Source organism: Gallinula chloropus, assembly GCF_964237585.1.
Source record: "Gallinula chloropus genome assembly, chromosome: 1".
Taxonomy (NCBI): Eukaryota; Metazoa; Chordata; class Aves; order Gruiformes; family Rallidae; genus Gallinula; species Gallinula chloropus.
In genome coordinates, this window is record NC_140085.1 from 72969537 (window position 1) to 73089331 (window position 119795).

Here is a 119795-nt window from a genome sequence, read left to right on the forward strand (position 1 = left end):
GCCAGTGCTGCTCAGCAGTAGCCACACCACTGGTGTGTTACTAACACCTTGCTGGCTACCAATGCACAGCACAGTACTGCTGTGGGGAAAGCAAACTCTGTCTCAGGCAGGCACAATGTAGGTAGTACATAATCATTTGTTGCATACCAGCAATACTGCTCACTCTTATTCAAATTACATGAAAATTAAAAACCTGCAAACAAACAAAAAGTAAATTGAATGTGAATAGTTGCTGATGTTGCCTGAAAAATACCTCCCAAAAAACCCATCAGAAGTAGCAACTCAAAGTGCTATCACTCTTCTAGAAGTCTATTGATTCATCCATTTTACAAGATAAGCAAACCAAAGTTTCTCCATTTTTTTCTACTAATTTACTGCAAATCAGCAAAGGAACTGGACAGAACTTGGTCCCTAAGCCCTTGCGAGTGAACAGGCCTGAAGAAAGGTTTTTCTTTATTACCTCTTTCTCACTATAGGCTGAGAAAACAGGACCAGACAGGCAGAATCCTCAGATAACCAACTCTGATCATATTTGGATCCTTTTTAGGTTTGCCTCTGCTAACACTATAGTCAACAAGTGTAGAAATCTGTTTTAAACAGATATTGGAGAAAATATCTATTTGCATCAGAAATTTGATGAAGTATCCTGATTAGCTCAGCTGTAATAATTGATTGTGATTCCAGGCACATTTCAGCCTCCCTGCCAGCGTGATTTCTCTCTACAGAACAGATTTATTCTTCTGTTGCACTAACAAAGAAAAGAGAATAAAAATGAGTAAAGGATTAAGCTGCTGTAAGGTCTTAAGGTGTCCTATAGCAATCCACTTCAAATATCCAATTTCCCGCTAAATTAGATGTAATTTCATAATTAAATAGTCAATCACAGCATTTCATTTAAAAGAAAAAACCCTTTTTCTTTTTTTTCTCTTTAACAGTCCCAGTCGTTTCCTCTCTACGCTGCAGTGGCGTGGACTCACCTTGAGCACTGTGTGCCACAGTAGAAGAGGGACACGAAAGTATTGGAGCATCCAGAGGAGGGTGATGATGTTAAGGGTCTGGAGGGGAAGGCTTACAAGGAGAGGCTGAAGTCCCTCAGTTTGTTCAGCCTGGAGAAAAGGAGACTGAGAGGAGACCTCATCACGGTCTATGGCTTCCTGACAAGAGGGAGCGAAGGAGCAGGCACTGATCTCTCTTTAGTGACCCGTGACAGAACTTGAGGGAACAGCATAAAGCTGTGACAGGGGAGGTTTAGGTTGGATATTAGGAAAAGGTTCTTTACTGGGAGCGTGGTCAGGCACTGGAACAGGCTGCCCAGGGAAGTGGTCACAGCACCAAGCTTGGCTGAGGTCAAGAAGTGTCAGGATGATGCACTCAGTTCCATACTCTGACTTGGCCAGCGCTGTATGGAGCCAGGAATTTGGCTTAATAATCCTTATGTGTCCCTTCCAGCTCAGGAGATTCTATGGTTCTATGATTTCTCTTTCACTTACAGGTTCATCTCTACTGGTCGTCAGGTGACATTAACACACGCAGAATTCAGATTTCTTGCCTGCTGTTCAAAGTCTTTAACACCATATCTGTGTGCAAATTCAACCTACTCAACCAGCTTGTGGACCACAAGGGCTGTTTGTCTTCCAGTGCACAACTCAACATGTGCTTTCAGCTCCCTCAGATCTGGATTACAACATGCCACTCATGGGAGTTCTATCAGGTGTTCAGAGCAATTATTATCCTGTGATGTAATTTAATAGTTCTCATTACTCTTCACTATTCTGAGAATAGCTATTTGGTATTTTCTCACATCTTAGACGTCTCTCTTGAACTACGAAGTCTCCTGTAAAGTATCAATGAAATCACAGCAAGAGAAGTTTTAGAGAAAGGGGTAATAGCAAGTTAAGGTTCTGATGGGACTGGTTTCTCAAGGAAAACTAAGCTAGCTTGCCCCAGAAAATCTAAAAAGTACAGAAAGTAACAAAGATAAACAGTGAACTGCAAAGAGGAATATCACTAGAGGAAATGGAATGAAACTGAGCAAAAGAAAATTTTTATAAAATATCAAATTTTCCCCATGGAATGGCTCTGCCCCCCTGCCTCAAACATCTAGCACAGACCAACTCAATAGGCAGCATCAGGGAAGGATTCTGTCATGGTACTGTATAATATATACATATATATATAATATGTATTAGGGGTTATTGTATAATTTTATTCTATAGTGAAATCCTCTAAGCAGGTCACATTTTGGTGAAAGTCCCTGGAATAGGCTGAGTAGAAGGTAAATGATCTAATCATCTGTACTTAAAAACAATGGGGTAGAGTACACATCGGTGTAACTTGTATGTAAGGTAGAGGGTGAAGTAGGTACAATAACCCTCTGTCTTCAGCAGGTTGCTAATAAACAGCACAGACGTGATATTCATAATCTACACTATGGAAAAACTGCATAGATCAGTTAATCTACATTTCTGTAGCACTTTTGGAGCCTCAGGAAAAAACAGGATTTGTTATAGAAAGTCCTTGTGTTTGGGAATTACTATACAAATACAAATGATAATAGGGTGCTTGGCAGTGGTTAGCCGCTCTGGGGACTCCTCTATCCCTGCCATTTGGATACTGAAAACAAGGGCTGTAAATGGGAGCAAATGAACATACTTGTAAAATGCACACAGTAATGAGCCAGCAAAGCCTCAGCAAAGCCAAGGGGAGTGGTGACATGCAGCTCGCTGGTTGCCACAGCATGGCAGGGACTTTTGCTCAGAAAAATTGGCCTTGGTCTATGCCAGGAGGAACCAACTTTTGAGAACTACAATGAGCCCCTGAAAAAGGAGTTTTGCTGAGGTATTCATTCCACAAGGAGCATTTGGACTGGTGGGGGAAGATCTTTGAGTCCAGCTGTAGTTTCTTTTGTAGTAAAATGTGCCAAAAGAAGAGCTCCTGCAATCCCTTGTTGGAGGCAACTTGTTCTCTGAGATTTTCCCTCTGTCCAGCAAGGTAGTGAGATATATTCCGCAGCCTTTGTCCACATGGGCTTGGGATCCTGGCTCCAAAACAGATATGCAGGGTGAAATTGCCTTTTCTGTTGCTCTTTAATATGATAAGCCAAACAAACATAAGGAAGGCTAACGCAAACAAAGAAATTTGACTGTACCTCCCTTGCACTTCATTATCAATGAATCATAGAATGCTTTGGGTTGGAAGGGCCCTCAAAGATCATCTAGTTTCAACTCCACTGCCATAGGCAGGCACACCTTCAACTAGACCAGGTTGCCCAAAGCCTCATCCAACCTGGCCTTAAACACTTCCAGGGATCACCATGTTCACTCAGTGTGGCTGCTCCTCAGCCCCACAAACTGTAGACCACCACCTTTATTTTGACTTGCCTAGGCAGGCTATCCTTGCTGACTGCCCTTGCTTTGGTGGGGATGCTCCAGCAGCCGTGGAAGAGCTACCTTACCAAGGACACGAGGCAGACTATTCTGATTATTCACTTGCTGATAAACACCACATTCAGTCAGAAAAATGCTTCCTCTAAAGTATGGCTTTAGCAAGCAGAAGGGAGCTGTTATTAAAAAGAACAGTTTCCAGCATGCAATCTTTGGCTTTCCAGCCCAGGAGGCCTTGAGCCTACAGTACACCACTCACCAGGTAGCAGAAGCTCATCTCCCATGTTTCTGACTACTTGTTTCCACTCCATGCTACACAGGTACCCCAGCAGGGTACCTTGTCAGCTGCCAAGTCCCTTCAGAGATGCTGAGAAGCTAGATATGCCCCCTTTACATTGCCTTTTGCTACTGGAACTGGCCCAGAAATCTTTTCTTTCCACAAAAATCCCATCTCAAAAAATCTTTGACTGAGAGATTAAAAGCCCCTTAAAATCAAACATTTTATTTTCTTTATACCTGAAGTTGTTTTTCAGAGGGAAGGGGTTGCAGTTTAAAAACTTTGGTTCCCTTTACTGAAGACCAGGAACAGGCGGTGAGAGAAGGCTTTTTTACTCGTCTCCAGGGCAAAAAAAGGGGAAGAGCAGCAAGAAATAATGGAAGGAGAGAGACAAGTGAGCAAATCTTAAAATAATGCTATTCTGCATGATTTTACATTAATATCCTTTTAATAGGCAAATGCAGTAAAAGTAAGTTTTCTTTCAGAAGGTTTATGCCAAGAACTATCATATTTCTGTGACACTGCCTGCAAACATGTTTTTCTCTTTTCCAATGATTTATAGCTAGTTTACTTGTTTGAGGTACAGCAGTTTAGTTTGCTATGCTCAATTAAACCGGCTTACGGCTTCGTTCTTTTGGCTTTTATAGCTCTAGCATCAACTGATCTAGAAAGTAATATGCAATGGGAGGGCAAAAGCAGCAAGTTACAGGCTAAGAAGCAGCCAAATAAACCATTTAATGTCTACACATAAATATGAGGATATCCTTCCTTTTCACATCCCAGCTACAAAATTGAAATATTCCTTACTATCACCTACTGACCATAAAAGGTGCACTTTGGGTTCAGGCTTCCTAATTTTCTTAAGTATTTGCAAGACAGTGTCCTTTTGCCTCACCACATCCTCTTGTGTACCAGACCTCTGACAGAGCACTCATTTTTATGATTCCAAAACAGTTTCATAGCATAATTTCAGGATGTTCTCTTTTAGAAAGGCAGAGGTGTGTGACAGTTCCAGACATACTGGCTTGTCTTTTTATGTGTGAATAAGCACAGCTTATACAAATGCCCATTGTAAGTCGCCTTGTGGCCAGCCATCCTCTGAAGCTTGGGGCACAAAGCATTACTCACCACTACGTTCTCAAGAGACGTGGGCAGAGGTCTTAGACTTTGTCCAGCTTGAAAAAACCCAAAGGCACATGAGAAGATGAGTGCTAGATCAATGCATGCATCCTGGATTTGGCTGGGATAGAGTTAATTTTCTTCCTAGTAGCTGGTATATAGTGCTGTGTTCTGGATTTAGGAAGAGAATAATGCTGATAACACACTGATGTTTTAGTTGCTGCTACGCAATGTTTACAGTAAGTCAGGGACTTTTCAGCTTCCTATACTGACCCACCAATGCAGAGGCTGGAGGTGCACGAGAAGCTGGGAGGGGACATGGCTAGGACAGCTTATCCAAATTGGCCAAAGGGATAGTCCATACCATACGATGTCATGCTGAGTATATAAACTAGGGGGAAAGCAAGCTGAGGGGCCACTGATCAGGACATCAGTCAGTTAGTGGTGAGCAACTGTTTTTCATTTGCATCACTTGTCTTCCTTGGGTTTTGTTTCTCTCTCTTTTTTGTTGTTTGCTTATTCACTGAAATTTTGTGTTGTTATATTTTCAATATTAAACTATCTTTATCTCAGCCCACGAGTTTTCTCACTTTTACTCTTCCTGTTCTCTCCCCCAGCTCACTGGGGTGGGCAGTGAGCGAGTGGCTGCGTGGGGCTCAGCTGCTGTCTGGGGATAAACCACGACAGCATGCAAGGCTGGCTCTGTTGCAGTTGAAATGTGTTTATCTACTTCTTTCCTTTGCAGAGACACTCTGGCACATTCCTGTCGTGAAATGTTAATCCCATGTTGATCTACTTGTAGAGTTTTTATTCTGCAGGGCAATGCTGTGATCTGCTTTGCAGAAAGAAATCAGTAGCAATAAGCAAGGCCTCTGATGGGGTTCACAAAATCTCAGGCACTGCTTCATGTCTGTGCATAGTCTAGATTGATGGAAAGGAAGTAACCTTAATACACATTTCTTTCTCAGGAAGACTGGTCCATCATAAGATGTCTTTGCCTGGTTTACCTGATTATAGTTCTGCAGAAGAGAGATGTGAATACTGATGACATTTTGAACTCATGGCAAAGAGGTCAGGAAGCACAGTCAGACATACCATGTATTTAATGCCAGAAAAAAACCCATCGTGCTTTGGCAACCCCTGCCTAATTATGGTTGAATTCTTTTTAAATTAAATACTTTATTGCTGGACACAACTACTGAATACAGGGTCCACCTCAAGGCAGTGAGTACCTATAGGAGTCTTTAAATGAGGCAACGACTCCATTAAATTGCAAGTGCTTCTGTCCTTCCTGGGCAATAAAGTGCAAATCTCTTTAGCTGAATTTTCTCTCTCCTTCAGATCTGAGGAAGAAAAGTTGCAGAGCATCTTTCAGCAGTCTGAAGAAAGAAAAATATTTGTGGAAAACCAGCAACAACACACACCCCTGCCCTAAAACCAGGGATAAGTCTAAAAAAGGCCAATTCTAGTCAGACAACCTGTTGCTCACCAGAGCCATTAATTGATAAGAACCAAAACATCGTGTCTTTTATGGCATTGGTACCAACACACAACCAGCCAGTACAGAACAGCCATGTAATGTACTTGTGATAAGAGACACACTTGGCTGAAGCTGTAGGCTGTCCTGTTCCTCATGCCTGTTCATCCCCAGTCACTTACCCCATTGCTCACTTTCAACTCCTCCACCATGGCTTCAGGTTTTCTTGCATTGTTTGTCATAGAAAGGCGAGAAGTAGGAGCAGCTTTTGCCAAACAGTACTTAAAGGTGTGAAGAGAGAAGTGATGATTTAGTAAAATTGGCTGTTTTCATTTGTGTCTAGAAAAAGTTTACTTTTCCTTTGCAGGTGTATTTCTGTAAAGGACAAAAATTTCTGTGGCTCTTTGGTCAATGTTTATAGCCAGCTGCCTGCGATCAAGCAAGTCCAGTTGTGCAAGAATTGCGCTGCATAGTCAGCCAACCACTTCTCCAGAAAAAAAAAAAAGGGGAAAACACTACAGAAAAAAAAACCTTTACAATGGCATTAGGCAGTGAGTGGGAACGAAAGGTCATCAGCTTTTGTTCCCTCCTCACCTTTTTTAAATAGCAAGCCAGTGGAGTATACTTTGAAAGCAGATAAGCCTGGATATTTCTATTAGGAATCTTTGGGAGCAAGTTGTTAATGCTATTATTTTCCTAGACCCATTATCTGAGATTGCTCCCACTTGCCACCCCACCTACTAGCAATTTTACTGAAAAATATAAAATTCAATCACAACCTCAAAGGCTTTTTCTTACCTTTTTTTTTTTTTTTTTTTTTTACAAGAATACAAAGGTTCCACCACCACACCAGCTCTCCCCACAGTGATTATCAGGAATATACCTCAGACACTGGAATCTGGAAAAGAGAAGAAAGTCTGGAAGTGTGACCACTGTGCCTTAAAAAGATAATAGATCCTTATATAGCCACTGCCTCGATCGGCTTGCTTCGACTCCACAGTATTTCCAGCCTTATGAATCTCCTAGGCTTGAAAACATTTATCTCAGCAGGTTGCAGAACTTTCTGCTTCTGTCTTCATCACATGGCGTCGGACTGTCTTCATTGCTTGTTTGCAGGGGGTTGTTTGCACGGGCGACAACTCTTTGGTTTGAAAGATTCATGATCTTTCTTGTGCCGATGCACAAGCCATTGCAGCACTGAAGGGCGGGAGGAGCTCCTACCCAAATATAGCTGTCCCCCAAGCATCTGACACCGAATCACTTTAAAGCAGCTCTGTTAGACATCTAGGTTGACATCAGTGCCTTTCTCTTTTTCCTTGCAAACAAAAAAAAAAGTATCTCTGCCTTGACATATAATCACAAAGACCTGTGGATTGGCAACTAAATATAATCTTGATGGTAATCTTGGTATCTTTCCTCCACCCTCAAGATATGCTCTTTAATTTAGCATGCACTTGTTCAGAGCCTTACTTCACATATAAGAAAACAATTACTGAAATCTCTTACTTACTGGATTATTCACAATTTAGTCATTTTTTTCACATTGGTACTTTGAAATGGAAATCCATATCAAATTTGGCATGCAGAAAGCCAGATGAGCGTGCCCACGCACACCGCCCTGTCCATGCGCGGCGACAGACACTCAGATATGCAATGAAAGAGCATTTTAAAATGAAACATAACAAAGCCTAAAAAATTCTGGAAAGGAAATCATTTGACTTGTTCCTGTGAGCACCCAGCAAGAGTCCTGAACTGGTGGACATCCACCTCCCCATGTATCATGAAAACTCACCTCCTGACTGGATAAACCCCCAGGCCAGCTCCCCAGGAGAACGCTCCATGTGCAGATCCACAGCAGCTCTGCCTAGGAAAGCTGGTTACATCTTAAAACTGCTCTACATTCAGCAATGGTGGCTTTATAATAGATGCCTTTACCTTAGCTGTGCCTTGGGAAATGTCCCTGCCTTGGTGGCCACTCACTGCAGGGCAAAACAAAGCACACTGGCTTGCATGCCAAAGGTTGAGACTTTTGGGAAAGCCAGAATTAAAAACCAAATCAAACCAAAAAAAAAAAAAAAACACAACAAAATAAAACAACAAGGAGAAAACAAGAAGTGATAACTGTAATAACAGTTTCAGCAGAGCTAGAGGGGAGAGGGAGGGAATTGCGGGGGTTTTATTCGTGGTCTCCAAAGCAATGGAGCTTCTCAGAGCAGTGGGCTGCATCTGGCATCTTCCCTATGAGCAGACTCAACAACATTAATTGTGTATCTCCATGAATACATGCTCCTGGTCAGAAATGAGCATGCTCACATGAGGAAGATGTTGAAGACTACTCAGGGAGGCAGAGGGATGTGAGGGTTTCTGCCAGGGCTGCCTCCTCCCACCCCCCTCAAACATCACCAGTAGCCAGCTCCTGAGCCAGGAAGCCACATCAGGTTATCCTGTCCAAAACCAAGTAATGCTTTGGGCAGCACAGCACCCAAGGGACACATTAACCACACTTTTGCCTTTCAAGCCGCTCTTGCCACAGCACCTCTCCTCTTCCCCCATCCCCTTGCACAGCCAGGCCCACAAGGACACCCATAGCAGCAGCATCTCCCTGGAGTCACCTTCCCCTGTTGCAGAAGTGATGCCTGCACCCCACTGCCAGGCTGTGAGGACATGCTCTCCTGCAAGGACCATCACCAGCCATACCTGCTTGCAGCATACGTCAGCTCCCTGCCACCACCACTGGGCAGGGCATGAGGATCATCTTGCCCAGAAACAGTGGTTTCCTTGCTCTGAAATTATTGTTTGCAAAGCATGTTATTATTTAAAACAAAAATAAAGATCCTCATTAGTGGGCAGCAAGCCAAAGCAACCATTAAATCACATTCTCACAGAAAGATAAATACGAAATTAAACTTGCAGCAATTGGCTTACTAGAGCTGTCAAATCACAGAAAGAATAATTTCAGAGAGGAGCATACTTCCAGCTATTAGTTAATTTTCCAGTACACTAAGTCAGGCTATTTGCTGATGGATTTTGCCATGTTTGATTATCAATCAGTTAAAAACCATCCCCCTTTTCCTTGCAAGGTACTGGTTGTCCACAGTCATTTCTCCAAAGATAATGCGGGCAGGATTTCCATAAGCTGTTTGCTTCGGCTCCCCGGAAGACAATTAATTCTTAAACCACTAATGCTGCATTTGCTTCTGCACTCAGATGAGAGGAAATCCAAGATATCGGAAAGTAATAAGGAAGGATTCTTGTTCGTGCCCAAATACGCTTTTGCTACATGCAAATACGGTTAAGTACGCGAAAAAGCCACCGCAGAGAAGTCAGCACAAATGTCTCCAGTTAATCAAAAATAGCTTATGAGCAAAATTGAAGTGAACATTTCATGCTGCTACTAGGATTGCAAATGAGGGTTTCTTGATTGAACTAGCTCCGGGTCAGCAACAAATGGATTTTCTAGAGCCACCAAGTTTATAATAGGTTTTGTTCCAGGGGGAAGTTGTGAGCAGGAGGCGGGATCACCTCCAACACGTAGGTCTGTAGCTCTCCCAGTAGTAGGTCAGCACCCAGGGACCCACACTCATCCCACCTGTGCTTCCATTTGCGTCTCATGGGTGGAGTCTGTCACTCACAAGCACTCAGTGATGATCCTGCTAGGCCTGGGAGCTGCTCTGGAAGGTGTCCAGGCAATGTCCTCGCGAATGGCAGACTACATATTTTGACAAGGATTTTCCAAAATACTCTAAAATTTGGCTTAACTCCCACTGAATTCACAGTTAAGTCAATGGTGGGTGTCTTGAGAAAAAAAACCAAACCATCCACAGGACCTAAAAGTAAAAAGTCTTGGACAGTGTCAACGGGCAGCAGTGGGAGAAGGGACTGTGGGGAAGCACCTGCTCCACCTCTTCTTGCTCCAGTCACCTCTGAGCAACCATCTTCTCTTCTGCCCTCAGTGCTGTGTGGTCACTCCCATGCAAAGCTGCCTGAGTAGTACCACCATGATGTGCTGGCAGCACTTCATACCCACTTTCTGTAGGAATAAACTCAGAAGGAGCAAGGCGGTGAGAAGTCAAAGAATAGATTGTTTTCCAGTACGTGCAGAAAGGTTATTTGCTGATGGATTTTGACATGCTTGATTACCAATCTGTTATAAAATGTCTTTGTAAGTACTGGTTGCCCATCTCATTTCCACAGATGATGATGTCATGAGGACACTGTGTAAGTGCCGGCTGACACACAGTAGGAGCCCAGCAAATACTCAGGCCTGAGACCAACCTTGTCGGGCTCTGCAGCAGCAGAAACAGTACACAATTGGGACCTTAGTAGCTGGCATAAATTGCCAGTAGCCTGCTGGTCGCTAAAGCAGCTTTAAGGGACCCAAACCTGAAGGTTCCCAAGCAACTTCTACCCAGTTTGCTTCTGCTAGGTAGAGGGTTGGGTTGTTTTGGGGGTTTTTTTTGGGGGGTATAGGTTCTTGCCTGTACTACAGTATCCTCCTGCAGTCACCATCTTCTTTGAAGGTAAGATATGAAGAACTGTGACACTGCTGAGAAAATACATATCTTCCCTTCACTCCCAGCCAAGACTCTTCCTCCTTCAGGTGACCTGTGCTCCCTTATTCTCTGTGGCAATGACAACAAGAGGTACAAAGACAGTGCCCTTGCCCCACTGGTGATAATGAGAAACAGCAGTCAAGCTGAGCAAGGAGAAAAAAAAAAACCCTGGCAAATTATGATTAATAACTAAATCATGATAAAACCATGCCAACTGGCAACAGCATCGTCTGTCGGTAGGCTGGATTTGCGGGGAGGGAACCTGCTGTCGTCTGTGTCTTGAAAAACTCAGAGGCCCACAGGAATTATGTATGACGAGGATGCCAGCACACCTCCTCCCTTCCCCGCCCTTGTCCTTGCCAACACGAGTTTTACTTTGCATGTTCAGGCAAGTCACAGTATCTGGTAGTGTGTTGGCCACCTCTTTGGCCAAGGTAGTGAGTGGACTAGTGGACCACAGAAGGAGTTTTTGGGGCTCACACTGAAGACCTTGGCAGTATTACTGACTCTCATCCCCTGAGAGTTTGGCACAGATGGGTACACAGAAGACTCACCTTGGCAAATCGATTTCACATGCAAGATGTGCAACAAGGGAATGAAATGTGAAACATGCATACTGAGTCACAGCTACAGATATCACATAGACTTTTTTTTTTAAGAAAAAGTCCATTTTTAAAGACATTATCACCACTTGGAGTCTGCATACAGCCACAGTCTGCAGGACTCCAAGCTCCTCAGATACCATCTTTAACACTGCACTGTGACTTGGTCTTTGCAATACTCGATATATTATCTCAGCTTAATAGCAAGTGGGTAGTTAGATAGTAGTTTCAAATTGCCACCCACCCAACAAAACTAGGAGAACATTTCAGAAGTAAGTTGCTTTGATGTAAAGCCTTGAACTGCTTACCAAGCATAGCAGACCAGTCCAAGTGACTGCCAGCTCAAGTAGGTACTTTTTGCCTGGATTACACGGCAATGTTTCAGAGCAGAGGAAAGCATACAGTGACACAAAGAAAGAGACCTGAGGAAGACAGCTCTTCCCAGAATCCCTTTGCAAGCTGTACACATATTTCCTTATTAGTACTTTAACATCCACCTTTGCCTTTTCTTGCTTCTTATTGTTAAGATTAAATGATGCTTCAAGTTTATTGAACCCAGAGCTGGTACCGAATCTAACAGTTGATTCTGTGTAGCTGTCAAAAGTTTCTACAAACTGTATTTTCTGCAATAACTTCCTGAGATTTTTGTGTTTTGCCCATTCCAAAATAAAGAGAGAAATTCTTTAAAAAAGTATATAAAAAGAGAATGAAAACATAACATTGTACCAACTGGAAGGAGATTGTAGCTTTGGAACATGAATCAACTTCATGTATTTCAGATTGCTTTTTCTACTCACACACTCAAGACTTCTTTCCCCACCTCCACTCAAGAGAACAAGTAGGGACACAACTTCAAACATTATTTTTTATTATTATTATTTAAGAAACTTTTGGTATAGCAGATGACATAAAATGTGTTAGCTGCCTACTTTTGCAGAGATGTGTGGTGAACTTCAGTAACATACTATGAGCTGAATTAAATTGTCTGCCAAAAGCAAGCAAACTTTTCTAGACAATCTGTTATTTGACACACTGCAACCAGTAAAGGCTGTTGTACCATCTGCTCTTTATAAAGTGCATGGTATGTGTTTTACATGGTTTCTAAACTTAGCAGTGAGCCAGAGTCAACATTTTTACAGTGGGGATCCCCTGTAAGCAATTCTACCAACAGCCCTTGCCCTTTTGACTTCGTGTGCATGATACTAGATGGTCCCTTTCCCTATAGACTTTGTTGCCCTTCCACACAGGTTCTACCCCATCAGCAGAACCAAAAGTTCTTTTCAGAGCCTTTCCTGCTGGTGATCTCATGAGTAGCTTTAAGAGCTAAGAAAGCACTGAGATCAAACCTGTAGCTCCTCAAGTTCTGTAACACTACTAGGATGCAAGCTTTACAGGTATTGGTGTATAGAAATGACACATTCAAATTTCTCCTACCTAAGATACACTAATTTGGAAGAGTCTTGGAGTGAAAGCAGTATTCCTCTTGAGCTGTAATTGTCCCAAAAGCAACCTCTGAGCTTCACCTCAGGAGATGCCCAGCCTTCTGTCACCGTTTGCTCTTGATGAAGGCCACCATCACAGCAAGACTTCTGACACAGAAGTGTGTGCACAAAACCCACAGAGTGCATGGACACCAAACCTGAGGTGTCACAACTATGAGGTGCCCCCCACATATATCTAATGCTAGTTGCACACTGCAGACCTGGCACTTCTAGGAGAAGTTACACCGCCATGTGTGACAATACAACAGAGGGTACACCCCCACCAGTGCCAGCTGGGAGATGGTATCCAGAAATCCCACACACACCTACCAAAAAATCCCAGTGTACAACAACTGCATCAGAGGAGCCTGATCTGCCAGAGTTCTCAAACATTCAGAAATTTTCAAAACCTCCCTATTCAACATTTTCCTGCCAAAAAGGGCAGGCAGCCAGGAAAGCTCCACACACAGATACAGCCTAGTTGCCTCGCATCATAAGTTACAATGGGGATGGAAAATCAGCTCCTTACTGTGATCTGTATGTGATCTGTATGTACTTCTGCATCCCTAACACACTGGGTCAGTCAAAACGTTATCTTCTCTCTTTGATTACTTTTTCTTGTATTGGAGGAAGGACAAAGGAATTCTTCCTGCAAGCCACTGAGAAACATGCTAATTTCTTATATGCAGCAGCCAGCTGGTGTTTCCAGATTTTTTTCACAGCTTTTTAGCATTGCAAATATGACTTCTCTGGAAGGTACTTTCCCACCCTGACAGCTCTGAGCGTGGAGAGGGGAAGGAGCAGGCACTGTGGAAAGGCAGCTGCTTGACCACCTAGGCCAGCAACAGGGAGGGGGCCAAGAGAGAGTGAAAAATTGGGATGGGGGCAGGGGAGGCAAGGTATCAGGATGCCAAATTACTGAAATATGCAGGGGGAAGAACACATAAAAAGTGAGAAGCTAGGAGAAGTTGAATATATTTTTTGCATAATTACAGTGTCTCTGTAGAATAGCCTGACAAAACACATGCATCTGACTTGACTAAGACTTATTACTAGGACAGTATCATAAATTCATGTGGTCCAACTATCCACACTCTTTTCTACTGCCTAACAGAAGCACATTCTTTAGCTGCATTTGAAGTAATACAATATACTTGCAATAGTACTTCTACTGAAAGTATCCACGCTCAGCACTGCTTTGAAACTTGTGGCTTTTTTACTCTATACAATTTACTTGTCCTGGATTTTGGTCCCTAAAAGCCTGCTTGCAGACTTAAAAATATTTATTATGTTCTCTGGCCTGGGGTGGGCAACTGGTTACACGACAGGTGGTCCTGAAAGACATCCAAGCCCAGGGAGAAACTGGCCCCCATCAACCCCCTGGACATTTCACTGAGAGAGTGCTCTGCAGTTCAGGATCCAGAGACAACAGACTGCCCTGGTATGAAAGTGCTGATTGAATGTGATGGTTGACATTTTTCTTTAAAAGAAAATACTTCACCAGTGGGGTAATTTGGCTTCAGATGGGAAAAAAAAATAAAGGTTGGTGGGGGGAGTTAAGTAGGAAGAGATGAAAAAAGATGAAGAACATATTTGCATTACATCATAGGTATTCCAGTCCATATATTTCAACTTTCCATTTACCATCATGGGCACAACTTTGCAGTTGGGCTCCCTTTCCCAAAAGAAACTCAAGCACCAACTGCTGTGGAGCACTTGTTTCCTACCGCGTGGGAATGAGGATGAGCCCCGCGCAGATGGCAGCTCTCTACAGGAGATAAAGCCTGATGGGCACCTGAAATACATGTGAGGGAGACAGCATGGAGCATCTGAACTGCAATTCCCCAGCACTTCACGACAGAAAGATTTTAGGACCTAAATTTAGATAGTTCTCATCCAAGCAGCCAGCTACTGTTCAGATAAAATTCACCCATTTTTGAGTAAGATCTCCCTTCTCCTCTAACACTTACCTAATATTCCAAGTTATTTTACTGGCTTCCTGTCTAGGAATGTGATACTCATTAAGTACATCCACTGATGTCTGTTCTTAGACTGAAGTCCTTAAAAACTTGAATTCTAGCCAGCAGCTGGATCAGTATGGCTTAGAGGAGTCCAGTAGTAATGACACAACATGGTGGAGAAAGGCTTGGACATCTGGAGGAGCTAAGGGGAAAAGTCAATGGCAAAAGTGCCGTGATGCACTTTGTTCAAATCAAAATGCCAAAGAAATAGAGGAGGTCTGTTGTGGGGGGGGGGGGTTCATTTTAATATTCCAGAAAGTATTACTGGCTGATGGAGAGGGTGCCAGGGAGGGGAGAAGGACTTTCCAGTCTACAGTACTGCCCTCCTGATTTCCTTACCTGTAATCTCAAAGCTCACCTCTCCAATATTACTCTGTGTCCTGCTCACCTTGTCACCATCCTAGAAAACTTTGAGTTAGCACAGCAGACCCAGCCATCTCCACAGCCAGCAGAAGGGCTCGTGTACATTCTTGTTTCCTGCAAAGTAACACCTTCTTCTCTTCTTTATTACAATGTTAACAGATTAGGGGAAAAAAAAATTAAAAATCACTTGTGTCAAAAATGACAGTTCTTGGGCAAATTTAGAAGCCCAAAAGAGAAAGAACAGAAAGATCTCTTCACACAAACACACACATGCCCTATGAGCTCATGGAGAGGAAGATTTTGAATTAGCTGCTTTAGTGGCTTGAAAGCCTACTTGCCAAAGAGACTTCTTTAAGTGACTGTGGGGAGCAACACCATAGAAATCATAAGAAAAGACTAAGGTGAGGGAGAAGCAGAGTATAGACACTAAGGATAGGCAACACCTCAGAGTAGTATTGGTACTGGTCCCACCTGCCAAGCACATCTTGGGGCTCCAGTGTTTTCCTTCTGGAGTTTAACTGCCCTGTTCCCAGCAAAGCACACCAGAAGGTCCCTGTTAGAGGGCTGTGAAAACACCCACATGAGAGGCTGAACTAATGGCAATGTAACCCTCCTCCCAATCAGGGACAGATTCCCACTTTGCTTTCCCAGGATTTACAGCCAGCACCTGTCTTGGTTCCTTGATCCCCATTAACAAGAAATTTTTGTGTATGCACTGCTTCCCTTAAAGTGATCCTGGTAACTCTGCCCCTTCCACCTGCGCTTCTCTCCACAGACCCTCGCCATTCCACCTCTGGAAAGACATCTTCACAGTAACAAGGCCATGATACTTGGAAAGATGGGATAATGAAAGAAACATGACAGCAAAAGCAGGAGTTAGAAACACTTCAGATCTGTTCCACATCCTGGCTGTTGTTGCCTTGTTACGCCACTATCGCACCACTTATCTTTGAGACAAAGATAACAACAGAAGCTCCTGTCGGACTCTTCTCTGGCTCAGATGTTCTCAGACCATTTACCAGTTATTTAAAACATAAAGAGACTGTATGCTTTTCCTGGGAAACAGAGTATGACAGGGTCAGTCAGAGACTCCATGGCAAAACTGAGCAGTCATTGCAGTTACTCTCACACACATAGCTACAGAAAATGGTAAAAAAACCCTCAACACCTGAATAGCCCACCATGGTTTTCCATCACAAACAGCTTACTGCCTAGAATTTAAATGTGAAATTACAAATTATGTGCCAATGAACAAGCTTGCACAGAGAGCGCTTCGTTTATTCAAAACACAGTAGTTAATTTGCCAGCTTAAACGGTAAGCGGCTTTATTTCTCATCAACTTATAGAAGGGAAACAAGTTATCTTGACATAAAGCAAAAATAACCTGAGAACAATAACTTATATTTCTCTTTTCTCCTAGTTTCATGCTGTTGGAATATTCTGTTTAGCTCTGTCACTTTATATTTACTATAAAAGCTATGCCAAGTCTGTGACTACATCTCAAATGTAAGTAGTGCACTTGTATATTCTACACTGATTTACGAAGTGGGTGCCTGTATGATGGATTAGTAAAATGCTGTAGCATGTTTTAGGAATCAAACACAGGCTCTTTATCAAAGCGTTCAGAGACATCAAATGTTATAAATTGGCTCAGAGCATTAAAAAAACCAAACCCAGATTAAAACCTTAATTTGGGGTCTCGCTATATTTTTGATTCAAGCACATTAGCTGTCATTTTTTCCTCTGTATGTTTTCAAAAGAATGACTTGTTCATAACAGGTTTAGGCAAGCTGCTGTTTGGAAGGGAGTATGACCCTTTCTTTTATTAAATATCAAGAACTAGACTTCCCCCAGCAGGAATCTGTAGAAGCACAAGCACTGGATTTACTTATGCTGGAGAAGCAGGCCGCAAAACTCAGAACACACAGAGAAAAATCCAACTGTTTCCTCAAGCAGTAAATAACCATCTAACCAGGGCAGCACTAGCCAATCCCACCACCACAGACTTTTTCAGACCCTCTAGCTTATGCCATCAGTCACACACTGGAGATGACCTCTGGTCACCAGCACTGAGGAAGAGATTCAGGGTGGCTTCCATGTTGGGAAAGGCCACACTGTCACCATATCCCCAGCAAACACCATCCGGCCCCCTTCACCCCAGCTCTCCCCAAGCCACATTTTCATTTATCTGCTCAATAATTGCTTATTCTACAATCCGATTGCCACGTTACAGCAGGCAAGACATGCTGTGAAGCAAGAGAAAACTTGTCATTTCTGCCAGTTGATTGCTTGAAGACCATTAAAGAATAAAACAAGATACCTATGGAGCCTTGCAGGTGAAGAAATAAGCATTTCTGGCTTAAATCATTCCAAACAGCACACACAGCTAACATCTGCTAGGGAAGCAAACTGATCTTCTTGTAGCTCGTTGGCACCACACATTGGATTTTTCTCTGTAAAATCGTAACAAGGTACGTCTTGGTGCAAAGAGGATGAGGCTCAGGGTCGGCTGCAGAACTCTTCCCTCCGGCAGCTGTGCAGTATTACTATTTTCAAAGGCAGGGCTCAAATACTTATCAGCGTGGCTATCTAAGGATGGTTCTTAGGCCACATGATCCAGAAGTAGACACAACAAATTGTCATCTGTAAATGTCAGTGCTCGCACTAGGCGAGCTTTTGTTTCCCCTTAACACGCAGGGAGAGGATCCGATCAGAGATCAAATGTCAGAGTCGCTGACAACAGGAAATTAAATGAGTTTAGATAGAAGCCAAAATAATACCAAAATATTTTTTTTTATTTTATAATTAGATCTCAAGTTTTATGCAAAATAAACACAACATAATTCTTAGGTCAAGGGAGTAGATGGAGGTTTTGAAGGAATTGTGGTTTAAGATCCCAAGAAAGACCCAGGGTGACAGCTAACATAGATTATTACTAGCTTCACTGCATCCAGAGGAAGCTGATGGGATACTTGGGAACCATCACTGGACAAGTTCAGTTATGGGAGTCTCAGAGGACCTTGAGAGTCCTCCAGCATGAGTAAAAACAGCTGAGAGTTCCACTGCTCCTGTCCATGACGGCCTGTACTTCTACTGGTTGCAGCAGAAACCATGTTCTATCCACCTCTCACTGGAGAGAAAGTGCAGCCATGTTAGTCACTTCTATAACCAGTTTGACACCGGAACCAGTCACACGTTACATTAGGGCAGCAGCCAGAGCTGGTCACAGTCTGACATCAGCTTGGCAAGGAAATATGGGCATTCTTCCACATCTGGAGAGGAGACCCCCATTACGACATAGCCGCATTTCAGCATGTAACTCTGAGTCCCTTTTCCATATTAAAGCAGGCAAACGGTGAAACTTTTATCAAACAATTGTTAAGTTCCGACTTCATTTCTGCTACCTGTGCATTTGTTGTCCAACCCACGTCCTCTTGTCTGACAACAGCTGACCACCTGTCTAAAGAAGGTTTTGAACTTGAGCTTCAAGTGTCTCTGCAATCTTCCCAGAGATGCCACCAGTAGGTCTTTCACCTCTGCAGGTTCTAGAGTGAATCAACAGCAGGGAAGTGGGGAGGGTGCAGTAACAGCTTCCAAATTCTTCTCCAGAAGCAAAGAATTCAAAGTCTAGAGTAAACACATGCTGAACTTTTGTGGCATAAGGGGAACTCGGTAAGAACAAGAGACAGAGTCTGAAGCAAGAGCTACAGCCACAGAATCACCCAGTATATTGACCCATGACACACGCACACTTATGGTTACTCAGGCTGTATAGGTGAAACCTCACATGAATACATGTTTGCATATACAACGTTAATACACCAAGTGTCAAACACACAGTGCATGCACATGAACAGTGGCAAACCAGAGCTGGGAATTCAGAAATCAGACCATGACATGCTTCAAAAAAAAGGGGGGGAGGGGAGAGAGGGGAAACATGGACACATGCCCATGCTCTTTCTTGGCCTCGCTCTTCATTTTTCTTTGGTCTTGTATTTGGAATACAAGCAATGGATAACCCGCATTGTAGTCTTCATATCCCCGTTCACAATATCTGTAGATACACAAAGAGCAAAACCAGATGGGAAGGATTAGCAATCCCTGGGACAGAAAGAGAGTGCAGCTGCCAAAGACAATCTTCCACCTCTCCCTGCTTATAATGCGAACCTAGGCAATGTGATTGTAACAAGAAGCAAAACAGTAACTACAACGCTAGAAAGCTATTTATTTGTCTAATGAACTTCAGAGAAGGGACCTTCACTGCACTATCTTGTTGGAAGACAGGATAAATAACCCACAGTAAGAAATAATCATTCACTAGCAGAAAACACAGTAGATAATTTAATGGGACTTTACAGCTTTATTAGATTTTTATGATTCTTCTACCCCAAGAATCGTGTTGGGAACTACCTTACACTATTTTTAGTTGTAAAGTTTCCACCATGTTTTGCTGCTGTTGGCTCTTTTCTTTGTTTTTCTTTTCTTTTTTTCTTTTCCCTTTTAGTTTTCAGATTCCATGTTCTTGGCCAAACCACCTGCTCTTGTAGTTAACAATCGAAATGGAAGAGAGTAAATGATTTAGAGGGTCTACTGTTCTTTTTACAGTGCTGTATATCACTGGGAGAAAGACTAAAAATGAAACACTAGCAAATGAGATCCTTGAACAATCTAAGTAGTGTAGCTGTAATAAGTGCCCCTAAATAATATTAAATTCAATCACTAGCTGAGGATTTTCCCAGTGCAGCTAAAGGACTTGCAGGTGTTGGCACCAGTATTTCTTATACTGGTCAACTCTATATTTGAGGCAGTGCAGAATAGCCAGAAGGGAAGGAAAGAAAACCTGGGTTTAACTCCTTTCATACAAAAGACGGATCTCAGCATGGAGACCTGAGCTCACTCAGATTACTCTTCTCAAAGGCAACATAAATAGCTTTCCAAACCCTTTATGCAATACAGCAAAAAGCTCACAATTTGTGCATGCCTATCGTGCAAACTGCCAACACAACCAAGGCAGTAGTGGGAAAAGAAACCAGAAAAAAACCAAACCAAGTCAGTTCTAAATTCTTTCCTTCCCTCTCCATGATGTCATGGGTTACATAGTAAACACATGCACCCACTTGCTCATGAATAATTAATAAAGAGAAAATGCTTTAATAAAGAGGAAATAAAGAGAAATGTTTTAATAAAGATTTGATTTCCTTAATAACAAGCCCTTGAGCTTGATGAAGGAATGATGGTGTGAGGTTACATGCCTTGTAAGAGGTCAGGCTAAGCAGTCACAGCACCATCCACTGGTACAAACACATCCCTCGTACTACCAGGAGCTGGCTAAAAATTTCTAATTGGAAAATTGGACTCATCCAAAGGAAGCTTCTTTTATTTTTTTTGAGGTGAGGCAAGAGAGGGGTACATGAATTCACCTGGATGTAAGAGATCAAAATTCAGTTCCTAGGTCTGAACTACTGTCCCAGTTTTTGGCTGTGATAGCATTAATTTTCCCAAGAAGCAGGGAGAGTACACAGCCAGCTGACCCAAACTGGTCAAAATGATATTCCATACCATATGATGTCATGCTCACTATATAAGGGAGGAGCTGGACAGAGAAGGGGAATCACTGCTCAGGGATGGGATGGGCACTGGGGTCCAGGGGTCAGTAAATTGTATTGTGTATCACTCACTTCGTATTTTCTAAGTATTGTTGTTATTTTCTTCTCCCTTTGCTGTCCCAGAAAACTGTCCTTAGTCCAGCCTATCAGTTTTATCTTGGCGTTTTTGGATGGGATTTTTTCCAATTCTCCTCCCCATCCCAGTGATGAGGGGTAGAATCAAGCAAGCAACTGCCTGGTGCTCAGCTGCTGGCCAGGGATAAACCCCTACACCTTGGCAGAATAGCAACTTAAAACATATGAATTTCACTTTCAGGAGACTGACCCACCAGCTCTTCTGGGTTTGAATAGAGCTGTCATTAGTGTTTCTGATTTTCAGGACAAACTGTGCAAGGTGTCCTCCCACTTGCAACAAGCCTGTTTTTTAACTTTTCATGAAAAAAAGGAAAACAGCTTTCCCTCTAGCTTAGCTGCTGAAATTTCCCTGGGAGTTGCTGCTGCTTTAAATCTTTAACACTGACTTATTAAACAGTTTAAGTTCAGTGTAAACTTAACTAAACTTATAACAACCCAACACTCTCAGTACAGAACCAAAGATTGTTGAAAACAATTCAGAACTTTATTATTATTCATTCTGAATGAGGGCAGCCATATAATGAAACGTGTCAGTGTCACACTGCAGAACCTACTTTCTTCAATTACCCTGACTTTTGCTAAGCCAGGATATTAGCAATTCTATTCCAGACAAGTTTGCATGTCATGACTCACCTTCAGAGTTCACAGGGTAATTCAAAAGGCCACCATCTGCCAGCAAGTCCAATGCAAGGTTAACGTTGTGAAGCTGTTGATGAGCGAGAGAAATATCAGTATAATAGAAAACCGTGCAGTGGCCAGGAGGTTTTAAAAGTATTTCTCAACTAGCTGAGGTAAGATACAGATTCATAAATATGTAGTCATATTCACCTCCTTAGTTTTGATGGAGTGCTCCTCAGAATTTTTACCAATTATCATATAAAATTGGATGTTAAAATCCATCTCCAACAAAACACATCCCATGAGGTGGGCAGAAGCAGCCATTTATTTAAAAATAGACCTTTACATGTGAAAGTCTTGTGTCAGTGGATATTTCCACAAGGAAAATAGTCCAGATACATGACTGGATCTAATAGATGCATGAAATTTATTTCTATTTTTTAAAAACACGCCTATACACATACCACATTTGGAACAAACAAAAACTACATAAGGAAAAAGTTCTCTACATTTCAGTCAGAATTACTAGACTGGAAATCTTCCAACCAGCTATATTTATGAGCCAAAAGTTTGTGCTCTAATATATAAAGATGTCTGTACACAATAGCAGGAATGATGTTACCCTCAATATTACTCATGAGAAATTAAACACACATCTATGAATGAAGGGGGGTGGTGGTGCCTGATTTTTCCTCACTTGTTTTTCTCTTCCTTCCCCACATAAAAGCAGTATCACACACACAAAGGCAGTAGTCACCCATCAGTTTTTAAAGTAATATAACACCCCATTACTAGCTTCTTACAGCTTAAGGGCAGTTGTTTACCTGGTTAGTAATTAGCAAAGACCCCTTCCTCTAATGAAGTAACAAGTCCTGAATGAACTTCAAATTGTGTCTTCGTCCACTCCTTAGGCTATGGAGCAATTTATCCTTCATGAGGCACATCAGAACTGCTGCCATGCTGGTCCCTGTTACCTTCCAGCAATAAGCATGGGGATGTCCAACACATAAACCAGGCAAAACCTGTGTGCTCTGAAGCAAAGCAGTGGATTTATGCTTTACCTGATTTACAAGTAACAGAGACTGACTGTGGGGATTCGGGCTTGTTTTCTTTCTCTGACAGCCAGCAGACAGGAGACCTTAAGCTCATTCACATCTACATAGTTCTCTGATCAGAACAAATCATAGAATCATAGAATTGTAGGGGTTGGAAGGGACCTCACGAGATCATCGGGTCCAAATCAAACGTTTCCATAATGAACCAGCACAGGCAAAGGGAGCACGTTTCCCTCTCTGTAACGCTTACGAGCTTTGCAAGGAATGGTAACACACAGGTTTCAAACCAAATCTTCAGGCAAAGATACTGTTGATTACCACAGAAAGGTAACCTAGAAAAATAAGTTGCTTCATCCAGCCACTCTTCCCAATGCAGAAGAGCTGGACAGTCCTCTAGGATTTATGACTGGAGCTCAGGACATTTGGGGTATTTCAGCTTTTGGTCTGTTTCGGCAAAAGTACGGAGTTCACACAGTTTTGATAAGCACAAGGGCCCTCCACCTTCTTCATCTCCTGACTGCACTAGTTCACACCTAATTTCAGCCTGACCTATGTTGTGATTAAATTCTTTGCCTCAGAATACATAAATCTCTATCCATGTGAGCACCCAGAGCTGGACTTTCTTTTTACAGTTACTTGTAAACCTCATTTTTTACTAATAAACACCCCCCAAAAAAGCAGCAACAAACCTATCCATGCACAGTGGTGTCTTCTTCCACCCGTAGGTGGGTTGCCTCCCAAATTTCTGCTCCTGCTTTCCTCACCCCTCCTGTCCCTCCAAAACAAGCCCCAGTCCCTCTCTATTTCTTGGTTCTGTTTCCTCCTCACCATCACTGCTTCCACCCCAATTCCCCCTCCTTGCAATTCATGAGGTGTACGCACCCCGCTCTGAACCACGAGCTCTCAGCTTAAATGAGAGACTCGACACGCCACACCGACCGTAACGGTGCATGTGGTTGTCACCATTTTTATAACACAAATGACAAGTTTTACATCTCAGCAAAGGTTACATTTTCATACTTTACTGTACCAATTAGCGTCTAAAATGACAGGGAGTTAGAAAGCACCGGGGATTCGAAAGACGTATTTTATGTACAAATGACAGCTGAACTATGGCCGCTCAACGCTTTTAGTTACATTGTCATCCCACTTTTCATCTCCTAACGAACATCAGAGGAGAAACAAATGGTAAACAGCACTTCAACAAACTGCTTGGCAGTGAGTCCAGTGCCTGAAAGTAACTTTGCTAAAATGAGATCACTTGTGGGGTTAAGAACTTGGGAGTCTGAGCTCTGATTTGTAGCTAAAATGTAGAGGCATCTTGGTTTCTTGAAAGAGATCTGTGAGGCTTGAATAAGGCTGACCCAAAAAGGTTATCAATGAGATGTTAACTCAAATTAAAAAAAAAAAGTATTATTGACTTCCTCTGCATAAAGCTACTGGAAATGTTGAAAATTTTTTCGAAGTCGAACTGGAGCAAACAATTTTGAAAACTGAGGGAAGAAAAACAACCCCAAGGAAATGCTTTGATTTTGTTTGATTCAACCCTTCAACATATATTTTCCTTGTTCCAAATAATTTTAAGATTAAAAAAAACAGATCTGAGTTCTCCTAATACCTGCTATCAACTGACAGCCATGGCTTTTTGACAAAATCTGAACCTATGTCTTGGACAACTGTCCTTTTAAATGTCTCAATGAAAAGTTCTAGGAGAGTAACTATTAATACAGGACCTTGATAATTTTCATTACAAATAAATATCGCCCAGGGAGAGTAACAGCGGTGAGGTCAGGAATCAGAGGACAGCCTCATCGACGCAGGAGAGCTGTAATGCAAACCACGCCAGAGGAGAGATTCCCTTCTCAGGCAGCTCTCACACAAAAAGGATCTGGCACTGTTCACCTTCAGAGGCCTAGCTGAATATAACCCAGGAAAAAACATCTGTGGTTTCAAGATTTTTCTGGGCTATCTAGTGACCCAAATGAAAAATCCCTACCCACGCCAGAGACAACTTGAAAATACTTCAATTATTTCAAAAATATTTCAACATCCTAGATCTGTGGGGGAGGCATTTACCCCAGCAGCCCAGCACACACTACCTTCTGGCTGGTGCCACCTTTTTCTTTTAAAGCACTGATGAAATCTGTCTGGTAGAGCTTGAAAAAGGAGTCAGACAGATCTGTCTGGGTAGGTTACAGCTCCCTGCCTCGGGGGAGGAAAATATCTAAGTTCTCAAGAGCTTCCTAAGCACAGAGACGGCCTTCAAAATGTTCTGGCCATGTCTTAATTAAGGTATATTTTTAGGATAGCGTAAGGAAACCAGTTCTGCTATGCAAGAGGTGTCATCCACCCAATGTTGTTGGCAGGACAGACTTGTAGGAAATAGCACACCAATTCCTCACCACACAGACCCTCTGCATTTCACCATGAGGCTTCAGAAGCCTGTATCTGCCTAAGAAACACAAGCAACACTAGTTTCCCTGCCATGATATAACAACTGCTTTTGAAGAAGACACCAACCTATTCCAAGGTATTTTAACAGCACAGAATGCACGCATTTCTACTGTCCCAAACCACCATCCTGCAAACACTGTGCAGGCATCTGCAGCAGTCGTTAAAGCAAGACGCAGAGCTCTTCACTGACGTACAGAAGCATTAAATGCACAAGATATTTGAACTCTCAAGCTTTAAGTAATTAAATAACAACCTACCATCTCTGCGGTGCTGGCTGGATTCAGGAAGAAATCCCTTAAATTCAGAAAGTAGCCCTCCAGTTGTCCAATTAACAGAAGCAAGGTAACTCCATCTGCAAGCTAGATGAAGAAAGATGGGAATATTATTTATTATGTTGGCTTTTAGTGAATTACTCCGATAAATGCCATTCTAGCGATAAAGGAATTTAAATGGTACTCTGGCAAGCAGACAACCTAATGACTCAGCTCCCTCAACCTCCTCTACAGTGAGCTTCATATTTTACTTACATAAGGCTCCCAAGTTCATATTAGTAAAAATACAACCTTGTAAAATGATAGCTATTAAAACAAACTATTCCAGATGTGAAGAGACTTCAGACAACTGCAAGTGACAAACACGTAACTATAAATAAAAGAAATTTGTGCCCAGTGCCTGAGATTTATGACAAAACACTTGCAAAACTTCCTTTCTCACAGTTGCCCACCAGGAAAACCCAAAAGAGCACCAGAGAGCAGCTCCACTTTTCATCTCCCCCGCATAAACCTCAGGGACCGCCACGGCACCGAGGGTTTGAATGCCTGAAGCAAAGTAAAAGCTGTGTGCAGATTTCTCCTGCAGTTATTGCATGTGCCTCTGCAGAAAGGAAAAGCCAGGAAGGACTTCCCCAAGCTCACTTCCCATCACTCCTTCGCTCCCCAGAGAGGCGCAAAGAGATGCTGTAGTTTCCCGGCTCTGTGCGAGCCACTGTCCATCCACCCTCTCCAGAGACAGCAGAGGAGGACAGCCAAGGCACGGTTGTGGTCACCTTCACTCTTCACCAGTGCCTAGGGAAGTGATGCCAAGGTGCCTAACAAGCTCTTCTCTTGCAATCTCACGGCCTTCTAAAGAAGCTGGACGCTCAGAGAATATGATGTTAAATGTAATGAAAATCAGCCCTTCCTACCGTGAAGCATTAAAAATCACTAAGCACCAGCAATCAACTCAGCTTTCAGTTTAATTGGCAGAACACCTTTATTTCCATCCCAACAAAGAGCGCTCACAGGAAGTGGGCAGACTCCAAAAGTCATTCCCTGTAGGATTACAGGGGCAGCATTCAATACAAAGTTCTATTTTTTCCACTACTACATTATTAGCTTCAGAAACGTTCAGAGACTGAAGCCTGATACCTTAACCTGAAGCTAGAAATAATTGTTGTTTTGCCAAGTTTCAAATTACTACAACGAAAAGGAGGAATCCTAATGGGGAGAGAAAAGACTCAAGTGGCTGACAGAACGTGGTTAACATGCAGCGTGGAGCAGGCTACCTGAGATTTGAGGTCTGTCACATCTACTCCTAATCTTCCAACATGCTGGTTGACAAATTGCAAAAATATCTGAAGAAAAGAGGAGGAGAGAACTTCTTTCAGTGAAGTCACGAGTTATGTTTTTGCCTGACAAATTTTGAATTATGTTAATTAAATAAATTACCTTTTTTATAGCATCCACTTTATCTGGAGCACGGCTAAATATTTCATCGAAGGGATCATCATCTGTATCAAAACAACATTAATTGGTATTATTTGGAATAACTACCTGATCAGAGGTTTAAACTAGCTCCAGGAGGAGAAAAGTGTTCACACCTTATAAGCCAAGGAGAAAAAGTTGTAGGGAGACAGAGAAAACCTGTGCTTTTGTATTTATCAGAGGAAAGGGTGACAAGCTCCCTTTCATCCTGACTACAGCAGAGAACACAATTTACTTCGTTCAGCCCTGCAATTTTCACCTGCAGAGGTTCTTGAGATTTGTGCTGCCACCAGTTTGAACAAAGACAAAGTTTCGCATCTCTAGTTTGTCTCTTAGTTATGGGGGCTTTTTTAACCCTCAATCTCTGCAATAAAATATTGTAAGCAGAGAAGAGCAATACATTTTACTGATCTCCCCTCCGACAGAAACATCAGTTACATCAAATTTCCAGAAAAGCAGCCTCCTTCCTTCAAAAAAACCCACAAAACAGATACTGGGTTCAGAGACAATCCCCTCCTCAGAAAATTCAGACCCCAAAAACCACCAGCGCTGCCATCCAGTTTAAAGACAGGCACTGAACCGGTGCCAGCAGTGCTAGGCCGGAGAGCTAGGACCAGTTTAAAGATTTCCAAGGAAATGAGATTCATCAAAGTCCCCATAAACACCCAACCACACCTCCGTTTCCTGCCCGGGTTTAGCGAGAGCAGGATAAAGCTCCCCACAGTAACCCAGCCACGAGGATGTTCTGGCTCAAGCATGAACAAAGCAATTGGAACACCCTTAAAAATCAAGGGCGCTCTGGCAGCGTAACTAAACAGAGAGCCATTTTCTATGATGCAGGAAAGCACAGGCAGCTCTGCCTGAGGAAGATTGCTCCCAAAAGGCAGCAACAGGGAAGTCTCCGCTTCCAAAGGATTTCCTCGGATTTCTCCATTCTCCCTGTTAGGATGTTGCTGCAGGAGCAACGTCAGGGAATATGTGAGTCCATGAAACAAATCACAGAGCTACAGTCTGAAGCCTGGAACTGTCTCGCAAACGAGAGAGCCCTCTCCTGGAGCTGTGCTTTGGGATTCCTCCCTTCACTTCAGCAAGCTGTGTCAAAAATAGAGAGGGAGAGAGAGCACACTGAAGAGTGAACTGCAGATTTCCCTTCACAACAAAATCAGCCCACTGGAAGAAACACCTAATTACAGGGTTGGGTTTTGGTTTGTTGGGGGGTTTTTTGGGTTTGGGGGTGGGGTTTTTGCTGTTTTGTTGGGTTTGTTTTTTTCCACAATTTCAGCCCACACTAGAGACCACTCAGTGGAGTAAGTGGTAAATATGTACCAAATGATACAGTTTGCAACTCTGCAAAGGATGAAAAAGCTAATATAAAGGCAGAGGAGAATTAAAACGGTTGCCTTGATTCATGGGGGATGCAACATGCCCCCGTGCAGCAAGGAAGAGCAGCTCAGGCTGAAGGCTGAGCAGTGCCAAACTTTCTGCAGGCTCTGCACACATGGACATTTTTCACCTCAAGTGTTTTGCAGCCCTCAAAACCCCAAAGGGTAATACCTCTGGGGACACCGGTTTCACTGAGCTGCTGTCCATTGTCAAGTACCAGCAGACTTCAAAATCTCATTTGCAAACTGCAGACAGGAAACTACGTTGCAGCTGGTAGCAAGGAGAAGCACAGCTCTCCTGCCATTGCACTCACACATAGTTCCAACAATGAATAAGGCCAATCTGCAAATCTAAGACATACTTTGCCCCCGGCCAGGTCTTCTTTGTCGGGTCATCAACCCACTGTTTCATTTCTTGTCTCACCTCCCATCTGTTGCCTGTAGGCCACAGACCATCGGCTTTCCAAACCATGTTGTGTTGATATGAACACATATTAACAGAAGACACTTGGAAAAAAAACACTAGAAGAAACTGTGAAAGTCCATTAACTCCAGTGGGAGCAGACAGAGTTTATCATGAGGTAAAAAATGGATCAGACTGCAGTGTATAATAGCACATAATAGCAAAACATTGAACTTGGCAATGCCAGTACTTACTTGACTGCGTGTTTGAAGTCACTCTAAAGGTGTAATAAAAAGCAAGAATTAGAAAAAAACATTCAGCAGAACAAACCTTATTCATAAGCAAAGCTTATCTGGGCCATCACCTATCTTGTAAAGCAGGAAATACAGTACAAAGCACTGTTAACTTTATGTCAGAGTAACTTTCCAACAGACATCTTTAAGTACACTGCATATCTGTATAAGCTTTTGGAAGCAGATGAGATTTTAACTGGCTCACAGACCAATAAACATTTATTTTATAAGCACAGTCCATAATATCCTCTTCCCGTAAGCTGCTCATGATATTTTGAAAATGCTCTAGCACATAAAAGACAATAGGAAAATCTGTTTCTGGTCCTTGGAATGATGTTCATATTTTCTCACTATATAAATGGTATCCTACTACTTAACTCATTTAATAATGAGAAATACCTCACAAATTGAGCAAGCTCAAACCATTCTTTCACAGTAAAATAAGAAAAGAGCTGCCCCCTTTCTCTTTATTTAATGACACACAGCAATAAATTCAAAGTAGATCTTAACCAGTGTGCCTATAGAAAATGACCAGTTTAGTCTGGGACAGGTTTATTTACAGTACTCAATTTTTATTATTGTATTTTTTACAACACTCCATGGGAAGGGCAATCATTAAGCCTTGGAAATAATCACACACATTATTTTAGAGAATTTCATATAAAGAGTAAAGAAGGGTATTATAGCATAATGCCGAATTTGAAGAATTAAACAAAAAAAGGAAAGAAATCAGAGAAACAGTTTGCAAGCATATGCATTCCTGGCTTCATGCTTTTTGTCATCATCATGATCCCAGCTATTTTTTCTAAGGGGGAAAACACCCACAGTATTTCCCTTCTGATTGACAGTGTAAAAACCAGATATATCCCCTCTTACTTGTTTCCTGTAATATATTCCACCGCTTCTGCTGTCTTTAATCCTCCGGAGGTGTTCTGTTGAAAAGACAATAAATATTTTTGGGTTTGTTACACACACATAAAAACCCCAGCCCATGAGCATTAATGAAGCTTTCATGACCTGCTTCCTGCCTTAAACGATTACCAGAGGGCATTTATTCAATGAGTACAATTAGTACAGGCATTTTGAGAAGTTGCTGCTTCCTTCTGCTCTCTTCACTCTTCAACCAGAACTTACCTACTTCTCCATCAGAGGAAGTCAAAGGAGAAGCACGTGCTCTCTCAGCTGATGACATTCAGAGGCTGGCATGTTCACCTGGTGACCTGATGAATGCATCAAGCTGCTTTGTGCAGACAATTTGCTTGGACACCTCCCTGCATTACAGACTCTTCAGTTCTACAGCACTGCAGGTGGTCACGTCTGCCCTATAACTTCATGCCATGGCCTGCCAACCATGCATGAATGCCCGCTGCAGAGAACCTGGGTTTGGTGGGTTATTTAGATTTAGGTTGGCAATTCTTACTATTTCTGAAGCCACCTGAGATGTTTGCTTATGTCCTTGTATCTTTGTTCTTCTATATAAATCTTAGTACTCCACAAAGCATAAAAAACCCCAGTGCTTCAAACCAACTGATGGTCTGAAGAGATAGGATACTATAGGCATGCCTGCAGCTTTGTTCAGGCACCTGGCAAACACATCTCGTCACAGAAGTCTTCAGTGTGTGCCTCTCTCCTCTTCTATGCAGGAAGAAACACCTTCTGTTACCACACTGGGTCAACTCAATGCTGAAAAGGAGCCCACCCAACCCCACCAGGGCAAAGGCAGGTCTTTCCTGCAGGCATGTGTCACAGAAAGGCCAGGCCTTCTCTGCTCTCCTTTGGGCTTCCTCAATGCTTTCATCTCCTTGCCCTCAACCCCTCTTTCCAAACTCTGCCTTCATGGACTTTCCTCACCTTTGACCTAACAATTAGCATTCCCATCAGGAGAATTGGTTTCTCCCACGGGGAATCTCCCACACAAGGTCTCCATGGCCGTGTCTGTCTCAGGGTTAAACAGGCCTTTCTGGTCTTGAGGTTTCACAGATAACCCCTCCGAGTTTCTGCACAGCTGAAGCACTTGCAGTGCCATAAGGCGCTGGATGGAGGCCTGCTTTTCTGGCAGTCCAGATTGTCACTGATCAGACCTACACACGAGAGGCATGGGCAGCAATGCACAATTTGGATTCCCATTAGACACAAGAGATCACTCCTCTGCTGAAGCGCTCAACCGGCATGGGGCCACAACAGCTACTTTTGCAGAACCAAGCCCCAGAAGAAGCTGTCCCTCCAAGAAGCTTTTAAACCTCCTCAGGTGACACATGTAGCTCAAGGGCATGCTTTGTTTCAGTTCCAGTTTTGATGCTCCAAAGAGGGAAGAGCGCTTGGTTATGCTGTGCCAAGTCAGACAGTGTCCTGGACTCTCACCACCACTGAACTGCAAACCCTCTGTTGAAACTGTAACACAGTGATGCTGATATTTACAACTATATCCCAAATAGTGGGATGTCTGATGTTCTCCTAACATCCCAGCACTGACTTTAAGAAACAACACAGAGGAAGAAAAGCATGTAGAGAAAAATACCAAAATGGGACTACAATGGAAGTGGAATAAAACCCACCTTCCTTTCAAGAAATAAATCATCAGCATTAAAATAGTGTCCCTACTTATGAGTGTGGGCTTCTATTTTAAAACACTTAGAGACAGTAAGCGCAAAATTTCTTATTTTTCTTCTTTACAGAAATCAGCAACTGTTTTCCATTTGGATCATCGTTTTTGATCAAGGAGGAAAAAAAGCGTAGTGTTGCTTCCCCTTTAAAGAGCAGCATCTGAGCTGATAGCAAAAGGACAGCCTGGTCCAACAAACCCAGAGATTAAAAGGCACAGTTCACAGGCAACACAAGGTGTTCCACAAGGTTCTTCCACACAGGTTTTGGCTGGGACAGAGGTAATTTTCTTCCAGGGGCTACGCTTTGGTTTCATACTGAAAGCAGCGTAGATAATTCAGGGATGTTTTTGATATTGCCGAGCAGTGCTTACACAGAGTGTAAGTCTTTTCTGCTTCTCACCTCACCCCATCCCACCAGCGAGTAGGCTGCAGGTGCACAAGGAGTTGGGAGGGGACACAGCCAGGACAGCTGACCCCCACTGGCCAAAGGGATATACCATACCCTATGGTGTCATGCTCAGCAGCTGGGGGAAGAAGAAGGACTGGGGAGGGGGAGAAGTGTTCAGAGTGATGGCTTTTGTTTCCCCAAGTAACCATCAGGCTTGACAGAGCCCTGCTGTCCTGGAGATGGCTGAACACCTGTCAGCCCATGGGAAACATTGAATGAATTCCTTGTTTTTCTTTGCTTGCACACGCAGCGTTTGGTTTCTCTATTAAACTGTCTTCATCTCAACCCATAAGTTTCCTCTCTCCTGATACTCCCACATCCCTCCAGGGAGAGGCGAGCGAAGGGCTGCGTGGGGCTTTGTTGCTGGCTGGGGTTAAGCCCCGACACAACAGCACACACTCCCTAATTCTATGTAAATTAGTCTTGTGAAAGGTCTTGGGGACCTACTGTAACAAATACTGAAACTATGTTTACCTCAATGGTGATTGTTTCCACTTGAACATTTGGAGGCATGGCCAGCTGGGGTTCGAAGTGCTTTGCTATTGCAACCAGAAGATGCAGCGTGCTCAGCAAGTCCTTCATGAAGATAGCTGCTCCGTGCAAAGAAAGAATACAACGTTCAGCATGCAAAACAAGTCAACCTCACCCTAATATCACAAATAATACCCTCCCTGTGCAGAGGACCCCAAAGTCACAGAGGACCATAACACAGGTGGGACGTCTGGCTGGGGTTTATATAGTGTCAGGATTCCACAATACCACATCTTAAAAGTCTCTTTTGAGAGACAAACACATGGATGCCGAGGGCTGTTAAGTGCCCTGCAAGCAACTTGCTTAGAGGATGCAGCTTGCATGACCCAGTCAGGGTCAGATATTCCCGTCTCAATCCTGACTCAACTAGGAATTGAAAAGAGGTTGTTTAATGACAGGTCTTGCATCCCTTTGCCTCACAGCAGCCTTATAGCAGAGGAAGCCCCATGATGGATGATTCTCTCAAATTTGCTTTTGCACCTACATTCCACGCTCCATTTCAGCTGACTTTCTTCCAGTTGCAGACACTTAGCCACAGCTTCCAGAATCACAGTGAGTTTCTGACGCTGTTTTTTTTCCGTTAATGCAATCTTGTCAACATCCAGTGTGAGAGATCCTAGGTTTTCTGACAGAGAGCACACAGAAAGAAGGATGGATTTTAACACCCCCATAGGAAAAAAAACCAAAAATACATTAGGAACATAAAGTGACAGCAAAGCACACAAAGTCTTGTTTTGAATGATTGATACCATTTAGTAGCTCCCCCAGATCCACATCCCACAGCTGTATGCCTTGTTAAATTCCTGCACTTTCTGAAAGTCTCAGTAAAATAAGTGTAGCTCTGAAAAAGGGAGAGGACTCAAGGAATTCCTTGCAGAATCATCCCCCAGCCCTAGCACTCCGCATTCCTCCATTTCCTAGTGGAAGCTACAGGAATCCCACAAGGGAATCTTTTCTGTATACGGTGTACCAAGGCAAAATCAACTCACATGGACAGAAGAAACCCCAGTTCATTGCTCAGGCAAGTAAACTATAGAAAACAAGCCAATTCTTTCACAAAGACCTGAGGGCAGCAGCGTGAACAAGGAGATATGATTTGAAATCCCCAAAAAGAGTGAAAGAGAAAAGGAAAATGAAGCAAGGACAGGAAAGATTGAGAAATAGAAACAGACCAACAGGCTGCTCTGAAAGGTCACATCTTTATACAAGCACCTTATAGCGTAGAAAGCCTCTTAGATTTTCATCAGGTCCAGACCAGTGCTTTAGACCTAGAACATTTTTTTTCTTCTTTTTTTTTTTTTTTTTTTTATTTCTCCCCTTCTTTTAAATCAGGAAAACAAATCACAGTGCTGATTCCATCCAATGTTTCTGGTAACATCACAGTCACCTTTGTGCTTACAAAGCCCTCCTCCTCTTCAGAGGCGCTGCAATTTCACACTTCAGAGTTAACCTTTTTATTATGTTAACTAGCAGGTAAAAAGACTTTCTCTGAAGAAAAATAATTATATAAAAACAATAGCAGATCATCAGGCCTTTGTTCACAATTGCAATTATCACAGATGGTTCACAGTGCTGTGCTGTCTCCGTTAGGGAGGTCATTGCTGTGGCAATTCGTGAGGTTTATTCTCTGCTCTGGAAGTTCCTCTGTGATGTGTTCACCAGCTGAACTCAAAGCAGCAGCTTACCCAGAAGATGATGAAGGACCAGCCCATCGTACAGATCTTCTTCCAGACTTTTAACTACTATGTGTTCGTCTTTCAGAGTTGTGTTTATCCAGTCGATCAATAGCTGTGGAGGGAAACAAAGCAGCTGGCAATCATATTCTCGATGCTTACACAGTACAGCACTGAGTGCTATATTGCATTTCACCTTCCTCTTTAATCCCTTATCTCATATTTTGGTTGGCTTTTGACCTCCACTTTTGTGCTTTCTGATTGGCGTTTTAAAGGGAAGTTAAGTGTCAGTTACTTCTCCCTAATTTTCAAGGGAAACAAATGCCTCACAAGTTATATTGCTATGAAATTTGTAGAAATACTTATACAGGTGAAGAGAGGCAGACCCTATTGCCACTTAATCATCAGGGAAAAGGCTACAGAGTACACTTCCCAACCCTTGCCTTCATTAGACATAATACAATTCACACAAATCCAACTGTCAGACAAAAGGTAGTAAAGAAAGAGGCTTCACTCATTCTGTCAGTTGTTTCTTGTAGTCATCCATGTTACTAGCACTCCTCCCTTTCCTCACCTATTTTTGCTTCCTCCTTGTTTCTGCAGTTTTCACAGAATCACAGAAGCATCAGGACTGGAAGGGACCCCCAGAGATCATCTAGCCCAACCCCCGTGCCAGAGCAGTATCACCTAGAGCAGGCTGCACAGGGCAGCATCCAGGTGGGTTTTGAATGTCTCCAAAGACAGGGACTCCAAGACCTCTCTGGTCAGCCTGACCCAGTGCTCTGCCACCTCCACAGTAAAGAAGTTCCTCCTCATGTTTAGGTGGAACTTCCTGTAGTCAAGTTTACGCCCATTGCCTTTTGTCCTGTCACTGGGCACCACTGAAAAAAGACTGACCCCATTCTCCTGACACCCACCCCTCAAGTATTTCTAACCACTGACAAGATCCCCCATCTTCTCTGGGCTAAAAAGTCCCAAGTCCCTCATCCTCCCTTTGTAAGGGAGATGTTCTAGTCCCCTAATCATCTTTTCTGTACCCTCTTCAGTAGCTCCCTGTCCTTCTTGAACCAGAGAGCCCAGAACGGCACACAATATTCCAGATGAGGCCTCAACAATTTTGTACTAATCTGTCTCAATACACCTTATTTTAGGGAAAAATGAAGAGTGCATTTTGTTTATTTCTTTTTCTTACATGGCAATCTTCCCATTGCCCTTTCCAACATCCTTCCTGCCTTTGCAAGGGGAAGTTGCTCAGGAAGCCATGGGCTGGCTACAACCGGAATGGAACCATGTTCACAGTTATATTCCCTGGCCCTGCAGCCCCTTCCTCAAGCACTGTGCTCCCCTACAGGAGACCGAAGGAGGTCCTCGGTACTTCCCCAAGCATCTGTTCTATCCACATAGGTTTACAGAAAGGGAAGATGAGCTGCTGAAGTGGAACTGAAAAGCAGTAGCCCCAGCTGGCCACTAAACAGAACCTCTCAGAAGAAGGATGGGTATTGCTGGAATTGCTGCAAGCGAGCTCCTGGAGTTTGTGGGGTGGATAATATCTCTCTCTCTGTAAACAGAGAAGTTTCGTAGTGGATAGCTGCAAGTTAGCCAAAAATAACAAAAATGTAAAAGTATACACCTATGTATTGAAAAATACACATCTGTCTCTGAGGTGCTTGAAACCACACACGGAATGAGAACGCCTGACCCCGGCACTCGCCTGACCTGAGACCCTGTCAGAGTGTTTGCAGTGCCCCTCGTCAGCTAAGAGGCAACAAGAACTTTCTAGTGCCCCTCCACTGGCGCTTGCGGGTTGAGCCCTGGCGAAGGTTTAGGGGTGCGAGGGGTGGAGCGGCACTACAGACATAAGCTTACAGCCCGTAGGAAGCCAGGGCAGCCCAAAGTAGGGCTGAGTACAGCTCTCTGAGGCCCCCTGTTTGCCACCGCAGCTCTAAGCCACCAGACCTACAACCTGAGCTCACCAGCCAGCGGGGCCCCGCTTGGCTGCAGAGTGTTGGGTCAAAAAAGGGGTAAGGAAAGGAGAAAAGGAATACTTAAAGCTGCTACTGGCTTCCAAATGTAACTATCTCTTTTACAGACAGTTTAATACTTATGGTAACTATGGTGAGCCGTTTCACATTCCCTAGCTCCCCAAAGCCACCTTGAAATGAACACCCAGTGTAACAGCCTTTCTCCCAAACGAATTTCTGTGCTTCCCTTGCTCTTCCCTTGCAGGTACCTCCCTGTCCCCACCTCCAGCCCAGTCTCTTAACTGAAGGAGCTGTGAACTCTTTTGATCAAGAAGGCAATCAGCAGCACTGATGGGCACCCAGAGGATTACCTCCCTTGGGACACAATTTCCACCTCCTCATCATCCAAAGAAAAGAAATTAGGCAGTAAAGAAGAATTTCAGGAGTCTGTCAGGAAACAGATTAAGCATTGAAGCTCACATAAATCTTCCTAAACTGAGGAAAGCCCTTCATTTCTGGCAGCCTGGAAAGAACAAGTTCAGTACCCTTGTAGACAAAGCAATTGCATTTTGCAGCACCACCTTTCAGATATTCTCTTTTCTATAAAAACACTGTGAAAGGCTGACTAGAAAAATGTAATCTTTTTGACCAAACATGCACAAAGCTTTAAGAAAATGCAATATAGGAGCACATATATTTATGGATTTATGAATACCATATAATACACACATCAGCATGTAGCCTAAGCTGGTTCTCATAATATTTATAACAATTTTAGTATCTCCATAATGCAAGAAGTGCTGCTTTCAAAAGAGACACACCACTTTTCTTCCAGGAAATTTCAGCGTGCCAGCCTTCCCCTGGGCTGCACCGCCAGAGAAACGCAGTGATTGAATGTGATGAGGAGATTTTCAAAATTACTTGGAAATAAAGTAGTTTCCCATTAAATAGGATTCATCCTTCACAGTTACCTCAAGCAGACAATGTACCACACAACAACTCGAAAGCTTTTCTCCTGAACTCTTGATGACTTGCACACCTTTCGTCCCTTCTCTACGCTATCCCTCTCTGTGCTGCATCACAGCTGAGCCAGCTGCTACTGGAGGAAGAAGACAAGGCAGAAGACTTGTACTGTGGGATCAGGGCAGCAAATTCACACATATCCAAACATCTCTCCTTTGTCCCAGCAAATGCTGACGTGGGTTTGCTTGTGTCCATTGTTTCAGAGGGATTCTTATTGCTATTACGCTATCACTACAATGAACAGCAACTGGGTACTTCAGGTGTGTCTCATCCACATGTCCCAAGTAAGGAGAGGTACCATGTAAGAAAAAAATCAAGTTTTTAAGTCTAAACTCCACTTCATGCAGAGCAGTGACCACTCACATCTGCAGTGATGCAGGCATTTGGTGCTTGGTCCTGTATGGCCCCAGGCACCCTGGCACTGTGCTTAAGCAAAAACTCTGGTTCACTTGCGTGGAGCTCAAGTGCCAAAAGCAGAGCTTGTCCCCACCTGCAGAGAGGTGGGTAAATACAACAGGTTAAAACCACTTGAGATGAGGGTAAAACAGGGTAGTATAAAAGAAACGGTACCAGTTTTAATTCTTCCAATTTGGGATTGTTGATTGAGGTTGGTTTTATGAGTTTCTTCTTCTCACCTATGAAAGGAAGCAAACAAGATCCACCACAGTGATCAGATATGACTAATGCAAGTTTGCTGTAAAATCAGCAAATTACCCGGTATCACTAATTGCCACATGTAGAAACACTGTCATTTTTATTTTAGCTGACTCCTTGCAAGTGAGGAGATAATATATCAGACCATTAAAACTGTTAGTGGAAATTATACTTCACTGTAATTCAAATCAGTAAGATCTAGACAGACAATCCTGGAAAGAAGAAGAAAAATGTGTGAAATTTAAATTTCATTTAAGAACGAGCTAGAATGTGTGTTGCTTCTTCATGATCTGACTAGAAAAGTCAGCAACCAAGTTACACAGAGGTTACTTACTGCTGATAAAACCATGAGACCACTGCTGAAACACATATACATTCATTTGTACTGCATGTTTTCTGCTTGGTTCTTCAAGTGATTCTTTGGATCCTTCCCTGTCCTGGTTGATAAATTACATACCTTGAGCAATGGCATTCTCAGCTAGGAACTGATTACATGCAGGAGGGTCTGCAAAAGCATTTAAAAAGTCTGGATCCAACATCTTTTCTCACTCCTGGCAAACTGGTAAAAAAATCTGGGGGGAAAGGAACACAATTTAAGGCACATAAAGATCAAAATTAGTGCTGGGATGAAAACAAAACTAAACTGATTTTTTTTTTTTTTTAGTACCTATTTCCTGACTGGTAGATTGCTGTTTTTAAAAAAATCTGAAAATGTATTTAAATGTGTATGAAGTCAAAAAGAACTTTCCTTTTTTTTTCTGTTAATCGTCAAAATATAGGAAAAAAGCCCTGAAGTACTAAAACTTGGTTTAATTCCATCTAATTCTGTCTCATCTGAATTAGATTAGGAAAATCCTATTTCAACTGAAATTAAAAAGCTTTCTATTTCTAGGTACCAATGGATATCTGCTATTAAAATGACTAATACTTAAGAAATATTAAATCAAAAGTGGAGTGGTTAAATCACTGAGACAAGCATAAATACAAGCAGTTTTCTTCATTAGACCAGCTGGTATCACTGTGGGGAAACAGTGGCACGTTTCTGGGTAGACAATCCCACCTTTGGGATTCACTGTGGGTGAAGTTTTCCAAAACATCTAGGGATCCTGCTGGAGGACAGCAGAAGTCAGAGAAAGGAATGGTCATACATGCTGTCCTACCAAACACCTGGCTGAAATTCATCTCTTATCACCAGCAGCTACCAATGAATGAGGGGCTAGCAATGATACCTCCCACTCTTCTAGAAGCCAAAGGTGACTCAAACCACAGGGCAAGAGGAGATGAGTCTGACTTTTTAACCATGGGTATATTTAAGGTGGTGTTATGCTGCCTAGACAGACAACGTAAAAGGCAGAGCCAGGCTCTACAGCCAGCTAACACAGTAGGAAAAAATCAGTTTTAAGGGCTTGTTTTTGAAACCCCAATGTTCATGTGAAGGTTTTTCAGTCAAGTCCACAAGACTTAAAAAAAGATAGGATGCTTTAGCTTAGCAAAGACTAAAATTCAATAAAATATCTGTAAAATCAGATAGTAGAATCTGAATAGTCTCTTTTACAAACTGTATTACAGAATCATAGAATTGTTTTTCTTGGAAAAGACCTTTAAGATCATCAAGTACAAGTGTTAATCTAGGACTGTCAAGCCCACCACTAAACCAAGTCCTTAAGCACCACATCTGTGTCTCTTTAAATACCTCTGAGGTGGTGGCTCAACCACTTCCCTGGGCAGCCTGTTCCAATAATTGACAACTCTTTTTGTGAAGAAATTTTTCCTAATATCCAATCCAAACCTCCCCTGGTACAATTTGAGGCCACTTCTTCTTGTCCTATGGCTTGTTACTTGGGAGAAGGGACCAACACCCACCCAGCTACAACCTCCCTTCAGGTAGCTGTAGAGAGCAATGAAGTCTCCCCTCAATCTCCAGGCTAAACAGCCCCAGTTCTCTCAGCCACTCCTCCCAAAACCTGTGCTCTAGATCCTTCACCAGCTCTGTTGCTCTTCTTTGGACATGCTCTAGGACCTCAATTTCTTTCTTGTAGTGAGGGGCCCAAAACTGAACACAGGATTCAAGGTGTGGCCTCATCAGGGCCAAGTACTGGAGGACAATCACTGCTGGCACAAGCCAGGATGCTGTTGGCCTTCTTGGCCACCTGGGCACACTGCTGGCTCATATTCAACCAGCTGTGCCCAGGTCCTTTTCTGCAGGACAGCTTTCCAGCCACTCCTCCCCCGGCCTGTAGCCCACAACTCTCTGGGCTCAGCCCTCCAGGCATACAAGAAGTAAGATGGCTCTTTTTAAAATTAATTGCATGTTGATTTACGTGCAAGAAATCAGGTTTACGTACTGGAACTGTACAAATAAGTTGTAGTCCATGGAGGTGAAGGAACTACAGAAAGACCATGGCTCCAAGCCCTGGACAAGCATGGCAGTGTATGGTTCGTATCACAGCAGCATCTGTACTAGTATGAGTAACAAATTTCATCATTCCCAAGAGTCCTAAAATCTATGAAAGCCAGACAATAGTGTGATTACCAGGAAGACTTTTCACACTCCTCTTAATCATCAAATCCCAGCTACTGCCGGATGCTGAGTACCCGTGGGATGGACTGCTGCTCTGTTCTGTAACTGAGAGTGCTACCTGCTTGTGGGTGGGAAATGCTCTCCCTTCCCTCTGAAGTCCAGTGCTGCAAGGCCACTGTAGGAGGGAGGAGGCTACTGTTTTAACAGAAAGCGAGATGTTAGGGGTTCACACAGGAAAGGGCTCCTACTGTGACCCATGGTAGGGTATCTATCCTAATTCTCCCATATTAGGGAGCCTCGAGACACAGGACTCCAACGTAATGAGTGGACATGACAAGGCTGAGTCACTGTACCTGGAGGTATTTGAATAGTCACAGATTTGATTGAAGAGGAATTCAGAGCACTTGAACAAAAGGCTTGCATTTTTGGGTTACCACCTGCCTTCTGTTACCAAAGAGGCAGCCCTGGCTGCTACCCCAGGTGCCTGAGGCGAGATGCTGTGATGACCCAGCCCTGGAAGCAGGGTGGAGCAAGACAGAAGATCTGCAAAGTGACATTTCTCTCCTGGATAGCTTTTCTTTTTAGGTAGAAACTCCTGATTGGATGAGTCTGGTAAAACAAATTAGGTACAAAATTCCCAGCAAGCCACGAGGGTCATGAGAGAACCAGATTCATTATGGTGTCTGCAAAACCGAACGCTGTCTGTAAAGAGGTGCTTGGCAAAGTAAGACCGGAGAAAGTGAGTCACTGAGGGTCTGAGGAGCATCTGAACCATCTGAGGTAATACCGCCCAGATGAAATTAACTGAGAGAGAAAAGTTAATTAATACAGAGCAACCTAGGGACGACTTACTTGGAAATGAGGTTTCTGACAGCTGTTGTGTCTTGGAAGTCCTGCTTATAGATCTTCTGTAATTGTCTGTGTAAGCCACAACTCAGATCAAGTCAGCTTTGGTGCAATACTCAGTTTGCGTGTCTCCCACTTCCTCTGACTGCAGACTACAACTTCTTTGTACACTAAAGCAACGTGTGCTGCCGGCTGCATCCTTGGTCTCTGAACCAAGGAACCCAAACATCACAAGCCACTCTTGAAAATTCCAAAGCCTTTAAGAAAAGGTCTGGAATTCAGGATTTGTAGTAGCCTAAGTTAGTGGTCTCTACAGCCTCACTCCTGCATGTCCTGCTGGGTCAGTGTGTTAAAACTGCTGAACTGGGCAAGACTAGCTTGCCTGGTGTTTGGTCCCTTACAGCACCCAAAAGCGGAAGCTTAGGTGAAAAAAAAAATCCCACATAAGAAGAGCAAGCGTATGCAGATACTTCTCCAAAGCACTCCAACAGCCTGCAGCTCAGCCTTCTGAAATCAAAGCTGGGGTCTTGGTAATTAGATGCTGTCAGCATATTGACTTCCCATGAACTTCCCACGCACCCCTTGAATACATCTATCTCCCTCCGCTTCAGCAGTGAGGAGCTGAGGACTGTGGCTTTGCCTCGTGTGAAGCACCACCTCCAGCTGCTTGCTCTGACCTGCTACCTGACAGCCTCTCCCAGAGCTCCTCAACTGCATGCACTGCAGAGGAGACCAACTGATTCACTTTCTCATGTCACTGGGTTACTACCCCATGTTACTGCTGTGATACTACACTACACCCTCAACAGTCACCTCTTTCTGAAGCTCAGGAAGCACAGCCTGCCTCTTAGTCACCCTAAGTGGGGAAACCACTCTGTAGTACCTTTGATCACCCTGGTTGCCCTTTTCTAAACCCTCTCCCCAACACTACCACAGACCTGCCCAGACTAAGAGAGGTGCACGGCGCTGTTCTCCGTTCCTCTGCTCCTAATTCTTAACTCCGTTTGCTTTTCTGAGCACCACTGAGCACTGGGCTGACACTTCAACGGAACCATCTATTACATCCCCAAGATCTTCTTCCTAAATAGCAACACAACACTCAGAGCCCATCACTTATCCGCAGAGCTAGCATTGGCTTTCTACCCTGTGTGTTTCACCTCATGTTTAACGATATTGATTTCCCCCAGCGATTTCAGAGCCTGAGAACCTCAGCTCCTTAGCACTGAACAGGCTTATTGCTCATTACTCATAATTAGCACTCACAAGCAGTCCTTCCTGCAGCGAGCTGCCTTTCCGTGAGGCTCAGTCCTTTCAAAGAGTAATGCCCTGCACAAACAGCACGACATGGGACACGGCTGGGCTCAGACACCATCGCGGTGTCAGCTACTTAATGAGGAATAGGAAGGAGCAGAAAGACCTGGTTCTCACACGCAAGCTTCCGTGTCTGCTGCAACCAGCCTCTGCACCCCATCGTTCAAATTTACTCTTCAGGGCTGTGACTGACAGGCTGGGTTTCCCAGCCTCCATCCTCCTGTATGAGTTAGTTATCAGTGCCTGGAGAGCAGGCTGCTTTAGGTGACAACTGCTTCAACACTGGTTGCAGAAGCATTCCGTGATGACATTTTCAGATAAAACTGAGGTTTAACTTTTGACTGTTCAAGTGAAATGGCATCACTTGGTCCTTCATTCTCTGAGAACGTCATAAACATAGGTGCTTGTCTGTTTTAAAGTCAAGAGGTGCTTATTTCTCCTGTGCCACCTGCTGAGGGAGCCAACAAGTGAAGTTTTCTTAGGCCATGTGCTAAAGTATCACACAATGCTGCAATGCCACAGCTACTGATAAAACAACTAATTCTCTGGTTGGGTTAGATCAGCTTGTTTTTCCTCTACCTGGCTCCCAGATATCCCTGATATAAGACACAAAAACAAGCTATCAGTGGTCTCTGGCACACAAACCAGCCATAGAACATACACATGGCACTTACCGATGTTACCAAATTCCTTCAACTGTTTTATTTCCTGTTTGAAAAGGCAAAAGCCCTACTCCACATTAGCTCAAACACATTTCCTAGGAACAGTTGCCTAAACAGATCACACAACAGAGGGAACAAAACCCAAGCAGGAATAGTAATGGTAATAGCAACATTTCTGCCTTCAGTAACCCAAAATTAAAAAAAACTAAGTAAGAAAGAGATCTGCATTGAGTGCCCAGTTTCAAACAATTTACTTCCTTGGTTACTATCAAACCTTCCAAGAGCAATTTTTATCCCTTGACATCAGGAAAGATGTCACCGTAGGAGGAATAATCCTCATGGATGCAGAGAGTCTTACAGTTAAAAAATAAATACATTTAAAAAACATCCAAGAGAGTCCCTTTTCCCAAACTTACTATTCTCTTCTTCAGCAGTTCTCCCAAAAACTCTTCCAAGATGTCCCAGCAGGCACAATGGGACAAACTTGCAGGCTCAGAGCGTCCGGCACCGACGCTGCAGCCTCCCATGCGGGGCAGCGCGACGCACACGGAGTGTGCAAGGGGGAAGTTGCGCCGCCGCAGCGCTCACCAGTCTCAAAAAGCGAAACCACGGTCGTATCCGGAACTCAATTGTCTACGAGCTTGGGCTAAAATAAACAGTAACACAAACACAGGAAACACGCGACCCCCTGAAGGACCAAAAGGTATCAGAAGGATACAGTCAGCCTTCCTTGGTACTGCACGGCACGACTACGGGCTGGTCGGCATCTTCGGGGCAACGCGGAGCGCGCTTCGTCTTTGCGTGTAATAGTAAAGCAGCCAGCAACAGACAGAATCACTGTGCTGCATTAAATCCTTTTAACTCATGGTCCTTGGGGCATTTTATAAGTCGGATTAGCACTATGGCACGTACCTGATAGGAGAAATCCTTTGTCCTCAGAGAGCTGGTTAGCCACACTGGGGCCCAAACCACCCAGCTGAGCCAAGAGCTATCTCCGCCAGGCAGTGCTGCTGCTCTTCCTTCCCCTTTCCACTATGGGTTAAAGAGGAAAAGCTCTCCGCAGCAACTGCTTTCCCTGGACATTTCCTTTGGGTACCAGCTACAATTAGTGACCCTTCCAGAAAGAAAAAGCAACTCCACAGTCTTCCTGAAATGCCTCACCCCAGAACAAGACAGCAGGCAGCCACGCTAATTAAGCTGGTCTGGGTTACTGCTGTTAAGGGACTGACCCTGGTGTTTAGCTTCATGCCACAGACAAGAACTGATGGCTCTTCATGAGCTAAACAGGACAAAGGAGTGTGGGTGGAGAACAAAAATCCTTAATCAAAGGGCAAGCTTAACTGCATTTTCTAAGCAGGTAATAAACACAACATGACATCAGATGAGCAAAGACACAGAGTGCCCCCTTGCCTATGCAGAAGCACATGCTGCAAGCTAGAAATGGAGCGAGTAAAAGACAAAAAGGAAGGTATAGTTGGAGATGCTGTCAGCCACTTTGCACTAATCCACTTTTGTATCAGCAGGCAGAGGGTGCAGGAAGAAATAGAAGTTGGGAAATTGATCTCTAATTACTTGGTCTCCCCCTACTTAGACTGGCAGCCCTTCCTTGAAAGCCTCATTCACAATACAGCGTGTAGATGCTGAAAGAAAAAGTCTGAAGCACGTGATGGACAAGCATCTTCTTTTTTCCTCCAAAAACTGATGTTGCCACTGGTGCATGAAGCATTCAGCCTTCTGTAGAACAGCACTAGCATATTCTGTACCAGAGTTGCATTTGATTTCATGCCCATCTGCCCACCCAGAGCCTTTCTGTAGGTGCCAAAGCACACCTCATGCACACCCACACACTCACCTGGCCCCCAAATAAGAATAGCCACTGAAGAACAATTGAAAGAATCAACAGTACTCCCAACAATAACAAGTTCTGATAATGCACCTTCCTGCTTCTCCACACTGCCTTGCTTTATTGGAGAGCCACTCAGTGCCCTCTCCATACCAGGGCAAAGGGAAGCACACACCATGTCACTCTGGGCTTACTTGGGATTCTGTAGACACATCTGGGACTAAGTTGTTGACGAAACCTACAGAATAGCTCATCCTGTCTGCCTGAGCTCAGATCAGTACCTTTGCCAGGTCTGCACAGACCATCATGCACCTAGCAGCCTTGATGAATAAAACAGCTGAAGCTCACCTTTCCAGAGTTCTTCCCAGGCTTGTCCATTTAGTAAAATAAAAATAGAAAGCCAAGTGACCATCATTTATTTATTTGAATAAATAGTACAACTGTCACAAACCATGCAAAAAACTCCTGCTGTGATTTTTAGCAAACATAGCATTGCATTGTAACTTGCTTACAGTACACAACTCCTGTCACAAAGTTGGATGTCTCCAGCATATGACAAGTCCAGAATTTTATCTGCAAGGCTGGTTTTTAGTAGTTAGAAATCCAAAGTAAACACTGTTAAAAATAGTAGAAAAGAGTCTTACAAAACCCTATAAATACTGAAAGCGCTGGGATATGGGGAAGAGGGGCAAGAAGCCCTATGAGGTTTAAACTGAGTTTAAAAGATCTGCCACGGTTGGTTTATCTTGAGAAACAGGATGCAGCTGAGGAGTATCTGGGCTGCTTCTGTGGTAATACACTGAAGCAGCCCAGATACTGGAACTGGGCAAGTCAAACAGATGTACCGAAAAGGCAAGTTGTATGGGCTAGGAGATGCAGGCATTCATGAAGTACTTTACAAATGTGGAAACTTTAATGCTGCAGAGTATTCAGCATCCCAGATGAACTTAACAGGTTTCAGATCTACTGCACTGGGACCCAGGGAACATATTTAAAACCTCAGTAACACAAAATGTTCATGAGTAATGCTTTTTAGCAATGACTTACCTTTTTGAGAGGAAAAAAAAAAAGGGGGGGGGGTCATGCTGATGTAAAAGGTATGACAAAAACAGGTGTTTAGAGAAGCTTTACCTACATCACTCTTCCTGTAAATGGGACTGCTTGGGATGAAGCTCCAGTTCAGTTAAATCCACCCTGATCCCAATCTGGTTAGCAATAAATACAGCCTCTACAGTGACCTGGCTAGACAGCAAGGAGAGGGGGAAAAAAATAAGATCTATTCTCCCAGTGCAACATTTGACAACAGATGTAAAAAAAAAAACCCTAACAAAATAGGGTATGGCACCTTTCCCCAACCTGTTGAGGGCATCGAGCCTGCAGCCTTGACTGACAGGAATATTAGTGTAAGGAATGCTAACAAGGACCCACGCCTCAGGTTCTAAAGGAGGGACCCAGGTTTCTGCAGTGTCCAGAAATGCCTGACTGAACAAAAAAAAGAGACTCTCTTAAAATTTGGTGATACATTCAGATCTGCTCACGTGCAATGAGGATGCCATCTATAAATCCCCATCTCAGAAACAGCAACCCCCTGCTTCCCCACAGTCTAAACTGATTTTATCAATCTCCTCACCTTACTTTCTGTTTCCTTTTGATACTGACATTGCTTGCAGTTTCAAAAAGTAGATTCTCTGGAGGTCTTTCCCAGCAAATTAGAATATAAATGGCATTGGCACTTCCACATCAGCTGAAGGGAGGTGGGTAGAATCACTGCTCTAACAGAGCTGATTCCACACAGCATTAAACTAAAAGTTTGAGAGACCTTTCAGTTCAATCAGCTTCTGGCCTCATGATACCCCTATTTCAGAGCAGGAAAGTTAGACCAATTTCATTAACTTGCCAGGAGAGCTGACCCACCAGGCCTCAGTGCCTCAGCAAGTCTCCTCTGCAATAACTGCTAGCGTCACAGCAGAGTCTAGAGGCCCCATCTGAAACTCAAGTCCAATTGCACTAGGCTCTGTATAAACATCAAGAGGTCAGCTCCTTCCTAGCACTGACGAGCAATGACTCCCCACAGAACCTTACAGAGTAGGTGAGATCTCAGTTTTTAATGGAACAAAAAGGCAACTTCCTTCCATCTTTTTTTTGGAGGTATGAGAGGAGGTAACCCAAATAAATGAGAACCCAGAAATATGAAACAAGGAAGTAGAAGCCCATTTCTCTCCCTTTGAGATTTAAAAAAATAAAAAAAAAAAAAAAGTTTAAGGAGGTTAAAAAGATGCCTACTTACAACAGGACTCAAGTGAGCACATGGACCAGAGCAACACTACCTGCTTTCTCTTTGGGGCACTCTGCCTCATGTTTCACACAAAATCATCGCTGCCCATAAAAGAAAAATTGCTGTTGTGATACATAAAAGCAGTGGTCAAATCCCTCCCCTGTGCAGTACAAGGAAACAAGTGCTACTATATACATATTCCAAAAATAACTTACCCTGGAAATGACAATCCCATTTCCTTTGGACAGCTCACCTTAAAAATCTATTCAGATCGGTCGTGTTCCAGCACAGCCTCCTCAACCACACTGCTGCACCTGCAAGTTACCAGCCAGGAGCAGCTCTACCAATAAAACCTGTTAATTACTATGAGGTAACTAGAATCTACCAGATAATTTATTTTTAAAAAGCCCAAACAGATTCCCACTAAAATCCATAACAGCTTAATAGACTACAGGACTAGGCCGGGGCCTAGCAGAGCATTTCTTGGGATGGCACAGTGCAACTCGATGCAGGCAATTTAACTAACTGAAAAGCTTCACATTTGAGCACTAACCCCTGGCTTGCACTACGTATACCATGTCTTTCATAGCCCAGTGCAATCCATAAGTACAGGCAAGCTCTTATTCCTACAGGAATGCAGTCTCGCTCTTTAGGAAAAAACCCACATAAAACTCTGTTTATAAAAGCTTGACCCCAGCACTGTACAACTGCCAGTAAGCCCAACAGGAATGAATCTGACCCTTTAACTCAGCTTTGAGAAATGAAGGCTCAGCCTTTACACTGCCAAGCTCGTTATTCCTCACCTTCGTTTCCGAAAGGACTGGGGGCAGAACGCATTAATCCATCCTGCACCTATTTGACCAGCTCCTGACTGACCTGATTGAAGCTGCATGCTGAACAGATGATAGCAGCTCTAGCAAACAAAGTTCTCCTAGAAAGGAGATGAAATAAAAAATAGGCATCAACAGATTAGCTGGTCATCTTACTCTGTGTAAACACTGCATGGAAATAACACTGAGTTGGATGAGGTTAACACAAGAACTGAAGCTTTTGCCATGTAGCTTCAGATAGTGCCTGTAATTCCCCTCAGTCCTGCCCACCCAACAGAACATACCCCCCACCCCCCAAACTTTAAGAGAAAAGGCTCAGCTTCTAAATAAATTCCAGTGCTGATTTCCTATTGCTAATGCTTAAGCCTGGTGCCAGTGGCAACCAAGGAGTAGGCAAAAGAAAGTCTGTTACAGAATGAAGGAGACTCCAGCCATGGGGAAGGTCCCATGTTTTCCCTGCTTATTAGTAGTGGTATATTTCCATTATCAAAAGCATGATAACAAACAACAGACCCGCCAGTATCTTCTGGTAAAAGTGTGAAATATCTACACATTTTCAAGTGACCTAGAGAATACACATGCATTACTTTCAGTGGGATTGTCATACACACAGCTACAGAGAAGAATGTAAGAAGAATGCATGAAGTATAGCATAAGGCACAGAGGGACTGCGCAGAGGGTACGTTTATTGTAATTTCTGTCTAAGAAGGTTGGAAGGATGAAGACCTCAGCAGCTTCCAGGTTCATTCAACGTTCTTGTACTTTGTGAACAGGTTGTATAGAACCCTGAGGGTAGACTTCAGATCCAAGTTGACAACATCTGTGGGAAAAAAAAGATAAATCCTTAATTTGCTTTTTGTTCTCCCTTGTTTGTCCTGAAAGGAACAGAAGTCTCCACATCTGAGACAGCGGGATCAGCAATAAAAACCCCACAGAGTTCTGAGCTCTCCAAGTCAAGCTTTTGAAATGTCCCATAGGATGCCCTTCAAAATACCTTCAGGATAATAAGTCACAGCTAACTTCTCCAGGAAGCAGAAAAAGGCTAATTCCCTTCCTCATCTAAACCTGGTTACAGGTAAATCCTACTTCTATCCGAGACCTGGGATAAAGGCTTTGGGGAATACTGCCAATGACTTCACTGGCCACAGAAGCAGCAAACAAGTTCACCACACACATCACACAAGATACTGAACCTCCCATACAGCTCTGCAATGATACAATCCACACAAATAAACAAAGCCTGAATTCTCTTAGGAGACTCAAAGCTTTCTATTATCTAATATCCCTTCTTACCACGCTAGGCCAGGGAACAGGTCTGGAACAGCTCTCAACAAAAAGCTTGTCTGCTAGCACCTCCCAACCTGTTACTATACTAAAATGGCAGGAAATACCACAGACATGTAATCCATTACACAGAGAAGGCTGAAAAGGTGGAAAAGGTTGGATATAACATGTAAGAAAGGAAGAGGAGGAAGAGGAAGCAAAAGAAATATACAGTAAACAATATATAGAAGCAGAAAGAAGGAAGAACAGATGAATTAGAAAAACAATTCAAAGAACTAAGAAGAGAGCAGTTAACAGACCAAGCACAAATAATTTGAGGTCCAGGGAAAACACCTACTGCCTGTTTTGAAAAATCATTGTCAGGACCTCCCCACCCTTCCCTCCCACCCCACGCTGGATAACACTCTTACCCCCTCACTTCATCTGGCATTTTCAGTAACCTCCCAAACCTTTCTTTATACCCTTTTCCCTCTATTATCTTACATATTCCATTTAAGATTTTGCATTTGTAAAAGACTCTCCTGATGCCCCAAAGAACCTAGTTGCTGTGAAGTACTACACCCCAAAAAACCCCAAGTTGGACCCCAGATAATTTAAATATGAAATATATTTCTAATTTTTCTAGGTATCACAGAAAGTTGCTTACTACCACAGCATCCTCAGAGTAAGGTAACAGCCAGAATCAGCATTGGTTCCTTTGTACCAAGATCCAGTTCTCTCAGAGATGGATTTAAAATGTCAGTTTATCCATGGGGAACAACACTTTGCAAGAGCCATGCATTTATAAAGCTGGGAAATCAAGGCAGATAGCTGCAGAAGAGACAACTAACAGCAGATGTGACCCATCAATGCTGGCAGCCACTTTTCTTTGCAAAGCAATTAAACAAAAAAGTGCTGGCATGATAAAAAATGCAGGGGAAAACCCTTAACAATCTGGCCCAAACAGGTCAAATATTTTTAGTGTATTTACCCCATTCCTCCCAAATGGTTTTCTCCTCCCTGTGCCACCCCTCTTCAGCTTCCCATTGAAATCAGGATGAGTCTTTTTCCTCAGTGACTATAACCTCCATCTCAGCTGATATGGCACAAAGCTGGGTCATCAGGTCTCGCAGGGTGCAGGTCCTGCCTCTGGCTATCATCAGTTCAGAAGCAGGAACTGCCTATGCTATAAGCCAACATCAAAGGTGCCAGGAGAGAGAAATACAAGTCTAGAGGGTAGAGCAGAAACATTGCTGGAAGCTAGAAGGACAGCTGGGAAACCAGGGCATGTCCCAAGGAGGGAGCAGCTGGGAGTAAGAGGCAGTGAAGTGCCAGAAGAGCTGAGGGAACAGGAAAGAGAATAAGCAGGAGCTGGAAGGGGCCCAGACCTGAAGCACTGTGCCTGGCAGTTACCATCCATGTGCCCTCATGGTGGCATTTAAGGCCAACTCCTACTGATTTCCAACACCAGTTTGAGCTGGATACCTGCTGCTGATCACCCCTGGTGATTGCCCTGACGAATGAGAGCTAAGGGAGGCCCCATCACCAAAGGAAGGAACAGACCCAGCTCTTTTATTTGGCAGCCTCATGGCTGGGTCAGAAGCAGCTCTTGTGGTCATATAGTCTGATTTCATGTGCAATACAGTTCTTAGAGAACTTGACCTTGGAAATCCTGTACTGAGCTTACTAACCAAGCTGTGGTTAAAATAAATAAATAATAATTTAAAAAGCTTAACATTGCATGGGATTTTTTTGTTTTCTTTTTTTTTCTTTTTTTTATCTTCCAGTGGTGGAAATTCCACCTCCATCCCTTGACAATTCAGACTAATAATTACCTTCAGCGTTGCAAAAGTTATACTGTAATTCTATTCTGGTGATGCCCTAACTTTCAGACCTTGTTATGCCTTTGTTTGCTGCATTAAAGAGCACAGTAGTGAGAGACACATCTTCCCTGTGTGGGCGATTACAGCGTGCCTTATTGATCAGTGTCTAACAGGCCTTCCCAGGAATAAGCACATTCTTGGCCTCCCATTTCTTATTTTAAGATGAAGCACGCTCAGTCATGATGTTACCAACAACAACTAATAAAATGTTAACTGAAAGTGGCCATAAATCATCAAAGCAGTTTAAAATATTCCATTAATTTAAAACTTTCCCACTCCATAACAACCCCTTTAAAGGCTAATAAATTAATCCACTACTACATACTTTTGCAGCAATAACTCAGCATCAAGTTCGGCTGCCGAGCTCAATCTACTGAATCAGGCTGGAAGAACAGAGAAGAGGAGCTGTCCTGCACGTTCCTATTTTCATACAAAGGCACACTAAAATATTGAAGAGAAACTCTTTCTTGCAAACCCTGCAGAAAACACGGGTTATAGGAATAAAAACTGTTGTGATGTTCTGCAGTAGACAACGTTTTACGTGAAAATCCTACAGCTAATTCAATTGTTTGGCCCAACTGACACTAAAGGGCATGGATTCACCTAACAGGTTTTCCAGCCGATTTTGGAATGAAGAATAGATCAGTATGGCATTAACAGAGTATACCATACACAAATCCTCTTGCACACCATCAGAATCCATGGAATTCTTATTCACAGAAAACCTATTACATGACTCTGCTGCCTGTCAAGAGCCTACAGAGGGTTCACTGAAGCTACAGTGACAAGGAAGGCCCAAGATGCTACTGTTGTCTCCACAGGAGCAGCTTTCCAAGAGCAACAGTCAGTTTTACAGGCAGCTCCAGCCACACAGACACTGCACTCACTCCAACAGACAGAACCACTGCTGCTGGAGGCGGGTACAGCCACAGAAGAGGAAGGAATACACACAAGAGACTGTACCTCCTGCAGCAGAAAAAAGCCAAAAGGAATGCTCTATGAGCTAATTTGGCTCTCTAATTTCTATTAATAATTCAACTTTCAATCAGTATAACACTTCAACATATTCTGCTGCTTACTGAACCTACACACCTTTTCCAGAGCAAACAAAAGATCTGCTATAGCATTCTACCGCTCATGATAGTGTAAGGATGTAAAGGAGCCTTATGAGGAGGTAATGTTCTCTCTCAAAGCAACTCATGAAAACAAACAAATAAAAAAAAAAACCCAAGAAAAAGAGACAAGTTTTCAACAACAGAAGACTTCTCCCAGGATTTAACATTTTATCTCTCTCAAATCAGGCATATCTACTTTACCTGGTCTCCTACTGCAATCCCTTTTACTCTTCTGCTCAAAAAACTGCCAATCCCAACTGTGCATTTGTGTTTCTTCAACTTTCTTGTCCTCCTCACATATCCACTGGTTTAGCTCCAATACTCAGAACACTTCTAATCCTTACTGTCCTGTTTCACTGAATGCTTTAGGAGCACTTTTCATCCCTCTATTTGGCTTGTGTGGTAACGTTTGGCAGCTGGGGGCTGCAGGAGTGGCTTTTGTGAGAAGCTGCTAGAAGCCTGCCCCACATCCAACAGAGCCAATGCCAGCCCACTCCAAGATAGACCTGCCACTGGCCAAGACTCAGCCCATCAGCGATGGTGGTAGCGCCCCTGGGATGACACAGTTAATAAGGGGGAAAAATTGCTGCACAACAGCAATTGCAGCCAGAGAGAGGGGTGAGAAGATGTGAGGAATAACTCTGTAGATACCAAGGTCACTGAAGAAGGGTGGGAGTAGGTGCTTCTAGCACCAGAGCAGAGATTCCTCTTGCAGCCCTGGAGAAGGCCATGGTGACAGACTGCCCTCTTGCAGCCCCCATGCAGCCCATGGAGAAGACCACGGTGGAGCAGATATCCACCTACAGCCTGTGGGGAACTCCACTCCAGAGCAGATGGGTGCCCAAAGGAGGCTGTGCTGGAGCAGGCTCATGGCAGGACCTGCCACCCATGGAAAGAGTAGCCCAGGCTGGAGCAGGTTTGCTGGCAGGACTTGTGACCCCATGCAGGACCAACACAGGAACAATCCGGGTCTGAATATCTGCACCCCATGGAAGGCCCCACGCTGGAGCCATCAGTGAAGAACTGCATCTCTGTTTAACATCTTTGTTGGCAACAGGCACAGTGGGATCGATCAGGTTTGCCAACAACACCAAGCTGTGGGGTGTGGTTGATACGCTAGAGGGAAGGTATGCCATCCAGAGGGACCTTGACAGGCTTGAGAGGTGGGCCTGTGCAAACTTCATGAAGTTCTACAAGGCCAAGTGCAGGGTCCTGCACATGGGTTGGTGCAACCCCAAGCACAACTACAGGCTGGGTGGAGAATGGATTGAGAGCAGCCCTGAGGAGGGGGGCTTGGGGGTGTTGACTGAAAGCTCAACACGAGCTGGCAAGGCGCACTTGCAGCACATAAAGCCAATTGTATCCTGCATCACAAGAAGCATGACCAGCAGGTCAAGGGAGGCGATTCTCCCCTTCTGCTCTGCTCTGGTGAGACCCCACCTGGAGTACTGCATCCTGCTCTGGGGACCTCAGTACAAGAAAGATATTGAGCTGCTGGAGCAAGTCTAGAGGAGGGCTACAAAGATAATCAGAGGGCTGGAGCATGTCTCCTGTGAAGACAGGCTGGAAGACTCAGGGTTGATTAGCCTGGAGAAGAGTCTGGGAAGACCTTAGAGTAGCCTTCTAGGACCTGAAGGGGCCTACAGGAAAACTGGAGAGGGGCTGTTTATCAGGGAGTGTAGTGACAGGGCAAGGGGAATGGCTTTAAATGAAAAGAGGGTAGATTTAGATTAGATATAACGAAAACATACTTTACTATGCGGAATCTGGGGATGGACTGCCCAGAGAAGCTGTGGCTGCCTCCTCCCTGGCAGTGTTCAAGACCAGGCTGGATGGAGCTTTAGGCAGCCTGGGCTAATGGAGAGTGTCCCTGCTCATGGCAGGGGGGTTGGAACTAGATGGGCCCTGAGGTCCCTTCCAAGACAAACTGGTCTGTGATTTTATGAAATTTTATTACAAGAGTTCAAACTGGCACTAACTGTAAGAAGCATGAGAATTAGACCATGAAAAGCTTCTTGCTTGCTTTGTTATTGAGAATACCAGCCAAATTTACGATACCACACTGAACAGCTCGTGGATCATTCACTAAAGCTAGGATTGCACACCTCAGTGAATCTATGCCAGACCAGAAACACCACTAAGGATATACTCCAGAACACTGACAATGAATCCCTTGGAAAACTGTCACGGGGCACATTTACTGCTCCACTTTGTAGTACTACTGCTACTGCCTTCAGGTGTCACTGCACTTGAAAGGCACCTGCTATTATATCTCTATATACAGTTTAAAGCCACATGGCATGTCCATACCTTCAGGGCGAGCTTTTGGTTTCTTCAGGCCTCCATCTTGCATCAGTTCAAAAGCAAAAGAAACATTATGGACCTGAAAGAGGTAAAGTGATTAGAATCCCAAAGTTATATAGGCATTAAAAATCTTTAATCAAACTTTTTAAATGCTTTATTCTCTCTGTACTTGATGTAGAGACTGATAATTCTATTTAGATCAGTATTTAACATGTAAGTGCAGCAGAAAGTACATATGAGGCAGTAAGAAAAGAAAGCCTGTAGCATTACAGAGCAAAATTCCTTTTGATAAAAAGGAAGTAATTTAAGATTTCCAAATTTCAAACATAAGAATATGACTGGATATGACATGAACCACGAAACCCAGTTCCACCCAGATCTCAGTCTCCATGGGGTCCCCCACAGGCTGCAGGTAGAATCTCTGTTCCACCCTCCAGGACAGCCTGCCTCACTATGGCCTTCTCCAGGGGCTGCAGAGGACTCTCTGCTCTCGTGCCTAGACCACCTCCATCCCCTCCTTCACTGTCCTTGGTGCCTGCAGAGTTGTTCCTCTCACATCTTCTCACTCCTCTCTCTGGCTGCAATTGCTGCTGCTATTGTGTGCACTTTATTTCTGCTGTTCTAGAGGTGTTAGCACTGCCAACGATGGGCTGAGCCCTGGCCAGTGTCTGGTCCATCACCGTGCTGGCTGGCAGTGGCTCTGACATGAAGGAAGCTTCTAGCAGCTTCTCACAGAAGCCACCCCTGTAGCCTCCTGCTACCAAACTTTGCCACACAAAGCCAATACAACAACTACGCAGAAAGATACTCCTGAGTAAGCCACTGTTGTGGTTCAGCCCCAGGCAGCAGCTGAGCACCACACCCCACTCACTCCTCTCCCAGGAGGAGAAACAGACAAAGCCCCATGGGTTGTGACAGGGACAGTTACTGACACAGCACTGTGAGATGGGAACAACAAAAGAGCCCATGACAGAATACACACATGATGATGACACAAAGCACTTTACAGACCTGAGGATATGATACCACAGAGCACTGCACCAACAAAACAGCTGATCCATCACTCCTGAAGCTTCCCCAACCAGCCCCTTTTATGGGGTCATGATGTCATGTGAAGTGGAAAACAGCCCTGGCCAACTCCTCTCACTTGTGCTGGCTTCCTGGGGGAGTTAACTCTGCCCTGGCTAGAACCAGCACAGCCACCAAGGATCATCCATGAACGAAAAAACAGAGAAGAGAAAATGGACAAGAAAGAAAAATGCAGAAAAGAGTGTATCTTCATTTAATCTCTCCTTTGAGGAGGGAACATAATGGTTTAAAAAGATCTTCAAAGTAGCTTTGTCATCCATGCTTACTGAAATTTAAGCAAGGCAATTTGGATTATGAATTCTATGCATTTTTGTTGCTGCAAATGACAGTTCTGAGGATAGATAGCAAGAGGAAGAGACTTAATTAAAACTACTCATCTTGAAAATCAGGGAGTTGCACACACAAAGCTCCCCTACCACAATGAAGAAAGGCCCCTTTCACTCGTCCTTATTGCTCAGGAGTTTATTATCTCTTTTAACCTGCAACGGTTCCTCCTCACTTAATGTAACAAAACCAATCACTTTCAAGATGAAAGTATTTTTTCCCTTTCCCAAAAACACAGAGTCTACCTCTCCTCCTTTGACTGACAAATCCCCTTTCCTCAAGGCAAAGTGTCCACACAAAACCACAATGTTACTTCAGGAACACCACAAAACCTTTATGAATTTTAAGAACATACTCATATCCGAACAGATGTGGGCTACAACTCGGTGCTACAAAGCATCTGATCTTTTCATTTTGCCAACGCTTCCACTCCTGACCTAGCTACCTCCTCTTCCAGCTCAGCCAACAAAAAGCAGAGGGTGGATGCATTACTCCAAAACGCTGCAGAACCTGGCAGAATAAAAAGCAGAGGGCAGATGCATTACCCCAAACAACCAGGCTAATGCCAGGCATTGAATATATGCAGATGTGCACCTATGTCCAGAAACAACTGCAGAAAGAAGCAAACTTTTGGTTATTACAATAAAATGTGTTCAACACACTTCTCATCAACACTAGGAAGGACACAGGACAATGAAGTAAGGGTCAGGCTATGAGCAAGATGCTTATTTTGCCTCCTTCCGTCTCTAATACCCTAAGAGTAAGACAATCTAAGACTGCAAAGAATCCACTCTTCTTCCTCAGAGCTCATTTTGTATGAGACACTGTTTGGCAGCAAGTCACAGAATCACAGAATCACAAGGTTGGTAAAGACCTTTAAAATTATCAAGTCCAACCCTTCCCGTCCTATGCTAAACCAGATCCCTAAGTACCTCATCTACCCTTTTTTTAAACACTTCCAGGAAAGGTGACTCAACCACCTACCTTGGCAGCCTGTTCCAGGCCCTGACAACTCTTTCAGTGAAGAATTTTTTCCTAACACCTAATCTGAACATGCCCTTGTGCAGGTTTGTGCCATTTCCCCTTGTCCCATCTCCTGTCACCTGGCTGAAGAGACCATCACCCACCTCTCTAGAGCTTCCTTTCAGATAGTTATAAGCAGTGATAAGGTCTCCCCTCAGCCTCCTCTTCTCCAGACTAAACAAGTAATTCACTCCTTACCAAACAGAAAGAAATACCCAAAAAAGGCAAGCTAGTACATCCTCTCAAAAGTTAAAGTCAGAAACATTGGCAACAATCCACCAATTGCATAGATTTACTCGGTTTGTAGGAAGATTAAATAAACTACAGAAAAAAACTACTTGGTGTTAGGCAACTGATACTAATGAGATGAGGGGGGAGTTCTTCAGGATGACACTGTGACCTTGGGAAGAAGCCCTATCTCCATGATAATCCCAGTGTACAGGATGCAGACAAGCTGAGCTTCTCATCTCTCACCTTTTCTCTTTCTTCCCTATTTGTACACGGTACGTACAAGGCAAGGCCAGGCATCACTCTGCTGTCTAGCACAATAAGGCATTCCTGCCCACAAAAACACTTCAGGCAGTACTCCAATTTACTAAATCACTTTGATTATGCAAAGTACAGTACAAAGCACTTATGACTGATTTATTCATTCTGGGTATTCATGAACTTTACGTGTCATTTGATGCTAGTAACAGAATACCTTTCTTGTTTAATTATGGGGAATTTACTTATTCATTTCACAAGCAAATTTTAGTGGTATTAACCATCAAGCATCACAGCCAGTGCATCTTTGCTACAGCTCCTGAATAGAAGAATGTACCAGGTTTTGATTTACTGGGAACAAAGAGAAAGGACACAATGATTGGAAAATACCATGTGGTAACAAAGCAAAAAAAATTATAACCTGGAATTTCTACCCACCTTTTGATCAAAACTTTCAGGTGTTAAATAGAAGTTGTGAAGTGGAACAAAATAGTCTTCAAGGAGACCCATGAGCAAAACCAAGTAAACACCATCTGCAAACTAAATAGAAATACTGATGACACTCCTAGGTGAAAGCATCTGTTTTCAAATAAGCATTCATAAGCAAGCAGAACAAAAGAATGTTTGGCCCAATTTATGTTCTTTCATTTCTACCACTGTAGTTTGCTACAGAGAAGCTTAAAAGATGGTTCAGAAGCCACAGACTGCTCCTTTCAGGCACAGCAAGGAACTGACAGCGAGAGTAACAAGCATTTAGAGCTTTGTTTCATCTGGTCCATGGATTCACCTATGCCCTTGCAATCACCAGTGCAGCTGATCAAGCCAAATCAGTCTGTTCTGTTGATAAAGCTGCTTTCTGATGGTTCTCTACAGAAAAATATAACAACAGCAAAAAATAATATTAAAAGCACAGGATACAAGGATTTTTCACCACATCTGGCAGCATTATTTCCCCTACTTTCATTTCCTGAGCAAAAAACAAGGAATCCCATCAGCTACTGCTACAGCATTAACCCATACAAGATCATGTGCCAACAACTATTTAAAATTACTTAAGTAGTAAATAGGTCTAGAAGAAATCAAAATAAATTCATCTGGGAGTTATCTACAACTTTTACTGCTTGGTTCTGCAGAGTATTTGTTCTGAATAGGCAGGGACTGAAAACAAGATCTTCTTTATCTCCAGCCAGTTACTTATTTACTTGGCTACCAAATACTGTGGGGTGAGGTTTGAGTATGTCTGTTCTTGCTTTTCCTCACATTCATTTTATTTGCTTGAAGGATCTTGCCAACTTCACTCAGTACTTAATAAAGCTTTTTTCCTTAACCCCCCCTCCCCAAACTTTCTGAGAAACATGTTTGCACATTATATACTCCCTGTACTACTACTGTAGTACTCAAGTCATTTCAACCACAGTCTCTCAACTTGTGTTGGACACTCAAATCTCTGACCTTAATCAGAACTTGAAATTACACTTCTCTTGTCATGGGCACGAAGTTTAGCTTCACAAAATAATTTCTTTTTCCAAGTCAAAATAGATTCTTTATAGATTCAGTAAACGCTAAATAACACACTGAATACTTTTGGTAATACTACTCAGTATTCCTACCAGATAGGATGACTACTTCCTGGCTAAGGGGAGTAATATTATGTATGTCTAACAGACTTCTCACTTGTGATCTTGATATGACATACGTGACACCCTCTAATCTTTTAAAAAAATAAATTGTTGGGCACTTGCAAGGCATTAAGCAACAATTTCTTGTGACAGATCAGATCCAGACACCCATTTATTTCAGCAAAGCTATAAAATAACAGTGAATGCCTGGTATTAACCTAAGCCAGGCTCGAAACAATTACTCCTGGTACAATTCTCTTCGTGCTGTGCTTCTATCTTTTTTGTCGAGACAATACGAGAACCATCTCCCTACAGTTCAGTGAGCTCTGGAATGAATACCTGCTTCTGCTTAGCCAAGGCCAGGCCTGAAAATTGCTTAGTTTTATCTGTCAAATGAGAACTACCCCACTGACACTGAAATTCACACTTGCTTAAGGTTTCCAAGCATATTCTGTACCCAGCTCTGCACTGAAGAGACAGAAAACTCCTCAGAGCAGAGGGTGGTGGTTGCCAGTCACTTCCACTAGCTCTAAACAAACGAACCTGGGCAGCACTGGTGGTCAAGCCGCTGCAGTATCGGAGCTCCACATCGCTAACCCACACTGCTGGGAAGCAGGCACACGCATGTATGTGCTCACAAGACAGCAGGGTAAAGAGGAGAACATGAAGGCCTTTGCTGCAACAGCAAAATTCTTTCCAGTCCCACTCTGATGTGATCAAAGCTAGCACTGATATCTCTGTGATGAACCACACACTGCAGGCCACACTCCTCCGGAGAGCCCCAGGCAGCCAGCTATTAAGAGCTGACACCAGTTCATCATGAAGCCTCACAGCCAGAAAAGACCCAACCCACCATCCACCCATAACTATAGCAACTGCTTCACAGCATTTCACTCTGATCCCAGAGACAAGCTGCCCTGAAATCCAGCCGTGTTCTACAGTCATTAATGTGTCCCTATTAAGTATCCAAGAATTTCCCCTTACAACACAAATCAGCAGCAACATGAAGTACACATAAACATGAGTAAAGGAAGCAAACATCAGTGAAGGCCATTGCTACTTAAATTAAGCCCTGATCCCATAAATTAACACGTCCAAAGATAAACAGTTCCATAAAAAGGCTTTACACTTGAATTTACACAGATTGCATTCAAAAAGACAAAGACTCCTACCTGGGTTTCTAACTCCGTTACTTCCAAATTCAGTTTATTCAAGTGTTTGTTCACAAAGGTGATCAGAGACTAAAAGAAAAGACCAGAACCAGTGATGTCAGACACTAGAGCCAGTTCCTAGTTGAAAGGGTTAACATAATATTTAAAAGCATTTTTTAAGCCTAATAAATATGCATGTGTGGTATTTGCTTTTGCACAGGTAAGTACACAGAAATGAAAACAACTCAGTCATACAGCCATTTTTGCTGCACCATATGCCAGAAGTCACCAGATGGTGCTGTTACATACAGCTTACTAGTTATTTTCCCTAGCACATAAAGCATACTTCAGCAACATGGGAAAAAGCTGTGATGACGCTGGTTCTTTTGCAGGTTCTTTGTGAAGATGAAGCAAGCACTAGGTGCATTTAATGTCCATGCTAATCTCTTCAGGTTCTTGGAGAAGATCCACTGCCTGGGAGTGAGGCCTTGGCAGCACTGAGATAAGACTCCCAAGAGAAGATGCTAACAGCACGCAGTTCCCTGCACACACCTCTGTTCCTGGAGTGATGTGTGTGTATCAGTCAGCCAGTTACATTCCTGATGTAACCCAGGTTTGGAATTTCTATTCCCACAGGAAACAGACATGCAAGATCCTGCTACTATGAGCCAGATACATGCTAATGTACTGAAGCACAGAGATCTGGCAGTCTGCTTATAACACTTCCATGCTCCCAAAGAGGACCTGGAGTCGGGTGTGAACACATTTATTGTGTTGAGACTTAACTGAATTCTTTATCAACTTTAAAAACACTCTTCTAGAAGATGTTTCAGACTGGAAAACTAAAATCTTCCAGACTTCAAAGCAGTATTTTAAAGGCAAACATCCTCTGTTTCATACTAAGCAAAGGTACAAATTACAACGCTGATCCCTGTGTACTACTGTTGTAATAAACGGCTTGACAGCCATATTGGAAGTAACTGATGGAACCTTGTTCCATCACAAGGTCTCCACTACATGTCCTCTAAAACTAACACAAGCTGGCAGAGATCAACCACTACTTTAGCCTGATTTCTACCTGAAGTAGAGCAAAATGCCATGTCAAGAATATGTTTGGGTCTAGACAGGTGCACTCTGCAATGATGTTCAGCCTCGGAGGAGAGGTTAGAGCACCATACAAATTAGTGCTAAGTAGAAAAGCCCAGCGACAGCAGCAACTCTTCTGGTGAAAGCTTTCTATTTAGCTAAATATATTTATGAGTGAAGAACCACATTTCAGGGTACTGTGGCAAATATCTTCCAGTTGTGGAAAATGTTAGTACAAGAATGAGTACAGCTGACTCTTGCTGCCATTGAGCCTAGCAAAGGGGTCACCAGCACCTGCCAGTGCTTAGCCTATGGCCCAGCCCCTCCTTGCCCGAGGGCCTGGGCCAATAACCAGAGTAATGAGACAACCCTGATCAAAGCCAGTGAACCCAGGTACCACTGGGCTCTAAACCAGTGATCTTTGGGGAATAGATACTCTTTTCACTATTTCAGAATCCCCTCCTGCTACCTTCCAGATCTTTCTGGGTATCTGTCCAGAAGTGTAAGAAAAAAAAAGCAACGTAGAAAATAAAACCTGAATTTTATTTTTTACCTTCTTGACGACGCTGAGTTTGTCCGGCGCATGATCAAAGAGTGTGTCAAAGGCGTCACGCTCTGGTTTTAGGGGGAGGGAAAAATAAAGTTAATACACCTCCAACAGCCAAGTATGGGAAGCAGGTTATGTGACACAGGCTTAAGGGTCTGTCTCAGCTCCAAAACAGAGTCTGAAGCTAAAAGTTGTCACACTATTTTGGTGTCTAACTAAATGCTATAATAAATTCTCCAGGGTAACTAAAAATAAACATACCACCCTCTGACTTCTATTTACTGAAGTTCATAATTGGCACACAAAATATGTAGGTGGAGGAAAATTAAAATGCAATGTCAATTCTGACTGTGCCCCAACTCTAACTTAAAGGGTGAGCCACTGAAGCATCACCTGGTTTTGGTGCACTACAGCTGCAGGGGTAGTTACAGTTGCACCTACTGCTCAGCACCAAAATCAGATATTCACATGGTTAACTTAGTATTACCAGCAGTACCCCTGCTTCAGTAAAGCTTAAAACTGAACACGAGTGGAATCTGATTCAGTAGAGGAAAAAGGGCAAAGATTACATATGGTATGAAGATTTAAATTATGTTTAGACATTCAAAGCATCGTATAACAATATCTAATCCAATCTAAAACCTGCTAAATTGACCATATTAGTGCAACATTTAAGACTTGCAACTTTGGGCTGACTGAAATTTTCAAAACACTAAGTTTTTTGGCTGACAACTGTCACCATCAGGTAAGACAAGAACAAATTAGAAATCTAACCAATTGCAGTTGCATTAATAAAAAAAGTTTGGAGAAGTGGGAGGATTTTAAGCTGCTAAAATTTTAAAAAGAGTTTTTAACAGTTTTTCCAAGTTCAAATTATTTTTTAATTACAGAACATATCTTAATAGTTTTCTACTGTTAAACAAACAAACATATTTATTATCTAAATTCCTTTAGTATCTGAAGATAAGTTACTTAGCCCCTACAGCCTATAAACTAAATGGTCACATGATGAAGAAGGTGTAACTCTTATTGCTGGGGGTTGCAAAGATTTTTACTTGAAACCCAAACAACAGTACTAAGAAACATTGCCCTGTGCAGCATTCACGTTATTCATTCCTTGCATAAGGAAACAGATCAACAGAGACCAGTCTACAGAACACAAGAAGTACACTGGATGATCTGGTTCTACCCATCATACTCCACGTCTGTGTGGAGTAATAAAACCTGCCCCTGAAATACATTCCAAACCCATGGAATTGCTCAATCCATTGTCTTGATCTGCTGAAGGAAAACAGACAAGACATCTGTGCCTGACAGAAATTTAAAAACAAATCAATTCAGAGTCAACTTTGTTACTTACCAAATCTTCCCATCATCATCCTACAAGTCAGAGCATACAAAAATACTGAGTTAGTGTATGACTTGTCACTTAGAAAACACAAGACCATGGGCTTAACGGGCCTTTTCCTACAAGATGCCGAGGGCTAACCATTCCTACCAAGTCAGCATGTCACAGACCAGCCCCAGCATGCTGCAGGGAGGCCCCCAGCAGACCACCAGTGATGTCAGGCAGATAGATTTGAAATTAATGGAAAAGCACAATTAATGTTTAAAACCTAATTATGATTCCTTATGCACAACCATTTTGATGAAGAAGAGTGAATGAACTTGTGTGTCGCTTTCACAAAAACAGTCATCAGATGCTACACCACACAAGGTTATCTACCTCACCTCCATCTGGTTTTTGTGCAGAAGGAAAACATACAACATATCTGGGTATTACGTAAATAATACTGCCACATATGAATTATATACACAGCCAGGGACATCACCATATGCAGATGTTTATCAGCTGAATATTAGGTGTTAGAATCAGGCCCTGATAGGCACAGATGAATCTGAAAGTATTCAATGAATGCTGGATTCTGCTGATCATTGCATTTTCTATAGCTATACTGATACCTGGGTATGCAACACATTAAACAGTAACCTCTTAATACTGGGTAATATTAAATAACAGAATAAAACAATGCACAAACACACATGCAAAGCTGTAAACATCTTTCTTGCTAAGAAGAGTCTGAAGCGCACTCCGCAGAGTACATCTTACGTACCACATCTGAAGGAGAGGACAAGCCAACTACATTGTTCAAGAGCACGGGAGCGAGGAGAGGATTTTGGCCCAGAAACCTGGAGGCACAGCTTTGATCCTACAAAACCCACTACGAGATCTTTAATGTCCACGCAGAGATGTTATGATCTCATTTTTGAGCGTTTCCATCTGAAAGATCTTCCCCACTGAGCTAGCCACATGGTACTTCATTTATCTTCAAAGTCATGGAGAGTTGAGCCAACTCTACAGGGAGCCAATATACTGATAAACTGAAGGAGGGCTCGTGTAAGCCCCTCTTAGAAGAGCTGCCTTCAGGCCACACGGCGGAAAAATCTCAGCTTTTATTTGCAGCCAAAGTGCATGTCTAGCCTTCTCCTCATAAAAAGGACTGTAAAAACATAAAGCAAAGTAATCTATTGCAAAAACTGGAGAGGGAAGAGGGGATTTTTTTTTTAGTTTTGGGGTTTTTTTTGCTGAACTCTAGCCCTGAGGTACTACTGGAAAGAGAGATCGTCTCTCCTTACAATTTTAACAGGGTATTACTTCATATTTAAAAGTTATTTCAAAGAATTGCCTTTTGAAAACCTAATTCTTCCCAAAACTATCTACATTGGCCCTTCACTTGAGAGAAGCAAAAGCACTGGCCAGAAATGAGTTATACACGACTGTCTCCAGAAGGTGGGGGGTGGGGTGGAAAGAAAAAAAAAAAAGAGAGAAAAGAAGTGCTCATAAATGTCACTTCCAATCAACTATTTGGTTAAAAGCTTCTGTAAAACAAGAACATCAGGAAGACACTTTACTCCTTTGTAACACATCTCCAGAGAGCAAGTGACTTCTATGGAGTTAAAAACCCTGCACAAGTTAAAGGATTTTGTTAATTTAGCTGGGGCAGGGGACAGTCTCTCTTCCATCTTTGTAAATCATCTCACATCACACACACACTCAAAAGCTAAACAGTTTGGTGCTTACTCTGTCGTAGTCGTCAGCTCCTCTGTAACATGAGTGGTCTGAAGGAGGCCTTCACGTTTCTGGAAAGGAAGATGGGGTTAAAACCTGAGGCGACAGTAGTAAAAGAGCAGTGCATTAGGGACTCTGGAGCATTCAGTGTCTTTCAGAATCCCAAAGGAAAAAACTAGATTAAATGTGCTCACTACGTTTTGCAGAGGTAGAGGTGAAACAGCTGACAAGAGGAGGGCTCGCTCCCAGAACAGTGGCATTTATCAGGCTGACAGCCAAATGAATGCTTGGGAAATGCATATGTACTTATATCGTGTTTTTTCTTGCAGCCAACAAAATCACTAACAACTCTTCTCCTGAATCCACATTGTGCCTGGAACACGAATTAGAGTTTGTCAGCCCCATCTTAAATTCCCCAAGAGCTCTCATTTGTGTCACGGTGTCAACCAACAATTTGACACAACTGTCACCCTGGCTCTCCAAAGAGGTCTGGGGCTGAAATAAAACGGATGGCTGCCCCAAGCTGGGGCTCCAGGGGGCTGGCAAAGCTCTCTGGGTATGAGGGCAGCTCTCCTTGAGCAGGCGTGTTACTGCAAGCATCAGCCACAGGCCTGTCAGGAGCACATCCACCAAGGAAATGCAGGGAGCATAAAAAGCCCAACTAGTGATTTCACAATGAATAGTATTTCCCTGCTACTGGATTTTCTCTCCTTGGGATAATTTTCTGCATGAATAAGGAGTCTCCTACCCAACAGAGAGTTAACATGCGGTAAGACTCAGTTTCAAAACAGTTTTACAACAACTCCCTCAGCTCTGTTAAGACCCAGCCCCTGACACGGATGGGGTCAAATACTTCTGAGTCTCTCCAGAGTTCTAGAGACATGGCACATGCCTCTCAGAGGCTGGGAGTGCTTTCACCCAAGTCAAAAACTTTAACATCTCTATAGGTCCCTCCCAGAACTGTGAAACACAGCCTTATGCCTGAAGAGAGGTATTTCTTTCTTCCCTTCTCTATGCTTCAAAAGCTGACACAAAGAGCTCAAATCTTAGCAGCCATCTAGGAACCGGGTCTGTCAGAATGACTTACGGCAGGGTTAATGAAGCTGCTAGCACAGGTAAGCAGGGAAACCACCTCCCCAGGCATACACGTATGCCATCTCAATCATTTTCACCAGCTGAACCTCAAACAAGAACTGCTTTGAAGAGAAACACATCCTTCCTTCCCCAGAAGCAATCCAAGAAATAAAAACTGAAATCCAAAAGCCAGCAAGAAGAACTCCTGCCCTTCCAATCCCGAATGACGGCAGCGCTGCTTTCTCAAGCCACCACCCAGGGAGCCTGGATGAAAGCAGAGCCTGAGCCGCGGTCTCCCATCACTGTGCTGTTGCAGCTCCCAGTCTCCCATCACTGTGCCGTCGCAGCTCCCGGTCTCCCATCACTGTGCCGTCGCAGCTCCGTGCCTGAGCTGGGCCCCGTGCTGGATGCCGCCAGCTGGCCATGTCTTCACAGCCCCTCGCCTCCCTATCGCGCACACATCTCATCCTGCTCCCCCGAGGGGGCCGCGGGCACGGCACCAGAAGGTTTGGCCAAACAAGCCGGGACGACAGCGTGGATGGAGCAATGAGGAAGCATCTGACACGGCAATGTTTTCTTGCATGCAGAACAACGTTGTCTTCATTCCATCCCACCGCGTCGCTGCTTTACTAACACAAGTTCCCGGACCTTCCAGGCACCACGTACCCCTGGGAGAAGATGCCACAAACTGCGAACAAAAGCTCAGTAAGTGGTGACTAGTGAATAATACTTCCAAACGCTTGATAAGAAAGAGGAATGGATGCCAACATTAGCATAGGTGGAGATGGCAGGATTTCTGTGCAGCCCCCTCTGAAGCAGCTGAGTATACCTCTTGCACAAGGAGCTTTGGTCCCTTGGCTTTGCAATCCAAAAGCAAATGTCATTCTTTGAGAGAACTTGGATGCCTTGCACTGCTGACACCAGACACATTTATTCTCCATCCTGCCTTGCCTCTGACCTTTCAGTCTGCGGCTCAGACTCCGAGGGAATTACTGTAAAATTACCTCAGATGTCCCAGCAGCACCAAGGTGGGACATGCTGCTATTTTAAAAACGAGGATGAGGAAAGCTAAGTGCAAGAGACAGCAATTCCCCAGCCTTGCAAGAGTAACCAGAGTGAGCCTTAAGAACAATTTTTACACTTATTTCTGAGAAATTTTCTGGTTTTCTGAATTAAGGTATTTCTTCATCACGTTAAGGCTGTGTTTCAAATATCAGGCAGTAGAGTCAGCTAGAAGAAAAATCTCAGGATTTTCAGTTCTCACTGGAAGCATGCACTGAAACCACAAAGTTTCTCTCCTCCCTGCCCTCACTGAGAAGGCACACTCTGAGTGCACCAATATTAAAACATGTATCATCTTAGACTCTTAAGTCAGCACTTGGAAGTAGCTATTGACAGACTCTTAACTTGAAGACCCACCTAAACCCTTACTCTGCTAGGATCCTTCAAGTATGACTTGGACATATATTGCCATGGTTACAAAATTTTCAATTTTACTCAAAAGCCATCAAGAAAACCAATTCTGGAGATTGATTTAAAAATGGTTTTGAAGTTACTAAGTTTCAAGTACTCTGCTCTCCACCTCTGCTCTACTCCACTTCATGGTGCTCATTTAAAATAACACCAACAAAAGCACTTTTCTGCTGGGTTAATCTTGTAGCTGTTCAGGTAATACTGACAGGCACATTGGTAAATGTTCCTCCATGGAAGGTAAAGCAGAAAGTCCTCTCTTAAAACGCTTGTGGTTTTCTGAGCAAACTGTACAGTGCAGGCCCAAAAAAGGACAGTGTCTTCTTTGACATATGGAGATGCAGCTACAGAACTTTCTCAGAGTCTAAATTAACTATTTTATATATATTTAATTATTTTTTTAAAGCACATTAGGCAAGTCTCAGTCTGTTACCTCAAGATGCTAAAGGAAGGGAAGAATTTAAGGGAAGAGCAGAATCACTACAATTCCTTGGAGATGTTAGCAAATGCTTCCCATGTAGCACAGTGCTGTCATAATATTATCTCATTTTGTGGAGGAGGACACTAAAAATTAGAGAAGAAAAACCTGTAACACTCACACAAGCTGATAAGGTATTCTGCACTTCTCTGGGACAGGCTATGAAAACACACACGACTTGGTTAAGTAGTAATGTGCTAAACCAGTATGGCTTTCGTGGTGTAATCACAGCCCTTCTAAGCAAGAAGCACCTCGTGCATCTGCACAGTGTGAGAACAGCTCAACAAAGTTGATAGTGATAATCCTAAGTGCCAAAGTCACCCATGAAAGTCAGACTTTTAACTAGTTGTGAAAATCTGAATGTGGGTGTGTTCTTGCACAATACTCCCACAACTTCTTCCAAGGTTTTCTTGCTGCTGGGTCAGTTCTGCAAAGCTTAAAAAGGTCACCAAAACTGTTGATTAATCCCTGTAATGCATATTCAAGCAAGAAGAGGCATTAAACTAAAACCTCTCAGGGCAGACATCTTGTACATGATTGAGTTTTATAGAACTCTCATCATTATTTGGATCTGTAATAAGAGAGAATTTAACAATAAATTGATAATTACAACAAAAATAATCTTCTTAGTAATAGTTTTCTTACTTGGATTAGGAACAATATTAACCTCATTACCATTCTTCTATCTGTTGTTGGTATAACAAAGACTAAATAAAATCCATTTAAATAGATCTGTGTTACTGAACAGCATGCATTTTTAGACTGAAAAATGGATGTGGAAGTAGGAAAATTCCAAACTATAAGGCAAAAGTTATTGTTGCTAAAGAAGCATGCTTTGGTTTATACTATGCCTCGCTTTCCCTTTAAATAAAGCTGAAGAGTTTCAAGCTTTTCCTAGGAGTAGGACGGGGGAGCTGAAACAAGCCTCCTCTTGCATGGAGCCAGCTGAGGTAGGCTCCCAGCCAGAAGTTGCCATAACCATCTCCAGGACTCGGGCCCCAGGTCCAAGAGCAAGAGCTCACAGCCTCTTGAGCTTAAGTTAACTCTCATTGTACCACTGCTCTGACACCTCACTGCACTCCCTTGGAAACACAGGAGTTGCTCTTTCCCTCTTTCTTTCATTTCTGTCAGGCCTTTTCCCACCCTGTCTTCCTTCACCTCAGCTTTGCTTGTAGCAAGATGCAAGCACTCCAGTGAACCAGACTCTCTCTGGGGGTGTCTTCTCTACACATCTCCAAAATGAAAAGATAAGCAAACACCTTCCCCACAGCCATTCCTCTGCTACAGGGGTGGAGGGTCTTGAAGCTTGAACTAAGGACAAGGAAAGGGAGGCTTTTCCTATTTACAAAGGTTTTTTTTCTGGCTCATCAGTTACAAAAAACACTTCACTGTACTGGGCAGAGGGAGATTTCTAGCATCCGGGTGCTAGAGCATAAATATAAGGTTGCCCACCTTATATTTACATTTTCCCCCTTACCCTTCTGATATAGTCATAAGAAATTTCAAAAGACATTAGTCTTCTAACTACTTTCATGCTTCTTCATACCTAACTCAATGTTCTTAAAATGAAAAAACTACATACAGCAGGCTGAAAGCAGTTCAAAAATCACCTCTGAAAGAGAATATATACATTTATTGTCAACCAGGGTGTAGCCATCAATTTAGTCATTTACATCACACCCTGTATCTCTAGAGCATTCAGGCAAGTAGCCTGGAAAATGCCATTATTTAAATGTAAAGGAAAACAAGGCTTGCCTCATCAACCACCACCCAATTGCATCTTGTAAAGGGATCCACATTTGCAAAACAGAGTCTAAGATCCCTTTATCTTCCTTACTCTCAAAAGGAAGCCTACTACAGCCTGATGGCTTTAATGGTAAATGACAGGTACAGAAAGTGCTTCCACAGCCTGCTGCCAGCAGCTGAGCCTGCCTTGCAACAAGAGCACCAAGCACCACAGCAAACAGTCACGGTGTGATCAGAGTGCCAGCTGGAACAGCTCTGCCTGGTGTTACAACAGCTGCTGAGAAAAGCTGGGTTCACATGCTACACGCTGCCACAGGAGCCCCAGTTGGGGTAGAAGGCGAGGCAAAAGGCAAGGGTACAAATGCTCTGAAAGCAGAGGCTTCGTACAGCGAAAGGAAATGGTCAACGCCAAGCAGAGAAAGGAGTAACAAGAGAGATATCTTGGGCAGGAGGGAAGAAGTCAGGGCTCCTCAGGTCAGGTCTCCTTGTCTAAGGAAAGCTAACAAAAACACAGGGCTGTGAAAGAAATGATGAAAGTCTAGTAGCATGCCAAGGAAAACAGCATGTCTAAGTCTGCGTAAGAAGTCACTGGGGAAAAACAACATCAGTAACTGGCTTCCCAGGCTAGGGAGATTCTACATGCTGAAACTCCTTTTCTGTGCTGTTTGTGTTTCAGTGGCTTCTCTACAAAAAAAAATGCATGGCAAAAGCCATTTATTAAAGTGCTATAAATTAGAGACACAACTCTCCCTCATACAAAATCCCATCACAGGTTTTGAGCTTGATATGGCAGTAGCAAACAGTGGTCCCAAACATATTAAAGGAACGATGTTCTTGGGATCACATTTCAGCACAGCAAAAAGGCATTCCCAGGGTGGAGGGCTCACCAAACAACTGGGACAAAAATTTTCTAAATGACAAGAGATCAGGGGGCAATGGATGGGGACAGCCCAGTACTGCAAAACCAGAGTGATTAACAACAATTGTTCTCAGAGTGTTAAACAAGGATCAGTTTCTCTGATGTGTTCATACTCACCCGCACAACTACCACTTGTACAGACACATGCTCAGGCAGTCGAATGGGAGCCCGGAAATGCATTGCCAAAGCTACCAGGAGGTGAAGAATGGATATCAGATTCTTGCCATGGATTGCTGCAGGGAACAAGGAAAATTAAACAAATAGAAGAATACTGAGGGCTTATCTTAAACAGCTCTGGAAAAAGGCAGTGAAAAATGCTTTTGGTGAACACACTATGTTTTCTTTTTATCCTTCTTTCACTTTTTTCTAAACTAACAACATCTACCATAAAATCTTAACAGGCAGCATAGCCTAGACTCAACCCTCCCTTTAAGTTACATGCCTGACTTAAGAATCCACACACTCTGGCTCCCTCTCTAGTCAATGTGGACAGACAGACTCAATCACTTGCCTTCCACTGTATGGGAGAATACTGGAGAATTCAGCTTTTAGCAGACTTTCAAAGTGTTAAGACAAGCTTCCCAGGCTGTAAGGGATGAACCCCATGCACTACCTAGGCGAAGGGACTTCTCAAATTCCATTCCTGCTTTCAGATTTTAACAGACCATGCTTGAACAGTGGGCGCCTTCTGCTTAGCCAGATCCTCCAGCAGGATGCAGGACCCTCCTACCCCAGTGGCCTGAAGGTTTAGGTCACCCTCTAATACTTGAGTGGTTAACACATTTCTTGTACCTTAGGGATTCAAACTCAGGAAGCAAACAAAAAACCTTTCTAATGAAAGCATATCCTTAAAAGAACAAATTACTGCTATTATTCCCCCAAAAAACAAATGAAATTATCTGTTCTGAAATGAAGGCCACAGAAGAAGTTATCAGCTACAGTCATGAACAGATGTAGTAAGACCCACTATGCAAGTAAATAAATAATTAAGCACTCTGTCACAGAGAAGACTATCAACCTACTGAGTATTATACCCTCCTTGCCTGTGAAGCAGAGACAGAAAACATAGCAGAGTGCTTACAGTCAACGTTCCACTTGATCGTCCAGCCGTGGGGTCGGAGTAGATCATGGACAGCTTCCAGGACAGTCTGCAGCTTTTGTTTCTGACCAATCTCAGATTGCGTCACCTCTGCCACGTTCAGTTTACGGTCAGCCAATTTTTCTGTATTTGAAAAGAAAGAACAACAAAAAAACCCAGGCAAAATCAGATTAAGTAAGGGTCTGAGTGGGGAATAATGAGCACTGAGCACTGGGTAAAGCTGGACTCAGCCTGAAATTTTCCAAGAGAATGAGCTTCTTCAGAAAGCAAAATAGCTGCAAGCAAACCTTTCATCAAAGCGTGTCAATACCAATAAGCCCTGTGATAGAAAACTGGTAAAGTCTGGCAGAACATCCTCATCAATCAGGTGTCAAAATATATAACAACTTTCAGGCAGGCACCAAGTTAGTAATAATATTTATTGTACCTCCCCTTTTCTTTCACTGTTGAAAAGCAGTTGGCACAACACAGCCTTCACAACACAAGGAATTTGCGCAAGCATAATGGGCTTTTCTCATAAGCTCATTTAGGATAAATGTTGTGTGGGCATTTACTTCAGCTCCATAAGCTCTATTTCAGGTTAGCTGAAGCTATGAATTTAATCTTAAGCAAACTTTGCCTCCTCGAGCCATCAAAAGTCACAGACTCTCAGAACCCACAGATTAGTACTGGCTCGGTGGAACTGATTTAAAGAAGCAAACTGGCATGATCTTGTCACGCTGTTATGAGACTGTCACAACATGGCTGATTACTTAAAAAAATGAAGTAACATAGGAAATTCTGTAAAACACCATTACTAAAATTTGAGTTCTGTTTCTTTAATATATAATTATTTGTTTCCAAAGTTATAGACAAGTCTTCCTTCTCTTCTGCTGCACTGTCAAAGACACAAGAGCTGGATTTCTCTTTTAAAAAACAAAAAAAAAAAACACTGAGGAAGGTGGGGTAGAGTCTTCCAGCCACCACCAGAGCAATGGGAACAGCTGATCTTTCTTCTACCTCCACTTTGGGGGAAAAATGGTCAAACTCACTCTGCTGCTGGACTAGGAGGTCAGGTCTGGTTTAACATATTCCAACTATACATTACTATCCCAGTCTTGGAAACAAAAAAACAAACTTCACCAAAACTGTTGGGATGGACTTCAACTTTGAAGAGACTTTCAGAAACATTTACGAGTTGCCAAAACCTGCTGTTCCAATAATGGCAAAATTTTGGCTGTCAAGCTTAAGAGTTTGTTTCTTCTGAACATTCTACCTAGATGAAGGCAGGTATTTTTAAAAGGGACATAAATAAAAAAGTCCTTTAATAACACAAACAGAAGAAACTTGCAGGTTTTCAACTAGCAAATACTTTGAAGATATTGACCATTTCTGTTAATCTAAAGTAGGAAAATTTTATCACTATCTGAATAGTATTAATGTGAAAACTGTCCTTTAGCCAAGATGTCTCTGAGTCTTATGTCTTTCTTTAGGTGAGTACCAAAACATGCAAATATATTTTTTTTAAATTATTAGACACATTTTAAAAAGTATTTTTTAGATTTTTTGGATCTTGTGTTATGGCTCCTATCTATTCTCAGCACGGGTTAGCTGCCAGCTAGCAAGTAGAAATCTACTGCCTTTCACCTTCACACCATGTGTACCAAACCACTCCAGCCTCTCTGTGTGGCACGACTTACACCTTGATAAAATTAACCACGGAGCTCCACCTCAATCATTCAGACAGCCATTTGCTAATCTCTTACTCCAAACTGCTCTGAAATAAGGCCACTGACAAGCTGTGTCAGATAGCTTCAGGTCTGCAGAGAAAATGCTTCCTGTGGGCTTCTCAGGCCCCACAGGAAGAAAATGAGGAAAAACCAGTCCTGGTAGACCAACCAGTCTCAGGTAGCAAGATGTACCTGCCCATCTTTCCTTCTGTGAGATACACTAAATCCAACTAAGCTACATATGTACCTATGTACATCCAACTAAGCATTTGCTAAATATCCGTAGGCCTGAGGGTGGAACCGCGGCCTCCACGGGGAGAGCAAGGCAGCAGTGGCACCTGTGACAAATGGCTACAGAGAAATGCACTACCAGCACTGGGAACAGCAGTGCCCATATGTTAAGAAGTGCAACACTGTTCACACAAATACTCCCCAGCTAAAATTAACTCTACAACCCTGCTGCCCGACATGTCTGGAGGGTCCCAGCTGCAGCCTCAGCAAGCAGCATGACAAGTACTCTTGTTTTACTCCTCAAGGGTTTTCTTGAGGAGTTTTAATTGCACACAAAGTTAAATGCTGCTAACAGTTTTTAAAACCTTGTGAATATTCACCAAAATGCTGCAGACTTGTTGTTTAAGGGGCATATTCAGAAAATTCAGTAAGCAGTATCCACTAGAACCAGTGGGATTAGGTCCTCTTGCCCCACTCTGGTGTACTCATCCCACACTCCAACCACTCTTGAAAACACCTCATAAGTAAACTGAGAGCCATCTGACTAACTCTGTCTCCAAGAAACAGCATAGATTTACAAGTACTTGAAGCTTTGGGTCTCTGTTAGCTAAAAGCACCCCCCATAAACCACTGAGTCATCCTAAGGTTTTCACCATTGTGCTTCTTACACATCACAAAGGTTGTAAGGAGTTTGGAAAATCACAAGCACTTGACTGAGTATATCCTTTGATGAATCATTCACACACAGATGCACCTTATGAGTATGCACCTGCTGCCATGCATTCTCTTTTTCTCCTAAAAGTGGTTCTATCAAGACCTCAAAAAAAGCTCTCTGCCCAAAACCTTTCAGAAGCAAACCATACAGACAAATTTTGGACCACGTGGCTTCTGCTCAGTCCCCCACTGTAAACATAAATTTGACTTTTTTCTACCACATATTTCCTCTGTCAGGACTATATTTATTCCATGAAACAGGAATCATCTGGATTTCCTCCCCTTTCAACAGACAGCATGAGAAGAACAGATGGAGAAGCTGACACTGCAGCTATCAGTGAAAAAAAACTGTATCCCTGGTGAGATGGTGAGTTACTGCACAGACCTGCTGCTGTCTGCAGCTTTGAAAAGATTAATTTTGGGCTCCTTCCAGCCTTTGGAGCCGTCTTCTTCTCTTGTGTGAACTCACCCAGCAGCTTTTGCAGCACCTGCCCATCATAAAGGTCCTCTTCCAGTTGCTTGACAATGATTCTCTCCTCCACCAGCACATCATTAATCCAGTCAATTAGAACCTGGAAGTGCAAGAAAAGGAAGCAAACACCTATAAAACACTGAAATATGTTCCTTCCATTCAAGGCAATAATCAGGAATATAAGCCAGAGCAAGAGCAGCCATGCTTATGTGTTTCCAAGTTACAGGGAAATAATGGACAAAGAGATGTTTTTGTTCTATTATTTTTAATTCAGGTCTCGCAACATGACAATTTTAGTGCTATTTTTCCTCATTAAAACGTCTCCCTCTTGCACCAATTCTAAATCAAGTAGCAACTAGCAGCTCTGGAACAACAACCTTTGCTACTACCTATGGTGTCTAAGACCCAAAACTCACATCTTAACTGTTTTGTGTGACCAGCAGACCTGCCAATAGATGACAATTGTCCCACGCTCTCACCATGAACTCTGCCTTGAACAGATGTGAGAAAGAACTTCAGGGGGAATGAGTAAATGCTCCTACTGACAGGAGATACATAGACCCACTAGCTAGGTCCCTGCCATAAGCAACAGGACAAGGCATTTTGTCTTCAGCTGCTGCGGTATGCAGAAGTCTGGAATTAAAATTTTGGACAAAAAACCTGATAACCATACTTCAATGTATATCATAGACCCCATATGCTGATTACTTTTAACTACACAAGTCATTCAATCACCTGCAAAACAAGAATGAACATAAAGAACATATAAGAAGAAAAGGAACTGAGTTATTATCTTTGGCACCTCAAAAAGTTAATTTCCAAACTCCTACAGGAAAAACAGCCTTGACTGTTTTAAGTTGGCAGTAAGCAGTGCCTTCCTTGACTTTATTACTATTCGGAAAATTAAATTACTTTCTCAAAAATAGTACAGTTCAATGGGAAAAGACCCTGGCCCCATGCTTCCACCTTCATGACCTGCACTGCCAATGAACCGACAGCTGCACTTCTGCTTGAGCAGCCCAGCCTGTCAGGACACTGGCCACCCCAGGCCCTCGGGGTCCTGGGTTGAAAGGGGTATTGCAGCACCGTACCTGGGCAGGTACACTCAGCCTCTCACTTTGGCTGTGGTCAGCTGTGGTCCAGCAATACTGGGAAGCCTGTCTCCCAGTACACACTCCAAAAAACTGTAACATGTTGACTACCACCAGGAATAGGGCATCAAACCCTTGGATTTCCTTTGAAAACTCCAAACAAAATTAGCTCGGGGATTATAGCCAGCAAAAGTTAAATGAGAGAAAATGCTGTCTAAATAAAGCAGTTAGCAAAGCTCTGCTCTGCAGGTGGGGAACCATGTCAGCACTTGGAGAGAAAACCCCAATCATCTATTCTTGTCTCTTTCCATCTTTTTTCAGGGAATAGGATGACATTTATGGCAAAGGGCTGGAGACAGGCATTAGACAAGACAGCAAAGGATTACCACAGCTGGAAGACAATGAGAAGAGGGACACTGTTTTTCACCCTGAAAACTGTTCACCAGTGATACAGAAGAGTCAGTCCTACGTAATAAGATACTTTCTTGTCTCAAACTATCTAAAAAGAGATTTTCAAAGCCTGTCAAAGTGACTGCCCAGTTCCAAAATGATGTAGGTTTGACACACATAGACATCAACAGAAAAATAACTGAAGAAATCAGTCACAGAGGCTTTGGGTCTTCCATGAGATTTACCGACCAGATTTTAAAAAAAATTATCTGAAGTTCAGCTGAAATTACCACTTCATAATTAGATACCATTACAGCCCCTGTAAAAATAGGCCAGGTTTCCAAACATCCTCAGATGTTTTGTTAAAGGAAGACTCAGGATGCAAAACTATTTGAACCATTAATACCTATTTTATTCTATTTGTTCTGTGCTGGATGGTAATTGAAGTCAGAATCTAGAATATGCCAAGGAATTAAAAGTCTGGAAGTACCTTCTAATACAGGAGACAATACTGCACTTCCAAGAGTGGATGTACACAGGAATCAAAAGCAGCTTTGGGTACAGGGTGTTCAAAAAGAGAAACACTTACACTATGTGTTACTTATATGTTTCAGAGAAATTTAGCACTGAAAAACTTAGGGCAAAAAAAAGTACATGAAAGAGATACAAACTAAACTAGGTCTAGTCATATTATTTTATTATTTTAACAGTTCAGCACCTGAATGAAAGAAAAATATCAAGAAGACCATTCTAATTTCTTTAGTATTCAGACTACAACTTCAGCTCCACTAGAAAAAAATAATTTGCAATTGGTATTTAAGAGTTTTTTAAAAATGTAACAGTCCTCGAAAGCTGGGAAGTTCTGTAATTAAAAAAAAACCAAACAGGCCCTCAGAATATGCTGTCCCACTTCCTGATTGTGTCTTAATTAGGAGCCTGACAAAATCTTTCTGCACAGAATTTGGGGAGGAGGAGGGTTAAACTTCGAGAAGGGAAATAAAGCAGGGTATTGCTTGTTGAAATGATGAATGTGCAGAAATACTTTGTGACTCTCTGCTCACAGAAAATCAGCTCTCTATTTTTTTGTAGTTGCTCCTTCATGCAGACAGAATTAGAAAACAGTCAATAACCTGAATGTGTAAAAATTTAAACAGCTTGATACACTCACAGGGTACTTGGTGGGAAGCAGAGAGAAGGTGCAGACAGAGAGCTTCTCCTGTGCATGAAAACAACACTTAACTTCGATCTGTCTGGTCTCACAGGCCTCTACCCATTCCTTGGTTTCTGTGCCTGCACTTTGTACATCTGCAGATCAATTTTGCCTTCCAAGCTCAGGCTACGTTTGCTGCTTTAAGTAACGTGTGCAAGAGAAACACCAGAGGACTGAGGAAGTGTTTTACTGCAAAGCCTGTTCCCCCAGGGTCATCCCTAACACCATGCCTCTCCTCACATGCAACAGCTGGTAGAGCAAGCCCAAGATCCCACATGTAGCTAATGATCTTCAGTGCAACTCATCTCTCGCCTTCCTCAGTACTGAGAGACTCACAAAACAGCACACAGCTACATGGAAAAGTTTGGTAGGTCACTTAATTTGTAATACCTTCATAAAAAGCTCTTTTTCTACAGTCTTCTATAGTATCTGGGATTATCAGCATGATTTAAAGACTTGAATACAATATCCCTGTGTCCCCAACACCCCGCCTGCCCTTTCATGCATACCCACCCTCATATGTAACATCTCTGAACTGCACCAAATGCTCAGACACGTGCGTTTGCAGTTGTAAAACTTCCAGCCGTGCTTTGAATTCTGGCACATCCCTTTATCATCTCATTTTTAGGACAAATGCACATGTCTGGTTAAAGGAGCCATGTTTGCATTACTAAACACTGGGCTGAAAACTGAAACTCACCATGAGGCGAACAGTTGAAACAAAAGAGTGCTAGAAATCTAGAAGGAAAAATGAGTCTGCCTGCCCAATTAGGTATTTTACTTCGTGCAAGATGGGTTTTTACATCAAACTTCACCAGCTCAGTGAAGCAGTTCTGTTCTGCAGGCTGGCTGCTCCCATGGCAGTGAGGCGCGTTCAGAGCTAATCTGCATAGTTCAAGGGCACAGGACCCCACAGTTACCCCTATACAGTAATGGACAAACTGAAAAACAATACAAAATACATCAACACATCTGGCACAATGGTAAAACAGGAAGCCCAGTCACCAAAAACAGCAAAGAAGGAAAAACCTCGTTTCAATGACCCTTTTCCCCTCGACTTCTGGGAGACTTTGGAAGCAAAGATCAAAGGTACAAAAGCTTAACTGGCTTCAGGGTTGAACGTGGAGATTAATATTTCAGGAAAAAAATAATAATCATATTCAGGCCTCAAAACTATCAACTAAGCACAAAGCACTGGCAGCCTGCAAACAAAGAAAAGGCTTCTGGTTTTCAGAGGCAGACCATAGAGCATTTAAGAAGCACAGTTTGATCTGGTCACATGTGAAACCTTACCAAAAGGTCAGTGGCTTCATTTCACCACAGTGAATTTAAAAAAGCCATAAAATTCATCATGGAAAAAGGTGATAATTTCTAGAACTGTGAATGCTTTACTGCAAATTAGATTGTTTCCTTATTTCAGGCAGTATATGGAGCAGCAATGTGTCTGTATTTTAAGTTTAGGCAAGGCTTTAAAGGTCCACAGCTTCTGCAGCATCAGCGGATCTTACAGAAGGCATCTTGCAACTATGAGTTGCTGTCTTTTGTCAAGGCAAGGCACTTCCACACAGACCCAATTCTTGAAAGCTGCTGTTTTAAAATTTTGGATTCAATTAGTAGAAGCTCTTCTGCATACTTTTCCTACCAGAATACACAAGAAAACCTTAGGAAATCTGTCGCTTATATGAAATGTTAAAATATCTTTTCAAAGTCTCTGACTCAACTCCTAACAGCCTCTTAACTCTAATTATGTTTAGGATGACAACCAGCAATGAAGCTTTTGAAACTATTATCCTTTAGCCACATCTGAAACAGAAAGGGGGTGGGGGGAGGATTCTTTCCAACTTTACACCCAAACCAGCCTGTATGTTTTTTTTTTTTTTTTTTTTAAGTATTCAAAAGAGAGATAGAACCACCCCAAAACACTCTTTACAATTAGCAACATAGACCAACTAAAGAAACTTCAAAATTCAGTTTCCATTAATATTTAAACATATTCACAATATAAGGTATAGGCTAGAAAGCTGACTCTAAAATATACAAGAATAAACAATGTATCACAGGACCCTCTATTTGATCACGAAACAGACCAAAGTTATAATTCAAAGGTTTCATTTCAGATAGCTGTGCATTTGTCACTTGGCAAATATTGAGCAATGAATAAAAGCAGCTCACACAGTTCAAACAGAATATTTTGTGAATAAAATGGTAACTTGTCTGTCTTTTCCTGGTCTGAATTTTCAGCTTCAGGTCTGTCCATCCACCTACCAAACTGTGTTTGATGACACACAGAGCAAATGAAACGAGGCAAAAAAGGCTGCTGGCCACAGAGAGAATTTGGTTGAACATTTCATATTGACAAATTGCAGCCAACTATTTTTAGAATAGTGTTGACAATGATAAACACCACCTCGGGGTATAATTCTACTTCCTGATGATTTTCATATGTGCAAGAGAACTTAAAGCAGGTATTGTAGCATTCCCAACCAAGCAGCTTTCAGCAAGGGGATTCACTGTACGTTTGCTTTAATGTGAGTGAGGAATGAGGCTTTTTGTTCTCGGGTGTTTTTTCCCCCGTTGGTCTCCCTGTGTTACCACAACGCTACACAATCTGTCCCTCCAGAGCTACAATGGCTCTGTCAAAAATCACTTCCAAACGCTCACACAGGCTTGCACTGATCAGCCCACTATGCATGTAATTCCTATGGCACGAGCTGAGCAGAAATTGAAACAACATTTTGTGGAGACAAAGGGACATTAACGCAGTGTCAGCGGCGGAGAGATCTGCTGCTTCTCTGCACCGAGATCCATCTTCCCAACCTCGTGCAACTGACAGAACAGAAACACTCAAAATCAATGATGGCAAACCATTGGCACGTCTAACCCTGGTGTTGAAAGAGATTTGGGCTGGCACCAATGAAACTAAGTCATACTGCCAATTTTTGAAAGGCATGAGGCTCTGTTTGCTCCTCTCGACACATTCCTCTCTGAGGGGAAAAGAGAACCACTTCGAACCATAGAAACCTCGATCTGTTCAACTCCTCATTCCTTGTTAGTCCATGGAGAGCTTTCATTTCAACCTCTGTGGGGCAGGCAGTCTTTTCTGCTGGCTGCTGCTGTACAGCACTTAGCATGGCTAGTTCTCAACCAGCACTGGGGCTCTTGGAAAATGTCTTTAAGCACCGAAAAACAGAAAACAAGGAATAAATTACTCATTTTTTCACATTATCCAAACTTTGTGGCATAAAACACGTTTTGCCAACATAAGTCAAACCTCATCCTCCCTTACAGATTGACACAAACAGTGTTAAAGTTTTTAGAGAGATTCAGTTACAGACAACTCTCAACTGCTGAGAGGTATGCAAATGATCAGTAATTACCTAAATTACATCATTTTCAAGTAGGCACTTTACAGGACACATCTCTCCTTTGAGGATGAGCCCAAGGAAACAACCTGCAGTTGCGTGCCATTGGCTGCACCAGCTGCTCCAGTTCAATTGGTAACACATCGCTCCCTTTGTGCAAGTGTAAACTGGTGTGAGCCAGCACCTGATTCTGCAACATGCTGTTTCCTCCAGTGCTGCTCCAGCCCTGAGTTTCATTCCTCCTGAGAAGGTTTTCAGGTTTTTAAACCTTGCTAGACTATGGTATCCAGGGAAGACTCACCAATTCGTATTAAATTCAACAGAAAAATTCCCAATTTAAAAGCAATTCTGATCTCAGTATCAGGTTTCCTGCATCACAGAGTGCATCTGGTTCTTTAACTGCAACGACTGGTTCAGTTGAATTATTCATATCATCACTGCTACACCAGAAAAGAAACCACAGTACATTTTGAAAGAGTGGTGGAAGCCCATTATACCTTTTGAGAAAATTACTGGATTTTGGTACTGACAAAGAAAGAATGTGCAAATTCACTTAATCTAAACCCACAACGTATTCCAGGTGAATCAGAACAACAAATAAATGTGAGCACAGCTCCTTGCTAAATTCAGTCTGATGTGGTTTTGTAATCCTAAACATGTTATTGCAGTGTTAATAACAGATCCTTGGGCTTGTTTTAAAGATGAACCAGGTCAGCAGTTTGCTGCAGCTGTGTGCAGCCAGGGTGCACGAGGTTTCCTGAAAGCAATGTGCCACAGCTCAACCCTGTATCTGGAGATGGTGTACGCTATCCAAAGCTTTCAGACCCACCCAGTTACAGCTGCACTGTTGTTTCTAATAAAAACAATTTTTTTAAAATATTTCAAAAATAATTAAAAGGAAGAAGTGCAGCAGGAAGCATAACACAAGTACAAATGGTTTCTGGAAAGAGATCACATTATTTCAGAATTGCCATCCCTTCTCCTTCCTGCTCATGCCTTCACTGTTAACTTCAACAGCTTACTGCATAGAAAAGGTTCTCCTAAACACTAGTCCCTTGAGATCAAATCCTCAGTCATACCTGGCAGGAACTATGAGCACAGCAGAGGCAGGAAGCCACACTTCATGGGAATGCCATTATCAACACCGTGGGCAGGAATCCCCAGCAACAAGAAGATTCAGGACAATCTGACTCCTGTCCCAGCACACTGGTAAACTGAGGATTTTTCTTTAAAAATAAAATTTTAAAAAACCCAGAACATGGGACAAGAAGAATCTCGGTTTCAACTTTCCTATAACACCAGAGGTCTCCTCAATGTCCCCTCTCATGCCCTTCCTCATTTCAGTCCTACGCTTTCTTCTCCTGAAATCTCACTAATGATTTCCAGACCTCTTTCCTTGTTTTCATAAAGAGAAGGAACCTAGGTTTATGTGCAATGACCACAGGCAGACTCAAGCTAAGTACTGATCCTCGCTATTATAATCACAAGGACATAAAATGAACAATGGAGCTTTGGTCTGTAACTATCAGGAGCACCCTGACATTCAGCTTTTTCTTGTTTCTCCCGTTGTTACTTTTAGCCTTACCTTGATGATGACCTCAGTGTTCACAGACACACTTCAGTAACAAGGTTTTATTCCTCATGTTCTTGATAACCAGCTTGTAAATGACTGACTCACTAGTTAAAGGTTTGGAGAAGGACAAAAATAATGATTTCCTACCTTGATGAGTTCTTTGAACTTGGGGTCTTCTTTTGAGTTAGGATCAATCATAGTGCGTTCTTCATTCTCCTCTGTCCAAGTAAAATGGGAAACTTTAGTGAGATCCACTTCAAATGTACACTGCTGAAATGCTCCAACAATTCCTAATCATGAAGTGGCCTGTCAGCTGGTCATGACATGACAGCAGCAGCAAGGGAATATCCAATGATTAAAGAGTGGGGCACTTTGAGACACACACACAAGAATAACACAGACCTAACTTCCTTAAAATAAGACTGTTTCCACTGACCTTCCCCAGCTCAGACCCTGCTGTATGCAGAACACTTTGGGAAAATCACCACCCTCTATACCCTATCAATATTAAAATGCCAAAAATATTGCTGTCTACTGTTCTCCCTCTCCTCAATTTGCATTTAATTTCTATTTCAAAACACCTGTCCCAGATTATACCACCTCGAAGAGTAGAGGAAGTTTACGCCACTGCAGTCAGTGCAGCCACTGAGACTTGGTCTGCCAGTTGTGCTGCCACTGTCTGGTTCCCTGAAACTTGGTCATACGTGTGGCCCTGAGTGCATGAACTCCTTGATCTCTGGCTAAGCTGGTTAAAAGACCCCAACTTGTACTGGTGCATGGGGGAAGAACACAAACTCGATTTCTCAGCTGTACCATCTTCTGATGGTTGCTGAGAGACAGAATGCTTGCATGTGGCCAGCACAACAATCACAAGAGGCATGAATATACAGATGAAGTTCTAGAAGGGACGATTTCACACACAAATGTTGGTAGCAAAATCGACTTGGGCTCAGTAAGGCTAACAATTCTGCCAAAGGTTGTTTGATCATCTTCACAACAGCACAGACAGGCACATGCATCACGTGAATATTCATATGCTACCCTAGATATGGATAGCAGTATTTAGGAAGCAGCTGGAGCAAATCTCGTATTTTAAATTCTGGTGCTTGCTTTCAAGTAGCAGACCTCTCCCTGCACCCTTCAGTATAGCTCCTTCAGTAGCCAAGCAGTAGTTGTGATCTAGGTTAGAGCTGTTCCTTACAGTAGGGATCAACCCTTGGCTACTGCACAACAGGAACACAATGATGGGTAACAGTTTCACAGCTACACAAGAAGATTCACACCTCTTCAGCTAAAATAATTACGTATAAACCCGATGGATTTCTCTTTAGCTGAGTCTAGACAGGCAGATGGAATCCTATTTTCCTAAAGATTTCTCAATTTCTCCCAGCATGACAACAAAGGAGGGGTTTTGGTATGACCACTGGTCAGGCCATTGCCACACTGCACAGAGGAAGCCTCACAATCCAGCAACGATCAGCCTACAGTGACCTCCTACTGCAGCGCGGGATTGCACTGCTGTCAGACGGGAAGCCTGACCCTCACACACTCTAGGAGGCACAAGGCAGATTATGCCATCCAACTGGCTACCCCCAGACTTCACCCAGACATCTGGGGTCAGTGTTTTCCAGGGCCCTTCACATTTATTGATAAAGTAAGACCCTGCTATCTGAGCGTAGTTGACACATTTCCACCAACCTGCAAAAAACATGCTGCGCTGCCCTCCCTGCTCCCCACCCTGTTCTCTCACTTCCCCATTACTGCCTAGGATGAGTCAGGCAGTCTAGTTGTGGGGAAGTGACATCCACTGCACACCCAAAATACTGCTAACGGAAACCTTGAACTAGATTTGACCCATAATGGCATACACTTCACCACAGAACTTCGCTTAAGTTTCACTAGCGGTCACGCCTTTGCATGGCAGGCCTTCAGGAGTGGTCCTGCATCTTCTGAATCCACACACACCTTTAGTGGGACCCAGAAGGAATCCTTGGAAACACTCCTGGTGCACACAGAAATCTATAGAGAGCGCGATCAACACTTTGCCCATGCCTCCAAAGAACAGTACTTTGCATTTCCTACTACTCTTCTAATCAGAATATCTAAATGATTATCACTTCTTTTGTTTTAATTTATTGTTTTATTATTTTTTTCCATCACAGCTTGCTTCAGATACTTCCATTGATTGAGGAAAGAAAAAAAGTGGTTTATTCCAACAAGTTTTAAACCCTCTTGGCTGTTAAATTATGCTGTTGCTCCTGCAGGGACTCAGAGAGTAAGGAACAGAGAGAAGAGGAATTTGAATATTTACCTTCTTTCTACAAAGCATTGCTTGTTTTACATACTTCTGTGCTAATGACATTTAATTACTATTTTCAGCACCCTAAATTCTCAGCTATTTATTCAGCATCAAGTCCTATCTTTCTGTCCTGCAGCTTGCAAAGCAGCAGCAGGAACTCAAGAAGAAACATGGCGGCTTCTAGTTAACAACAGAGTAGTATGTACATTGAGACAAAGCAGACTAAAGGTTCCAGGGGGAACGATGCACACTTCAGCTACAGGCTTTCTGTGCATTGGTCCTTTTGCACTTCAGTTCCCCACGTACATGGACACATACACAGAGAGAGTGAGGATACCACTTCCCTTCCAAAGGGATGCCTGAGATGCACTTGGCCAACGGGAAAATGGAACTGCAGTAAATCTTAAGGAGACAAATTCAGCAGTATTCTGCATCTAATCCTTCACAAACCTCGACTTTCTATCTACCTCCAGGATGATGGCAGAAGAACAAACTCTGCCAATTCTTTGAGCTAGTCCATTTTCCCCAAAACTACCTAGCTTAAGTGCATCTGCATAGCTGGCCCTGCTCTGTAAATTCCATTTTAGCCCTTCTAATCTCTAGCCGATGTGTGATGTGCAACAGCTCTCAATTCTCATGCCCAATTCTCTCAGTTTCAACTGAGCAATCTACATTCAGCAGTAAAGCAATGGATATGGGGGTCACACTGGCCACCTTCATCAATAATTCCTTAGTCGAGGTCTGTAGCATGAATATTTTACCTAATAGTGTGTCTTCTGGATGGATGTCCACAGTGCTTGGGTTCATTGGCGAGTTGATAGCATTTTTACCTTCTTCTTGGAGGTCACTCACTGAAAAGAAGAGAAAGAAAGTTTGTAATAAATGCAAAGTTTGCAGATATGTTGGGGTTGAAGAGGGTATCCATAAAGAAGAGAAAACATATGGTAGATCCATTTCAAAATGAGCCCACAGTTTATGGAATTGAGAACTGCAGCCACAGTGGAAAATCAAATCAAAAGTAACATCCTTTTATAGCTTCTTATTAAACTGAGCAACCACACAACTGGCTGAAAATATTTTGCAAGAAATCCAATTCTGTGGCAAGAGCAACCTCAAAGTGCTTGTTTCTCCAGAAGGACAGGGTGTGTGCTTTGTCTGCAGGGAAGCCCCGATCTACAGCAGACAGCAAACCATAAAACCAAGCTCCTTTCCTGACAGCACAACCCCCCACTCATCAGCACCTTTTCCAGCTGTAGAACACCACGAACTGCAACTTGCCACTGGCCTTATTAAAAGCCTCAGAAAATCCCAGGGAGATCTAGTAAATAAAGGCTAAAATGTATTTAATCCTAGCATTGCTGCTGGCTAAAAATAGATGTAGCATGATCTTGAATTTGTGATTTCACACTTTTGTCCTAAACCTACAACTCTCATTTGTGAAAGTCATCAAAGTACCCTTCATCAATAAAATGGATATTAAAACGCTTCCTTATGTCCTGACACAGAGGAGGAAATGAATTTTGACGACAAGTACTGAACAGTTCTTTAGTATCTTCACAGTTTGACAGTAAGAAAAGCACTGGCAATACTATAGCACTTTTACACTCTCCAAGGCACACTTCCCCCTAAGCTCAGGGAACAATTACTTGTAACAAGCCAGGCTATCAAAATACATGCATTTGAAACAGGAGATCCAAAGACACCATAACAGCCCCATCTATTCAGTCAAAGTTCTGTGTTAGCCTGGGCTTTAAGCACATCTGTGGCAGCTTTTGCAGTACTCCAGCCTCCTTTGGGAGAAGTCCAAGTCCCAGACTCTTTTGAGGGAAAGGCAAGGACTTCCAAATAAATACGGTCTGCTAGACAAACTTGTCTGGGGAAAGAAAAGGAGGAACATTTAACCAATAGTCACGGTATCCCAACAAGCACTTTGTTCAAGAACAGTCACTATTCCCCTTTCCCACTGGAAAAAATCAAACCACCAGCTAATGATTTCCATGCAGTCTGCAGAGGCTACAAAATCCTGCACCAATACTTGCTTTTCTCCTGCTTGATAGAGGGGGAAAACACAGAGATCCTGCTGCCCCAGAGGAGGACAGGGAAGAAGAATACACTACAGTCTCTATTCCTCCTCTCACGGATACTTGACACAGGTGCCTAAAACAAGTTACCACATTTCTCCATTGCAGTTGGAAGATGCTAGTTAACTCTGGCTCACAGCATGCCTGAAATGCTCAATTATGAAACACAAGCAATGCACACCAGTCTCACCTTTGGAGATTTTATGGCTTATGAACCACGTTAGAGCAGCTGGTTAGAGCTAACAGGGCACAAAGCCTGGGGACAGAGGGCTGCCAACAAGTAAGCCCGGCTCCCTTTCCATACTGCCTACCTTCTGCAAAGCAAGAGAGCAGCATCCTCGGCTGCAAACAGCGTCTGCAGGCTGAGATTTATCCTCCTGAATAAGTGCTGTCATTAAAGGAGCTTCTCATTACCCCTTCTCTGGACTGATTCTCATTTTCTTGGAGAACACTCCAAACAGAAGTCAGGGTGAGAGAGGCCTCATGGAAGAGATGAGACCAGCTTTAAAAGCTTGCCTTACCCGGCCCTGTTTGTGTTATCCTCAACCAGAGCTTTCTCACCCAAGCAGCTCCTACACTGTGATGCCAACAGGAATAAAGTCACCTCGAGGGACAAGAAAAATCGAGTGGAATCTGGGCATCACAAGGAAGATTTTTAAAACCTTGCCCTGATTCCACTTATATCAGACTCTTTTTGGAAGCACCAGCCTTGTTTCTAGGTGGAACTCTCTTTACATTATTGCAACATTGCTGTCATTCTGGGAATGCCAAGTATCCAGTAAGGTCTGAGCATCACTGTTCCTAACACTGCAAATGCAGGAGAGAGCTGCTAAGTTCCTCTGGGCAGTGAATGCATGGTACCGTCTTTAGTGGGCGCTATATAAACAAAACGCTGCACACACTTCGAATCAGGAAACTTTTAAATGCAGCTAAACTAATTTTCTTCTCAAAAGTTCATTTAATATAACGTCATTTCTTGTATTTTTTAATATAAGAGCGATCTCCACTCTTCCTAGCAAAACCACGATGCTTCTGAGATACTTACTAAACTGAAAGAAAACATTAATATGATTTTTTGTATTAAGCCCCCATCCCTCACAACATGAAGAGCCACACAAACCCCTTATACTTGTCTTCAGATCTTGTGTGTCCGGGACAGATCCCACAGGACCAAAACATCCTTTCCCACTGCTACCAGCAAAAGCACGGCCATGTCAGCAGGAAGCCTACAAAGCCTGCTGCCCAAGGTCAGCTCTGATAACAGACCTGATAACATGGTCATACAGCAAGTCCAAGGCAGACATCTTAGGAAGAGATTCTCCCCACAAAGGTAATGTTTCCTACCTCCTTTTTTACGCCTCTTACACAGGAGCCCAGCCATCCTGGCCCCAGCAGCACAAACAGGTCGCAGATGAAGTGCATGGGCAGTCTGAATGCTGAAGGAGCCAGCAGCAACTGAATAGGGGGCTGCCACCTCCAGACTGCCAAACCTATGTTAATTTGGGCATGGTGACACAAGAGGAGGCACTAAGATAGCCTCCCAGCTGCTGGGAAGGGGGTGGGGGTGGCCAGGAGGAAGGGACACAGCATTTGGCCACAGAGTCCCAGCCAGGAATCCTTCCCTATCTCTGCCGCTCCTGCAAATAGCCAAGTGCCTCCCTTGGCTTGTTGCTGGCCGCCTCAGAGCAGGCGCCTCAAAGACAGGGTAAGTCATCTCCACCCTCTGGCCAAAGCACAGTCAGGTTCCCCAACACACCAACTTGCCCCAGGAACACACAGGTTCACAGAGCCAACAGCCAGCATGGAGAGAAGCAATTGAGTTCAGGAACACAGATTTACCAAGGTATTCCCCAGCACCTGCTGCACTCCAGAACCATTTCATGCTGTGCTTGAACAAATGCAGAGGGCTTTTTGCCTGCTCACTGCCCCCAGTATTCACTTAGCAGTGTTGGGCAAAGGAAATGAAGCAGGAAAAGGAAACTGAGCCACAATGCTGGAAAAAAAACACAACCAGGGAACCCACAAATGAGCAAGTGGGAACAGTTAAAATAGAAGTCAGGATGAAACAACAGATGCATTTCTGAGGAGAATGTGATAGGTGTTTCAATGCAAATTTGCAACAAAGAACAGCTTTTCAGCCCATGCTTTCTCAAACCCAAAAGTACTGTAAAAGATTATGGATATTAATTGATTGGCAAATGCCAACCTCCTCAACCTTGTACTAGCAACAGTTGCTCTGCCATACCCTTACACCCAGTGAGCCATTCATGGAAGATGGCATTTTACTGGTAGAGCAGAGCTGCACTTGCACAACAGGTTATAGTCATGGTATATCCCACATGAGGTATTACTGCTCCTTGCCTGCTCTCCACCTGCCCCTTCACAGGCCCCTTCTTGTCCCCTTCCCCACTGTAAGTATCTTCCCCTGTTGTATTGACATTGTTCTTTCCTTTCTAAATGAGACCTGTGTCATTCTCTAAAAAGCCTGACCATTTCATTTCACAGATTGGTCAAACGAAATGTGCAGTAGGGGAAGAGAGGAAGAGGAAGAGGAAGGGTAGGAAATTGAGTAATATGCCAGCAGAATTCATCGAGCAGCCCCACCATCCAGGGAATGCTCTCCTGCCTGTGAAAAGAGTTTGCCCTCACCTTGACCCAAAACACACTCTGCCAAATGGTTACGCAGCCTTAAGGTAAAACTTGCTGATGGTCTAAATGACTAAGCTGTGAACAGGACAAGTCAGATCTAATTTCAGGCAGAGAAAGATGATGTATTGGAAAGGTATATGTCAGAATTACCTATGATTTCTCCCAGAAGTCTGCTGTAGCCTCCCTCCCTTCCAGATGGAGATCTCCTCTCGGAACAGGTCCTCAAGTAACAGGCAGGAGCAGTCCTCCAAACTGCTTCAGTACCCCATCAGCCAGCACTAGCAAAATCCACACGTAACAAGGGATGGGCAAGTGGCCAAAGCATTCAGCAAAACCCTTACTATTTCCATAAACCAGAAATTCAAATTCCCAAATAAAAGGTCACGTCCCTATCAGTCCCCCAGAAAGCAGCAAGAGGGTTCCTGGCAGCCCTCCGATGTTTTAACAATCTCCTGGCAGTGTCAGCAGTCAACGTGATTTAGTCAGCATTGGAAGCTGTGCTGGCCTTTCAAACAAACTACTATAATGAGCAGATCGCATGCACACATGGCGTACAGCACCACGTCTGTACGGCAGGCAGGCTGCCCCGGTCCATGGGACTGCACGCACAGAACAGGAGCAATTAGCTGCAGAAAGTTGGAAGTGCCACCGGAGCCGTCACAAGGATTTCTCACAAGTCAGGAAATGGCCTTTAAAGACAGCAGCACCGCTATAAAAAGAAGAGATGTCCCTGCTTTCTCCTTTTTATAAGGAAAAGCAAGCTGATGTCAACAATTTGATCCTTTCTACCTTTACTCTTAATAATTACGGTGTAATTTTAAAAGATACCAACAGCAGCACAGTTCACCTCTCAGGTCTTCACCATCCACTGCTTTGTTATTAAAAAATTGACCACAAGCCTCTGCCTCTTACAAAAACAGATGGTAAATGCTACTTAATTTTAGCTCTAGTTATTTCTGACTGCAATGCTGAATCCCACCCCACAGAAAGCAGCAGCTGTCGTGATGCTAATCACGGGGTTCTGGATACGGTGCTTTCCTTTGCATTCAACCAGCACCAGGCTGGCTCTGCAGCGCTGCCTGACCACAACTTTTACGTGATGTGCTTTCATCTCAGGATTAAACCTGAGCTTGGGAAGCTACAAGACTGCTTTGTTACCACTGGCTCCACTACCGATGATTTGCTCAGGCAACTCTGTCATCCTCATCGGCCGGAGCACCACACAGACGGGAAACATGCAACGACCGTGTAACTCAAACCGCACGGGAAGCTGCCTTCCTGCCGACAATGTCTTACTGCTTCCCAAGTTTCCTTGCTCTTCCCAGAGACAAAACCCTGACCAGCTGCACTTCTTTTCAGACAGTAACTCACCTGCCTGCAACTCTTACCCTAAAAGTTCAGATAACCATCTGCAAAATAGAAAGTCCATATTCAAGACCATCTCTACCCCGTTCAGACCAGTGACACAACCCTCACTTACTCACACATCAAGTGAGATGTGGTCATGGGACAAATTCCCCTTATGAAGCAGCCAACGCTTGCATCAAGAATGTGTTGGAGAGCCCACCTCCCATTTGAGGTGTCAGATGAGAAGGGAACAACAGATCCTTGCTGGGTAAAGACCCTGCAATGTTTGACTCTCAACCTGCTCCTCTGTTTGTCCATCGCAGACCAACACACACAGAATTTCCACCTGAAAACTCTTTCACATAAAGTCATCTTCAAAACTGTAAATCTTCTAGGAATATTAAAAACAAAAAAAAAAATTAAAGTCTTACAAAAACTGGCATTTTCCAAGAAAACCTGTTGTACTGAAAGATTTCAAAACCAGCCCCAAATGTAGCGGGTCCTGATACAGTGATATTCTTGTCTCTTCTAGAGACAAACCACACAAACAACTCGCCACTCTGCTACTGTATATTACTAATCACATAACATCTGCAAAGGGCTCTGAGATCTTTTGATAGAGACTGGAGGAGAAAGACAAAGCTTCCATTAATTATAACAGATAATTAATAATCACAGGCAGATCAAAGGCAAAGACTTGATCAAATCCACATAAAGGCACTGTATCAAGGGACCGCATTCAAAGCGGAACTGTGGTAATAAAGGACATAGTTTCTATGCTCAGCAGGCAAACAAGACATTCACAAGGGCCAGGCTCTGTCCCTTAAAAACTGGAAATAACCTAAAATAAGGAAAGAGTAAAGCTAAAGGTGACTTTTAGGAAAGGGCTGTAATAATCCATCTGTTTATTTGCAAATAGCAACACACACTTGCTTATATGATGGACATGTTAATCTTACACGAGTGGTCTGTGGATTCTGTGACTGCCAGGAAAAAAATTAAAAAAAAAAAAGAAAAAAAAATACCCTTTACTTTTGCCTGGGGTAAAATACATATCTGGCATAGCAGCAGCACATCCAGTACTTGAGCCAGCGAGAAACATTTATGAGAAGCTGGGTTTTCACTTTGTTCTACTTAGGAGGGTAAAATACTGCTTTCAGGTTTTCTCCTATGAAAATCCTTGTCTTTCTAATGAGATGTTTGTTGGTTTCTTTAAATTCTGGTGAAAAAAGACTTCGCATTTTTTGGTGGATGACACCTGTGTTGAGATGGCTAATATTAACATAGCTACAGCTACCCTGGCAAAACCCTGCACAAGTACCAGACCTCCCAGAAAGAGGAGGGGTCCACTGATGCAGAATGGGAACAGGCAGGGAAGCAGCAGCTTGGGAGAGAAGAGCACTGACCAGACCACAGCAGCCACGAGCGGCTTTCAACATGACCAGCACTGTCAACCCAACACCAAATCAAACAAAACAAGACTCTTAATTACTAAGCAGACAGTTCTCTAGCCAGTTACATGGCCCACTTCTGCAAGAAAGCTGAACCCTATGAAATTAAGCTGCTGTGTGCTGAGCCAGTTTTCTGCTCCAGCTCCCTGCACCTCGCTGGTGCTGCTGAGGAGGAACAGGGATCCTGCCCTCACCCAGCCGCTGCCTGTGCTGGGCAGCCTTGGGCAAAGCGGGGCTGGCTACCACTGCTGTTACCCTGCTGACACAACTAGCAGAGAGATCTGCCCCCACCAGCCTTTCATCTGGCTCTGCCAACAGCTGACAAAACCAGAGCTGACCCGCAGCTGCCTGGGCATAAATAGGCAGCCAAGATCAGCCCACAGGGCCGACACAGAGCCGCCGTATTTAACATTCGGGTCTTCTTTCCAGCAGCTGTACTGACCCCATTCAGGCCCCGCAGCTACTGAAGGGCGAAGCCAGACTTCATCTCAGCACTTGGCTCCCTAACTGTTTTAGTCCTTTTCTGCTCAGCTCACACAACAGGTCTAACATATCCTTAGTAAATACTTAAATAGGAATCCCTCAAAATACGCCGAGTCAGAACAAGAAGATGCAGCCTTTGACAGAAGCCATCAGAGAGCTACGGAGCTAAACCTAAATTCAAACTTGGGATTCACCATTCTTTCTCTAGAGTCTCTGTTTCTTGTTTCTTTAATTCTTATCTTCAGCTTAAGTTATGCAGCTGTCTCTATCAGGCAGGCATCTCTACCATCAGGAAAGGGGCATTCCAAATGTCGCCTTCACCCCTACTTGCCACTCACCACTTCCCTTTTGCTGGCACTAGGGGTTGCAGAAGCCACATTATGGCAGAGTGGGGACACAAGCATGCCTGAACACCAAACAGATATGAAATGGGAAAAAAACCCAAGTTAATTTGCACTGTTTAGGCTAACAAACACTAATGTTTGTGGAGGGGCAGGGGGGATGGGACAGACACACGACCCAGCAGAAGTGTCAACAAGAACGGTGTCATAAAGTATTTGCAACATGACCTTGTCAGCTCTGCACTGACCTTTCAGCAGCAATTGGACAGCTTTGAAAACGGCCTAATTTTTAATCACATTTCCTCATGCCCGAGATGCATAAGTATATTTTTAAGCAGCTCCCAGCAAACAGCTCTGGCATTTTGTCCCCTCTGCCTGAAACAGAACAATGCTCCCCTTCACAGAGATGTGCAAGGAGAAATCAACAAGCTGCATTTGTTACTCGTTAGGTGCTGCAGCATCCTCAGGATGCACGCTGGCTGTTACAGCTCGGTGTTGTTCAGGCCCTGTGTGCACTGAGGCCTGGAACTAGCATCTGGCTGGGAGCAAGACCCTGCAGCTCAACATCACATACCCATTCATCTGACAGACAGGAGATTTTTCACACCTATTTCCTGCCCCTTGGCACTAGCTTGTGCACAGACAGGTTAAAAAATGGGGAAATGTTTCAGGTAAAGGGGGTCCCAGGCCCTCACGTGTGTATTTTATTTCTAAGGCAAAAAAACCCCAAGCACTAAAGCATCTACCCTTACCCAACTCTCCAAAGCACTAACATAATACAGCCCAAAACAACAGCTTCTGCACTCCAGGACATGAAGTGGGCATACCTTTGGCATTTGTGTTACCCTGAACTTGTAAACAAATGGCTTCAATCCCAGAGTTTTCTGGCAGGGAAAAGCCAAGCTGCTGCCTCAAACATCACAGGCAATAACTGCAGCTTGAAAGAGACCTAAAAAGCTAGTAGGGAAAGCTACACTCCCCCCTCTGCACACAAACTCTACATGGAAACAGGGAAAATGTCCTTCCTCAGTCTCCCCCAGTTAGAATTTCATCACAACTACAAAAGGTCATTTCTTCCCATGAAGCAATGGTGGAAAATTATGTTCTCCCAAGCATACCACATGAGTACCAGGACAACTTCCACCCAAAAGAAGGATCTGGAGTCAAATCTGCCCAATGAGATCAAAGGGAGAGAAAGAGCACGGTAAGAAGAGGAAAGGACTGAAGGAGACTTCTGGCCTGTATCCACCCCCAGTAGGAAACTCCCAACGTATTTTAAATTTCCTGCCATCAATTCTCCGTGAAATACTGTATTCTACTATATAGTGCTTAGTATTCTTCAAGGCTTCTCTGTAATCCTACAACTAATGATGATGGGCAGGCTGGGAACAGCACCTTCACAGCTCAGGACTCAGTCTGAGAACCCAGCAAAGTAGGTCAGTTTCTGCAAGACACCAAGCATAAGACTCCTTTAACCAAGAGCAAGTCCAGAATCAGCCCACTACTTAAAGCATCCAGGTTTGATGGGTCTGGGCAAAGCAAATTACCAAGGGAGGAACAGCAGAAGCTGTCAGAAACAGAGCTAATAGCATTACTCTAGAATAGAGATACCTAGTCCACTCATCAATTCTTGCCTTATCCATCATGAAGACACCAGGGAGAAAACAGCACTGCAGCTTACTACCTCCTACAAGCTCCACCTCTGATCCCACACACAAATCTGCACAAACTTTATCAATCAGAACACTAGGCATCAAAAAAGTCACTACTGTGGCTCATGGCAATGCATTTTACAACTCAGCTGGTTTCCATCCCTCCACGAACTTCCTGACACCTCATTTGCAGGTACCCAAATGAACCCCCTCAGTTAATTAAATTTTACCTCCCTCACCTTACTGCATTCCCTATACCCTTTGCCCTCCTTTCCAAAGACATGAAAAGGTTAACAACCACCACCAAAAGCAATCTACTGTGCAAATACAAAAATATTTGATGTTGCTTGTTCTTCTGAACCCCTCAAGAGAAGTACAAGTGTAACAGACTCACTTCTGAAGGCAGTGAGGGCAGGCGAGCACAAGAAGTAACAGAAAGGCACCGACTTCTCCAGGTAATGGTGCAGACCTTCAACAAACCAACTCCACGTAGATGGAAAGGAGGCTGCAGCTATGACTTGCAATTCAAAACCAACAACTTTTTTTGCTTGTACAATGTTATTCTGCAGGAAGAATGAGTTGAGATAAATGATCCTGCAAACCGCAAGAAGTCCACATGCCTGATCACTGGGGTTGCCCAAATGTCGCTCAGGAAGACAAGGAACCCTGAAAAAAACTCATAGGGAGCAATTATATTTGCAACACACATGTTGAGGGTTTTCTGATAAATACTAGTTCTCAGCTGAACAAAGCACAGGACCAACAGAGGGAGAAGTTCCTGACTAGAAACTTTAACCTAAACACCCAACACACAGACCTTTCTACACACCCTCTATATCGAAGCTGCTCACGCCCAGTTCTACCTTCCCTCTGTCCTACCTCCACCCAGGGCAGTAAACCAGCATATGGAAAATGAACTGAAATATCTCACTATACATGCAGACGCTGCAAAACACAAAGTGAAGTTTTCTCAGTGGTTTCCAGACAAGTCACGGGTAGAAAATGATGTTAGTTGCTCTGAACAGCACAGGAGCCTGCCAAGACAAGCACTTCAGTGATAAGCACTACAGACCACACAGTAAAAGAAACTCAGGAACTCAAGAACCCACAGTCACATAAGAAAAACCCAAACCAGTCCATAAGGGGAAGGTACAGTGAAGATAGCAACTGCCATAAAAGCATTCAGATGTTTCACTCTGCCAGGTTTAAGTAAGGAATTGAAAACACTGCGTCCTAACAAAGCTGCTGCAGACCACGTAGTGAAAAGTGTAGCTCAGGTCTCCATCTACAATTCCACTCCAGTCTCCCAAACACAGACCTCAAGGGATAATAAAATGCAAAACAACAGCCAGCCCAAAAATCAAATCAAAACGAGTCCAAAGTACAAGAAAATGTCACGTTTCACCGAGCATCAACTAACAATGGCTGCAGGTCTTTTTGTTCACTTAGCACGCCAAAGCTTTACATGATTTGCAGTTCTAGCTTTCTGTGGCCTCTTTTAAAGCCTTTGCACTGGTAGTACCAGGTCCTATGAGCTAGAGAAGATGGTGTTTCAGTGGCACTAGACAGCTTAGAGACTTTCAAGCTCCGCTACCAGTCAGTCCCAAAAATAGCTTTCTAACTACACAGCCTCTCCACTCACTCTCACTAAGAAGTAGCCAGAGCAGCAGCCCAGTGGAATCCATGCTTTCCTCCTCACTGAAAGGTTAGACAGGCAAAAAAGACCAAAAGAAAAAAACCCCAAACTTTTACATCAGTGCAAAACCAGTAAAAGCGCCCTAATGAGAAGAACAGACCTGCTGTCCCTTGTATTCACATGCTCACAAATCATGCACACAGGTTTCACACTGTTTAAGAAGTGTTCCTGCTCTAGCTTTTGATGGGTCTAAGCTGCCAGGGAGCTGCATAAGATCATTAGACAGTCCTGGATAGAAAGGATCTCAGGAGGTCTCTAGCTGAATCTCCTCCTCAAAGCAGGGTCAGCTCTGAAATCAGACCACGTTGCTCAGGGCTTTATTATGTCACATCTTAAAACCTCCAGGAACAAAGGCTGTACAAACTCTCCAGACATCCTGTCCCACTGCTTCACAGTCCCAGGCATGAAAAAGTTTCTCCCTTTGTCCAGACTGAACCTCATTCATTTCCACATAAACTTCTCATCTCTCCTCTACGACACACAACAGTGAAGAACCTGGCCCCATCTTCTCAATAATGTCCTCATAGGTAACATCAGACTGCTTACTAAATACCTCCCTGAGACAGTCTCTTCCATAGTGTGAACAACTCAGTTCCCTCAGCCCTCCTCACAGGACAAGCGCTCCAGCCACCATACTGGTGGCCCACTGCTGATGGTGCTCCAGTTTAGCTACATCTTTCTTAAACTGAGGAGGCTCAAACTACACAGTACATCAGCTGGGGAGTGCTGAGTAGAGGGCAATACTCACTTTGCTCAATCTACTGGCTGTGCTTCTGCTACTACAGCCCGGGATATAGTCGGTCTTCATCACAGCAGTGGCACACTGTTAGCCCACAGCCAGCTCAATGCCCACCAGGGCCCTTCCAGCAGAGCTGCGCTCCCCCACAGGAGGCAGCTTCCAGCTCATATCAATGCAGGAGGCTCTTCTTTGCTGTGCACAAGACTTCTCACTTGTTCTTGTTGGCTTTCAGAAGGTTCCTGCCATCCCATTTCTCCTGCCAGTCTGTATTTCCCTACCTGTCAGCCGTGACCTCAAGTGCATGAGCTAGGCACCTGGTTTGGTGTCATCTGCAAGCTGTACAAGCGTGCACTCCATCACCTCCTCCAGGCCACTGATGAAGGCGTTAATCAGGACAGGCCGGGAGACAAACAGATCACATGACACAAGGGCAGTGCCACAGGCAGCCACCAGGATCTTTCTTCCTCCCCTTTGTCTTGCAGGCAATCAGTTACTCTGTTTTAAGTCTTCCCATGTAACAGATACGAAATCTTTCACAGTCTCAGTACCACTCCACAGAATCATCTGGTGTCTATGCTGCAACATACCACATTGCTTGGTCTCCCTGGAACAACAGTGCCAGTCACCCATGCCTTCAGCACAAAAGCAGAATTCCCCAGGTTTCACAGTAACTGCGCTTGCATTCTTGGAGAAACCTCTCACCAGCCACTGGATCAAACACACATCTGTTGAGCGAAAGAAGGAACCCAGTGAGGACACCTTCAACCAGCACTCTGGGTGGTATGGCATCTGCACGTAATGCCATTCCTGGGAGGAAAAGTCACTCATTAAAAATGACTATTTCACCAGTTTGCCCGCAGAAAAGAAAAACCACACATGTTCCTCACCCCCCCAGTTAAAGAGCTGATGGAGAAAGGCTTTTTACCAGGTGCTGAACTAGCTTAGCAAACCTTGGGACTGGAGATCTGTTTGGCAACATGTAAATGACAGGAATTAAAGGATCAGAAATATACAGTTGGAAAGATACTATAAAACAAGCACACACCTTAAATGTCAGAGTCACGGCTTCCTCATGCATAGCTCCCTAGCCACTTTATTGCTCTTACTGCTGATGTCAACAGAGCAACACCCACCATGGTTCAGTTGTTTTAAACCAAATGATACGAAGCTAAATGATACTGAGGATCCAAGGTGATGATTTAAACTATGGCCCCTCGCCGTGTTAATGCAGCTACAGCTGCAATGCTGCAGTAAAAGTGAGCGTTTTCTAGACAGCAGTCTAATTAAGCACATCGTAAGCAGTCAGGAGGGAAACAAATACTCTGGGAGCAGTCAGTCAGCCAGAGGAAAAGCTCACAAGCACCCAGTTATTCTGAACATGTCACAGAAACAAATATATACCTTTATTCCTCAATTACACAGCAGAGAGTGGGGAAGGCCAGCCCCTCTTCCTTTCCCATTACCATCTATCTCTCTCCCTGATGAGAGCCCTTGGGGAAAAAAAATGTTTCTTGGAAGGACCTACCAAGGTGCAGCTTGAAGCTGGACTACTGCCACATTAGATGAGGTCAGTCTTGACTGCTTCTCCCCTTCCACATGCAAAAAGGAAAAAAAGCCCTGTGAGTTGGTGTGGCAGAGAGCATCACATCTGCTACAGAGGCAGCAGACCTGGTTTGCTCCAGAGAATCATCACTGGCACCGCAGGACCACTTGCAGCACGGAACCCTGCACCCAATTAAAATCCAGTTTCCCAATGACAGGGCTCCATTATACACGCTTATTTAATTACCTAATTAGAGAGTCAAGATCCCTGTCAGACCAAATTCAGCATGGACCCAAGATTTATCTTTAGTGTTAGCGTTCTTGCAGTCTGCCTGATTTTCCAGCAGAACCAATTCACTGTAACAATACTGGGAGCCATACACAGGGAAGCAAGCAAACAGTAACCCCCAGAGACAATTTGAGAGCCCTATTCCTGAGAGGAATAATCAGCAGAAAATGGAAGCCTGGCTGCCCTGGTACTTTCTCCCTATTCTACCATTTCTAAAAAAACTCTTGTCGATTTTACAAAGCCTCTAAATCCATCTGGTGGACTAAGCAAGCCAGAGAGCAAACAACACTATTCTATTTTAAAATGACAGAAGTGTCTGCATCTGTTTAATAACACACACACATGCATATGCCAAACAGACCTAGTGGAAAGACACTTTCTGAGGATTACACATTTTTCTATTTAAAGATGGTAAAAAAGACACCATGCCTCTGTGCAGGGATCAGAATAGCTCTCCTCCTCATCTAGCTCTCAAGAGTCTCCTTCCTTATTCCAAATAAATTCTGTATGCAACCATCTCAGCTAATTAAAAGTTAGCAATAAGGCCATATGGCAGCTATAATGGAAAATGCACTATTGCTTTTTTAGTGGATTTTGTTATGGTTCAACCACGCAACGAAAGAAGTACTAAAGCAGGAAGAGTTTATATCTGATTGCCAGACAGGTTTCAGGGATTTGCAATGGAGCCTTTTTTAACATGGAGAGGCAGACCAGAATTCCCAAAGATCCTGTTGTTCATCACTAGCAAAGCCAAAACCAGAATCCCACTCGATGGCCACCCCTCTCAGCCTCAGGGCTCTGGGGAGGGGTCTTGCAGCGGGTGTGTGGAACCAAGCCCTGTGTACAGGGTTTCTAATTAGAAGCTCGGCTGTGCAGATGTATGTTCCTCCGTGAGAAAGTGTCAGTGATTTAAGGGCCCAAAGAGCACGGAGCCACTGCTCTCGGCCACTGCAGGCTGCCAGGTGTGCATGTTCTCTCCACATCTGGTTTTCAGAGCAAGACTTAACCGGATTCGAATTACAAACCCCTGAAACCACGTATGTTAGCCGTAATACTTTCCCAGCTGAACTAGACATACACAACAGGAGTCACAGATCTGGGGTTTCAGCTTTCTACTTGGCCAACGGGAGAGTACGAGTTAGGAAGTCTGTAACTGAGCAGAGTATGCTTCGCCCTAGGGAGATCACCTGGTCACTGAGTTGTGCAACAGACACTCCTGTTCACACTTTGCCTCCATGCTCAACCCACCCCCAAAGATAAATGGGGGGGTCACTGTCACCCACATGCAAGCTGCTGGCTTAGATCCCTCCTGACGCAGTGGGGATGGCATGCACCACCACCAAGCCCCGTCCTGCAGCAGTGGTCCCAGGATCCAGTGCTCCTCCTGTGGGAGGCCTGGAAGAGGCCCCTGAAAAGCAGGCTCTCCCGCAGCTTGCTCTGCCCCTCCTTCTCTTCCACCTTCCTTCTCCTCACCACAAGGCATGCCACACTTTCCTCCACCTCCCACCCCACCTTGAAAACCACCTTGCTAAGGTTTGATGATGCAACACAACACTGTTCTGACCATTAATTTCATTTTAATGATTGCAACCCTGAAAATAACTTTATAATGTCTGTTCTTCTTAAAAGTAACTTTCTTCAATCCACTACTGAAGAGCTACAGCAATGTTTCATTATCTTGCTGCATCCCATCTTGAAGAAAACTTCCAGCTTTAATTCAAAACTCCACTGTCTCACCAAGACTGTGCCTGAAGTGGTGTTGGGTGAACCATCCTAGCCTAGCTGCAGTTTTAGGAGAAATATATGGGGCTTATTACACTATTAAAAGGATGAGTTCAGTGCATGTAAAGTTCTTTTTGGTTGAGACATTGACAAAAGCTGTATCCACAGGGTACAGCTTTTGCCAGAACAGAACACAGGGTTAGAACCCAAACTGACCCTGTGCTTAGCAAGGCTGAAACCAGAGCTTGTCAGAGCTATGCTTGAGTCCTGCAAGAGAAACTCAGCAATTAGGATACACGAGTTCCAATGGGAAATTTAGGGGTGTCTGTTCAAATTAGTAGTAGAAAGGATAATACATTAAACCTGAATTTGCGTATGGCTTCCATGGATATATACACATATCTGGAACAGTGTGTAGCTTCAATATAATTACATGCAAAGTCCTCTCTCAAAAAGCAAGTAATTCTGCTTAAACAGCACCCATCTCACCTTCTGTTTGGGTATTTCAGCAGCAGCAGCCCATTACAAACACATCTCCCCAGCCAAGTATCTTCTCAGACTGCAGCAAATGTACTTCTGTGAACAGAATTAGACTCTACATACTTTGTATTTTTTTCTCCATCTCTTCATCAGTGCCACATACTACGAGCACGGAAAGTAAATTAAGATGGGGGTACCTGCCTGTTGGAAGGAAGAGCCTTAAATATTTGTTGAGTATCAGGTCAGGAGACAGTAAGAAGTAACCAGTTGAAGTTTATCTCAGATTGCACTTCAAGGGGTCTGTGAGAGGCAGATTTGCTCATGAAGTTTCCCATTGGGCAAGAAACACCCGACAAGAGGCCCAGCCAGCACCCTGCAAGCTCCCTGGCCCTTCTCCACTAGCCAGGAACACAGATACGCCTCTGGACAACAGCTAGCGTGAGGCACCGCAGCAGTAGCGCACCTCCACCCCGAGCTTTCTGGGCACCAGTTCATGCCAACGTCACAGTTCTTCCACATCAGAGAGTTTTGACCAATTATTCCTCCAGCACCAGTTTATAAGGATACGTGGGCACAGCCAGGGTGAACTGCAATCTGCAACAGGCAGGAACGGCTGTGACCAGGACAAATCCTGGGTGTGAACAATACTACCAACAGGAATGACACTTCCAAGGTGAACAAAGATTGAGTTAAGGATGACTTACAACTTCACATCTTTTTAGGATCTACTGAACAGGCACCTTTCCACATCGTTTTAGAGATAAATACATTTGTTAGAAGTCCCAAACAGCCGTGAGGCAGTGGGCAGAGCAAAGGTGCAGCACACAGAGAAATTCAACTTTTTGCAGTCTGTTTACACAGATACACCTCTGGAGACTGAAAAACAGACAGCATTAAAAAGAGATTTTAACTATTTTCAGTATACCATATTAAGATAAAAGATTAGATCTATTTTCTAAGCAACTTCATTTCTCCTATCCAGTTCTAGGGGATGCCTTACAGGCTACAGATGTGCTCATCAATACAAAGGTAATGAAGTAGATCTAGTTTTTGTTATCTGGAGGGAAAAGAGGTCCATCACCTGCACAAGCTACCTCATAAATTTCAAAGGAATGATAAAGAAATTGCTTCCTCCAATTTAATTCTGCTTTTGAGCTTATTTCCCCATGTTCTTCCCTTCAGAAAGCCAAAGTGGATTGGGCAGCATGACCAATCCCACCTGAACTATACAGAGACGAGTTTTAGCATGTGCAGAGCTGTGGGAAATGGACAGATTATGCAGCACCTTTGCCTGAGGATCATGGCACCATAGACAACTCAAAAGAGAACAGTTTCTTTCCCTGGCTTTGTCACTGGCTTGCAACCTTGAACAAATCCCTTCACTTCCTCAGCCTCCACTTTCCTCCCTGCAAAACAGAGGCAACAACTGCCACCCTCCCCTGGGAGGAAAAACCTTGCCATCCAGCGAGGTACCCACCTACCAAGCTATTGACCAAACTGTATGTGCCTGCAGGCAGGTGTGACCACAAACTCCTCACTGCCACATCACCTCACTGTCAGGCCAGACCCCAAGAACAATCCTTTAGCCTCCCCTGATATGCATAAAACCTTCGTATTACAGCAATAATTATGCCCTCTGCAGCACTGCCATCCCTCTCCTTCTTCCCCCACCTCCTACTGATTTCATCAGAGACAATAAAGTGCCCCTTCCTGCAGCGCTTCTCACCTCTATGCCCACCCTCGAGGGCGTCACCGAGAAACAACACTAAGCAATTAAGTCCCTTGTATTTCCCTCACTGACTCCACCATATGGGCTATATATATACACACACAGAGATACAATAATAGGAGGTTTATTTTATTTAGCCAAAAACCTGCTGCCCAGATCTTTCACACTTAGGGTGTTGTGAGGAAAAGGAAACAAAGCTTTCCAAGTGGGCCAGGCGTGAAGCTTGCAGCACCCCCCTCCTTTATCTCAGTACAAAGATATCACTGGACTGATGGGAAAAGGGAGCTTTTTTTTTTGAAGTTTCCTTTTACAGACAGAGATGAAACACAGCACTGTCTGAAGCAGGATCTTCCAAAGGGTCTGAAAAGCAGCTAAGGGATCACCTCGCTTACAAACCGTACCCTGCTATGGGCTCACCAGCATCCAAATGGTTTCCTAAGGTATTTAAAGGGGATTTGGGAGCTCCTGAACAGGCGTGGTAAATTCACTTATCACATCACAGATGTGGCACACCTTGAAAGCTCAAGATGCACCAAGACAGAGCCATGTCACAGTAACATCAGGAAAACTTAGATCTTTGCGGTTGTCCACATAGGCTTATGGGGTCGGGGGAGTGAATAAAAACCAAGTGGTTGCACGAGCACTGGAACTATCACATCTCACTTCTCTGAGGATGTGCGTCATGGCTGGCTGTAAGATTAAGAACACAGATCCCCATGCTGTGCTCTGTCCATACATGGATCCTTCCTCCAGCCATGTCCCTCCCACATGGGCTTTCTAGTAAGGTTGAGCTCATCTGCAGGTTTTCTTGCTGCAGGACTCCGCTAAGGTCTTTCTATGTCCATCTGCGACCCATTTTGACACGATCTGCAGTCACTTAATAATCCTTAAGACCAGTAGTTTTTCTCTCAGGGGCATTTTTTGCCAAACGATGGGTTAAAAATATTCCTGTGAAGGAAGAGGAAGGGAGGAGCCTAACAGACAGTGAGATCACCCACCCTTACTTCCATAGGAAACCAGGGTAAAAACAGCCTCCCCATGAAGGACGGTGGCAGCTGTTTATCTTAAGTCAGGGCTGCCGAGTGAGTCAGTTCAGTCATAAAAACTCAGAAATGTAAATAAAAGGTGTAACAGCGTAAAGCAGAGGCTGGAGGTAGAAATCTTCAAACCGTTAAGCAACCTATAGAATTTGACATAAAGTACTGAGGAATGTGACCTGAAAACTTAACCCTGCCTCACCTATCGGCACCCACTTCCAAAGCACTATGTCATGCCATGCTGCTAGAGCAAGAGTGGCAGCAAAGCTGTTTACATGCTATGCTACACACTTTGAATACTGCCACAGTGGTTATTGCCAGAGGACCTAGAAACCTTCTTTATCCTCCTGTCATAAAGCAGCGGTATGAGCTTACACTGGCTGCCTCGATAAACCTAATAAACACTCCTCTCCCAATATAACCCCTCTAAAAATAGATTGCAGCGTGTTAGAAAGCAGTTATCAAGCAAAAAGAAATAATTAGTTGTGCATGGGTTGGTGGCCACACATTATAGTTATTTATGACATGGCTGCAACCCATGATTAAAAAAACAGCCTAAGCAACCAACAAAAACTTCCCCATTGTCATTGTACGGCTCTCCGGGCTGTGTGGCTCACAAGTTGCACACAAAGACAGCAAGGATAAATATAACAGGATTAGAAGCCTTGCACAGACCAGGTTAAACGTGTTTCTGTGAATGCAGCCGAGCTGGTGATAGCAGGCCCGTTATTCACACCACGACAGAAAAGGCAGGCAGAGACAGCAAGACGTATAAAGGGCTCTCCAGCTTGCTTGCTTTGCATGCTGTTAGAGGGAGAGGAGGCAAGAATGATTTCTGGCTGCGACACAGCAGCACCCAACACTTCAACTTGCTGCTGTGGAGAACAGTTGGTGGAGAGTGCAGCACTTACTCGGGAAGATCACTGACCTCTGCTGGTGCCCTCAGAGAAAACCAGCAGAAACTGCGGGGAGGCAGGGAAAGAATCCCCCCAGGGCAGAGCCGTTCCCAAGCACGCAGGAAGATTTGACCACAGGGATTCTATACGGTCTATCAACTCATCCAAGGAATGCCACTCAGATATGCTTCCAATTTACTTCTGACAGAGTTAGGCTTGTTCGGCCTGGAGAAGGCTCCAGGGAGACCTTTAAGCAGCATTCAAGTACCTGAATGGGCCTAGGGAAAGCTGGAGAGGAGCTGTTTATCAGGGAGTGTAGTGATAGGACAAGGGGTACCAGCTTTAAGCTGCAAGGGGGTAGATTTAGGAAGAAATTCTTCCTTGAAAGGGTGGTGAGACACTGGCACAGGCTGCCCAGAGAAGCTGTGACTGCCCCACATCCCTGGCAGTGTTCAAGACCAGGCCTGATGGGGCTTCGGATAGCCTGGTCTAGTGAAGGGTGTCCCTGCCCATGGCATGAAGTTGGAACTGGACAGTCTTTGAGGTCCCTTCCAACCCAAACCATTCTATGAATCTATGATTTCATTTCTAGCCTTTAAGTTTGCTCCCACAGCCACCCAGGTCCTACCACAAGCCACAGACCAGCCTCTCTCCCCAGAGGCACTGGTGCCACCTCACTACTGCTTAGACCTTGGCCGCCTCCAGTTTCACAGCCATAGTCTGGACAGCTTGCATTCGAGAGCTATCCCACTAGGCAAAGGACAAAACATGCCTTCCTCAGGCCTTAAAACTTCCAACAAAGGAAAACATAGAAGGGTAGTGAGCCATTTTGCCTTACCACGAAGGGCCTCAGCTGCCAGCAGCCTCACAGCACTGTGCACAGGCAGGCATGTCACACCCAACAGGCTCGCCAACAGTCTCTTCTCCCTTCACATTTTCAGGCTGGAAGGAATACTCAAACTAAAAGGTGAATCATGTTTTGGTTTCCTCCCCACCAGACAGACAGAAGCGTGACCACTGCGCTTTGCGTTGCTGCAGCAGCAGTTCCCCATGGAGTGCCAAGGGCACTACCCAAAACGGGCCCTTCCACCGCCAAGAGGAGCTGTGGCCACAAGAATAGGCAAAATAATGAAAAAACTCAGCAAAACGAGCAAGCAGTCCCTGCCAAAAGCAGTCGCCTCAGAAACATCGACGAGCAGCGTCAAAACATCTCATTTAAGAAGGAGTGCTGCTAACCTGTTTAAGCTTTTAAGTCACCTTCGAATGAAACACGCTCCTTCGGAGCATGTGGTCGGCATCCCCAGACGGAGATGAGTTTTCTCCACCATTTTCCTTCAGAAGCCAATGAGCTCATCAGGAAAGCATGACCACTTCTGCTGCTCCTCAGAAGAACCATGTCGCAGAAGCTTGATTAAAAATAGATAATAAAGGAAATAGCAGTAAGCCACACCAAAACAGTCAGGAGAAGGAAAAGGAAGCAATTTCCTTGAGCCAGGTTTTGAGGCCAAATACTTTATTTTTAAATATTAAAAAGCTGCTTTCTAAATGCTGCTGGCAATTTATAGACTCAATATGGGTAAAACATGTGCACGCTCAACAGCCAGCTGAAACTCACATTACATCCCTGCCCTACACCCATCAAGCACTAGAACAAAACCAAGGCCAGAAAGTCGAAACTGCATTAAAGCAAGGACACCCAATTTTCCTGCTAATGGACAGCAGCAGTTTGGGGCTAGCGCAGAGGAAGAGTTTCTCTGCAGAAGCTGGTATTTGGTCAGTCAGGGAAGCCGAGGAGGCCAGAGGACAGTGTCCTCGGAGGAAACAACACTCAGGAGAAATGCACACTTTGTGTATACAGGGCTGGACTGCCTTTATCTAAAGTCTAGCGGCAAGACGCTGTCTCCTTATCTTCAATAAAAGCCAAAAGTCATGTTGCTTGTGAGAGAACGGTGCTATCTCCTCACAGCCTCCAGCTTAATCAGACGGCTGTGAGAACGCCTCGCACGCGTGCCCACAACACGAGAAGGCCATACTGGGGTGCAGCACCAAGGCGGATCCGGGCAGAAGCGTCTGCCCCACATGGCGGTGGGAGTGGGTGCCCGGCAGGGCCTGAGACACCCCAACATCAAAGCCAGTTGACAGGGCTTGGGCTGAGGGAGCTTCTCCAGGCTCCCCGCACTGAAGGATGAGGCGAATGCCGATGGTGACAACCCAAATACACTCAATATACCCCAGCATAGGTGTATACCCCTGTAGAATCCTGGTGCTCAAGGGCTGGGTACTTTTGCTGAATCCATTCGGTTACTAAGAACCACTCTGGGCAAAGTATATACACCAACATAAAGCCTACAGATGAAGCAGGCCTGGGCACAAAATATGGGTGGATTTAATCATTCCCTCATGGCTTCTCAACTCCCAGGCTAGCAGGAACAACACCCACAGCCGCCTCAGTCACCAGAGGTTTACTTTACAGCAAAAAAGTAGGTTCAGCGGTTCTCTTCCCAGCAGTAGGCAGAGAAGTATGGAAAGGACACCCTGAAAGCAACTGTACGAACAGCCAAGCCCCTCAGCCTGCCCTGAGAACAACCGGCAGCGCACGCCCGCTGAACGGCCGCCCCGCACCACCCTACGGCGGGAAGCGCCGGTCGCTCCCAGGCACGGGAACCTCACGGCATTTCCCCCTGCGGCCAACCGCCCCCAAACCGCCCCCAAACCACCCGCCCGCGGCGCTTGGGGCACCGCAGGGAACGCTAAGAGCCCTCCCGCCGCGCCGCCACCGCCCCCCCCCAGCCCGGCCGGGCTGAGGCGGGCGAGGCCCCGTACCCCACAGGGGCTGCCGCCGCTCCGGGGGGCAGGGAGCAGGCACACCGCCCCTCCCCAGCAGCCCCCTCCCCAGGTGGCGCTGGCGAACAAAGCGGGGTTCTGCCCGCAGCCTGCTGCCCGCCCCCAACCGCGAGCTTCCCCTGGAGGGACGGGAGACGGGACGGGACAGGACAGGACAGGACAGGACGGGGCAGCCGCTGCAAGTCACGCCGGTTGGATGCACTTTCCTTCCCCCACTCCTCGCGGGCCAACTTACCCTCCTTGGCTTTCTTCTTCCTCGCCAGGGTCCCGCCTAGCTTGCCCAGGAACGACTCGTCTTTCTTCATCCTGTGGGGCCGCAGCGTCGGGGATCGGACGGGCGCGGCGGACATCGGCTTTGCCGGGGGATGATCGGGGGCGCCTGCCCGAGCCCTGCACTGCCCTGCCCGAGTGCTGAAGCGGCCCGCGGAGCCGAACAAATCCCAGGAGCGGGTGAATCACCCGGCCAGCCGCGACCGAGAAGGGGAGAGCCGGCAGCGGGAGGCGGGGGTGCGAGCTGGAGCCGCACGGAGGGCAGGGGGCGGGCTGGAAACCGCTGTCGGCGGCCACAGCGCCCTGCTACGGCCTGGAAGTCCGCGGGGGCGGGCCGACCCAGCCCCGCCGCCTCAGACGCCCCCACGCCCGCCGAGGCCATCCCATTCCCGCCGGGGGGCTGGGGGCCGGTGTCCGCCGCGGGGAGTCGGTGGGGGCCAATCCCCAGCCCGCGGGCTGCCAGCGGCCTCAACGAAACCCCAGGGGAGGGCGTGTCCCACCTGTAGAGAGCCGCACGATTGTTTTTCCCCGTGCGGCTGTGCTACCACGGCCGAGATAAGGGGCAGGGGGCGGTCGGGCCGCGGCTGTGGGTGAGCCGTGACAGCCTGGCAGGGGGCTGCGGCGCTCCGAGGCACCGGCAGACGCGCAGGGACCGGCTGGACTAGACCCGCGAAGGTGGAGAAAAAAGCGGGTTAAAAACACTGCCGGGAAGCAAAGCCCCGAGTGAGGGTCAGAGCGGGGGCCCCAGATTGAGGGCAGACTCCTGACACATGCGGGGCTCTGCTCAGCGGTTTCTTTCTGCCTACCTTCAGATTTGCCTCCTAATTTTGCGGCCGAGCACCTCTTGCGTTGGACTAGCCTGCCTTCTCCTCTTGGCACGCTGCCCATTAGGTTTGGCACCTCCCTTGCCCAAAAGTTGTGAAGTGGGACGTAGGCTCCACATTTGACGTGTACCGAGGCCAACAAGCCCCTCCGAGAGGGCAAGGCCGCCACCTCCCAGGTCTCGGAGCGCTGCCGCAGGCATCATGTACGCACACAAAGATGGCCAGAACCGGGACGTTGGTCTTGATCCCACAGGGGAGAATTTCTTACTATCATTTTACAGCACCCAGGAGCGTGATAAGGGCTGTGTGGAATACACTCTAAATACAGATCCTGAAGAGTTTATGGCGTTAGTCTCTGGTCTTGTAAAGTGTTGCGCACATACTTAACTTTAAGCCCCAGCAATGGTCCCATTGACTTTAATGAGACTACTGGGCACCTGGAGTCATGCACATGCCTTTGGCTGTGCTCCTGTGAGCGTTTCTCAGTCAGCAGCCCTCGCCCCGACAAAGAACCACATTCCACTCAGTGTGACTTGGCACAGGATGCACACACCCAGTTTACAGGACAGATTTTCATGCTTGGCTTGACATGGAGGTAACACCACACAACGCATCCAGAGCCCAAGATAGTGGAGAGACTTTTCTGCATGTGCAATTTCACGAGAGATTTAACCTCAGCTAATCCCCTCTGCCATGAACACCTACTCCTGCACCTCACCTCTAGCTGCTTGTTGCTTTTCAAGCATTTGGGCAACTAACCATCAGAAAAACCCCAACAAACCAAAACCCAAATCACCCTGCCCAGCTTTCCGGTGACTGAGCAGAGAGGCACCAGAGTGCAAGTGCTGGGGGAAGGGAAGTGGTGTGACTGGGGCTGGGAAGACACTTTTGAATGGCAGCACAGGCTTCTATGAACTAAAGATTATTGTGAATTTGTAGCTGGATATATGTGATGGAATGATGGCTTATTTCAAATAGGCATTAATGCTTTGGCAATCCAACTCTATAAATGCATCCAAGAGTGAACACTTTTTTTTTTAAAATGTTTTTTTTTTTTTCTCATGCTGGTGCTTTCAGAGGAAGGTGCCAAACTGGGTTTGACACATTTTAATCCAGCTTTCCAATTACAATGACGGTAGGTACAGAAGAACAGGAGGGGTACTGCTGCTGTCAGTGCCGGCACAGGGGATACCAGAAGTTCAAATGCATTTTAAGAAGAGCAGCACATTTCGGGGGGGGCAGTGCAGCTGGCCAGCCCAGGCATGGCAGGGAGCTTCAAGCAGGAGCTGGTAGCTCACAGAATTGTAGGTGTTGGAAGGGATCTCTAGACATCATTGGGTCCAACCCCCCTGCCCAAGCAGGGTCCCTAGGACATATTGCACAGGTTGGCATCCAGAAGGGTCTTGAATGCCTCCAGAGAAGGAGACTCCACAACCCCCCTGGGCAGCCTGTCCCAGTGCTCTGTCACCCTCACTGTGAAGAAGTTCTACTGCATATTGGTGCGGAACTTCCTTGTGCTCCAACTTGAACCTGTCTCAGGCCCAAGGAACGATCCCACCGTGTCTGTTGAGAATGGGACACTAGGACATACACTGCAGGGAAGGAAAAGGTGTGCAACACTTCACATTTAGTGAAAATGCCTTTTCATTGAGCGAGACAGAAGCAGTGGAGGGCTCTTCAGAATAGAGAGCCCAAACAGGAGGGTGTTTGAACTGGAAAGCCACGTTTTGTGCAGAGAGGAGCACAGCATAGGAGGCAGTTTGATTTTGCCTGAAAGCACTTTTTAAGAAAAGACACTAAGAGCTTTGCATTTCTGTGCAAGTGCTGTTAACAGAACGTGCAGCGATTTCTAAATTAGAGACACAGTTAATTTATCCCTGTTGTATTAAAAAAAATCAGTATAAAAATAAGTTTATTTTTGTGTAAAATCTGTATTTTTTTGTATAAAAATACTTTGCTTTTCCCTGCTGAAAGTACTATTTAACACAAGAGCTACCAAAAGTCTTGCCTGTCTCTCTAATTGGGTTCCTTTCTGCACTTGAACTGTAGTTTTGCCTCAGAGGTTCTATTTCTGTTGTGTTTTGCAAATCAAGAGGAGAGCAGCAAACAGGTAAATACTCTTTCAAAGCACACAACTGGGGGGTAGGCACAGGTTTGGAGTAGGACCTACAGCTACTTTTAATATTTGCCTTTAATTGATTCGATTTCAGGTTTATGAAGTTCCCCTGCTCAAGCTGCTGACAGCCCAAGCACAGCGAGGTACGAAGTCGCGCGCAGCATCGTTGTGCATCCCTGGCAAAAGCAACCAAGGCATGGGAGCGCTGCTTCTACGCCTGAGAAGCCCTGTGCTGCTGTGAGCTTGGCCCAGGGTTCCTCATCAGTATTTCCACATCCGTAATTCCCTCCAGCCTCATACTACCGTTATGGTCTTACCACATCATCTAAATATCTCACCAAATAAGACATATACTGTGGATTTCAATGTAATGGTCATTCTCCCTGGCTGGGCAAGCAGCACAAGCTGTGCCTGCCAGCCGTGTGTCTTCTGGCCTGCTCCAGCCAGGCTGCTAAGCAGGCATCCTGCCCTGCTGAGCTTCTCCATACAGGAGCCCTGGGAACACTGAGCTTGAAAATGGATTGGTGACAAAGGAGAAAAGTCTCAGGAAGTTCTGGACAAAAACCTCTCTGAGGGAAGTGTGACTTCTCTAAAAACAAGCCAGGCAAAACCAAAAATATTGTAACCTCACTGTTATTGAGAAGTTTGGGGAACAGTGGGCCCTGCTGCAAATTAGAGCAGTTCCTCACCCCTGACGCGAATCTGAGTGCACAACTTCACCACTTGGTTTGCATGAAGAGCAGGGAGAATTGTTACAGAGTGTACACAGGAGGCATGCCCTGGCACCGGCACATCACCAGTGTCCTCTGCACGTTTTCCAGCTTCCAGTAGCTCTAGAGCCCTCAGACCAAACCAGACCACACCAGTAGTGCTCACCTCTTCTTGCCAAACTACAACAAAGACTCCAGGCACCCAAAACGCTGCCCTTCGTTGACCATACCACTCATTCAGCTCACATAGTGCCTCGGAGGGGTGCAAACCAGTTTCGTAACTGGGATGACCCATATGCAGCCCCAGTATGTAAATGGCACTGTCTGGAATGAAAATAACTGCTTTGTCACGTTTAGGAGCTGCACAAACACAAGATGATGCTGGAGATCGTTAAGGGCTCGTGATAAATTGGTGTCCAGATAAATATGCCCTATATTTGCAGTCTGAATTATATTTTTAAAGCGTAATTTCTTGCTTTATGCACTCATCAGTAAATTATCCTGAAACTTAACACAAAATCTGCCTTCTCATCCCTTCCCAAAATATCTTTCTCATGATTTCAGAAATCAATTTCAAGAAGTGGAAATCCAGCCTAAGACAATTGGTTCCAACCTCAGCTTCTCTTCCCCTTTCCTTGGCAAGTCCCAAACCTGCCAAATGGCTTTCGGTTCTGATCCAGCTGTATTGCAGGATACGAGGAAGCGTCCTCATGACCGCTGTTGCATGGAGCATGCAGAAGGGATTCTGTAAGGGTCTGCCTGCACTGAATGTGTAGTAGACAGCTGATGCAGATTGCATGATCACAGAATCTCATCCCGCATCGGCCCAGCTCCACGTTCCTGTGTCCCGACAGAGCACTACGATACTCGTCTCACGTGCTCGTCTCTTCCCTCAGCAGCCCGGGTGTTTTTCAAAGGTTACTGCTGTGTCACAGCACTTGTGCCTGGCTCTGTTTCAGAGAGGTTTGCCCCAGATCACAGGTAATGCTGCCTTTAAAAAGCTGTAAACTCTATGCTGTACTGATTTTGGGACGTGTAGGAAACCTAAAACTTAGGTTTTAGTTAGACACCCCATTGCCTCAGCTTTACTTAAATACCTGCCTGACAATACTTGCTCTTTATACCTCACAGCAAGATAAGCCTGCCCTGTGTTTGCCCATAAAGGCCATGAGGGTTATTAATTTTTATTGATACTGCTTGTTTGGAAGAACAATTAAATCCTGTTTCCTGAAACAACAGTGCACTGCCCATAGCGAGGGCTTTCAGACTGTCAGCAAGAGCTTACAGGGCTGGGATCAATACCAGTTACGAACCTGTCTCCCACTTAAGTGATCCTGAGGTTTCAGGCTATACCTAATGAATGTTTTATGTTGAGTTCCTGTGCAGGAGGGGTTCTCCCCCGTAGATCAGCCTACCAAAAACTTCAACTGTTCTGTGCCCTCCAAAAGCCTTCGCTCCAACCAGTGTGCCTTTTTCTGCTGAACCCTCAGAGTTGCTAATGAGATCGGCACCCAATTTGCCACCCAGATCCAGGGGTGGTATGAACACACATGTCTTGGGCACAGTGCTGTGTCTGTGCACCCAGACACCCAGCAGCTGCCACACTCCCTCTGTATCTCCCGGGCTTGCCCGTCAGGCGCAGTGCCGCAGCGTTTTAAGGGCTGTAGCGCCTGTACCACGAGTGCTGAAAAGCTGTGTCATTTCTTAAATAATTTAATATGAAACCAACGCTCTCCAGATCATTTCAGAGGGAAATAGCCAGCCTCTTCTGAGTGGTCTGTGGGGACAGGACAAGGGGCAATGGCCTCAAGTTGGAGCACAAGAAGTTCTGCACCAATATAGGGAAGAACCTTTTCACAGTGAGGGTGACAGAGCCCTGGGACAGGCTGCCCAGGGGGGTTGTGGAGTCTCCATCTCTGGAGATATTCAAGACCCGTCTGGACGCCTATCTGAGTGACCTGTCCTAGGGAGCTGCTTTGGCAGGGGGGTTGGACCCGATGAACTCTCAAGGTCCCTTCCAACCCCTACCATTCTGTGAATGATTCTGTGATCTTCAGAGAGGGGAGCTTAGGAGCTATGAGACCTGGGTGTACAGTACAAACACCGATGGTAAAATTGACCCCTGTGCAGCAAACGCACCTGAAGACGAGGCATACCTCGTGTCCATGAGGAACAACAGCCCCTGCAGTTCTTTCTACACTGGAAGTTAATGTTACCATCAACACATTGGGAAATAATGTGCACACACACAAAGAAGTTTTTAAAGAAAGAGTAAAAAAAGGAGCAGTCTTAATTACGCTGAAGAGGGAAACAGAATGACATCCATTGGTTAAATTGTCCCTTTCATTTAAGGTCGTTATACATCTTTGCAAAATTAAATAATCAGTAAGGACGTCAGCTGCATTGTGCTGGCACAAGCCAAGGGAGACACTTCACAAATGCAAGCACTGTTTTCAACGCTTCAGAAGTAACCCGAATCCATATGAAAACCCCTGGTAACACCAAAGCACCCATAAACACTGATCTGCAACAGGACTAGCGGAGTGGATGTTTTCATTACACAAAATTCATACCAAAGCCTTAGATTACATCTAGCTTTAAGGCAGCGTGGAAAAGCATTTTATCCAACCTCGAGGCAGGAGAGGGAATTTAAAAATCAGGTATAAGATTTTAGTGAATCTGTCATCGGAAGATCTGCGAGTACAAACTTCAAGGGAGACAGCAAACTAATTAGATCATAAGCAATACCCATAGTCCAAACAGCATATAAAACCTCGCTCGCCCAAGTACCACACTCAAAATGTAACTGCTTAAAAGCCAGTATTTTTTAACAATCGAAATAAAACCCCATTCACCTCTGACTTTGATGTCCTGCGTATTTATAAACACTTAGATTTATAGCAGAATTAGGAAAAGTATGTCAGCAGCCAGGTTTTTTGAGACAAGGAGAGCGAGCCTGTGGCAACAGAAAGTGAAATTACACTTCAAAAAACCTCAAGCCTGGAGTCTTTTCGAGGCACATCCCAGTGGCTCGCACAAAGGCTGCTCCTCTCAGTAGGAAATTAAGAGCTTGTATCGGTGCTTTCATCAAGTGGTAGTCAGTCTTTGATAGTTTGACTGGATCAGGGCCATTAAAGGTGATGCAGCTGCATGAGTTGAATGGCCATCAGCATGAAGTGCACGATCCATCCAGGGAGATGGATGAAGAGGGCCAGTTGCGGTATGAAATGAGACGCCAGCACTCTGCATCCCAGGAAATGCTGTCTGGTTCTCTCAGGGATGAGATTCCTGTGAGTGTATGCTCATTAAGAAAGCTGCTGGGGCATAAACACATCTTTTTGAGAAATAGAGAATTACTTTGGAAAGACTAAACCTGTTTCAAAACCTGGTTTTAATTTCAGCCCCGGACTGTTAGCTTTAATACTTGGCCGAACATTTAAAAGCACAGGCTGCCCAGGGAGGTTGTCGAGTCTCCTTCCCTGGAGATATTCAAGACCCATCTGGACGCCTCCCTGTGCATCCTGTCTTAGGGAACCTGCTTTGGCAGGGGGGTTGGACCCGATGATCTCTGAAGGTCCCTTTCAACCCCCATGATTCTGTGATTCTGTGAAGTCTGAATTCATGTTTGTTCATTCGAGCATTGCTCACCCGCTCTTGTGTAGAGGTGTCCTCTTTCCTCTACCTCAGCCCTACTGCATCATGTACACTGTTCCGACACTTAGGCTGCCCGAGATTACTGGCATTAGATGCGTCGGAAAACAACAGCCGCGTTGAACGTGCAGTCTCTCAGCTCTCCACGTATCCCAGCAAAGCGAAAGCACCCCCTGTTTAAACTAGAAAATCGTTGCATTCAGTCCCGTTCGAACAACAGCCGGGCTGCTTTTCTAAAATGAGAGATACCTCACAGGTGCCACACCCTGCCACGGGCAATTTCCTCTGCCACTTCAGTGAGAACGCGGTGGTGGTGGTGGTGGGGTGTTGGTGCTTGGCTTGGTGGGGTTTTTAGCGGGGTTTTGTTGTTGTTGTTGTTTTTTAAATAACCTTATTTTGCAGAGATAGAAACCCACCGTTTAACTGATGCTACCGGTCTGAATGACAATATTACCTATTCTGTTTACCCGAAATACTTTTTCCAAAGACCATTTAAGTCAGTGCCGCTGTTAGCCCTGTGAGCCGCAGAGTGGGTCGTGCTGTCTGCCTAACAACAGAAGCTGAATGCTTTGGCTTGCACAGAGTACACCCGGCAAAAAAACCTCATCCCAATTAAGTTAAAATCATTCAAGGCCGCTGCAGTCGCTAACAGGGATTTAGCACTGCTGTCACAAAAATGCACATTCAATTATGCTATTTCCAAAAGCCTTTCCAGGGCAGAGAAGCTGTATAAAGATCCTCCTGAAAAGGATCGCTACTGTTGTGGCTGTCAGGCTCTAGCCCTTTTAAAAACAAGTCAAGAATGGTAGCACCCTCCCCTCTACAATCCCTCATACTCAAATCCTGTAATTTTAGGACAGTTTTCTTACATTATCCCACAGAAAGTTCAGGATAATCTCCCAGACATCTGACCAACTCATTACTGTTCCCACAGAGGAGGAAAGGGGCTTTTTCCCCCATAATGGGACAGAAAAATTTTATTCTTTTTCATATGAGTGACTGGTCACGCAGCACAAAAAAGGGGGACCCAACTTGACCCCCTCTCGATTTTTTGTGAGCCCATACATTTTATCATATACAGGAGAGGAATATTCTCTCTCTTTCCCTCAAAGGGCATGACGTGGACAGCTATTTCTACACAGACACTGACAAAAAACCAACAGGCATTTTGGCAAGGTTGTAAGCGTCAAACGGCTGTCACTACACCTCTACAGTGATTTCCCTGGGCAGCAAGTACAGACCTGGACTAAAAGGCACGGAGCAACTGCAAGCATAGTTGTGTCACAGCACGTTTCCATTTGATAGGGCTCTGTGTCATGTTTGCTTTCTAAAACTTGTATTTTTAAACCAAATAACAGCTATGCTCTTAAATGACCCGGCAGCAAACCTGCCCCTGGCATTCGAACAACCTCCCGGTTTCCTCTTCTTCCAAAGCTCCCTAGCAGCTCACTCGTGAGCACCGCCGGGTCTCCCAGACATAAAGGGTGTTATTCAATGGATTTATATAGGTGGAACAGCTCCAAGAAGTCACTCCCAGTCTTTACAACTGGTGACATAAGTATTAACCCTACTCCTGACACATTATTGCCAACTTCTCACTGGCACAGAGGTGCCCCTGATACGGCACCAAGATTGTACAGACCCGATCCCAGAAAGCCCTCTTCTCCCTGGGCCTCCTGTTGCCCCTAGAAAGGATCATCCACTGTAAAATAACAACACAGCTGAGGAAACTGTGCTTCAGGTGGCATTTGCAACCTCAGCACCATTCAGATAAAATTAAAGAGTCCACAGGCACGTGGGCGGTCGCTTGAGGTGTACCATTTGCAGGCATTTATATCCATCGTACCCTCCCTAACAGTGGCCACAGCTACAAAAGCAGGAGCATCTCGGCTGGTCAGTAGGTACAGTGATACCCAGCGCTGCCTGTTTAAACAAATCAAACAAATACTGCCAGCCATCCTCACGCCCTGTGCCTTTCATCCCTTCACAGATACACTCCGGCCACAAACACAGTCAGACAGGAGGAAAATGGCTTCAGATCTGTCCAGAGATGAGTCTGCTCAGCACTGCAGCCACTTCCAGTGAGGTTTTGATTTCTCTCTTACCCACCCTAAATATTAGAGCCTCTCTGACAATTTTTTAATGGGAATACGTTAACCATATTAATATTCTACAGAAGCAACTGCCAAATCCAGATGTTGCTTCTCTATACTGCAATAGCTTTTGGGTGCTTGCTGTATGCCATAAGGAAATGTTATCTCCTGATGTAGTTCAATAGGGTAGGGAAAGAGTGACCCAGGAACATGATTTTTTCCCTTTATTCTTATGGCCAATTTCTATGGCGTGCGGTACAGCGTGGCCAGTTAACAGATGGGCTTGAAAGGCCTTTTCAGAGGCTTCCCCCATACATCACTTATCTCTGATACAGACCACAGTTCTCTCAACACTTTGTCGTGGACTAGCTGCTTTTCCTTGTGCAGACAGGTAATTTGCGAGGGCAAATTGCAATAGGACAAGGGGCAATGGTTTTAAACTGGAGCAGGGCAGGTTTAGATCAGGCATTATGAAGAAGTTCTTCACTTTGTGGATGGTGAGGCACTGGAACAGGTTGCTCAGAGAGGTGGTAGAGGCCCCAGCCCTGGAGACATTCAAGGTAGGCTCGATGGGGCTCTGAGAGACCTGGTGTAGTGAAGATGTCCCCGCTTACTGCAGGGGGGTTGGACTAGATGAACTTTAAAGGTCCCTTCCAACCTAATGCATTCTATGTGACTGAGGTTGGGGCTATTTCTGTAGGCCGGCTCAACTCCAGAGGGCTACCAGCCCCTCTCAAATGGCAACTGCTGCTTGCTTTGGGCTTTCACGTCATACAAAAGGATTACACTGGAGCACCCTTTAGTAACAAACAATGTGCACAAAAAGGAATTCTTAAGGCAAAAAGAATACATCTACTTTTATCAAAAGGAACAAAATGAACTTTGAATTCCTAGGAGAAAATCCTAACAGTATTTTGGTATCTGAACATTCCCATTAAAAAATATTTTTATATGCCAAAATTTAGATAAGACTACGGGACAACCAGCAACATTTGTTGGCTTATCTCTACATGGCGTCCTGTTTTATGTCATAACAACAAAAACCATCAGAAATGCCTTGAGTACGTATTTGCTGCAGTAGCCCTCAGATACACACACTGAAAGAGGTTCTTCCTATTAAATTTTGGTATTTGAAGTTGAGCTGACCTCTGTAACAATTCACAGAACCTTCTGTTCTGAACCTCCGTGAGCCTGTTGCTGCAGCTGTGGAAAAAGGGAAGTACGTTCAGTCAAGCAGACCCTTCCTGCTGTGGAAAGGGAGTTACCAGCAGGAGCTGAGTTACTTCACTGCCCTACAGCGAGAGAGAACCAGTGCTAAAGCACCTCACAAGTCTCTGGTCTCTTTAAAGAGGGCGGTGTTAGCGCTGACTTGTCCGGGTGGGAGATTTCAGGGCTGCCCTGGCAGCATTCAGTGAAGCCAAACAGCTCGCCAGCGTGTCCCACCCCATGTGGAAGAAGTCAGGAGTGTAACAGCTCCTGTGCTTCTGTCCTACTCTCTTGGAATCTGCTTTGTATCATAATTTTAATTGTGCCAGTGCCTAACAGCAAAAAAAAAATAAATGTCCATGTGGATGCTGGGGAAGTGGATTCTAGGCTCAGGTTCTCTCAGGGTAATGACAACTCGGGATTGATACGTATGAAAAATCAACATGTCGTCATCTTCAAAGATGAGTTGAGCTAAACTGATTAGTCCAACCTTACAAAACTGGAACATATACCAAGCAATAGAGCAGGAGGTCACTTTTAAGTCACATAAGCATCCAAAGAAGTCAGTAGAGGGGTGGGCCTGCTGTTCACACAAAAGCAAACACGGCTGGATCACAGGATCACGTAGCTAGACATCCTTCCTCGTAACCGCTACAGAAAGGTCTGTTTCCAAGACCCAAATCAATGCCTTCACTCAACCCATTACAACACTGGAAACTGCCTCAGGGCTGAGAACTCTGAAGCTTTAAAAGTTACTCCTGAATTTTAGCATTTGCTGTGCTGAACAGCTGATTTGGAACTTTTACAGTATGCAATTCAGGCTGCAGGCTGCATTTAAGTCTACATGATTTTACACCAGTGAAATATATCCAAATCAGAACATTTTGGTTCACTTACAGCTGTTAATTGTATAAAAGAATTTTGATGCATAACAGAAGTTTTTTCAGGGTCATTTGCTCACAAGAAGTTCCTGATGGATAAAACCTGTTCCCTCTTAACTTACAC

The 119795-nt window shown here is 44.2% G+C and overlaps 2 protein-coding genes across 3 annotated transcripts; both read right to left on the minus strand.

Annotated features, from left to right (window-relative positions):
* Positions 1-19250: 19250 nt before the first annotated feature.
* Positions 19251-38396, minus strand: PARVG (parvin gamma; the record flags this gene model as incomplete). The annotated part of the gene is made up of 12 exons (XM_084268539.1): positions 19251-19330; positions 21651-21723; positions 25402-25503; positions 26688-26756; positions 26851-26912; positions 28926-28948; positions 29841-29896; positions 32490-32605; positions 33031-33171; positions 34232-34334; positions 37774-37838; positions 38315-38396. 12 exons carry the CDS (start codon positions 38394-38396, stop codon positions 19251-19253), a joined length of 972 nt encoding a protein of 323 aa, XP_084124665.1.
* A 10415-nt stretch (positions 38397-48811) lies between these two features.
* On the minus strand, positions 48812-108370 carry PARVB (parvin beta). Of its 2 annotated transcripts, none has more exons than XM_084270187.1 (13): positions 108156-108370; positions 85704-85793; positions 82791-82861; positions 75015-75117; positions 71874-72014; positions 70910-71025; positions 65118-65176; positions 63396-63415; positions 62042-62103; positions 60424-60492; positions 58071-58172; positions 54717-54789; positions 48812-48965 (listed from the first exon to the last, which is right to left on the minus strand). In XM_084270187.1, the coding sequence occupies exons 1-13, from the start codon at positions 108268-108270 to the stop codon at positions 48889-48891; spliced, it is 1098 nt and encodes a 365-aa protein (XP_084126313.1). In that variant the 5' UTR covers positions 108271-108370; the 3' UTR covers positions 48812-48888. The 2 variants fall into 2 exon arrangements, with proteins under 2 accessions (XP_084126313.1, XP_084126314.1); XM_084270188.1 differs by lacking the exon at positions 108156-108370 and adding an exon at positions 88368-88447.
* Between the last annotated feature and the right edge of the window lie 11425 nt (positions 108371-119795).

Coding starts and splice junctions, on each gene's coding strand:
- PARVB (XM_084270187.1), bottom strand. CDS start 108,270: ATGTCCGCCGCGCCCGTCCGATCCCCGACGCTGCGGCCCCACAGGATG. Junction 75,118..82,790: donor AGTTCAAAGAACTCATCAAG/GTAGGAAATCAT, acceptor TTGCACTTCCAG/GTTCTAATTGACTGGATTAA. Junction 62,104..63,395: donor GATGATGATGGGAAGATTTG/GTAAGTAACAAA, acceptor CCCTAAAACCAG/AGCGTGACGCCTTTGACACA.